Source organism: Meles meles, chromosome 20 (assembly GCF_922984935.1).
Source record: "Meles meles chromosome 20, mMelMel3.1 paternal haplotype, whole genome shotgun sequence".
Lineage (NCBI taxonomy): Eukaryota > Metazoa > Chordata > Mammalia > Carnivora > Mustelidae > Meles > Meles meles.
The window spans coordinates 15687536-15830860 of record NC_060085.1 but is presented as its reverse complement, the minus strand read 5'-3'; the positions used below and the strand labels follow the sequence as shown (position 1 = coordinate 15830860).

At 47.9% G+C, this 143325-nt stretch overlaps 1 protein-coding gene across 4 annotated transcripts; it reads left to right on the top strand.

Annotated features, from left to right (window-relative positions):
- Positions 1–56807: 56807 nt before the first annotated feature.
- On the top strand, positions 56808–124187 carry CDCP1 (CUB domain containing protein 1). 4 transcript variants are annotated; one of them, XR_006816479.1, is made up of 10 exons: positions 56808–57014; positions 92180–92398; positions 97332–97694; positions 98653–99021; positions 109406–109627; positions 110698–111078; positions 113241–113606; positions 116043–116130; positions 118115–119914; positions 122865–124187. XR_006816479.1 is itself a non-coding variant. In XM_045991622.1 (9 exons), the coding sequence occupies exons 1-9, from the start codon at positions 56933–56935 to the stop codon at positions 118530–118532; spliced, it is 2505 nt and encodes an 834-aa protein (XP_045847578.1). In that variant the 5' UTR covers positions 56808–56932; the 3' UTR covers positions 118533–121409. The 4 variants fall into 4 exon arrangements, 3 of the variants coding, with proteins under 3 accessions (XP_045847578.1, XP_045847577.1, XP_045847579.1); XM_045991622.1 differs by lacking the exon at positions 122865–124187 and having other exon boundaries at positions 118118–121409; XM_045991621.1 differs by lacking the exon at positions 122865–124187 and having other exon boundaries at positions 118115–121409.
- Positions 124188–143325: the final 19138 nt, after the last annotated feature.

Genomic DNA, 143325 nt, shown 5'->3' with positions numbered 1-143325 from the left:
AAGAAGGAACGTTTCTTCTTTCTTTTTTTTTTTTTTAAGATTTTATTTATTTAGAGAGAGAGAGAGTCAAAGAGGGAACACAATCAGGGGGAGTGGGAGAAGGAGAAGCAGGCTCCCCGTTGAGCAGGGAGCCAGATGCGGGGCTTGATCCCAGGACCCTGGGATCATGATCTGAGCTGAAGGCAGACGCTTAACGACTGAGCCACCCTGGCGCCCTGAATTCTTTTTTTTTTTAAGTTGTATTTATTTATTATTTTTAAGAAATCTCTACACCCAGTGTGGGGCTTGAACTCAGGACCTTGAGATCAAGAGTCGCATGTTCTTCTGACAGAGCCCACCAGGTGCCCCCAAGTTGTTTTCTCTTAAAGAGCCCCTATTCCTCCGTGAAAGCTGGCATTCCTACTGACCACCCCTCCAGGTAGACCCCTGCAAAGAAACAGCAGCTTCCCTGACCTTGTTGCTCCAAGAAGCCTCACCTGGATTAGGACACGTGGGGGCAGACATGGGCTTGCCTTCTACCCAGGGCTGCCAGAGACCCAGCCCCGAGAAAATGGAGGAGCTCTGGACAGCTGTGGGGGCCGCCCAAGAGGGCCTTTCTCCACTGCCTTCCACCCAGGATGCCACAGTCCCACCCCCCCAACCCCCAGCACCAACTTCCCTACCTGCCCAGAGATACAGCGGGGCCCTGAGGCACCTCCCAAGGAGGCAGAGGACTGGGGGTTTACCTGAGTCTGCATTTGAGCTCAACACTGCACCCCGGGAGCTTGGTTTCCTCATCAGTAGAAGGGGGAAGATAATACTTGCGATGCAGCAGGAGAGCTGGGGAGGACTCCTTCTGGAGAGACCACGGGCACTCCCTGGCAGGGACGCAGGCTCAGTGAGTGGGGTGTCTTATTGCTGATGTTTGAAAATAAGCCAGAGCTGTCATCCCTGGCCTTTTCCAAGCACCCTCTCTCCCACTGCCTGGAGTCTGGCTCACTCTGGGGGCGTTGGGGATGTGGAGGGAGGGTTATTTCAGGGATGGCTGCCTCCCCTTGACAACCCAGCCGAAATGGGGAGTGTGGCACCTGCGGACTCAGAGGGAACCACTGCGCAGAGGGAAGGGCGCGCAAGTTTTCTGCTTCTTCTGTGTGGGGAGGAACCCCAGGGTCTCCTATGGCCAAGGAGTCTTTCTCCTGTGGGGAAGGCCGCAGGCAGGCAGGAGCTTCCGCAGGAATATCCCAGCCCCATATCAGGGAGCTCCCCAGGCCCTTCTTTTTTTTTTTTTTTTTTAAGATTTTAATCTATTTATTTGACAGACAGAGATCACAAGTAGGCAGAGAGGCAGGCAGAGAGAGAGGAGGAAGCAGGCTCCCCACAGAGCAGAGAGCCCGATGCGGGGCTCGATCCCAGGACCCTGAGACCATGACCCGAGCTGAAGGCAGAGGCTTTAATCCACTGAGCCACCCAGGCGCCCCTCCCCAGGTCCTTCTAAATATAGATCCATGACCAGAGTGCTGACAGGATTCCATTAAGACCCACGTCTACCTCATTCAGGAGTCCCCAAATCATACTTCATTAGTCAGATGAGATAGCAAAGACCCTCTAGACTCACTTCATCCTGCCAGCTGCACTCAGAGGGAAGCCAAAGACCCAGCAGTATTCGACATTTGAACTTGAGGAGTGATTCCTACAGAAGGGAATGAGAAACGGGGTCCATCAGCAGGACAGAGGGCATGGGCAGTGAGCCAGACTGGCCAGGTTCAAATACTAGCCCTGCCACTGCTAGTCCTCAGTTTCCTTATCTGTAAAATGGGGAGCATAACTGTACCTCCTCCTAGGTATTGTTGTAAAGATTTTAAAACAATTACTTCTTCCCCACACCCTTCCAAGAGCAGAGATTCCACAGAGTCCTGGGTGCCATGTACTACCTTGGGTTAAATACTCAAACTCAGCTTTCTTGTCTCTAAATCAGGCATGATCACACCTGTCCTTGCAAGGCTGCTGGGAGGAGGAATGGGAATGTCTGTGAGGCACCAGACCCACGTAGACACTCAACAAACAGTACTGGTTGTGGTGTGACTCCAAAATGGCGAACCTCTCTCTCTAGGTCCATAATTAGAAAGTACTTACTGAGTATCAGCACACGCTCAGCAGGACACGGTGAGCCTGGGTGCAGAGTGGAGATCCGGCAGGACTGGATCTTGCTGTCATGGGACATGCAGCCTGTCCTGGTCACCTCTGAGGATCCAATGCAAGCTCCATGCTTATGCATAATTGGTGGGAACATGTGAATGTGACTTTCACTATTTGCTGTTCTCGAAGCATCACCAGAGTGTGCAATGCTGGTGGCCTCAGTGGCCCGAGCCAGCCATCCTACAGGAGCTGGGTGACTTCTTCATCTCTCTCTCTCTTTCCAAAGTGCATTGTTGGGTATATATGTCAAGGAACGCTTACAGCCATCATGATGAATGGATAAACAAAATGTGGTATAAACATACAAGGGAATTTTTTTTTAAGATTTATTTATTTATTTATTTGACAGACAGAGATCACAAGTAGGCAGAGAGGCAGGCAGAGAGAGAGGAGGAAGCAGGCTCCCCGCGGAGCAGAGAGCCCGATGTGGGACTCGATCCCAGGACCCTGAGATCGTGACCTCAGCCGAAGACAGAGGCTTTAACCCACTGAGCCACCCAGGAGCCCCCATACAAGGGAATATTATTCAGCCTTTAAAATAGAGAGAAATTCTGGGGCCCCTGGGTGACGCAGTTGATTGAAAAGCCCACTCTTGGTTTTGGCTCAGGTCATGATCTCAGGGTCGTGGGATCGAGCCCCACATCAGGCACCACGTTCAGAGCAGAGTCTGCTAAATTTTCTCTCTCTCTCTCCCTTGGCCCCTCCCTGCTCTCACGCTCTCTCTCTCAAGTAAATTAATCTTAAAAGAGAGAGAGAGAGAGAAATTCTGACACCTGTTACAACATGGATGAAACTTGAAGTCTTTATGGTGAGTGGAATCAGCCCTTGACAAAAAGACAAACACTGTCTGATTCCACTTATATGAGGTACTTCGAGCAGTCAAAGTCATAGAGACAGAAAGTAGCATAGAGGTTACTAGAGGTTGGAGGAGGGGGGCAAGGAGAGTTATTGATGAAGGGGTATGGGGTTTTTGTTTGGGGCAACGAAAAAGTTTTGGAAACAGTGACGATGGTTTCAAAATATTGTAAATGTGATTAATGCCATTGAAAAAAGGTTTAAATGGCAAGTTTTATGTTATATATATTTTACCACAGTAAAAAAATATTTTTAAAATAATGATCATAAAGGAAAGGCTCTTCTGGCTCCAACTGAGAACGGAACATGGGCCTTAAAAGATGAGTTTTGTCCTCCACCCAGTAGAATAATAAAGAATCCCACTCCTTGGGGGTCACCCCACCTGTCCACCCTGCCCCTGGCTGCTCTCTGCCCCCTCGCTCCTCCCTGCCCTCCTCACCTACTGCTGGGGCTCCTCTTTCCCTGACCTGGGGCTATGGCATTCAGGGAGGAAAGCTGAGCAGACCCTCCATTCCTGCCCCTGGAGCAGGAATGATCCCCTGGGTGTCTGACTCATGGTAGACCAGCCGCAGACCCTATGGGCAGGCAGCTCCCACGTTGCCTGTAGGCAAGCCCGGAAGAGAGTGAGATTGGGTCACAACTTCTCTTACTTCCACCAATTCCCTTATCTTCTCTCTCGAGTTCAAATGGTGCAGGACGAGAAGGATAAATCTACTCCCTCACTGTCCCCTGCCACGGAGAATTATTCCTTTTGTTATTATTCCAAGACTCCCAGAGTCTCGGGCTGGAGGCAGCTGTGGGGCTTGGATGGAGTTCACCCTTGGGTGCAGACCCAGGACAGAACATAAAAGATTCAGCCTTGACATTTCACAGAGGGAAACAAATTTCTGCACAGTCATGGCTGGGCTCAGAGAGAAAGCATCTTCACTCAAGTACGGGATGAAAAATCCCTAGAATCCTGGCACAGGCAAGAACAGCAGTTCCTGCTCCCGGGAGACCGGCGCTGGTGTCCCCTTAGGCATAGCTCTCACACTCTGGAAGTCTCAGTTTCCTTGTCTGTAAAATGGGAGAACCAAACCCCGGCTTGGAGGGCCAGTGGCTTCTGGCACTCCCCACAGCACACAGTCCATCTGCAGCCCTTTCTAGCTTATCGGTCATGTCACACTTCGGGTGGAGAAGGGGAGCCTGGATCGACCCCTGATGTGTCCTATTATTTCATAATGATTGTTTATTGAGATGTTACTAGTGCCGCAGTCTATTCTGCAAACCTAAAAATAAGCACACAGAGGATTTTGGCGGTCCGGTACCACCTCCCCATGCATGTTGGCCCAACTTCCAAACACAGTCATTTCTGAATCTATCTTAGGATGCTCCCTGCTGCTGGAGCCCACTGGAGCCAAGCTCTAAAGAAGCCGGAAGAGCTGAGGCATTAAGGCACCCCGGGAGTAGCTTCAATCAGGGACTGCTGGGAATCAGTGTAGACAAACCCCAGCTCCCTCACCCATCAGGGTTGGTAGCGCTGAGAAGGACAGAGTGCCCAGTGGCCCAGTGGCAGCACATGCATGGGATACACCGCTCCCGGGGTCTTCTTCCCCTCCCTCCTCAAGTGCTCCTGTGTCCTGAGATCCCTCCCAAATAAACGACTCACTTCTCAGTCTCTCAGGATCTGCTTTGGGGGAACTCAAACTCAGGTCATGCATCATCTCAAATCTTTTCTTCTTTGCAAAGAGCCCAGGGAGGTGGGTCCTCTGATTTCTCCTTTGCAGGAAAGAAACTGAGGCTTGGAAACTTGTAACAACATGTCTCAGGTGTCACGTGACGAAGCTGGAGCTTGAATGCCAGCATCTGGCTCCAACTTCCGCAGCTAAGCTCTCCATCACAGCAAGCCAGCAAATGCGCTCAAGTCAGTGGCTTGCCAGGGAGGTCTGAGGCTGCAGAGGATAAATCTTCACTCCCTATCCTCCATCCCCTTTAGCCCTCCCCCCTTCGTTGACACCAGCTGTGCAAAAGAGAAAGAGAAGGGGAGCAGAGAGCTTCCGCCACCGTGGAGTACCCACCACCAGGTGGCGCCCTGCCCCTGAGACCCACAGAGAATCCAGACCCAAGCCCAGGGTGGTGATAAGATCTGACCCACTTGTCTGGAAGAACCAAGGTGTCCCTCTCCTGCCTTTACATAGAGGGCAGGACCTGAATTGGGAAGTTTCTCAGATGCCTCAGAGCTCCCAGAGCTTCTAGACTGTTCAACCAACACACACACACACACACACACACACACACACACACACACACACACACACACACACGAACACTTTCCCAGCTGTTAGCAGTAGAGGGCAGAGGACTCTTCTCAGAAGTTGCCAGGAAGGCTGGTGTTCTAGGAACCCTCTCTGCGGTGACATAGGCAGCACCAAACCCATCTCCATTAAGCCCCCTGCACTGTGGGACACAGGCACCCCCCACTCTGCTCCCTCCTTCCGCTTGGCCGGGCTTGGACCTGGAGTGTGGACCCCATGCGTCTGGTGAAACTACACGGTTATTTGGGTTGAGTGCCCACTGTTCCGGCCTCTGGCCTCACCTGTGTACTGGGAATAGCAGCGGGGAGGACAGGGAAGCCCTCTCCCCATCCTCGGAGGTGGTTTCAGCCCCCACAGAAGTGACCATCCATGACTTACAGGATCCCACCTGCTGTTCAAGTCCGACTTCTGGCTGATGTGCCAAGGGAAACAAGCCTGCCTTTATTTTTTACTTAATTTGCTGTTTAAACCAACTCACATTCCTATGTACACCCACAGAGCCTGCTATATTTTCAAATTTATTTTAACATTTAAAAATGTGTCACTGGCTGTCTTGGGTCAGACTCCCCAAGCAGACGTTGAGTTGAGCTTAGAATATAAGTGATTTATGAAGGATGCGCCCCGCCCCCGGGGAGTCGGGGGGTGGAGCCTTGCCAAGGTACCATCTCAGGCAAAATCCCATGGAGGGTGGTGGTTTCAGTTCTGTCCCATAGGAGGCGCTGAAATGCAAGGATTGCCTCAGAACCTCCTAGGGCCTGCCCTCAGGGCACCTAGACTAGACTAGCACATTCTCACACCCCACAAGTCATTGGTTCAGGGTCACCCCAGAGGGGTATAAGTTCTCAGACAATACTTCCCCTAATAGCCCAAGATGTCCAAAAAAGAGGCTCAGGGACTGGCTACTGGAAATGGTGGTAGGGACACACACATGCACACGAGCACATACATCCACGTGCATGTACACACACACACTAGTAAAAGGGAACATGAGGGATCTGGGCAGAGCATCAACCTTGTCCTGTAAACCTTATTCCATAAGGGATTCAAGATGGCTTAAAAAATTAGGTACAATAAAAAGAAATAAAAATGATTGATTGTTGGAATTAAGGCAAAAGAAAAGATAAATGGTAAATACATCCTGAAGAAAGCTTAGAATATTCAGATATGCCTATATTAAAATCTCAATATTGGCACTGAGCTTCCCAGCAGCCAAAGCAAAGAGGGGAAATTAAAAGAATTCAAGATTTATGTTGCATATAGGATTTTGACCCTCTTGCTGGCCCCAAAGTTAAGACTTTTCTAAATGCCAAGTCCCTGCACCCAAGAGGGGCTGGATAAGAGCTGTTCAATGAAAATGTAATGCAGAAGACAAGTGTGATTTTAAAATTTCTAGTAGCTACATTTTTTAAAAATTATCTAAATTCAGCTAATTAACATATAATGTATTATTAGTTTCAGATAGAGGTCAGTGATTCATCAGTCTTATATAACACCCAGTGTTATATAACCCACATGTTCTCCTTAAAGCTCATCACCCAGTTATCACATCCCCCCACCCACCTCCTATCCAGCAAACCTCAGTTTGTTTCCTATGATTAAGAGTCTCTTACGGTTTGTCTCCCTCTCTGATTTCATCTTGTTTTATTTTGTCCTCTCTTTCCTTATGATCCTATGTTTTGTTTCTTAAATATTACATATAAGTGAGATCATATGATAATTGTCTTTCTCTGATTGACTGATTTCACTTAGTATAATACCCTCTAGTTCCATCCAAACCATTGCAAATGGTAAGTTTTTTTGATGGCTAAGTAATATTCCAGAGTGTGTGTGTGTGTGTACACCACGTCTTCTTTATCCTTTCGTCTGTTGATGGACATCATGTGGGCTCTTTCCATAGTTTGGCTATTGTGGACACTGCTGCTATATACATTGGGGTGCATGTGCCCCTTCGGATCACTACATTTGTATCTTTGTGGTAAATACCCAGTAGTGCAATTGCTGGGTCGTAGGGTAGCTCTCTTCTCAAATTTTTGAGGAACCTCCATGCTGTTTTCCAGAGTGGCTGCACCAGTTTGCATTCTCACCAACAGTGTAGGAGGCTTCCCCTTTCTCCACATCCTCACCAACATCTGTTGTTTCCTGAATGGTTAATTTTAGCCATTCTGTCTGGTGTGAGGTAGTATCTCATTGTGGTTTTATTAGTATTTCCCTGATGCCAAGTGATGTTTAGCATTTTTTCATTGTCTGTTGGCCATTTGGATGTGTTCTTCAGAGAAACATCTGTGTCTTCTGCCCATTTCTTGACTGCATTTTTTGTTTTTGTGGTGTTGCATTTGATAAGTTCTTTATAGAGTTTGGATACTAGCCATTTATCTGATAAAACATTTGCAAATGTTTTATTTGCAAATGTTTTTTGCAAATCTTCTCCCATTCTGTAATTTGTCTTTTAGTTTTGTCAGCTGTTTCTTTTTTGCTGTGCAAAAGATTTTTATCTTGATGAAATCCCAATAGTTCAATTTTGATTTTGTTTCCCTTGCCTTGGAGACATGTCTAGCAAGAACTTGCTGTGGCCGAGGTCACAGAGGTAACTGCCTGTGTTCTTCTCCAGGATTTTGATGGATTCCTGTCTCACATTTAGGTCTTTCCTCCATTTTGAGTCTATTTTTGTATGTGGTGTAGGGAAATGGTCCAGTTTCATTCTTCTGCATGAGGCTGTCCAATTTTCCCAACACCATTTGTTGAAGAGACTGTTTTTTTCCATTGGATATTCTTTCCTGCTTTATCAAAGATTAGTTGACCATAGAGTTGAGGATCCATTTCTGTGTTCTCTATTCTGTTTCATTAATCTATGTGTCTGTTTTTGTGCCAATACCATACTGTTTCGATGATTACAGCTTTGAAATAGAGGTTGAAGTCCAGGATTGTGATGCCATCAGCTTTGGTTTTCTTCTTCAATATTTGTTTGGCTATTTGGGTTTTTTTTCTGGTTCCATACAAATTTTAGGATTATATGATCAGTTCTGTGGAAAAAGTTGATGGTATTTCGATAAGGATTGCATTGAATGTGTAGATTGCTCTAGGTAGCATAGACATTTTAACAATATTTGTTCTTCCAGTCCATGAAAAGTTTTTCCCTCTCTTTGTGTCTTCTTCAATTTCTTTCATGACTGTTCTATGGTTTTCTGAGTATATATTCTTTGCCTCTTTCATTAGGTTTATTCCTAAGCAGCTTATGGGATTTGGTGCAATTATAAATGGGATCAATTCCTTAATTTCTCTTTCTTCTGCATCATTGTTAGTGTATAGAAATGCAACTGATTTCTGTGCATTGATTTTGTTTCCTGTCACTTTGCTGAATTCCTATATGAGTTCTAGCAATTTTGGGGTGGAGTCTTTGGGTTTTCCACATAGAGTATCAGGTCATCTGCAAAGAGTGAGAGTTTGACTTCATCTTTGCCAATTCAGATGACTTTTATTTCTTTTTGTTATCTGATTGCTGAGTCTAGGACTTCTAGTACTATGTTGAACAACAGTGGTGACAGTTGGCATCCCTTGTGAATTCCTGACCTTAAGGAAAAAGCCAAGAGCTTTTTGAGAATTGAGAATGATATTCGGTGTGGGTTTTTCATAGATGGCTTGTAGATATTGAGGTATGTTCCCTCTATCCTTACACTTTGAAGAGTTTTAATCAAGAAAGGGTGCTATAGTTTGTCATAATTTTTTTTTTTTGCATCTGTTGAGAGGATTATATGGTTCTTATCTGTTCTTTTATTTATGTAGGGTATCACACTGATTGATTTGTGGAGAACCACCCTTGCAGCCCAGGAATAAATCCCACTTGGTTGTGGTGAATGGTCCTTTTAAAGTATTGTTGGATCCTATTGGCTAATATCTTGGTGAGAATTTTTGCATCCATGTTCATTAGGGATATTGGTCTGTAATTCTCCTGGGGTCTTTGTCTGGTTTTGGGGTCAAAGTAATGCTGGCCTCATAGAAAGAGTTTGGAAGTTTTCCCTTCATTTCTATTTTTTTGAAACAGCTTCAAAAGAATAGGTATTAATTCTTCTTTAAATGTTTGGTAGAATTCCCCTGGGCAGCCACCAAGCCCTGGACTCTTGTTGGTTGGGAGATTTTTTATTACTGCTTCAATTTCCTTGCCGGTTATGGACCTATTCAGGTTTTCTATTTCTTCCTGTTTCAGTTTTGGTAGTTTATACTTTTCTAGGAATGCATTTATTTCTTCCAGATTGCTTAATTTGTTGACATATAGTTGCTCATAATATGTTCTTATAATTGTCTGTGTTTCCTTGGTGTTGGCCATGATCTCTCCTCTTTCACTCATGATTTTATTTATTCAGGTCCTTTCTCTTTTCTTTTTCATAAGTCTGGACAGGGGTTTATCACTTTTATTAATTCTTTCAAAGAACCAGCTCCTAGCTTTGTTCATCTGTTCTACTGTTCCTTTTGTTTCTATTTCATTGATTTCTTCTCTAGTCTTTTTAAATTATCTTCTCCTGCTGGGTTTAGGCTTTATTTGCTGTTCTTTCCCTAGCTCCCTTAGATGTAAGGTTAGATTGTGTATTTGAGAACTTTCTTGTTTCTTGAGAAAGGATTGTAGTGCTATAGACCTCCCTCTTAGGACCATCTGTGCTGCCTCCCAAAGTTTTGAATGGTTGTGTTTTCGTTTTCATTTGTTCCCATGAATTTTTTAAATTCTTCTTTAATTTCTTGGTTGATCCATTCATTCTTTAGTAGGATGCTCTTTAGCCTCCATTTGTTTGAGTTCTTTCGAATTTCTTCTCGTGATTGAGTTCCAGTTTCAAAGCACTGTGGTCTGAAAATATGCAGGGAATGATACCAATCTTTTGGTACCAGTTGAGACCTGATTTGTGACCCAGTATGTGATCTATTCTGGGGATTGTTCCATGTGCACTTGAGAAGAATGTGTTTTCTGTTGCTTTAGGATGGAAAGCCCTGAATGTATCTGTGAAGTCCATCTGGTCCAGTGTGTCATTCAAAGCCCTTGTTTTCTTGTTGATCTTCTGCTTAGATGATCTATCTATTGTACTGAGTGAGGTGCTAAAGTTCCTTAGTATTATTTATTATTGTTATCAATGTGTTTCTTCAATTTTGTTATTAATTGGTTTACGTAATTGGTTGCTCCCATGTTAGGGGCAAAAATATTTACAACTGTTAAGTCTTCTTGTTGGATAGACACTTTATTATACTATAGTGTTCTTCCTCAACTTTTATTACAGTCTTTGGTTTACACCTAATTTGTCTGATATAAGGATTGCTACCCCACCTTACTTTTGATGTCCATTAGCATGATAAATGGTTTTCTACCCCTTCATGTTTAATCTGGAGGTGTTTTGAGGTCTAAAATGAGTCTCTTGCTGACAGCATATCAATGGGTCCTGCTTTTTTATCCAATCTGACACCCTGTGTTTTTGATTGGGACATTTAGCCCATTTAAATTCAGAGTAACTATTGAAAGATATGAATTTAGTGTCGTTGTTTAAATGTAAAATCACTGTTACTGTATATTATCTCTGTTTCTTTCTGGTCTATGTTACTTTGGGGCTCTCTCTTTGCTTAAAGGATCCCCTTTAATATTCTTGCATGGTTGGTTTAGTGTTCACAAATTCTCTTACTTTCTGTTTGTCTTGGAAACTTTTTATCTCTCCTTCTATTTTGAATAACATCCTTGCTGGATAAAGTATTCTTGGCCACATATTTTTCTCATTTACACCCTGAATATATCATGCCAGTACTTGCTGGCCTGCCAGGTTTCTGTGGATATGTCTATTGTGGGTCTAATGTTTCTATCCTTGTAGGTTATGGACCTCTTGTCTTGAGTGGATTTCAGGATTTTCTGTTTGTCTCTGAGATTTGCAAGTTTCCCTATTACGCCATCGTGTTGACCTATTTTTATTGATTTTGAGGCTTCTCTGTGCCTCCTGGACTTGAATGCCTGCTTCCTTCCCCAGATTAGGAAAGTTCTCCACTATAATTTGCTCCAATATACCTTCTGACCCTCTATCTCTCTTTCCTCTCCTTCTGGGAACCCAATTATTCTAATATTGTTTCACTTTCTGGTATCATTTGTCTCTTGATTCTCCCTCATGACCTCTCTCTTTTTCTCAGCTTCTTTATTCTCCATCATTTGGTCTTCTATATCAGCAATTCTCTCTTCTACCTCATTTATCCTAGCAGTTAGAGCATCCATTTTTATATTGTATCTCATTAATAGCCATTTTTACTTGACTTGATTAGCTTTTATTTCTTTTATTTCTCCAGAAAGGGATTCTCTAATGTCTTCTATGCTTTTTTCAAGCCCAGCTAGGATTTTTATAGTCATTATTCTGTACTCTAGTCTAATACCTTATATCCATACTGATTGGGTCTCTGGCAGTCATTACTGCCTCTTGTTCTCTTTTTTGAGGTGAGTTTTCCATCTTGTCATTCTTGCAGAAAGTGTTTGCTTTTTGTTTGTAGAGTTGCAACTATTCTTTTCTTAGATTTCTAGTTGAGTTCGCAGGCTTTCAGAATGATTTGATAGCTGTCTTGCTGAATTCTTGGGATCTGATGAAACTAAGGTCTCCTACTCCTCTGCCATCCTGGACTGTCTCTAGTAGTCACATTTTTAAAAAGAAAATAGAGGAGGGGCACCTGGGTGGCTCAGTGTGTTAAAGCCTCTGCCTTAAGCTCAAGTCATGATCCCAGGGTCCTGGGATCGAGCCCCGCATCAGGCTCTCTGTTCCGTGGGGAGCCTGCTTCCTCCTCTCTCTCTGCCTGCCTCTCTGCCTAGTTGTGATTTCTCTCTGTCAAATAAATAAAATAAAATTAAATTAAATTAAAAAGAAAAGAAAATAGAGGGACACCTGGTTGGCTCAGTTGGTTAAGTATCTGCCCTTAGCTTGGGTCATGATTCTGGGGTCCTGGAATCAAGCCCCACTTCGGGATGGGGGGTCCTCCCTGCTCAGCAAGGAGTCTGCCTCTCCCTCTCCCTCAGCCTGCTGCTCTCCCTGCTTGTGCTTTCTCTACCAAATTAATTTTTTAAAATCCAAGAAAGAAAGAAAGATAGGAATAACAAAGCTCCAAAAACCCCACAATGGGTTTTTGGTGGGTGCTTGTCAAAGGGACATAAGAGTGAATTGAGAGAGCACCTAACAGCCAAAGCTAGAACAATTCAAGAAACGACATGAGTAAAGTGTATTGAATAAAAACATAAAGAATAAAATAAATATTCATGAAGCTATATTGATATTAATAAATGATTGAATAAACAGATATCTGGGGGAGAAGCGACAAGTGTCCCCTCCAGAAAACCCATCAGCCCAGTCTAGTCATGAGAAAAACTATCAGACAAATTCCCAGTGAGGGACACACTATGAACTACCTGACCATTACTCCTCAAACTGTCAAGTCTGTCATCAAAAAAGGATAGTCTGAGAAATTGTCACAACCAAGAGAAGACTATGGACATGTGGCAATTAAATGTGATGTGGTATTCTGGTTGGGATCCTGGGACAGAAAAAAAGCATTAGGTAAAAACAAAGGAAATTTGAACAAAGGATTAACAGATAATAATGTGTCAATACTGGCTCATACATTGTGACAAACATACTAATGTTAAAATATTGATAATAGGGAAATGGGATGTGGGGTTTATGGGACTTTTCCATATTATCTTTGCAATCTTTCTCCAAATCTAAAAGTATTCTAAAATTAAAAGTTTATTTTTAAAAAGGAGAAGAAGGTGACATTAATTTTAATGACATACTTTACTCAACCTTATGTATCCAAACGATTATCATTACAACCATTATCAATATAAAACATTTACTAATGGGGTAGCTCACATTCTTTTTCATACTGAGTCTTTGAAATGCAATGTGTATTCTACACTTACAGCACATCTCAGTTTGGATGCTAAATTGTCATTGGAAATAGTGATCTGTATATAGTTTTCCTAAAATTTACAGTTAAAAAAATAGATTCACGTGCCAGGGTTGTTCCAAATATACCTAAAAGTTTTTCCAATAACTGAATCAAATATCAGTTTTTTAAATAAATGAAAATTTAAAAATAAATTTAAAATTCCATTCCTTAGTCATTCTAGGTCAGTAGCCACATGTGACTAGTGGCTGCCATATTGGACAATGTAGGTATGAATAGCTAATGATAACATGTTCCAGCTTTTCTGGAACAGTCGTAACTCCAAATATTCTTTCATTGTCTCTAAAGTTATGCCTGACCTTGTCAAGCTGGGTAAGGATTATCAGTTACCATATGTGAGTGATCCAGGCGATATTTGGAAACTTGGCATGGACTATCCTTCACCAAAACCTCTAATAATAACTCTCCCCTTAGTCCACTTGCTCTGCTCTGACTTGATTTCCCTGGCTCCAAGGAGGATAGCAATGCCTTCTTCTATTCTGTGTGGGGCCACACCAGAACAATGAGGCCTGCCAAGCTGTTCCAGAAGGCAATTTGGCATTACATGTCAAAAGTCTTGATGGGGCACCTAAGTCAATTGGTTAAGTGGCTGCCTTTGGCTCAAGTCATGATCCCAGGGTCCTGAGATGGAGCCCTGGGTCAGGCTTCCTGCTCAGCAGGGAATCTGCTTGTCCCTCTCCCTCTGCCCCTCCCACTCCAGCTGGTCTCTCTCTCAAAAAAATAAATAAATAAAATCTTTTATTAAAAAGCCTTGAATATCTATGTAACCATTGTCCTAAAAGGTTCCCTTCTCTGAACTTAGCCCAAGAAACTAGAAAGATGTGCAGAGACTCATAAACAATATTGTTCAATTGGAGATGAGTTTAATGAAAACCACATTGAACATAATCTAAATGCCCAATAGTTAAGTAAATGTGTTAACTAAATGATGGTGCCTCTATCCCAGCAAATGTTATGCAGTCATTAAAATCACAAAATGGTATTAGGAGGAAAAACAAGAATGTCAATATTATAGGTCAAAATAGTGAGAAAGAGGCTGTAGTTTCAGGATGACAGGTTTTTATCTAAATTGGGCCAGCCCCTCCCCCAACCCAACAGCCCTTCCCCAGGACAACTGAAAACAGGTCAGGCTACAGGGCGAAAAGCACCAGAGCAAGTGTCATTCTGGGGGTAAAGACAAGGTCTACAACAAATCAAACCATATCTCAGCTGTCAGCATCAATCATCTGAAAAGTCCCTGACCCATTTTCCTTTATCCAATCCCAGTCAGCCCAGTGCAGAGGGCCCCCCAGCTCTGTGGACTGAGGGAAGGAAAGTTATGTCCCTGGGGAGAAATAAACACAGGAAAAAGAAGAAGATGATCATGAAGAGAGACTATAAATCCATGGTCTCAGCACTTTTGCCAACTGTGTTAGTACCAGCGCTGGGCAGTGCAGAAATCCTTGTCAAATCCTGGGCACACGCTGTCCCCATTTTAAGGCACTTAAAAGCACATGAGCAAATCCAATGGATTGCAGATTTGTAACCAAATGTTTAGGGAAGTTTAAATGATCATACTTCGGTCAATGTTTGAGCATTCGGGGAAATCAAATCTGCTAACTTCATATATTTTCAGTTCGGCGGCAATGACTACTGTGAACATTAGAACTGTTCATTGTTTAATGGTAATCAAGTAGCAAAGTGGCAGATATTATTTCCCACAAGAAAAAGCACCTTATACATTACTGAATCCTTCTACAAATAAGACCCACAAGTGTGCAATCAGCATACACAGACAGGGGGCGCCTGGGTGGCTCAGTGGGTTAAAGCCTCTGCCTTTCGCTCAGGTCATGATCCTAGGGTCCTGGGATCGAGCCCCGCATCGGGCACTCTGCTTGGCAGGGAGCCTGCTTCCTCCTCTCTCTCTCTGCCTGCCTCTCTCCCTACTTGTGATCTCTATCTGTCAAATAAATAAATAAAATCTAAAAAAAAAAAAAATTCAACATACACAGACAAACCACATACATAGAAAACAGATAGGAAGGAAATACGCCAAGATAACACTGGCTATCTATGGATTATGAGATGACGGGTTGATTTTTATTTTCTTCTTTACAATGTTGTGCCCCAAACTCTCTAAATGAAACCCTATTACCATTATAAGTGGGGAGAAAATGAAATATGTTACTTTAGAAGTCATGGGTATCTTGTGAAAGTGGAAATTTACTCAGATGTCCAAAACGGGACTGCCAACAAAATCCCAGTCACCTCCCAAGACCCCATTTCACTGCAGCCAAAAACCTCTTGCTCTTGCCATTATGGTGTCTCAGGCTCTGCTGGGGTAAAATCATCTTCTTTTGGATAATTACTTCGTCTTTGGGTATCCCCAAAACTGCAAATGTTCTCCTTCTCCCTCTTCTTTCCAAGATGGCAACTGGTTGCAGGCGAAGCTTTCTTATCTTCAGATCTCATGACTCAATTATATGATGCCAGCAGGCTGGAGGCTGTGCCTGGCTGTCTTGATCTTACCTGGTTCTCACGAGGCTCCTGATTCCCAGAGGACTGCATGGGAAAGTCATTGGATCCAGTTTGAGAGGTCCATCCTGCAACTTTGGTCACTTCACCATTGGCCATGGTGATGTCCTCGTGAGCTCCCCAGGTAGCACTCCGGGCTACTTTTGGGGTCCTCCTCTGGCACATAGGAACCTCTAGAGCTCCTTCACATTTCATGCTGGCCATACATTATGAACAGGAATGCTATCTCACACCCAAACACTTCTCTCAATCATTTCTACTCCATGACTTGGGTCCCATGATGGATTCGATGTCAGGCTGACCCAAGGGCTCCCCTGAAAGATGTGAAGATTCTTTAGGCTATACCCAGGGAGGTGGGGGTAGCTGCTCTGGTGTTCTTGGAGTCTTTAAAACCCCTTCCCCATTGGGGTTAGATCCCCATGGGTATGATGGGGAAAACCAGCACCCTCAGAACCTCACCCCTGCATGTCCTTTCTTGCTCTGTTTCTCATTTTTCCCCCCAAGTCACAAAATAGCTGTTCTTCCATAAAGTAGAAACTCCATTTTTGTCGTATCTGCATTTGCTTTCCTCTATGATTCACTAGATGATCACTCAACTTTTCTGAGCTTGATTTTTTGATGTGCCAAGAAAACTCCAACCTTGGCAGTTTTAAGAAAACCCTTTCTCTGAAAAGTCTAGCTTTCCAGACCATTGTCTTGCTATGAGATTTCAAGACTGCTTCAAAACGCAAAGCAGAGCAGTGACATCTTTGATTCACACTGTAACCACCTTCCTCGACCTTAGAGAGGCCACCTTGCCTCTCTCTCCTGGGCCATGCTTATTGGCACAAAACTGTAAGGAGGGAAAGAATGGACTATGGAGAAATGAATATATAGTAGGTGATATTCAAAACCTTATCCCAGGGGCACCTGGGTGGCTCAGTGGGTTAAAGCCCCTGCCTTCGGCTTGGGTCATGATCCCAGGGTTCTAGGATCAAGCCCCACATGGGGCTCTCTGCTTGGTGGGAGCCTGCTTCCTCCTCTCTCTCTGGCTGCTTCTCCGCCTACTTGTGATCTCTGTCAAATAAATAAATAAAATCTTAAAAAAGAAAACAACTTATCCCATTGCATTATTCAAAAACAGATATCAATGCAAACAAAACCCAACAATAAATATCACTTAGTATATATCAAATAAGGAAACATGTTGTTTAAAAATCTTCATATTTAATGCTGGTGAGAATGGGCTGAGGCAGACCGTGAGGAGAGTATAAATTTGTGAAGGCAGTTTGGAATTGAATTTAGCAATACGTATCATTAGTGAATTCCTCCAAGTTGAACCCTTTGCAGGAACGGATGCTCCTGGGAAATAGACCTTTCCCCATTTTCAGGTGGAACTCTCGTGAGCTGGAGTTGTTTCATATAATCCCTTACACCTGCTGAGTGCACAGGTATGTAGTCACTCTTCAAAACATAGGAGACAGAAAACCCCTCACCCCTCCTGTGAGAACAGCAGAGGGCACCTTGTGCCCAGCAGAGCCCTTGCCCTGTGAGACTGTCCTTGTGGGGACTCAGGAGACCAGGGAAGCTTTACCTCTCTTCGGAGGCAGGCTGGGGTGTCTCCTGCTCTCTGTCACCATTTCCACGTGTTTCCACAACCAGCGCCTCTTCTGAGACTTTACTTGCCCCACCAATGTCTGTTACATCTTTCCCATTGGACACATCACATCCTGTGGGGATATAGAGCACCATGGCTTCTTGACATGGGCTTCCTGAAAAGACTGTATCAAAGGCTCCTGAGAAGACCGTGGTTCTACAAACAGTCAGATCAGCAGAGTCTCGAGCTGTAACCACAGGGAAACATGGAAAACTAGATCAGCCCCTGCAATCAAAATGCTTTAATGCATTTTCCTGCCAATGCCTGCATTGTTGTCAGCCGCATCGGGGTTCCCAGAAATGCTTTATCATCCCTGTAAGATAAACCAGCCCCTAAGGTAATAAACCTATAGCTCAGTGAGTACATTTCCTGGTGTGCCTCTACCATATTTATTTGATCTGTTCATTGAACAAACAGCTATTCACTGAACACTAGCTAAATTCTCTCTCTCTCTTTTTTATTTCTGTCTTAATCTTTGTGGGGCAGGGTACTCAGGCTGAGGCTGAACCCCACTTTTGGATGACCTGGATAATCAGAAGGGAAGTGGGTGAAGAGGTGGGCCAACATGACTCACTCTTTTATATCTTGAACAAATATTTCTGCTTTCTTCAAGCCAGGAGTCTGAATTCATACTTGAAGGAAGTCTGGTTCCCTGGGTAAAAAAAAAAAAATCTTTAATGGATGTATTGGGACTTTTTTGATTGTCGAGGGCATAAACCTATTTCAAACCAGCCTGAATCAAAAGGGGAATTTGCTAGATTAAGTAATGTAAGCCCAGGGAGTGGGACCTGCTTTGGGGTGGGGGGTGGGGATGGGAACTAAGATTCACTGCTCTCTCCCTCTGCTCTTTGTGCTTGCTGTTCTCAGCTCCTTGGCTTCCTCCACAAGGACAGAACCAACTCACAACCACTCTTCTCCTTGTCCTGGCTTCCTACACCTGCCTGTTCCAGGAGAGATCTATGGAATGCCTTCCTTTCATTCTTTGTGAGGGATAAAGAAAGGTGAAGCAGTCCCAGAAGTGACAGTAGGTGAGAGCCAAGATGAGATGGGGGGCAAATGGAGGGCATGTCTAGATCTCATAGGTCCCACAGAACCCCAGAGCTAAGTGAAGATCAGGGCTGCCATGGACTGTTGTGTAGATTGTGCACTATATAACCCTAGGTACTCCACATGCTGGTGGGGGCCAAACCAATCTCCCTGGAAGAAATTCCAGTGCATTGCCCATGCTGAGAAAACAGACTACAGATGACACAAGCCACCGACCCTAGCAGGGGAGGCAGTGACAAGAGCCAATACTCAAAGATGGGTCAGATGAGAGATCCCTTCATCCAAACCAGCGGAAGCCTGCAAAGGACAACTCTGTGGAACCCTCCACAACTGCTCTCATATTGAGAGAAAAAGACTAGGGAAGAGGTCTTCCTAAGGAGACAGGACTTCACTAAGGAGTCTGAACTCTAACCTGGTGGAAGGATATAGTTGGATACAAAGTTTTTGGTAAAGATTTTATTAAAGGGTCAGAAAAGTTCTTCAATCACAGGTAGCCAATTGGATGCATTTTCATGATAAAGTAAACACACCCACATAGTCAGCACACCGATCGAGAATCAGAACTGACCAGCACCCCAGTACCCCTTAGTCGGCGGTGCACTCTTCTGTGTGGTTGATACACTTCAGTAAAAATTCAAACAGTGTAGACTAGTTCTGCCCAGTTTTGAACTTCAAACAATAGAATGTACAGTTTGGTTTTCTTTCATGACTGGCTCCGGGGCTCGCCGTCATGTTGGTGGGGCGCACCCAGTCATGTGTGTGGGACCCCACCCATCGTGGGATGCACGGCGGCTCACGCATGCCCACTGTTGTACAACATCTCACCAAGGGAGTATGCCTGTCCCAGTCAGCAGGCTGCAGTCACACAGTACCACAGACTGGTGGGCTTCCTCAACAGATGTTCATCCTGGAGGCTGGAAGTCGGAGATCAAGGTGTCCCAGGCCTGGTTCCTCCTGAGGTTTCTCCCCGCAGCTTGAAAGATGGACACCTTCTTGCCATGTCCTCAGGGCCTTTCCTCTGTGTGCACACACATCTGGTATCTCTCTGTGTGTCCAAATTTCCTCTTAGAAGCACACCACGCATGGGACACCTGGGTGGTTCAGTTGGTTAGAGACTGCCCTTGGCTTAGGTCATGATCCTGGAGTCCCAGGATCGAATCCCACAACGGGCTCCCCGCTAGATGGGGAGTCTGCTTCTCCCGCTGACCCTGCGCCCTCTCACGCTCTCTCTGTCTCATTCTCTCTCTTTCAAATAAATAAATAAAATCTTTAAAAAAAGAAGAAGAAGAAGGAGGAGGACACCAGGCAGACCAGCCCCAGGTTTACACAAAACGTCTCTTTGTAACTAGACAGTCTCCTTAAAGGTAGTAGCTTTAAATATGATCGTGTTCTGAGGTACTGTGGGGTTAGAACAATGACAGGAATTGGGACAGGGGGAGACATGGTTCAGCCCACCACAGTGCCATTCTAGCACTAGAGAGCTGTGGGAGGTTTGTAGTTTCCAGTAATTACAAACAAGGCTACTACGAGCATTCTTGGACATTTTTTGTTCCAGACATAGGCACGGATTTCAGTTCACCATATATAGTGTGTCCTTAGAAGAAGAGACACCAAGAGAGGGTCTCTCCCTCCCTTCCTCCCTCTTCTTCCCTTCCTCCCTCTCCCTCCCTCCTCCCTCCCCCTCTCTCCCCCTCTACCACGGAAAGACCTAGCAACAAGCTAGCCATCTAGAAGCCAGGAAGAGAGCTCTTGCCAGAAACCAATCAGCCAGCACCTTGCTCTTGCATTTTCCAGCTTCAAGAACTATGAAAAACGAGTTTTATTTTTATTATTATTTTATGTTTATTTGTAATTGAAGTCACCCAGTCTATCACATTCCGCTATGGCACCCCGGAGCTAACATCAGCTCCCTTTTGGAAAGTGTCAGTTCAAGCCGTTTGTCTATTTTCTGTTGAGCTGTCAATTTTATCTATGGATGTGTCTGAGTTCTTTATAAATTTTGAATCCTCTGTTGGATATATTATTATAAATATCCTCTCTCGATCTGTAACTTCTTTTCAGCACTGTTAAGGGGTATCTTCTGATGACCAGAATTCTCCATTTTAATGCAGTTCCATTTATGCAACGTCCCCCTGATGGTGAGTGCTTTTTTGTGTTACATTTAAGAACTCTTTCCCTATTCCAGAGCCTGTTCATTTTAAAGGCAATTTTAAGTAAAAAAGAAATGAAGTTGCAAAGCAGAATGAATCATTTAGAGAGAAAATTCTCAGTAACATTTTTATGTACATCTGAGTTGTAACGTGAAATTTCTAACTCCACAACACCAATTTTAGACTTAATTAGATTCCGAAAATGAAGTTAACTGGGTAGGCGCTTTTAAAAAAATTAATCACGGAATAGCAGGGTTGGAAGATGTTAAAAGTCTTGCCTTACGCCAATTTGATTCAGTTCCACAAATAAACCGCGAGCCTCGCTCTGAGCCGGGCTGGGGGCTGGGAAGTCGGAATGAGAGCCGGAGGGGAGCGAGGAAGGCAGTGTGCCTGAAATCATCAGATGTCGATGCCCAGGGAGAGCTTCTGGGTCCCAGACACTGCATAGCCTCAGAGGAGAAAGCCACATCTGTCCGGGAACGGAGACCTCCTGTAGATACAGGGGACATTTTTGGCCTGTGATGCGATTCGTGGTGTGTGTTCACGCAGTGTTGGATCCGAAGGAGGCCCCCTGTGTGCCTCCACAGGGAAACTGCCAGACATCCCTTCCTAAGCCTGTGATGGCAGCAGGTATCTGGCTAGGAGATCTGGGATCCTGGATCCAAGGACCGAAACCAGGATGCTGGGTGGGCTACATCCATGACTCATCGCCTAGATCTGCTCCTTTGGGGGGAGGGGTAGGTGGATTTTCAACTCATCAGGGGAAGTCACCCCCCTTCCCCCTTGCAGAGAAGTTGGTTTGGAAGCCTCAGACATAAAAAGAAAACAAGGAAAAATAATCTTCCTCTGCTAAATCCCCCAGGGAGATAATGACCTGCCCTTTCCTATAACCATGTTTTGATTGTAAACGCCTTGCTTTTTAAATAATGTACACCTGGCCGAAGAAATACATTCAGGACTCATTGCAAAATGAAACAAAGATGCTCATAGGTAATGAAGAGGAAATGGGAAAAGGACAGGCTTGATGAAGCACCAGTTGGAGCCAAGTCTATTCTAAACCCTTTATTCATATGCTCTCTTCTTATCAGAGCACAGAGGTAGGGTATAATGGTCACCATTTCACAGCTTCAGGGAGCAAACAGAGATTCAGAGATGTTAAGTGATTTCCCCAAAGTCCCACAGCTGGGAGGATGACAGAGCCAGAAATCACACTTGGGTATGAGCTCTCCCTTGTCTGACTGGAATCACAAAGGAACGAAAGGATGGGAGGCCTGTGGGGCCTGGTTGTTTCACTATCACCTAAAGAAAGGATAAATAGTCCAGAGAGGAGAGGATGGCCGTGGGGTGTGACTTCAGGGGACCTAAGTGATTCCACAAACAGGTCTCTTCTGGGCTGAAGCACCTGGCTTCTCTGTGAGTCCGTCCCTCCTAACAGCCTTGTTTCTCTGTTGTCCTGCCTCCTAAGGTCGCCATCTTGACTTTCCCTTTCCCATCATTCTCCTGGCTTCTCAATAGGATCTCTTTCTCGTTGATTAAATAATAACACTTACTATAATTAATATTATTATTATTATTACAGGCTTTGATTCTAGGCCTATTGCATACTATCATCCTTAACTGGGCCGCATGACAATTGGCAATGAATCACTCACAGGCAATCTGGGAGAGTCCCCACGTGCCCGCGGGCTTAGAACCCAGAGCCCTGAGAGGCTCTGCTGGTCTCCAAGTCATTTTTATCCCCCTAGGTTCGCCCCCAGCCTTTCACACCACCCTCCCCCCATTCCTCCCCGACCCGCTCAGCCCCCGTGTATTTAAATATCTCACTGGTGTGTGCCACGCTCAGATCAAAGAACATGCAGGATGTTCCCATCAGCCAAGTGTCCCCGAGCCGCCCGGCAGCCCCGTCAGCCTTCTGATGTCTCTGCATTGTCTCTCATTGACAGTTTCTGCGCTGTCTTCCCTCTTGAGAACCGTTAGCTCCAACCCCTTTTTGGGAAAGGCTGGGAAGCAGGGAGGCTGGAGAGACTTTCCATCTATGGCGGGCTGCATATTAAACAGGGCTCAGGAAGAAATGAGCCTGGGAGAGCAGTGGAAATTCAAGCAGGGAGGGAAAGGGGCTGAATGCTGATCAGAAAGGAACATAGCCACAGACCCAAGCTGTCTTAAAAGAAGCCGGCCTTGGAAGAAGGATCAACAGAACGATTTATCCCTGCATGGAAGAGGTGGTTGTGGCTGTCTGTATTTTCCCAAGACAGAGGAAACAATGTCTTCCACCCTGCCCCGACCCCCATGTGCTTCTAGAACCTTGCCCCACCCATTAAGAGGTGGGGTCTTCTAGTTCCCTCCCCTTTGACTTTAGATGAGCTTTTGTGACTGGTTCAGTGATGCATGTGAGACTTCCCAGGCTGGGCCATATTCCACCATATTCTACCTATAGTCCTCCCTGGTGTGGGTTTTTTAAAAGATTTTATTTATTTACTCATGAAAAACAGAGAGGGAGAGAGAGGCAAAGGGGGAGAGAGAAGCAGGCTCCCCACAGAACAAGGAGCCCGATGCAGGGCTCGATCCCAGGACCTCAGGATCACAACCTGAGCCAAAGGCAGACGCTTAACCAACTGAGCCCCCCGGACGCCCTGCAGTCCTCATTTATGAAGCCTTCAACCAGCTGGAATCATTTCACCCTCCCTGAGGCCACGGTGCCGTACGGAAGCCTAAACTAGGCCACGGGGAGAGGCTGCACGGAGGCCTGACACCACATGAAGGGACAGAGGTGACTGGCCAGCTGCGTGCTGCCCCAGCCACTGTCCAATGCAACCACACAACCACGGAAGAGACTAGGTGTCCCGCGGCGGCGTCCTCGGGGCCAGCTCACGTGCTGCGGTTTCCACCCCTCCCCTCCTCACTTCTTGCCCCAGCTCCCACTCCCCGCAGTCAGGAGTCATTGCTAATGAGGCTGCGTGCCGGAGCCTCCCCACTGCCGCTGCCCGACACCAGACACCATGATGCAGACCATCGGCACGCCATCTGTGGTTCCAGCGCAGCAGCCAGCACCCCAACCCCACAGGGCTCCCTGGCCCCGAGAAAGCTGTCTTTGAGTTCAAGTCCTCAAACACTCTCCCTCGAGCAGCTTCAGTCTTGAATTCCTTTCTCTGTCCTGGGTCTAAGAACAGGGGGCATAGCATCTGTCCTGCAGTCCCTGTATCTCCTCCAGCCCATCCCCTGATAAAACTTGTCCCTCCTCCCCTCTGCACAGATCAGAGCTCCCACGTATCCAAGAGAGGCCGGGTGGGAGCGGAACAGCTTTTGAGCATCAAGGTCCCTGCTCAGCCCACCAACCCGGCTCTCCTAACCAGCAACATCTCAACCAATGGCCTCATCTCCATGGCACACATGAGACCTTGCAGAGCCAGAAACCAAGAAAAACACTATTAGAATTGCATTTCAGTGAAATGAGGGTGAAGGAATGGAGACGTGCTGGCTTCCAGTTTTCCAGGAAGCTTTCCTGGTGGGTATTCTGGGAGCCTCGTGGCAAGTTTCATTTGAGACCCGCAGAGAAACATCCATGCCGTGATGGGAGCTTATAACTACAGGGTTCTCTGCAAACGATTTGGTTTTTATTGTTTTTTAAAGGATTTTATTTATTTATTTGACAGACAGAGATCACAAGTAGGCAGAGAGGCAGGCAGAGGGAGAGGAGGAAACAGGCTGCCTGCTGAGCAGAGAGCCCAATGCGGGGGCTTGATCTCAGGACTGGGGGCTCAATCCCAGGACCCAGGGATCATGACCTGAGCTGAAGGCAGAGGTTTTAACCCACTGAGCGACCCAGGCACGCCAGGTTTTGTTTTTAAATGCATGCAAATAGTGCCCTACAGATGGAGATGACTCTGCAGGGGCTCTGAGCCAGCAGGTTACCAGAGTCAAGGTCTGCATGATTGATTGCATCCTTTGGTGGGAAGGCGTCTCCATTCTTTTGGGGCACCAGGAGTCCAAGAGGGCTCCTGTGACTGTACTGGACGTTTTGTAAACCCACGCAGCACAGAGTCTGAGATGAAATCTGCAGCTGTCTCCTTCCCACTCGGAGTGTCTAGACCAGACACTAAAGATGATGAAACTATTTCCTGATACCTTCAAAAAATTAAAGACATGGAAAAGAAATGAAAAGCAAAGAGAGCTTTAAAGAGTCCAAGAGAAGGAAGGACACGTTCGGAGTTAGAGAAAGGCGATGGAAGAGGAATTGGAGTGGAAATGCCGAAGCAGAAAGGGCTGTGATCAGACTGCAAACGAGACCTCATCAGAGTCTCTCCTGCTGGGAAGCAGCATATTCAACACACTTATGCTCATGGCCACTCAGATATCATTTCCCCCAGCCCCTACCTGCCCCGAGGCTTTTGAAGAAATAATCAGAATGTCCTATGAGCAAGGAGAGCTGTCTGGCCCACTGTCTCTTTCCTCCCTTTCCTTGGCTATGCCCTCTGTCCCACAACCCCTATGCCCCCCGGCCCATCTTCATCACCAGAAGACCAGATCACTGAGTCTCCCTGTGGCACACGTGGCTGCCTATCCCATCACGCCTCCAAGGAAACCCACTCTTGTCTGGGTAGCCACCTCCCTCTGTGACAGCTACATAGTCCCTCCGTCCCAACCAATGTGGGCGCTGCCATGCCCCTCGTCTGTGATTGGTTTAGGTGGGAACACATGATATAATTCCGTCCGGGGAGAAATGAGCAAAAGTTGATGGGGAGTTATTTGGGGTGCTCTTTTGTTGTTGGTTAAAGAGACTCAAGGCAGGAGATGGTCCTCCCCGTTATCACCAGACGCTGTTGGGTCCACTACTGCCGCTGCTGCTTCTGCTGCTGGGACCGAGGTGACCAGCCTGGGATGAAGCTGGACTGAGTTTGGAAAGAACCTGGATCTTCAGCGTGTCACTGAGCTGCTGAAATATCGCCCTTGGAGACATCCACGCTTGGGTATTTTTATTGCGAAATCTACTCCCAGTTGGTATTTCTGTGGCTTGTCTTTGGAAATAGATTCACTGACATAACCAGTTCATTTTCGTTCCTTTCCATTCTTCCAGCTCATGCTGGAAGTTGCCTTGGGGGAAGGGGGTGTGGGTGCTCTGCCTCTTTTTTATTCTTTTATTCCTTTTGTGCACCCAAAGATGGCTCCTAAGTCTAGGTGGCAGCTCAACCTTGCTCCTCTTTCATAGAAATGGAGACTTTAATTTTATTTTTTTTAAGATTTTATTTATTTCCTTGACAGTGAGAGAGAGAACCCAAAGGAAGAGGGAGACGCAGGCTTCCACTGAGGAAGGCTTCCACATCAGGAAGCCTGATGTGGGATTTGATCCCAAGACCCTGGGATCATGACCTGAGCCAAAGGCAGACGCTTAACCAACTGAGCCACCCAAGCACCCCAGAGACTTTCATTTTAAATCGAAATGGGACATCTAACTCCAAAGCTCGGGCTCTCATTTCAGGGGTCACAGATATCTTTGAAAATCTGGTAAGAACTAATACAGAGTGCCTTATAAAAATGAGTGTGTATACAACATGCCTCTAGGCTAAAGCTTTCAGAGAGACTCAGAAATCACCACTGAGAAGCCTTACAGTTGCGAGGGTGGTCATAGTGCTGGGAGCCCAACTTATCCTCGATGTTCTTATTCAAGAAACGGGTTGGTGAAAAGTTTCTTCAGCAGAATTCAAGAGAAGGCTAACGGGGTCGGGGGGGGGTGGTCAGGGGCTGGTGGGTCATACTGCTCTCAATGACAGAAGTCATAGGGAGACGAAAATGTATTCTCCAAGGGTCTGTGGAGTGGATGGCGGGGGGGCGGGGGAAGGAGAGAAGAACTCTGGAAAACAACCGAGTGACAAGGGGGATACCGGAGGCCCCCAGATGACAGATAGATGGCCATGGTATGATAAGCATTTCTGGATGACCCCCCCCAATCTTCAGGGACATCTCCAAACCTCCAAACCCATGCAATATGGCAAAAGGTGGGGTTTCCTATGGGAAGTAGGATGGGCTAAGGTTCACGTCTGGAATCCATGTTCACCAACACACACAGGTATGGAGTGTGGGGACAGAGAACAGCATAAAGACAAAGAGTCAAAAAAAAAAAAAAAAAACAAGGAATTTTCAGGAACTATGAGAAAAACTCTGAATTATCTAACCCATCACACAGAGTGTTTGAGTTAAACGCACCAAACCCCCTGGGGGGCAGGGAGGCCTCAGTGGTATGTGAATCACACACAGCCCTGAGTTAAACAATGTGCCCAGAGCAACAACAGTTGACAAGTGTCAAGCTGGGGTCCCAACTCATTCTCAGAGCCATCAAAGTCAAGAAAGACCTTTCCAGTGTCCCTTGTCTTCACTACTTCACAATATTATCTTCTGTTTTATCATCATGGTGCAATCATTCAGCTGTGTTCATCACTCTTCCTCGATTATTAATTAAGAGTCCATTACTTGTATAAGGGATTCAAGGTTGGGTTTCGATGTTCAGATGCTGACATTCCTCTGTTCTGCCTCTGGGATCTTGCACCAAAAGAGCTGTGTTCACAGGGTAGGAGAACCAACTGGGAAATCAGGTTCTGCTCTGTGAATCCCCGTGACCAAGTATTTGCCTGGGACGTGCCCAGTGTGTATCTTTTTTTCCCAGGGTCAGTAGGAAACTTCCCTTTCTCTCTCAGGATGCCTGATTTGGGTGATGAATGCTATAGCGGCCCAGATAAGCACTGGTACCAGCTGGTTTGGGGGGTGGGTGTAGTTCAGATTAGCAAACCTACATGGACCCTTGGTCTTCACCTCTCCACCCCCAGACCTCAGACACCTGGGTCAGCAGCCTTCATCCTGGGGGAAAAGTAGACCAAAAAGAGAGGCCAGGGGCACCTGGGTGGCTCAGTGAGTTAAGCCTCTGCCTTCAGCTCAGGTCATGATCCTGGGGTTCTGGGATCGAGCCCCGTATTGGGCTCTCTGCTTGGCAGGGAACCTGCTTTCCTTCCTCTCTCTCTGCCTGCTTCTCTGCCTACTTGTGATTTCTGTCTATCAAATAAATAAATAAAATCTTAAAAAAGAGAGAGAGAGGCCAGCCTTGGCCTTGCTGGGCGTGAGTCTTTCGTGAGGCAGAAAGTGAAAGCGGATGGATGGGCCCGAGCCTGGGAGAAAACGGGTTTGGCTCCATCGGACTTACCACATGGGGATGGGAAGGCCAAGAGGAAAGTCACTGCAGTGACCTTACCGCTGACGGCAGAGCATCTTTCCAGCAGTAACAGTCATTAGTTGTGCCGATCAGATTTCCTAACACTCGAGGATGAACAGAAAAAGCCAGTGCATGGAAGAAGAGAGGGACAGCTTCTGGGAGGGAGATGCCTAGTGTGTCCTGCGGGGGCCCCAGAGGTCCTTACATGAATGACTCTGGCCTTGGCAGACCAAGTTCGTGGTTTCTGCAAAACTCGATTTGGGCTTCCCAGGCTTTCTGAGGGGGCGATGCCTTGCAGTAACTGTCCTCGGTCTTCATGGAGGGGATCCAAGGGTGTTTGTTTTTCTTGGATTCCAGGGCGCCCCGCCTCTGCTCCCATCCTGTGACACAGGAGACCCCAGCAGGACCAGCAGTGCAGCATGGCTATGAGCCCCCCAGGAGACCAGGGCAAGCCCTTCCCCCTCTCTCTGCCTGGTTTTCTGCAGCCAGACAAAGGCTACCTGGGATGCAGGGAGAACAAGGCGTGGTGGCTCCTCCAATGTCCCTGACCTGTGAAAAATCTGGGGAGAGAGGATGATTATAAGGGAGAGTGGAATGGGGCGACTGTGCCTGAGTGCCACAGGATGAGGGCAAGTCATCATCGGTTCAAAACATGAAAGCCAAAGGGCCTCCTCCTCCATGGCCAAAGGGCAGAGAGAGCTGGGGAGCAGTCGAGGACCTCACTACACAAACAGCAGGACCTCAGCCTAGAAGGACTTGGGATGGGATTCTGCAGGCAGATAGATGCACTCCCAAGACTTGACCTCTGCTTCTCCTGAAAACCTCATGTCTGCAAGAGGGGTTCACCAGCCCTTCGGGGGGGGGGGGCGGTGCAGAGCCTCCCAGGAGACAGAGACCTTATGAGGAAGGGCTTGCCCTCCTTCGAATCTGTCCCACATGCCCTCTGACCACCAGACCTACAGGGAAGGTCAAGTTGAAAACTTAACTTGAATGTTAGTGGAGCTGCTTTGTCTGTGCTGGGATGTAAGGAGAGCAACGGTGTGTTGGGGAGCTCCAGACCTCTGCAGAGACATGCTCGGGTGGATCAAGGTGTTCAGAATATAAGCCCAAGAAGGAAGCGTTTGTTGATGTGAGCCCAGGATTTAACACCCAGAGAAGGTCCTCGGGGCTTGAACCGATACCCAGCCAAGATGACTCTTGGAAGCTTGGAAAAAGCGATGCCCGCATGAAGTGAATATACCACGCCAGAACTGCTGTGGAAGAATCTAGAGAAATGGATCAAAGCCTTCGGGAAGTGAGCAGCTAGAGTGGATCTAATGTATGAGACTCTCCCACCCGCGCCCCCACCCCCCAGCTGATTTTGTTCCTTGGGAAGGACTGGAGGTCGCTCGCTTTACCAAGGCAGTAAGGAACGCTCTGGTAGGGGCTCCGGAATGAAAGCTTAGTGCTGGCTGTCCACACCAGGCAGGGGAGAGATGTAGGAGGTACCATGACAGACCTGGGCTCCCCAGTGACGGTGGGGATGATGGGATCTGGGGATAGCAGAGGTCGGGCGATAGTGCTCAGCCATCAGAGTCAAGGTGGGAGGGATTACCATCGTGAGTGACAAATTTGGAGTGACAACCACGAGTGTCTGACGATGGACATGCAAAGTGAACATAACACTCCGAGGCATAACGAAGGTGGACGGGCAGCTAATGAGGCTATTGCTTTATATAATAATCAGAAATGACCGTGGATGAGCAGAAGGTCAAGGTCAGCCACTTCGTGTACAGTCACGATCCCTTGCTCAGCTCCCAGACCGGAGCATCTAGGGCTATCATTCTTTAATGCGAATCTGACCTCATCAACTCCCTGTTTAACAACCTTCCATGGCTCCCGACTATCCTCAGGATAAGCTGATAGGCTTTTGGCCTGGCAGATGCAGCCCTCGACAATGGCCTCCTGACCTCAGGAATGTCCCCTCTCACCACGCTGCACATGCGCTCTGCACTCTCCAAAGGCTGGAGCTCCCTGAGTGCCTCCTGGCTTGCCTCTGAGACCCGCTCGTGCTTCTCCCACCAATCGGTCTTACCATCATCACCCATGTCTTTTTCTTCGTTCTTCAGCTTGGACAGCCCCTCCTCCAGGAAGCCTTCCAGGATAGACCACCCAGGATCCATTCCCTCTGCCTCCAGAGACAGCCCCTCCTGCAACCCTCCAAATAGTGCTTCCCAGGCAGCTCTATGTGCTTTTCCTGGAACTGACGCCACAGTTCTTTGTCTTCTTAAGTCATGTTAATGTGACTCCAAGCTCCTTTACTGGGACAATGTGCTGTATCGCTCATTTCCAGGCCTCCTTGGAGTTCTATGAAAACCCCAAGGTGTGTGTGGTCCCAGGAAAATGGGGGAGGCCGGGCTTAGTCCCTGGGGGCACCCACATTACTGTGAGTCCTGCCACCTGAGGCTTCTATCCAGTGCTTCTCCCCACCTCCCAGCCTGGCACTGCTCCTCCTGTGACCAGGGATGCCTATTACAGCTGTGTCCGCAGGGGAACACTGCCTGGGAAGCCTCTCTGTGCTCGGGCCCTCTAAACTTAATGCCCAGCCTCAGGTCACCCCCCCCAGCTGCTCCCCTCACCCAACTAGAGTCTTCCACAGGCCCTGACCATCCAGGCCACCATCATAAGGCTTTTTTGTGGGAGGAAAGACAGCGAGGTTCCTGGCTCCTGGGGCCCCTGAACCAGACAAAGGCTGCTAATGGGGTGTGTGTGTGTGTGTGTGTGTGTGTGTGTGTGTAGGCAGACGGTTGTTGATTTTTTGGCTTGCAGGTTTTTTTGAGATGAAATTTACATAATGTAAAATTAACCATTTTTAAATGAACAACTCGGTGGCATTTAGTACATTCACAGCATTGTACACCATCACCTCTGTCTAGTTCCGGAATATTTTCAGAACCCCAAAATAAAACCCGTACTCATTAAGCATTCATTCTCCACCCCTTTCTCCCCCAGCCCCCGGCAACCATGGTCTGGTTTCCCTCTCTGCAGATTTGCCTGTCCTGGACATTTCCTAGAAATGGAATCATATCATAGGTGGCCTTTTGCAACTCAGCACGAGGTCCTCGGGGTTTACCCACCTTGTCTCATAGGGAAAGTCAGAGCTTCGTTCCTTTCTATGGTCGAATGATATTCTGCTGTTGGGATATGTCACTTTGCCATCCTTTCATCCACTGATGGATGCAGATGGGGTTTTGGGGGGTCAAAAACTGTCTCTACCATTTCTTGAAGTGATCTCCCAGCATTTGCGGGTCTCACGATGTCATCTAGAGGTCCAGCTACACTTGGAAGATCAGTGCTGGCAACCTGGGGTCCATCTGACAACCAGGACAACCCTCGGGGTCTGAGCAGCATCCTCCAGCCCCTCTCTGCCAGGGTCCCCCTTCCTGGCTCTCATTCTCAGTCCCCTCAGCCGGGCCCCACAGACTCCCTACAACCTGGTCCAACACTTAGAGGATAGACCCAGGTCTTTGGGGAGAGAGCGAAGGGGAAAGGGCCTTTTCTTTCTTCTCTCCTTGCGAGGGCAAGATGTAATTGCTATCTCCATGGAAGACGGCCCAACCTCCAAGTCACCAGAGCCCACTGTCCAGTCACCAGCCTCTCTTCCCTGAGGCAGAGGTTTATGGCTTGTGGGGGCAGGGACTACCCTGGCCAGTCCTGGCAAGGGGGTCAGCCATGTCCAGATCTGTCTGCCAACTGTGTCTTTTCCCCACAGCAGGTGGCACCCAGGCGTGGCCCTGCACCTGCTTCCGTGAGCCCCCACTACCCCCAGCACATCAAGATTGTGAAGCAAACTCATTAACAGAGACCCCAGGAACATCAGGTCGGCCCTTGTGTAGGGCTGGGCTGCCCCCTGGGGCTCTCTCTCCCTGCAGGCCCCTGACAAGCCCCTTCATCCATCCATCTCTGCCCGCCACTCCCCAGACAACCAGGACCACACTTAGCGGCCCCTTGGGCATCAGGCATTAGCTAATTAATGTGTTCACCAGCCAGAGATTCTCCACTCAGTAGTAATTACAGCCCGGAGGCTGTTTCTACAGAGACCCACTCCGAGTAGCTCCAGCAGCTCGCATTTGCAATAAGAGAAGGAAATCGTCTGCCTTCCAGGGGTGGAGCCGTGCCTGGAAAAATACCAGCATTGTAGAATTGGGGGGCCTTTCATTCTACTGTGTTCTGAAGTGGTACCTTTTGAGGAGGACTTGTGTATCTATGACTTAATTTCCCAAAATGCTCCCAGCAAGACCCCACAGAGCTCTTCATTCCCCTCTAGAATGGAACCCCCAAGATCCTGACCTTCACCTTCCTGGAGGCAGAGGGGATCTCATCCCGGTGAGAGCCCCAGGACCTGGGGCTTACTCACCCCTGTACTGCCTGAGCTCTTGGGCCAACTTCTCTAAAGATAGAATGTCCCTACGTTACTGGGAAGATTGGAGGCTCAGCGATGGCCAGCAATTTGCCCAGGGTCTTCCAGCTGCTGCCCCGTCAGCCCACCTACACAGCCAATTGGTCAGGCTTGCCGGTGTCAGCCGTGGCCTCCAGCCACCTTTGGTTTGGGCAGAGAAACTCATCAGCAGTGCATTAACTTTGTATCTCATCTGCAAGCCTGGGGTTTGCGCTTGTGTCCTTTTCTTCCAGCAGGTGGATCCCCGTGCAAAGCCCCTCTGGGCAGATGGACCCAATGAACCCGCTCAGAACTGAGCCTCTACTGCCCCAGCCCCAGCCCCTTCCTCAGATCTGGGCATCCATTCAAAAGAAAAAGTTCATGGCCAGAGGGTTGGTGACAACAGGGGCCAGTGGCTTAGGGACTTCTGTAATGGAGGGCAGGGGTCCTGATGCGACTCAGATGCTTCTGGCTCCTAGGCAAGTGGGATCACTCTGGCCCCAACCCCGCCTGGCCCATTAACCCATGCTGGGGCTGGCTCTGAACCTGCAGCCTGGGGCTGAGCGATCTGAGAGATGCCAGCACAGGGCTTCCATTCCCACCGGGCTGCCATCAGCGTGTCCAGCCAGCACACTACTAGGGCAGGAGACACTGATGCCCGCACACAGGAGGAAAGACACCGGGACTCAGAGCCTCCTCCCCTCCATCCCAACCTCATGCACCCATTCTCCAGATTGGGCTCAAATAACCCGCCCCATGTCACCCAGCTGAGGCTGAAAAACAGGTGTTAAAGCCCCTGGGAAAATGGGAGGGAGGAACCCAGACTCTTTCAACCTCAGGCAAACGTCCTCTAAGGCAGATCCTAAAATAAAGACTGGTGGCCCGAATGTCTGGAGTGACAGATATCCCAATTGTCCCCAAATGCAGTGCCTCGTGCAGGGCTATACTTCCCAGATCTAATGTGAGTGGTTGGGGGTGGACTGTCACCTTGACCACTTGTGGCCGGGACACGAGTTCCCCTAGACTTCATATGAAGCTCCACTGTCTATCTTTTTCTTTCCAGATTCCCCAGCCCTCAGGGGCAGCCCTCCCCCCAAAGAGAAACTGAGACATGGATGAGTCAGGACATTCCTTCCCTGCCGACTCACCCAGCCTGCCCGGGATCAGAATCCGCCAACACCCATTCTGAGCATACTTGGTTACACCGCCCAGTGCCACCCTCCCGCTGATTCCCACCCAGCTCTGCCCTTAAGGGTGCTACCTGCCCACCTCCCCAGGGGCCCACACTCTCTCCACGGCTTCATGGTCTACCTCAACTCTCTCACAGAAGCTCAGCTCAGATGATCCAGGCTCCTGGGAAGCAGCTCCAGCCCTCAGGAGTCAGGTAAGGGAGGACGGGTTTCTACTCCACCTAATTCCGAAAAGATCAAAGTGGGCCATTTACAATAAGCAACAAAGAGACTTATTCACCCTCGGGTCAAAGAGTGGGTGTGTGCTGAGTGGACCAGCCTTGCCCTTCAGAGACCTCCCCTCCCCAGCATCCCTGGTGATGAGAGACCACGCTGAATCCCTTTACCACGGTGGTGAAACCCTGGGTCTCCGAGCTCTCCCCTCTGTCTCTGGGAACTGAGATGCCAAGGGAAGCAGAGAAGAGGTCCGGAGGGCAGAGCTGACAATGTTCCAGGCCTGGAAGTGTGGTGCAGGAACATCCGTGCTCTCCGGGGCAGGAGTGAGGGGAGAGGGGGGTGACAGAATGACACAGGGGGCCTTAGCCAACCAGGGAGTCGAGGGAAGCTCTCCTCAAACAGTCCTACAGGTGGGGAGCAGAAATACAGCCCTGTGGTGGTTTTAAAACACATCCCTAAATTATTTGATATTTCTCCCCTCTATTTTATTTTTTTATGTTTTAAAAGATTTTATTTATTTATTTGACAGAGAAAGAGATCACAAGTAAGCAGAGAGGCAGGCAGAGGGAAAGGGGGAAGCAGGCTCCCTGCTGAGCAGAGAGCCTGTGGGGCTCGATCCCAGGACCCTGGGATCATGACCTGAGCTGAAGGCCGAGGCTTAACCCACTGAGCCACCCAGGCACCCTGATATTTCTCCCCTTTAAAGGTACTCCCCCTCCCCTAAAGTATGGCAGATGTAGTAACTCCCTCCTAATAAGACACGTTAGGGGCAGCTGGGTGGCTCATTCGGTGGAGCGTCCGACTCCTGGTTTTGGCTCAGATCACGATTGCTGGGTCATGAGATCAAGCCTAGTGTCAGTCTCAGTGGAGAGCCTCTCTCTCTCTCTGCCCTCCCCCCAACCCCACTCTAAAATAAATAAATAAATAAATAAATAAATAAATAAATAAATCTAAAAAGAAGGAGAAGGAGAAGTCATAGTGTGCGGTGCCCAAGATTGGGGTTAAAAGGCGTCTGGCTTCCTCCTTGCCTTCTCTCTTGGATCGCTGGCCCTGGGGAATCACCAGAGGCCGTACCAGGGGCATACTCAAGCAGCCCTGTGAAATGACCGGTGGAAGGGTACTGAGGCCTCCAGCTGCCACTGGCCTGCTTGGTTCTGGCTCCTCCAGCCCCAGTCAAGCCTTCAGATGACTGCAGCTCAGCCATCAGTGTGAGAACAACCTCGTGGGAGACCATGAGTCAGAACCACCCAGGGAAGCTGCTCTCAGAGTCTGGGCCCACAGAAACTGCCATAAGTGTTTGTTGTTCTAAACCCCTGAGTTTGGATGATGTGTTATGCAGCATTATATAAGACATATCCGTACTATGGTCCCAAGTTCAACTCCCAGCTCTACTTGCCAGCTCTGTGCCCTGGAAGGAAGCAGCTAACCGCTCAGTCCCTCCAGCTGTCCCCAAACAGCAGAGGGAAGCCACCATCTGATCCTCACGTCCTGGAGAGAGGGCCATCCTGGAGTCAGAGCTGGCCAACTCTGGTGCCCTGAGGACAGGGGTCCCCCCCTCTCCCACCCAGAGACCAGCTGGTTCTCTTAGGGAAAGAAAAGGGATCCCGTCTCTCTTACAGCCCAAATCCCATCTTACAGCTGACAAAGTATTTCAAACTTGCAAGTCAAAATGTTGTCAACTTTATTCTCTGCCGAGGCCACAGGTCCTGGGCCCACCTGCCTGAGCCTGGGAACGGCCCTTAGACTACAAGCGAGGAAGTTCACGTTCATGCAGGTCTCATCCAATCGCTTCATCAGCTCTGTGTCTCCTTCCCCCAGCGGCTGCATGCTTTGCTCCTAATGGCTGGCCCCGCGACTCTCAGAAGATTGTCCCCACCCCGGGGCCACTGTGTCCTCACGCAGAGCTAGAAGAGACTTCCCAAGTTCTCCTGAGAACACTCCCTTAGTAAGCTGCTGCCACACAAAACCTTAGCCCAAGTTCTAGAAGAATCTGACCTGAGAATGTGGGAATGCCCTGGTCCGTACCTCCCAGGCGTCATCCGGGGACTTACCATTATTGGACACACGCTTAGGAGATGGGCCATGCCCTTTACCTTTACAGCTGAAGGTCAACAGGAGTATCTGGGCTGCCAGGTCCCATCAAAAGAACCCGGGCCTTCCAGGGTTCCAGGCAAAGCCAAGTGCCAGGACTCTGTCTCAGATCTGTTCCCCTAGAGCCACACTCCTGGCTGAACCTCACTGTCTCCCCCATCTAGGCTGATTGGGAGGTATTCCTACTTGCTTGCTTCTTTATCCCAGAAGAAACCCAGGCCCACTTAACTGGTTACCGCTAAAACCACGTACATTCTAAGGAAGAGGCATCCAAAGCTCAGCCCATTTGCAGTGGCTGCTGGGATCTCAGAGGGCAGGTTCCATCGCGCGCAGAGCACGAGCACAGTGTGGCCACCAGCTCTCTCCGTGACAGAACCTGGTGTTGAATGTGGCTGCTGGGGATGGTGGGGGCCCCAAACACTGGGCCCCAAAGGCCCTGGCAAGACAGAGATGTGCACTTTCGAATGATACAGCAAATCCCAGCTCCAGACCCCCGAGGGAGATGTTCTCAGTGGGAGGCAGTGCCCTGACAGGCACTGGAAATGTCTCAGGGAAGGGCTGAGGCTTCTCTCCTTCACTGAGTTTCCCCAGGGAAGCTTAGCACCCCCATGCTTATCTCCTCGATCCCTCTCTCACTTTGTCCTCCAGTGACTCTGAGCCCACAGAGCATAGCACTGCTTCCCCCCACCCACCCCCGGGCCTTTGGTGAGGCTGTTCCCCTTGCCTGCAGGGTCCTCTCCACGCCTCACCCTGCAAACATGTCCTGAGCTGTTTACTATGCCCGTAGTAGTGTGACGTAGTGGTTAAGGGCTTGGGGAATCAGGATCCAAAATCCTGGGGCCCGAGCTCTGTTTCAGAAAAATGTGTGACTCAGTTTATATACTGTGCTGTCCTGGGGCAGACTCGACGAAGGCGGGGCACTCGAGACACAACGCAGGTCCCTAACGTTTAATTTTAATTGATATGAACTGACTTGCTTGTACCTCACCTTGAGGGATGGAATGTGGTTTGTCAGATCAACAGATAATGGGTCGGAGTCAACAACTCAGACTGCCTCCAGCTTAGTGAGAACCTCTGGGGGTGGGGGGTCCTGGGTTCAAATCCCAGCTCCTCCCTCTCCAACTGAGTGACGTGGGACAAATCTCTGAGTCACTTCCCAAGGCTGTGGCCAGGACTGATCCTGCTTTGGAAGATGTAAAACAAGTGCCATACACACGGGGATCATGAGCGGCAAAGGAAAAAGAGACAAAGGAACACAGCTTCCTAACGGTGCAATTTCAGACACACGCCAGCCAGGAGAGGAGCTGCTTTGGGCTTCTGGCCTCAGGCAAAGCTCCTCCAGTCCATCGGCAAGGAATTCCATGGAACCTGGGCATTCAGAGTGAAGAATTCTTTTTTTTTTTTTTAAGTTTTTTTTTTTTTTTTTAATTTGACAGAGAAAAAGACACAGCGAGAGAGGGAACATAAGCAGGGGGAGCAGGAGAGGAAGAAGCAGGCTTCCCGCTGGGCAGGGAGCCCTATGCGGGGCTCGATCTCAGGACCCTGGGATCATGACCTGAGCCTAAGGCAGACGCTTAATGACTGAGCCACCAGGCACCCCCAGAGTGAAGAATTCTTAATAAAATAAAGGTTCCGTTCAGGCAAAGCTGTGTGTGGAACTCTGCCAGGCACTTCCGTGTTTCGCCGTGGCCCAATGACACGTACAGCCCTGCAAAGCAGATGCCATTATACCCATTTTACAGATGAGGGAACTGAAACACAGAAGGGTGGGCTCCTGCCTGAGGAAATGTGCTCCGTTCCTGGTGGTGCCCGGACTCCAACCCAGAGCAGACGTCCCCAGGGCAAAAACTAACAAGTGTGACTTACGGCACGTTACAAATCTTCCTCTCCCGTGTCGTTCTTACTCAATCTGAACTGCAACGTCGGAGGAAACACATGAATCCCTGACCTAGCGAATCTGTGAGGTCCAGCCCTGGAGCCAACGGGTGGTCATTTCACTGGCCCCCGAATGAAAGACATGAGTGGATATACTTGGGAGTAAGAGTCCTCACAGGTGCCCTGGCCTGGGGTCGGGGCGGGGGTAGTTACCATGAGGGAAAAGGCCAAACAGAAGCCCCAGAAAGTGCCCCACCCCCACCCCATCACATCCCTAGGAGAATGGCAGACTCGTTCTGCTCTTAACATCGTGAAGGATGCAAGGATGGCAGTCTCCTACAAAAGCTGGATAAACCCTGGAAGATGACAATAAACGTTTCCAAACTCAACCAAGGAATAGCCTCGACTGCTCTCGCCAAACGCAGGGTCTTGTAGAGCACATAAGAAGAACTTAAATACGGGATAGGCAGCATTAATCTGCGAAATGCCTTTTCGTTCTCCCCCTCCCCCATCCTTATCAGACACAACTCACTTTCACTGGGGACGGACAGCAGGACACATTGCTGATCCTCCCAAGGGCCACACTACTTCTCCCACCTTCTGTCCTAATATACTCCAAAGGCACCGACCTCACGGTATATCCCACAGAGCACCATCAGCCCACACTGCCTCTGTGAGATCACGTAATAGGAACAGAGGCCCGAGAAATCGCAAATAGGCTGAGACATGAACAAGGCCCATGCACTCCAGAGGGCGGGAGATCACTCCCATGAGGACTCAGGCCCCCACCAGACTGGGTGTTCCCGCCAACAACCCTAGCTGGGGTGCTGGCCAGCAACCAGTATCGGACCCCAGGTCGTGTGAGTGGGCGAGCTTCCAGATAATCCCTGCCCTGGCCTTCTGGCGGCCCCAGCTGTCACCATAAAGGTGAGCAAAATAAAGATGGTGGTCACTTGCCCCTCTAGGCTTTGGGATGGTATGCTCTGCAGCGAGAGGTAACCAGGGCACAAAGACGCAGCCCCAGTTCTGGGAGGACAGACCAACCCACCTCCAGGCCCCCTGCAGCCAAGTAGAGCATCTGATACGGTCTGCACGCTGCTTAGCTCTCAGCTGTGTACTCTGTTTTCAGATGAAACAAGTCGGTTCCGAGCTGGGGTTCAAGCTCAGAGCCGTGGAGACGCAAACCTGTGGGCACACAGCGCAGGTGGGGCAGTGAAGGGAGGCTTCCCAGAGGTGGAGACATTTCTCTGGGCCATGTGCTGGAAGATGAAGAGAATCTCAAAAGCAAAGGGCAGCACAGATCACAGAACCTGGGAGCTGGAAAGAGCCTCAGAGCTTGCTGGTCAATCCCAGCATCCTGGGTTAGGGGCTCGTGGCATGAGTCCGTCTCTGGGGTCTGATCCTGGGGACCTCCCCTCCTTGGGCCAGCTGGATGCTGCTTCGGGTGTCCACCGCTGCGGCTCTCCTCTCCCCGGCAGGTAGGAGGGATTTGACATTTGTCCACTGGAACTCATCTGTCCGCTTTTTTTTTTTTTTTTTTAACTGCCCTCCTTGTCTCTCCAATCCCCACCTTGACCTTTGCAGGGTCCAGCGATTTCTTTTTACCTCCTCAATGCGGAATCAGCCCTGCCGTTCATGACTCAGATGTCTTCAGGCTTTCATTGAACACTTCCGTCTTATTTCCAGCCTTCTCTGCGGACTGCGGCTCAGCGGTAGGTGGTTTAGAACCAGCTTCCAGTTTAGAACAGCTGCTTACTATGTTTTTTTAAGTTATAGAAGCAAGATAAGCACATTACAGAAAATGATAGAAAATCGAGAAAAAAATTCCCCACGCTCCCACCATGCCATGTACCAGCTCATTCTCTCATCCTGGTGTTTTGTTTTTCTTTTTTTCCCAAAACCTACAGCATTTTAAAAAACCTGTTATAGTCATACTTTACATTTCAGCATGGATCCTGAGTTTTCCCTTTTAATGGTGGAGCACATGCTTTTGTCCTAAATTTCTTTCTTCATGAACACACAGTGGCTCAAGCCCGAGCCTCATTTTCTTTTTTTTTTTTTTTTTTTTTAAAGATCCATTCATCTATTTGACAGAGAGAGAGATCACAAGTAGGCAGAGAGGCAGGCAGAGAGAGTGAGAGGGAAGCAGGCTCCCCGCTGACCAGAGAGCCCGATGCGGGACTCGATCCCAGGACTCCGAGATCACGACCTGAGCCGAAGGCAGCGGCTCAACCCACTGAGCCACCCAGGCGCCCCCCGAGCCTCATTTTCTGTAACGTGGTTGTGGCACTGTTTGGCGATCGGGTGGATGCCAGTTTCTACCAGCAATAAACTTCTTCCTGCCTAGAACTTTTTCTGAAAGCAGAATGACTTCCTCGGGCCAGATTCCTGGAAGAGAAATGACTGGTTAGAAGTTGTGGATATCTTTACAGCTCTGGTTTGATATTCGTCCCTTGTCAAATGATCAGACTTTATTTTGAATTGGGATTGTTGTAGTTGATGCCATTTTTTTTTAAAGATTTTATTTATTCATTTGAGAGAGAGAGCGCGTGCATAAGCAGGGGAAGAGGCAGAGGGAGAGGAAGAAGCCGGCTCCCCACTGAGCAGAGAGCCGGACAAGGAACTCCATCCCAGGACCATGGGATCCTGACCAAAGCCAAAGGCAGACACTTAACCATCTGAGCCACCCAGGAGCCCAGTTGATGCCATTATTGTTATGAAAATACAGAGCGAATAAAAATCACCCATATTACCCACATCTAAAGATAATCACTATCAGTAACATATTGGTATCTTCTCTTCCCGGATTTATTTTTCTTTATGTTAGTTTCAAGTTTTATTTGTTTCAGTGCATGCGTGAATTAACATTTAATTATAGTGATACTCTAAATAAATTGGAGATCACAGTTTTCCTTGAGCATTACAGCTAAGCCTTTTCCATTTATTGCAAACTCTTTGTCAATACCAAGTTTAAGAAATGCGTAATTTCCCGTTGGGGAGACAAATCCTCATTTACTTGCCAATTATCGTATTTAGGGCATTTAAAACGGATATCAAATTTTTGTTTTTAAAAACATTTTCTGTGAATACATTTGCAAGTTACAACTTAAGCAATTTGTAAGTTGGGTGAATGGAAAAATTGTGGAAGCTCATAATAGAAGAGTTTACTAATTGGTCTTGATTGTGGAAAAGATTGATTTAAAAACTCTTTCCTTAGACTCACGAGTGGAATTTGAATAAATGAGGTGGGGACTTGGGGGGTTTTGTTTGGTTTTTGTTTGTTTGGTTTTTTTGTCTTACCTCATTTTGTGATCATCAAAGCAAACCACTGATCGGGAGTCGGGACACCTAGTTTCCCCAGTGGACACACTTCCTGCTGGATGACCTTGGGCAAGTCACAATTTCCCCTGGTGACCTGAGCAAATGAGCAGATGAGATGGGGCTGGCCCTGAGACCTTGGCCCACTCCCTGGCTGGTTCCCTCTCCAATGGTCACACGTCTGTCAATAGTGCCTTCATGAAGCTCTCCTGGATGGCCACAAATAAGCTGCCGTCGGCTTCTGGCCCCCTGTGACTCCCACAGCAGCCTGGGGCTCACGTGCCATGGTGTGCAAGCCTGGAACCAGCTGGTGGAGGCGCCCAGAGCAGAAAACACACTTGATGTGCAAGTCATTAAAAATGATTCCTGCTGCTTCCTCTTTACAGACATGGAAAGAGAAGGCAGGACCTTGTTATGTTGAAAGAAAGGAAAAACAGGTGATAGCGTGTGATCCCTTGTATGAAAATAAAATAGAGCCAGAGACACGCAACACATGTTCTTCAAAATGAGGGGCTCAGGACTGGGAAAGCAGCAGAGGGCTACGCGGTCACCGGCGATGATCGCAAAAAGTGTGGGTACTCGTTCCCCAGGTAATCACTTCATTTTACACGTGAGTGAGAGTGTGCTCCCTGAAGGGTCCTCTGGGAAATGAGGGGCACAGTTGGGCAAAGCAAGGGCAGTTTCCCCAAATGCTTCCTGGGCTCCCAGGTTGACCTGTGGCTGAGACCCTCACCCCCACCTGGCCATCCCCACCCCTGCCCAGCCCCATCACAGCTGCAGACACAGAGCCCTTAGAAACTACACCCAAGGGACACCTGTGTGGGTCAGTCAGTTAAGCATCTGCCTCCGGCTCCCAGAGTCTTGGAATGGAGCCCCCATGTCGCACTCCCTGCTCAGCAGGGAGTCTGCTTCTCCCTCCCCCTCTGCCCCTCCCCTGCCCGTTCTCTCTCTCTCTCTCAATTACATATATAAAAATCTTTTTATTTATTTATTTATTTATTTGACAGACAGAGATCACAAGTAGGCAGAGAGGCAGGCAGAGAGAGAGGAAGGGAAGCAGGTTCCCTGCTGAGCAGAGAGCCCGAAGTGGGGCTCGGTCCCAGGCCCCTGAGATCATGACCTGAGCCAAAGAGAGAGGCTTTAACCCACTGAGCCGCCCAGGTGCCCCAATATATAAAAATCTTTAAAAAAACCAACCTACAACCAAACAGGGCTGGAAGGAGAGAGAATGAGGTACAGGGATGGGGAGGAAAGGGAGTAAGAAAAAGAGAGATGTTGACCATCTTTTGAACAACCAGAAAGATCTTGGTAAAGGTTCAATGATGGATCATTTAGGATGAGCTTGTTACAGTTATATTTTATTTTAAAGATTTATTTATCTATTATTTGAGTGGGGGGTTGAGGAGCAGAGGGCGAGGGGAGGGAATCTCAAGCAGACTCTGCACTCAGTGCAGAGCCCGACACGGGGCTTTATCTCACAACCCTGAGATCCCGACCTGAGCTGAAACCAAGAGTCGGACCCTCAATCAACTGAGCCACCCAGATGCCTCTTAAAGTTATATTTTTTAAAGGCAACCTGACCCTCAGGATGTCTTTCTCTTAGCTCAGTAAAGGCAGGACTGTTCCTGGCTGGGATGGGACCAGAGGCCTCCAGCCTTGGGGAAAGCTCAGCCGCAGACCCCCCCTTAGCTCACCTGCCAACACGAGCCACTCCAACAACCTCCCAAAGCTTGGGAACAAAGCCACTGAAAACGTTAAGGCCCCCAGGGGGAAGATAAGAAGCAACAGAGTCAATATTCTCCAGATGTCTTTTTCTCATCTGCCAGGATTGATCTCTGGTGACGAAGCAGTTAAATTGGACAGAACACACGGGGCAATGACTATAAAGCAGCCACCCTGAATCATCCGGGCTGGAATGGGAATTGAGTGGAGAGCGGGCGTGGACAGAGTACTGCCCCAGCCAGCACTCACCCCGAGAGAGACCCTGAAGAAAGCCATTCTCTTGGGACCTGCAAACCACTGCTTTTGACAATTCTGGCTGCCTTGTTTTTTTGGAAAAAAAAAAAACTTTTTTTTCTGAGACGGGGCAAGTGCGGAGGGTGGGGCAGAGATAGAGGGACAAGCAGTCTCTTCACTGACCAGGGAGCCCAACATGGGGCTCGATCCCAGGACCCTGAGACTAGGGCCTGAGCCAAAGGCAGACGCTTAACCAACTGAGCCACCCAGGTGCCCCTCTCCCGGCTGCCATTTTGGCAGCCTCTTCCATTCAAGAGAACGGAGAATCACTTCCTTGCTTTCTCCCTTTACTTTCTGGCTGGAATCAAGTCTGCTGGGGGGCCCAGAGGGCCCAGGGTGAGAACCCCCAGTGAGGAAACAGCATACACCTGCCAGCTGGCTCTGGAGTGGGCCCCAACTTCAGAGGCAGAAGCGTCCAGTGCAGCTTCGGGTGATGGACACCCTGCTGACCTTTCATATCCTTGGGAGATGGCTCCTCCGCCCTTGATTACCACTCTTGACAGACAGCTCTTTCTTGAACCAAGTTAACAGCCTCCTTCCTATAACACCCAAACCATGCCCAGAACTCTGCTCTGGAATAGTACAAACAAGAATTTTAGGCTCGTCTCAAGAAAACGGCCCTTCAGACACTAAAACCATCCTCACACATCCCAGAACTACTCTGATCTGGGCTGAAGCCCCTCGTTTTCCCAAGTGCTGCCTACGACACCTGCTCCAGCCTCTCATTACCCCTTTTGGGTCCCTCCATGGATGATCATTATGTCACCAGGTACAAGAGTGACAGCTGTGTGTCCACCAGCCCTGAGTTCTGTCTCTGCCCCGTAATGATTCTCTCACGTCCTCACTCTCACACTGAAAAACAGACGTTGTGATGAGCGTATAAGGAAGCTGAAGCTCAGAGCTGTAAAGTAACTTGTCCAGAGCCACACAGCAGGGTGTCTGTGGAACTGGGATTCAGACCCAGACCTGCCTGATGCCAGGACTCGGGCTCATCTCACCAAACCTCCACTGCCGGTCCTTCCTGTGGGCTTCCCAGGCAGCAGACACTCTGAGCGTCCCAGGATCTGTGCAGCCTTCCTTGGCCTAGAGACCCTCATAACCCAATCAAACATGAGATTGGCATAATCATTTCCATGATGGCCAACCCCAGGAAACCCCATAAGCCCCAACCAGATAAATACTCCCAGTTAAGATTTATTTATTTGTTTATTTATTTATTTATTTATTTGAGAGAGAGATAGCGTATGTGCATGTGCGGTGGGGAGGAGCAGAGGAAAAGGGAGAGGCAGACTCCCCGTGAGCAGGGAGCCCTACGTGGGGCTTCACCCCAGGACCCTAAGATCATGACCTGAACCCAAGGCAGACGCTCAACCAACTGAGCCACCCACGTGCCCCACTTCCAGAAGAAATTAACGTTGCCACTGATCACCCCCATCTCTTCCACTCCTCCTTGGGGGTTGTAAGGATTGTCTGGGTTTCTTCCCCAACACTTCCCTGTTTTTGCCACTTCCTTCCCCCTGCCCCCCCCCCATCCCTGCACTTTCCTTGGACCCAGCCTCAGATCCTTCAAATATATTTCATTATTTGGAAAATGCAAAGGACAGCTCCAGAAAGAAAAATTAAAGCACCCCCTAAAATGATGAAGTTCTGGAATCAGATAGGGGTAATTGATGCACAACTTTGTGAAAACACCCACACACAAAACCAAAACCGAATGAAAACAAAAAAGCCACTGAGTTGCACATTTTAAGAGGACATTACAAAGACTTATACATTTTAAATTACATTTACGTGAATTATATCTCATACTGTATGGTATGGGAACTGTATCTCAAAAGAGCTATTAGAAAAAAAAAAAAAGAGCTATGAGATTCTTTTTTAATAGCCCATATGTTAAAGGATTAGAGTGCATTTGGAAAGGTCTGGTAGGAATGGATGATTATAAGCCTCGTGAATCCTTAAATACTGTTACACCATGAACATGTTCTATTGGTATAAGTTGGCACTGCAAAGCTGGCCATCCAGAACACTCCCTCGTTACACTGTGTAAAGTAGAGTGAAGTCATTGTATAAAGCAGAACAGTGTGCTCTATGAGTCTGGGCTCGTTACTACACCAAGAAGTACCTAAGACCAGGGAGGCAGAGAATCCGGGTAGGAAGAGGTAGAGTCTTAGGACCTGGCAGGCTGAGTTTCTTAACACAGTTTCCACTTCTCACTGGTTCTGAAGAATATACATAGATGTAACGTGAATACTGCATTTCCGGGGCACCTGGGTGACTCAGCTGGTTAAGTGTCCAGCTCTTGATCTCAGTTCAAGTGTTGATCCTAGGGTTATGAGTTCAAGCCTTGCATTGGACTCCACCAAAAAAAAAAAAAAAAAAAGATACGGCATTTCCTCAAATCTCAAATACCATGAATGTATCTGACACCATGATTGCAGGAACTTCTAAGAAAGAAAATAATTGTTTTCTTAGCTAATGAGCTGTAAGATGTATCTCAATTTCAGATGTGTTAACATGTAAGGAAAAACATGCGTGTCTCTGAATCAATGGAATATGTTGAAAGGCCTCAAAGTGAAATACCTTTGGGAAACCTTTGCATTAAACAGGTCTCCTTATTGCAGGATTTGTCAGAGCCTTTAATATGCTCACACTCACTGTGAGTCTCTACAGAAGGGTGAGGAATGAGCTAGTTTCTGGGTGCATTAGTCCATAGAACTCACTTCCCATGAGAGCATCCCGGAGAAGGGGCACTCTTTAAGGTCAACCCAGAAAAATCCTGCTTTAAGGAAGAGAGGAGCATGTAAGGACTCCCAAAAACCTGGGAGTATTTATATCAGAAGAGAAAACATTCAAATATACATTGGAAGAAAGACTTCAGAAACAAGACTTTCAGAGGGTGAGGGAAGAAAGGAAAGATGGAGAGAAACAGAGGAGGCTGATACTTAAAAATAAATCCAAGTTCCACCCTAAATGGGAGGGAGCATAACTCCCCATTCCCAAGTGCAGGCTGAGCATAGTGCGTTCCTTCCAGAGAGCACTGCATGGCAAGGACAGGGGCAGGGAGAGAAATCTGACACACTCGCACTTCAGCCAGACGGTCAAGATTAATATCAACAGTGCTAAGTCATGTTGACCACTTAGACCCTTGATAATATGTGATGCAAATGTCATTTTACCCCTGTGTTCTTCCTCCCCAAAACTCACAAAGCCAGTCTAATCCTCAAGGGAGGAAAAAATCAAACAAATACTACCAGAGGAGCCTCTTACAACAACGGCAGCCCTGGCAAGGCTGTGACTATATTGGCCATGACTGTTCAGATTGTGTGACCCTGGAATGAATGAGAGGCATGGTTGGTTCTATGTTTAAAATCATGTCCTATGGTCACCTGGGTGGCTCAGTTGGTTAAGCATCTGACCCTTGATCTCAGCTCAGTTCTCCATCTCAGGGTTGTGAGTTCAAGCCCTACACGTGGTTCCATGCAAGGTGTGAAGCCTACTTAAAAAAATAAAATATAACATCCAAAAAATCACCACATGATTCAGTACAGAAACAAAAAATTGGTTCTAGGCACAGAAAGGCATGGAAATAGGGAAGTGGGGCACAAGTTAAATGGCAGAATAGCAAATATTTGTCTTTACAGGAATGACCGCATCCCTTATTTTCTGGCAAAGCTATGACCAAGTGCTATGGGTCTTCAGAAATGTACCTAGCAGGAACAGAATTAGATTAGGCTGTTTTATCACTAAGAAGTGTGCAAACGGAGAGCAGAACACACACCAAGGTGAGGGTGGGCAGAGGAAACACTGACCTCACTGAGATGGTGAAAGAACCATCAACTGAACACAACAAAGGCGGGAGTGATCCATGCCCCTGCAGCTTAGGCTGCCCTCAGAGCATCCGACATCCAGCTGTCAGAAGTCGCCCGCTGATGGACTGAACTCCCAGCAAATGCAGCTCAACTGAGCAAAGAGTAAATCTCTGGGTCCATAAAAAAGGAAAATGCTAACTTGACCTTGGTATTCTTCTACTGGCCTCAGAATTACACAGACGATGGAGAAGTTCCAAGCAGTAAGAAGCACGGTGCCATAGATTACTTTGCAGTGGTTTTTGCCTTAGCTCTGCGTAAGATAGACGTGGTTCTGGCCATGGTTGGTGCCTTTGATTTGCTGAGATCCACGACATGTGATGGGGATGGAAAACAAACTGTCTTCATTTAGGACATACCTTGAGAAGGTAAGTCCTGAGAATCTAAAGGGGTTGGCCCAAAGATAACACAGCAGATAATGTCACAAAAAGGAGACAACTGGTGGCTCCTGACAGAAGTCCCCATCTCACCTGTGAGTCTCCCTCCCCACTCCATCCCGCTGAGAACACTAACAGTGAGTCAGGTTAGGTCAGGTCAGGCCCCTAGATCCAAAAACCCATTTACAGCAGCTATCAGGGGCAAAGGAACATGCTAACACCCTGAGAAAGGTAAGCGGACAGAGACCTGGTTTCTTCAAAAATAAATTTTGAGAAAAAGAAAAAACAAGAAAGATGGGGAAATTGATTGACTAAAATGGATTTAAAAGACATATCACATATTAGTGATTTGCCTTCAAGGAACAGAGCAGGGAAAGGGGAAGATGGTAAGTTTTCAGTGGAGGAGCCTGGAGACGCCAAGTGTCTCCACTTGTCTTGGAGTAGCCAAGTGATGAAGAACACCACCAGCCATGTTGTGTGGATGCCACCAGCACCCCCATAGGGAGCAAGGAGAAGGGGGCTCCAACTCTTTGGTGTTCTTACCAAAAATCCGCATCCCCTGTCTAATCCTGAGACAGTCGTCACACTCAGATCGGAAGACAAGGCAAGATGTCTGGCCAGCACGGAAGACCACCAAGGCATGAAGAACGAGCAAAGACTCAAAGCCATTCACAGATCAGAGAAGACTAAGGAGATGTGAAGACGGAATGCAATGTAGGATCCAAGATGGGATCTTGGGACAGAAAAAAAGATTTCTGGGAAGCCTGATTGAAATCCAAAGAAAGTGAAGAGTTTAGCTAATCGTAAAGTACTGGTGTTAATTTCTCAATTTTGCTGAAAGTATCATGGTTTGCAAGATGTTCACATGAGAAGAATCTGGGTGGAGAGTACGTGGCATTTCTCTGTGTGATCTTGGCAACTTTTCTGTAAATATACAATTACTCCAAAACAACCCGTTTATTTAAAAAAAAATACCACCCGACTGCAATACCAAAAAAGTGGGTTGTTGGGAGAAGACTGGGCAGGACTGGGCAGGAATTGGTGACTTGAAGTTGGCTGATGAGTGCATGAGGGTTTATAGTCTTGTTTTCCCTATTTTTGCGTATTTTTAAAGTCCTACGTAAGACAAGAAATTACAGTGACAAAGACAATGAGGCCAGTCTCAGTTTCCCTGGTGGCAGATCAAAGAGGGACAGAGCCCATGTGTGCATGAGACAGAGTAGGAGAGTCTTCTTAGGGGAGTACATATGGATTAGATTCTTAGCCCAGTAAGTGGTTGGGAGGTGGGAGAGGGGACTGTAGGCAAGGACATTGGCCAATGGCTTTTGTGTTGTTTGGCTAACCCTGTCTTAGCCTGTCCTGGCCTGATCAGCCCAGTCTTAGCCCCCCACAGCTCCTGAACTAGTCCTGGATGAGGCAGCAGAAACTGAGGCAGCAGAGCCTCAGCCCACAACACTTCCCCACCTCCTTCTTCCTTCTGAAGCCATCTTCCTGTCCCCAGACCTGGTAGAACCATTCTGAGGAGGAAAGTTTTTGCAGAGGACGGGATGGGGGGGGGGGGTGCAGGTGGAAGCCAAACTGTCAAGGGCTGAGGGGCAGGGCCAGGTGGCAGGCAGCGTGGTGACTGCAGGCAGAGGGAAGAAGGATGCTGGCCAGCCCCAAGTGCCGGCAGAGTTGGATCAGGATTCTTTAGGAAGAACTCACGGGCTCGTGGATGGACATGTGACTTCCCTGCTCTGAAGGTCACTTGCTGGGTGACTGGTGGCATACCCCCTCTCTGAGACACCATGCAGAAGGAGGTGAGAACCAGAGGAGCTCCAAGGCCTCCAGCTCAATGATTATATGACTCCATCCCCTCTCCAAGGGGAAGAAAATCCCTGAAAGCATTTACAAAAGCCCTTCCCCTCTGAAACTCCAAGCGGAAACGTAGAAAAGAAAGAAGCAAGGCTGGCAGGCACAGGCTTGACGGGGGTATGGGTCATATCCGAGGGTGGTGCTCGCCAAGGAAGGGCAGGGTCCCTTTCTTCGCCCTGCAGGCAAGTGACTTACAAGGAACCACTTGCACAAGCTTGATGGGAGTAGAAGGGAACGCAGGCTCCAGGTTTGGACTCCTCTCTTTCTGCCACCTGACATTCACCTTGACCTCCTAAGTTCGAGGACGGTGGGGGGGGGCAGGGGGTGGTGGAAAACAGAATTTGTACCCCTGGGCTTCAGGTAACTCCAGGGTGCGCACAACAATTTCCCTTGCTGCCTGCTTGTGAGTCCCTGAGTCATGTCATCGACCCAAGATCACTCAGCACCCCCGTCCGCAACCCCATGACTACCTGCTTCTCCTCGAGGATTTTTCCTTCTTTGTCTTACTCATCCTCAGACTGAAATTGTACCACGTGGTTACCCTTGAGCAAATTTCTTGGCCAGCTAAGTCATCCCCCACCCCCACCCCCCAACGAAACACCCATCTCATCCCAAGACCACAGAAGACTCCTCTGTTTCAAGACTCACAAAGGGGCTTCTGCCCAAACTGTGCCTGGGCGGTTTTCTCCCTGAGACAGTAGTCGGTGTTGCAATGTCAGTAGGGGCCGTTTGTGCCCCGGAAGAATCTCCACTTTGTTAACTGACTTCATCGTCTGGAAAGCAAAGTCTCAGAGAAATTGCCTGATTCAGACAGATGTTCCTCCCACCCTCCGTTCACACCAGATGATGTCCTGGCACACCAGACCCTGGCCAATCCCACAAGGCCACGGCTGCTGCCAGACACCTGGCAGGAGCCACAATGGCCTCATTCTGGAAGCCAGGGACCCCACCCCTCTTCCCTGTGAACCGTGCATTCATCCTTTCAGGGTCCCAGTTTCCAGGAGCTCCCCAGGCTCAGCTGGCTGGGTTCGCAGGGCAAGCCATGCATTCATTGGCTCGATGAATCCATTCATTCCTCCACTATTTGTTGAGTGCTGATTAGGTACCAAGCGCTGTTTTGGGGGGGGGGGGGCACCAGGAGCACCGAGATGAGGAAAGCAGAGACAGCTTCCTGCCTTGGGGAACTGACGCTTTCACGCTTGAATGAGACCGTGAAGATGTTGGTCTCCAGACCCCTCTTTCCAGAACTCTCTCTTCCACCCCCATGGTTTCCACTCCTACCCAGCAGAAATTCACTTTCCTGCCAAACCCCACGGCAAAGGCCATCTCAGCCAGCTTCATTGCGCATTCACCGTGTGCCAAACACTGCCGTGGACACATATCACACGCACTGTTTCATGATAAGAAGGACACCCCCTCATAGCCCCAGTGTGCAGATAAGGAAACTGAGGCATACAGAGATTGGTACATGCCAGTAAAGAGCAGAGTCTGTATTTGAACCTAGGACGTCTGACTGCAGAATCCACATGGTAGTCGCTGAGTCATTGAACTTCACCCACTTAGGTCAGGTTCTTTTTGGAGTGAATCACTTGGGTCTGCTGAACACCATTTGTATTTGAGGCTCTCATCCATAAGAGTAATGCTCCATTTGACTCCTTTCTGTCCATCTTGTTCCCTTGGGAGGGACCCCCACCATCCTGGGCCATGCATTTTACAACCTGACTCAGTCAGCACTCAACTCAGGGCTCTCAAAGCCTGGAGCACATGGCCCTGGGGATTTCCTGCCTCTCCTTCCCGCTGAATCTTGGGCTTCCTGTGTCCATAGGAAAATAGATCATGAAGTGAAGAAAGCTGAAAGGTCGCTGTGCAGCCCCTTCCAAGGGCTTGTGCTCATCTGGTCAGAGGTTTCCTGCACAATTTGCAAAGGCACATATCTCAACCGCAAAAAAATTTCTCTCCCATGGCCCCCCTCACCACACCTCCCCCGATGCAATGTAGCACTGAGTGGCTGTAGCCATTTAGGGATCTGGCTAAGGAGACGTTGAATCAGAGATACATTTAATTGGGGTTTGTCGAAATACAATGTAACTGATTCAAAGTCACTTCCCTGTACAGTTAAATCATTACTTACCCTCATGTAGTAGTGACTTCCGGGAATATTCCCACTTACTTGGCTGACTCAACAGGTGAGGTGACCAAAAGCAATAAGGTCAGAGGTGGTGTCCCATGATGAAACTGCCTTACAGTGCCCAACTGGAAGTATGTGGAGAGTGGAGGAGGGGTCAAGTCTGACATGAGCAGAGACAGAAGCCCATCTCTGGAAAATTCTTCCAATCATCAAAACCAAAATTTTAAGCAGAATATTAAGTTTTCATTATGCCTTATCAAAAAATGAAAAGGTGGATTGTTTGTTTGTTTCTGTCAAGAATAAATGATTCAGGGCGCCTGGGTGGCTCAGTCATTAAGCGTCTGCCTTTAGCTTGGGTCATGATCCCAGGGTCCTGAGATCAAGCCCTGAGTCGGGCTTCCTGCTTGGCGGGAAACCTGCTTCTCCCTCTCCCGCTCCCCCTGCTTCTGTTCCCTCTCTCACTGTGTCTCTCTCCATCACATAAATGAATAAAATCTTAAAAAAAAAAAAAGAATAAATGGATTATGCAGCAGGTAAGCTTATAATGCATCATATTGCTTTGTTCTTTATATTTAATAGGAATCACACAAATAGAATTTGTAAGAATTCCTGTATGTAGGGCACAATAGTGTAGTGTTTCTATGAACAGTGAGCATTTCTGTGTGAATTCAACACAGTAAATCAAGATGGTATCTTAGCTTAGCTGATGCATTTTGTCATGATGAAGTCTGGCATTTCCAGAAGAAAGCACAAACATCGCATCAAGGAAGCAAAAGGATTGAAGGAAATGAATGATATCAGGCTGTACCTGTGAGTCCATAATAAAGACACCAGATTATTTTGCTGGATCTCGTGATGTTGGCTGTATTTTTCCATTTTTTTCAAGTTTGTAATTTGTGGTGATTTCTTTCCTCGTGCTAAATAAATAGTCATTTTTCACCCCCAATTTTGCTTATAACTCTGTATTCTCTTTCTTAAGATGATTAAGCTCAGCCCCACAAACCTGCATCCACTCATCCATCTGTTTTATATATTTCTTCTTTTAAAAAAAAAAAAGATTTTATTTATTTATTTGAGAAAGAAAGAGAGTGAGCAAAAGAGAGAGCACAAGCAGGGACAGAGGAAGAGGGAGAAGCAGACTCCCTTGCTGAGCAGGGTGACTGACACAGGGCTCGATCCCAGGACCCTGGCATCCTGACCTGAGCTGAAAGTAGACACTTAACTGACTGAGCCACTCAGGCGTACCTGTGTTTCTTCTTCTACTGGAACACGGTATTTTCCTGAAAAAAGGTGTGTGAGAGGGGCACAGTGTTGACCCTGGTTGGCTCATCGTTAGAGTATGTGACTCTTGATCTTGGGATTGTGAGTTCAAGCTCCATATTGGCTGTAGAGATTACTTAAAAATAATAGAATCTTTTCTTTTCTTTTTCTTAAGGTGTGTGGAAGTTTGATGTTTGGGGTTGTTTATTTTGTTTATCTTAGATCTTGGTTATCTAAAAATGCCCTTTTTCTACCTTATACTTAATTGGTAGCATAGCTGGGTATAGAATTCTTGATTGGAATTTATTAAACCTTCAGCATTTGAGGTATTGCTTCATTGTCTTCTTGTTCCAGGCCTACTGTTGAGAAACCCAAACCCATTTGATTTCTGTTCTTTTCCATGAGACCCAATTCTTGCCTCTGGAAGTTATGGAATCTTCTCTTGGTTCATAGGTTTCTGTGCCTTGATGTGAGCCTATTTGATCCATTGTGCAGAAGAGTTCATAGTCCCTAAATCTAGAAACTCATGTCTTGCAGGGTTGGGGGATATCTTGAATTATATCACTGATGATGTCTTCTCTGTTTCATTTGCTCTCTCTTCTTAGGGAAAGAGCATCATCATTATCAGAGAAATTATTTTAGATGTTGGATCTCCTGAACTGGATCTCTAATTTCTTAATTTTTCTCTCATTTTTTTTCCTTTTTGTCCTTTTGTTTTACTTTCTGGGAAATCTTCCAAGTTTTCTATTTATTTGTTAATATCAACTATCATTTTTTGTATGTGTGATTTCCAAGAACTCTTTTGTGGATCCCTGAAACTTCATGTTTCCTAACATCTTGTTGTTGCTTCATAGATATAATGTTGCCTGCTATCTCTCTAAGGAAGCTAGTAATTGCTTTTGTTTTGCTTTGTTTTGTTTTCTTCTCCTTATATAGTTGCTTTCCTCCAAGTGCTTTTTTTGCATTTGGCTAGTTGGTTGATTTTGATTCTATCATGTTAGAAGCTTTCCTCAGATGTCTGGAGATCCTAAGGGTCTCGTCATATTTAAAAGAGAGCTTAAAAAGCTGAGTTGGTGGTGTGCTATGTGTTATCCTGTGCTCTGGTTATCCTGCTGATGGGGACAAAAGTGCCCATCTTTAGCCCTTTCCTCTTGGGTTGGTCAGAGCCTCAAGAGAAGACTCCAACTCCAGTATGAATGATAAAGCCTTCTAGGCTGCATTCTGGGAAGCAAGCTGGGGACAGGCAGGTGGGGAGTTCAACATTCAGAATGCTTATGCTCCTTTTATCTACCTGCTTTTCAGGACGAGTCCTAGGCCTTCAACTATGTCTGCCAATCCTGATCCAGATCCTTTGGTTTTAACTGCTCCAGAAAACACTTCAGACTTCTGCTGATGTAAAGCAGCAGTGGCCCAGCCAGGAGGAATGGAGGAAAGTTTCCAATGATACAACTATATAACACTTCTGGGGTAGTTTTCTCCCAGTTTTCTTTCCTTTAGTCCTTCCTCTACAGTCCCATTCCTTATCTTATGCTACCAGTCCCTAAGTTGCTTTTTATATTATGGGTTTTTTGTGGATTTTTTAAGGTTTTTTGCTTTGTTTTATTTTTTAGTTTTGAGAATTCCATGGTATAAATCATTCTATTTTTCAATCCCCCCCCTTCTGGCTTAGAGTTTTCCTCCTTTGAGGCTCCTAAGGCAATTATTGCTTGTCTCACTTTCCAGCTTCCAAGAGAATCTTGCTGCTGTCTTCTCTCTGTTCTCCCTCTTTGTGCACTTCCCTCTTTTTAAAAGCTGTATTTTGTAGCTTTTGTAGGGTTTCCAGAGGGTCAAAATTAGGTGGAATAACTTGTTTTAAAACTCACCCATCCGTCTGTCATTTTTCTCTGTCACTACACAGTGGCTGCCTGCATTTCTTTTCAGCTCAGAAATAACCTTGTAAAACTGGCTCCTTCCATTCAGCCACATTCGTAAGACAAAACATTTCCATACCTTGGCATGGCTTTGCTCATATTCTACTCCAAGAACGAAGACATTACCTCAAGGCATCTTGACTTCAACTATGTAGCTGGGCTGTCATGCAGAGGATGTAGGACTGCCTCCCTGGGTTCCTCACCTCCTTCCCTTTGCTGCCACTGATGCTGTTGTCTGGGACCATTGCCAGTCCAACATCTGAGATTCACTTGCACATCATTTACAGAATGTTGGTGTCACTATCCCCGGGAAGACAGTTAAGCCAGCTTCAGAGAAAGAAGACAGTAACGAAATAACTTGTTCCTTGGGCTTAAACTTGTCAAGCAGTAATTCTGATATTTTGAATTCAATACACTGCCACTCTAATATTTTATTATTATTATTATTATTATTATTATTATTATTATATGTGGGTAACAATGGTGCTGTGAATACAAGGAAAAGATGCTGGGGTGTGTATCCTCGCTTAAAATTAGGAAAACGGACAAAATCTGCTTTCATTTTCTAGGTCAGCATAAATATTTTTAAAGGGTATTGGAGGGGGCGCCTGGGTGGGTATAAATATTTAAAGGGTATTGGAACTCCTGGGTGGCTCAGTGGGTTGAGCATCAGACTCTTGGTTAGGGCTCCGGTCGTGATCTCACGATCATGATATTAAGCTTAGTGTGGGGCTCCATACTCAAGGCAGAGTCCTCTTCAGATTCTTCCTCCCTCTCCCTCTGCCCCTCCCTGCTTGCACCCACACGTGCATGCACACACGCTCTTGCTCTCTCTCTCTCAAATAAATAAAATCTGTAAAAAAAAAAAAAAAGATAAACTAAAAGGGTGTTTAGATTTTTCTCAAGATTTCTTTCTTTTTTATTTTTTTAAGATTTTATTTATTTATTTGACAGAGAGAGATCACAAGTAGGCAGAGAGGCAGGCAGAGAGAGGGGGGAAGCAGGCTCCCTGCTGAGCAGAGAGCCCGATGCGGGGCTCCATCCCAGGACCCCGAGACCATGACCCGAGCCGAAGACAGAGGCTTAACCCACTGAGACACCCAGGCGCCCCAGATTTCTTTCTTTTGATGAGCTTGCCCTCAGTTCAGTGGGGAGTACCAAGAGCCTCCCTACTTTTCTCATCTTCCTCCTTCCCTCTATGCCTCAGTTTCCCCACCGATCTGCCTGATGAGGGAAGCAGAGCAGAAGATGAACTCTGAGGTCCATGTGAGCTCACAGTCTGGGCCCTTCGAGGGAGAGGAAAGGCTGGGTCATATCCTCAGTCTGGACATCTCTGCCTTCCTCATGGAGCGTGGGTTCCCAGGGGCAGAATTTGCTTTCTTCTCATCAGGGAAGACACAAAGCAGGAAGGGCAAGAAGCTCCTAGGAGACGACTTCTCACCCAGTGCACAAGGAGCACAGGGGTTGCTGGAGATGTTCAGTGCCCCCAAGAATTAGACAGAAGTTAGGGCTGGACAGTAGCTCTTGAATGCGCTCCGGTTCCTGTCCCAGCTCCCCTTAGGCTGCTCTGGGTGACCTTGGCCCACCTCTGACTGTCCACAGCCACAGGTAGCCCCAGGGGGCCCCATGGAGTCATTCTGGCAGACCCCTCATCTGCCCACCGAGTCCCTGAACCATCTATTGCCTTTCCCTGTGATCCTGTGCCCCTAGGCTTGCTGTGTGGTTTATGGGGTGGAAGGAGAACCCACAGGAGCAGGGAAGCCAGACACTGGAACCACAGGCAGCCCAGTGCCCACGATTCAAAGCCCCAGACGGGCTTGGATGCTTCATGCCCAGAACCCATATATTACTCCACACACAAATCAAGGAAGGTGCCCTTGTGGACATGTTCAGATTTCTTCTCTTGGCCTTTTCCAGCCCCCATCATTCATTCACTCATTCATTCCTTCTTCAAAGCAACTCCGATCATGGAAAACCCTTCCTGCGCTGTGAAACCCTGCCTCTCTGTAAATTCCTAACTGGCCTTGGGCAGCGCGTCTCCTCTGTAAGGTGAAGGGGTGCCGCGAGCTTTAGACGTGCTGCGGGTAAAGTGCCTGGCGCCGCCGACGCAGTTTCCGCAGCGCAATCGGGCAGGAGACCAAGAGAAATCTGGGCTTGCGTGACCCACAAATATGATTCCTTTGCAAAACAGGGCTCACAAGGGCTCTCCTGTCGCCGGGACAGTGAAAAGAAAGTTGATGGATTTCCCCAAGGGTGACGTTCCCGCCTGTAGAAAAGAAGGGTTGTTCACCCTCGGCCCGGGACGGGAAGACTAGCCCGGGAAAGTGGCAACAAGTCCCAGCACCCTGGGGGGGGAGGGGCCGGCGCTGCAGCAGGAAGGGGAGGAGGGGACAGAGGAGGGGACAGGCCCGGCCAGCCCCGGCTCCCGGGCGCAGGGCGGAGCCCGGGACGGCGCACCCGCACGCAGGTAGCTAGCCCGGGCGGAGCGCAGCGGGTGCCAGGCTCCGGCGCCCACGGCCGCCGTGCGGAGCCACCGGCCACAGCCGAGTTCCCCCACCGAGACCGAGGCTCCCGGGAGCCATGGCCGTCCAGAACTTCGGGGTCACAATCGCGCTGCTGGGGGTCCAGCTGCTGGGTGCCGTGCTCCTGCCGCGCGGAGCGGGTGAGTGAGGTGTGGCAGCAGCGGGTGGCGCAGAGTGGTGTTGGTTACCCGCAAGGAGGGTCCCGGCGGAGAGTGCGGAGGCGCCGAGGGTCTCCGGGTGCGGAGGATACCGATTCGAGTCGGGGGCGACGCAGTAGGAATGCACCGACGGCGCGGGGTCCCCGGAACTGCCCGGTTCCAGGGCGCGCGGCGTCGGGCCAGGTGGCCGTGCCGTCCTGAGTTCCGAGCGACCTCGTCCTGGGCGCGGTACCTGGTAGTGCCCCCGAGGGGGGAGCCCGGCCGTCGGGGAGATGAGCCCCGCGCCCACCGCGCAGGAGGAAGTAAGAACGCGCCCTGGCCGAGTCCCAGGGACTGCGGCGCACCAGGGGCCTCAAACGGGTGCTCGGTTGGGGGCGCCGGGGCTGGGCGTGGGGAGGGAGCTATCCCCTCCTGACCCACCCACCACCTCCTCGCCTGGGCCAGGGAGAAGGTGCAAGAAAACTGTGGTTTGGCGCCCGATGACCCACCCTTGTCCCGGCCCGCGCGCTGCATTCTAGCTACATTCATTTGAAAATGAAAGCGCCAGGCTGGAGAAGGCCGCCAGGCGTCGGTGCCACGGAAACGTCGCAGTCCCGCTCCTCGCGCCCCTGGGTAGAGTCTGCACTTTGACCGCCCAAGGGGGTCAGCGAGGGGGCGTTTCAGAGAAGTGTGACTTTCCAGTTGTTCCGGTTGGGGGCAGGGACCGCCACCTCCCCCTGCCTCTGAGCACCGCCTGTGCCTGCGGGGAGGTGTCCTTCGGGTCCTGCAACTATCAAAATCCAGAAACAAGCAGGTGTCTTCGTGTACGAACTTGACTGGAGGCCTTTCTCGAAACTAGCACAGTTGGTCTTTGGTTATTCTTTGCCGCAGCTAAGGGGGGTTTGTATTTGGCAGGTAGGTGGATTCGTGTGAATTAAGTAAGGAATCAAGGCAAGCTGGTGCGGCGAACTTTGGTGTTCTGGCAAATGCCACCGTTACAAACCCACAGGAAAGCTTCCTGGTTCCTTCCTCCAACAGCATCGGGAGACATTTCTGCGCGGTTCTTAGAACGTTTTAAGACCTCATTGGAAACCTTGCATATGTAAGCATATTTGCTGTTAAACACATTTACTGTCAGACTGAATTCTCCAGATTTCCTTTAGAAAAAAATTCAGTTTAAGACTAGAGTGATTTCGTGAGTGAAAATGTGTGCAAATGTGTGTGAGGAAAATGCATGTTCCATCACACTTGGGAGCAGTATGGAAATGGGAATTGAGATGTTTTGCATTGTCTGTGATACCCAGAACTCCTCCAGTAAGAATACGGTGTAAATCAACGCATTAGTCATGACGAGGGTGATATGCTGGCCTGAACTGGCCTTTGTTAATGCGCCTGATTTCTCCCGTGGCCTGGAAAGGGGGCCATTTTGGTTTCTGGTAGCTCCAGTAGAATCCCTTCCTTCCAGGAAGTTCATGACTCTCGGAGCCGTGTCTCATGGCTCAGGCATGAATACCGGAAGCCTGGCAACTTCTCATCTCACTTTCTTAAATCCTTCCTGTAGTCCCCAGAACTGGCTCTGTGTGGCCACCTCTCGGGGCTGAACTGAGGACTGTGTCTTGGAGCTTAGACCTGTTGCAGAGTTAAAGCTGCTTTGCCTGACGTCTTGGGAGGGGCTTAACAGGTAGGGGTCGTTGAGGAGTTACTGGAGTCTGTCCGGAAAAGATGGCGACACCGTGAATTTGTTTTTTAAATCTCTGAACTCTGGGGCACCTGGGTGGCCCAGTCATTAAGAACCTGCCTTCAGCTCTGGTCATGATCCCGGAGTCCTGGGATGGAGTCCCACATCCAGCTCCTTGCTCAGCGGGGAGCCTGCTTCTCCCTCTCCCTCTGCCCCTCCCCCAATCCCAAGAACTGCTGAGATACCAGAGTCTGGGTCAGTGACCCCATTCTTGCCGCCATTGTTTTTTGCCAGAACTGTGAGAGTCATCGAACAATGTGTTCACTCACGCTCGATGAGTATGTGTGTTCACCATTCTTCAGATTCAAGTGAGGAGCTGGCGGCTGTTGTCTGGAATGTGTAACTGGCAGGACCGAGGATTCTTCCTCACCCTCACAGATTTTCATGACTTAGGGTCAGAGAGGGCTGTTCTGCAGACGGTAGGGGGATGCTCTGGTGCTGGACCATCAGGCTCAGCGTTCACCTCAGATGCTGCCATTTTGTCTGTCTGTACCCTGCCCGCACACACGCTCTCTTCTGGGGGTTCTCCCAGGCTCTCAAGGTAGCAGAAGGAAGTGGAAAACACCAGTTAAAATGTTTCAAGTAATAAATAGTTATTGTAGAAACACTGATAATAAATACAACCAACATGAAAAGAAATTAATATGAGCAAAGCACCTTGGTCATTTTGGTGCAATCTGAGTGTGTGTGTGTGTGTGTGTGTATGTGTAAAACCAAATGTGGAACCAACCATTGTATGGCTTTCACCAGTCCCATTGGATATTTAAGTTGCTTTCCACTTTTCCTGCTAAAAAACAGAACATGTCCGACTATAGGGGATGGGTTATGTCAATTCTGATAGGTCCGTTCAGTGAGAAGACATTAAAATTACACAGCCCAGGGACGACTGAGTGGCTCAGTTGGTTAAGGGTCTGCCTTCAGCTCAGGCCGTGATCCCAGGGTCCTGGGATCGAGCCCCACGTCAGGCTCTTTGCTCAGGGGAGAGTTGCCTCTCCCTCTCATTCTCCCTCTGTACTCTCCCTCCCTCTCTCTTTCTCTCTCTATCTCAAATAGATAAATAAAATCTTTTTTAAAAATCTTTTAAAAAATCACACAGTACAGATTCTATGCTGACATGAAATGATGTTAACCTTGCCTTGTCAGGGTTATAAAACAGTATAAGCTGGATTAGCTCATTTGGATATGTCTGGGAATGTGTTCTTGTTCACTGTGTTGTTCTGTACTTTCTTGATGATTCTGTCTGACTGAAACCCTGGAAATAAAACTGCTGGCATGAAGAGCAGAGAAGATGTTCAGGAGGATATGTCCTTCCCTGTAGCCTGTGGCGAGCTCGTTCTGTGGTCCTGGTGTACGTTCTAGCCAACGTGTGCGAGCAGCTGGTTCCCACACTCATAGGCTGTCCTCACTCTCTCAGTGACATCTAGAGAAGAAGGCTTTTCTTCCCTATAGTTCAGAAGCAGGGTGTGAACCATGTTCTAAGAATCTTTGGGGTACCCCAGCTAGATAGTACTAATAGGTGATTTTTTGTTGTCATTGCCAAAAACCAACCAAACCAAACCAAAAAACCCCAGGGGCACCTGGGTGGCTCACTCGGTTAAGCGTCTGCTTTCAGCTCAGGTCATGATCCCAGGGTCCTAGGATCAAGCCCCACAGCAGTGGGCTCCCTGCTCCATGGGGGTCTGCTCCTCCCTCTCTCTCTGCCCCTTGTCCCTACTTGAGCACGCTCCCTCTCTCTAATAAATAAATAAAATCTTAAAAAAAAAAAAAAAAAAGAACTGAATCCCTTGGCTATAACACAAGCCTCACCTGGGATTCTGCACAGCAGGGCTGACTTGGGTTTGGATGGGGTTTGCTTGTCGGAGGGACTCAGGATTGAGCTCAAGGTGGGTGGGGCAGTTGGGGGGGGCGGTGACAAGACCCCTGCTATGAAAGACTCGCAGCTAAGGCTCTCCACCTGACTGATTAAGAAAAGTTCATACCCTTTAATTATCATTCTAAATTATAAAAATTATCCCACAATCAAATTATTTCAAACCACTTCCGACAGCCTTGTAATTAGCCCTTCACCCTCTCGCAGGCAGCTCGCAACGTTCTTTTTTTTTTTTTTTTTTTAAATATTTTATTTATTTGACAGAGAGAAATTACAACTAGGCAGAGAGGCAGGCAGAGAGAGAGGAGGAAGCAGGCTCCCTGAAGAGCAGAGAGCCCGATGTGGGGCTCGATCCCAGGACCCTGGGATCACGACCTGAGCCGAAGGCAGAGGCTTTAACCCACTGAGCCACCCAGGCGCCCCAGCTCGCAACGTTCTTGACAACCAGGCCAGGAGAGCCAAGTTTCCTACCTCACCTCCCTGTAGCCTTGGTTTTGTAATCAGCACATCATTTTTTAAAATCACTAACTACTACTTGTCATAGCTAACACATATGAAGCATCCGCTCTGGGCCAGCCACTCTTCTGAGTATTTTATATGTAAGCATGTCTCACTTACCATCAGGAAATCGTTCTCTAAATTTTTTTTTAAGATTTTATTGAGTTATTCGTGAGAGAGAGAGAGAGAAGGAGGCAGAGGCAGAGGGAGAAGCAGACTCCCCTCTGAGCAGGGAGCCTGATGCGGGGCTCAATTCCAGGACCCCGGGATTACAACCTGAGCCGAAGGCAAATCCTTAACCAAATAAACCACCCACGCTCCCCTGACTCATTCTTTAAAACCAGGCATTCTGCATGAAAACACTAACTGATGATGCCCTGTGTCTCATTATTTCTTATGGGAAAAACTATAAAAACCCAAACCCCCAGCCGTTTCCAAAAGCATAATGAAACAGAAAGACACCCATCTATAATGAACAGCTGATTCCGTTCAGTGTAAAAGACAGAAGACATCCCTTCTGGATGGCCAAACAGTTTATGTCGTTCTCTGCGGACATCTGCTTTGTGTGTAGTAACTTGCTGAACAACCCCCCTCCAGCTGACGCTCAGGACATCTCCCCCAGACCCTGACACTCCTCCTATTGTATTTGCAATGTACGTCGAGACCTTCGGAGTGTTGTTTTGTTTTAAATGTTGTGTCGGTCTGTTTCCTCGATGGACACTGGCCAGAAAGAACTGTGATGGATGAAATAAAGTTTGAGTCATAAAAACTAAGCTGGGGGCGCCTGGGTGGCTCAGTCCGTTGGGCAGGTCAAGGTCATGATCCCAGGGTCCTCGGATTGAGCCCCTCATCAGGCTCCCTGCTCAGTGGGGAGCCTGCTTCTTCCTCTCCCTTTGCTGTTCCCCCTGCTTGTGCTTTCTCTCACTCTGTCAAATAAATTAATAAAATCTTTAAAAAAATAAATTAAATAAAAACTTTCTCCTGAGAAAGCTTTCTCCTGAGAAAATGTAAATTCAGGAGGTGTTCTTGAGGATGACTGCTAGCCTTTTACCCCTCTGTCCTCAAGCCACGTACCCCCACGAAGACCCCTGTATTGAGGGGCACAGTCAGGTGAAGTCACTTGCCCAGGGTTACCCAGCTGGTACATAGTGATGCTAAGATGGCAGCGCAGGTAGCCTGACCACAGAGCCTGGCTCCTGTCACCTGTGCACAGTGATAACCCCCACACACAGTGGGGCTCCTGAAGACAGCTTTTGCTAGTCCCCTCGGAGACAGACGAGTCCTTTCACTTAACAAAACAAGCAGGGGGCGCCTGGGCGGCTCAGTGGGTTGAGCCTCTGCCTTCGGCTCAGGTCCTGATCTCAGGGTCCTGGGATCATGCTCTGCATCGGGCTCTCTGCTCAGCAGGGAGCCTGCTTCCTTCTCTCTGCCTGTGGCTCTGCCTACTTGTGATCTCTCTCTGTGTGTCAAATAAATAAATAACATCTTAAAAAAAAAAAAAAAAGCAACACTTACTGAGTGCTGTGCTCATATTTGTTCTGGGGAGGCGTATGTGCTTTTAATAGTCAAGGAGTTTCAAGACTGCACTTAAAACACCTGGACACAGTAAAAAAAAATTCAAAGATAACGAAGGGGTATGTGGGCAGAAGCACACCCCTGTCCACCTCTGATGCCAGGCTTTCTCCCAGAAGCAGCCATGGTTTCTTGTGCATTGTTCCTGAGCTGTTCAATACGCATACAAGTTTACAAACATATGTACCTTCCTTCTTTATACAGCAGGAGCCTAACCATAGTATACAGGATAGGAAGGGTCTCACATGCATCTTGATTTTGTTCACTTTTTGTGATTTTGCCCATCTTGTGCTCACTTCAGATCAGAACATATGGGGACTGTCTTTCTTTTTGACAGCTGCATAATATTCCATGCCATGGGCACACCATGTCATATTTCACCAGCCCCTTACTGGTGGATTGTTTCCAGTCTTTTGTCTTAATTTATTTTATTTTTTAAAGATTTGACTGATTTATTTGAGAGAGAGAGAGAGAGAGAGAGAACATGAGCAGGGGGAGGGGTAGAAGGAGAGGGAGTACAGGCTCCTCTGCCAAGCAAGGAGCCCAATGCGGGGCTCAATCCCAGGACCCTGAGATCATGACCTGAGGCAAAGTCAGGCCCTTAACCCACTTAGCCACCCAGGAGCCCTGGTTTTCTGTTTTTATAAACAGAGTGTCAGTGACCATATTTGTAGTTGACTCTGTTAGGCATAGAGGCAAGTTTACCTGTGGGTGAAATTCCTGGAGGAGGGAATTACTGAGTCAAAGGATTTGTACAGAAAGTATCAAAGAATGCATGGAGCAAAGTGAGTAACAGAAGTGAGACAACTTGCCCAAGGTCACTGCTAATGAGTGCTGGGGCTTATCTATGAATCTGGGCAGACCCATTTCAGAGCGTAGGCTCTGCCCCTCCCCATGCTGCAGTTTGCTCCTTCCTTTCATCTTTCCAGTTGAAACTAACCATACGTTTTAGGCAGGAAACGTTTCAAACTTCCTTCTACATATTTACTTTTGGCTAAGTGCTCAGTGTGCCCAGAGTCCTATGCGTCAAGAAGACGGAGGCCAGGCATAGGTTCTGATAGCACTTCACGTTGACACTGAGGATCATTTGTTTTTACTGACTCTTTACATAGGTGAGTCTCATGGTTAAGGTGTAACACACACTAAGCTGCTGTAACACACAAACCCAAATGTGAGTCATGTGTATTTCTCGTTCATATAAGATCCCAAACAGGGGATCCCCTCCAAGCAGTGATGAGGACCCAGGCTCCTTCCACTTTCTTGCTCTGCTGTTTTCAACATGTGGCTTCCGTGCTCATCTGCATTAAACTGACAGAAGGCAGAAAAACACAAAAGGGCTCGTGTGGGAGGTTTTTATGGCCCGAGCATGGGAGTTGTTCCACATCATTCATGCTGCCATTCTCTTGACTAAATCTCACTGGCATGGAGCCATCCCATTGGAAGGGAGAGTGAAATGTAGTCTAGGTGTGACCCTGGAAGAAGTTAGCCTTGTCCATTTAGTAGGCAAGGAAGTGGGCAAAATGGGGAAAGCATCAGACTTAGAGAGTCAGGACATGCGGTAATGATGTCAAGCTTGTCAACGGTGAGCTTTAGGATGTGGGAAAGTTGCCTCACCTCTCTGGATCTCGGTTTTCCGATCTTTAATGTAGGGGTTTGGACCATGCAGAGGAAGCACCAGCCCTAATGTTTTATGAACTGATTTAAACCAAAGCTGATCTGTGGTCCTCCTGGAGAACCCTGAGCTCAGGCAAGTTCATATCCAGTGCCCATGAGCTTAGAGGCTGGAATGGTGCATGGCACATAGCTAGCATGTAATAAATTATGTGTGGACTGAACAGATGGGGATTCCAGGTCAACCCTCAAGCCAAGTCTTTTTAGGAGGGAACAAGCTCAGAGAAGCTAGATGACTTCTTTGAGTCCGCTGTTGGAAGGGGCTGAGGGCCCGAAGTTCTAAACCTCAGGCTACTGGCTCCAAATCCAATGCAGATTAGACAGAAGAGGAGGAAGAGGGAAGCTCAGTCCTGGAAAGTAGAAAAAAAGAGTGTGGATTGACAGAGGGGACCACAGCAATCTGTTCCTGCAGAGGGTAGAGGAGATCTCCCCTGCAGTCCAGGTTCTCAGCCTCACACCAGGACCTGGGAGCTTCACTGCCTAGAAGATGGGCTAAGTCTCTGCCGGTCCCCCTGAAACACGTGCTCAGGAGCCAGTGGGTGGGCGTGGGGGTTCCTGCGTTCCACAGGAACGCAACCCCGCTCCTGGAAACTTTCAAGGGAATCACCAGAAAGCGATGAGGACTTGCTCGTGATACAGCTTAGGAAGCAGGGTGTCAAGTCGTGTGTGTGCGCATGTGTGTGTGCAACGTGACTCATGTCATCTTGCTGTCTTTGTGTCAGCATGTCACGTGAGCTCAGGAAGAGAGACTGGCAGGAAGGAAGTCCCACTGCAAGCACCTGGCCTCGCGGGGTGGCTCAGCAGAGCTCCCTGTGCAGGGGATGGTTTGTTGGTGGCAGGGATGACCATGACAAGGACTTTGTACTGTCCTGCGTGTTCTCCCCATTCGAGCCCCTTTGCTCAAATCACCAAAGTATACAGGAGCATCGTTTTCTGGTGATTCCCTTGAAAGAGTGGGGGCATCTTTAAGTAACGAATTTGGAAACATCTCGAAAGCATCCGTTAAAACTGTTCCATAAGCACAATGTAGCTTTCTTCAAGTTCTAAGTGAAGCGTCGACACTCCTGACCCTTGGCGGCAGAAGACCAGACGATGCTGGGTGAGAGACACCACTTCTGCAAAAACATCCAAAGTACCGATCTGCTGCCTCTGTCCAGGATGATAAAAGACCGTCTCCAGGAGTGAGTTTCATCAAATTGTAACGAGTCCCTAGATGACGTGGAGTTTAAGTCAAGCTGTTGTTTTAAGGGTCAGGTCCGCCACACGGCCACGCACGATGCCCCCGATGCTGAGGAGGCTTCTGCAGCCCTTGATGATGTGTGGTCTAACTGGGAGCCAGGCGGGGATGGTGCCTGTCCCGGCACACACCAAGCCATCCAGACAGATGCCTTATCTTCCACTACTGATCTGGGGGTAGGAGCATCAGGCAGTTTCAAACAAAAATGTTTGGGTAAAGCAGTGTTGAGCCTGAAAGCAACTCGCAGGTGTTTGGTGAAAGGTCCAGGGACACCATGAGGGCTGCAGGGATAAAGCCCCTGAGTGTCAAGGGATGGGGACATCTCCTGGACCCAGACAGACACCCGGCTCTTGGGCAGAGTGACAGCCATGGTGGGGGAGAGGCCAAGAGCCAGCAGCGCAGAGGGAGGCACCGTGATATGTTGCTGCTCCCGCTGGGGCATCTGGGAACACTGGCTTCGGGAGGATTCAGCAGTGTTGAGGGGTCTCCTCCCTGCTGAGCGCTGTGGGCCAAGTCTGACTTGAGTTGGACCTTGGAGCATCTCCGAGGTACAGACAGACCCAGCCCTGCTCAGTCACCATGGCCTTCTGGGTTCTTGCTTACTGCTGCATGGCCTCTGTCCCCAGACCCTGCATCCCCAGTGGTCAGGAAACTGGTGGAAGGAGAGGGGAGCTGAGAGATGGAAGGATTTGAGCCAGAAGTCTCACCGGGCTCTCAGTTACCTGCTAGATTTGTGGAAGCAAGTCCATTTAGACAAGCGTTGGGATAGGGCAGAGCTTGGTTCAAATCTTGACTTCCCCACCTCTTAACTAGGCTGCTTGAGCTAGTTACTTAGCCTCCCTAAGACTCAATGTCCTCAGTTCCAGACGGGCACAGGGCATCGCCTTGTGGGTAGCTGGAAGTCTGTATGAAATCACGTCTGTAAATCACTCAGCAGGTCCGGTCTGGCCTCAAACAGATTTCTCAGTTAATGAGAATTGCTATTTCTTTGATTATTTAAGTTGAACCCAAGAAGAACTTGGAGATTTTCAAGAGCAGGTGATCTGGACGGAGCTGCCAGACCATAGTCTGTGTAACCAGGTCACTCGTGGGAGACATTTTGGTTGTTCTCAGACCTCTGCTACCCCTCGCTGTGCTTTGGTTACTGTCCCAGCAGGGGTGACTTCAGGCACATGTGTGGACATCTCGTGGGAAGTTCCTAGAAGTGAAGTTGCTGGACTAAAAATGGCAAGAAGTCAGGGCGCCTGGGTGGCTCAGTCGGTTAAGTGTCTGCCTTTGGCTCAGGTCATGATCTCAGGGTCCTGGGATTGAGCCCCACATCGGGTTCTCTGCTCAGTGGGGAGTCTGCTTCCCCCTCTGTGTCCCCCACCCTGCTCGTGCTCTCTCGTGTTCTTTCTCGATCTCTCTCAAGTAAATAAACAAAATCTTTAAAAATAAATAAATAAAAATAACAAGAAGGCATTGCCAGTGACACTAGAACAAGTTTTTAAAAAATTGTTTGTAAGTGAACACCTACACACACACACACACACACACACACACACACACACACACACATTTTCTGTTAGCTAAGGAACTGACCAGACCAGCTGTATGTAACTTTAACGCCACGCCCAGTTTCTCCGCAAAATGAATGAGAACATGCCAGTAGGCTTCTGAGGGTTATAGCTATTCTTGTGAGCAGGTGTCATACACAGAGACTGGGCTGGAATGTGCCAAGCCACGGAAGCAGCGCTGGACCCTTCGCCCCTCCCTTTAATCCCCTCGGAGAGATGAAGGAAGGTTACCCAACCGGCTTAGAAGTTGCTGACAATCTTATCAGGCACTTCAGCTTGAGGCTAAATCTGTGAGGAGCAAGTTCTCAACTTGTCCGAACATAGAAGATGTTTTTCAAATTGTCAGCTGTGTTTGGGTCACCTTTCAGAAGCCCATCACCACCCAATACAGCCGAACACTCACATCTACACCTTCCAGCCTCCCTGGTCTGTTCCTGTGTGGGAAACACAATCCAAGTTCTAGCCTGGAACCTGGGACCCAAGGAAGGTGTGTCCCACCGCCACCTGGAAAACCCATCTTCTGCTACATGTCCTGGGAGCTAGAGACTGGAAACAACCCAAATGTCCGTCATTAGAAGCCTGATTAAATAGATTATGGTACATCCCAATAGCAGAATGCTACGTGGCCATTTAAGGTTGTTTAAGGGTAACTTTCAGTGCACAGATGTGGAGGGACCCCCAAGATATATTACGGACAGGAAAATGTATGGTTCAGAACAGTGAGTATAGCACGTTGCCTGTTGGCAAAAGGAACGGAAATAAAATAAAATCAGTGCGGCATATAGATATAAACTTGTATATTCAGAGATCACCTGTGTAAGGATACGCAAAAAGCTGGGTCACTGGTTGCCCCTAACAAAACCCCCCAATTCACGATAAAATTAAGACTTTTCAATAATCTTTTTTTTTTACTTTGTGCTTCATGTATTATTTATCTAAATGTAAAATATTTTAAGCTTTATTAAGCTCAAATATACAGACCACAAGACTCACCAATCTCTATGGCACTATTCAATGAGTCTTGTCAAATGCATGATTCAACTTTCCCACCAATCTGCAAAGTTACTCCAGACCCCTTGGCCATCAATCCCCGGGCAACCGTTGATTTGCCTTGTAGCACCAAAGTTTTGCCTTAAAAGTGGTCTTTTTTTTTCCCATTTTATTTATTTTTTCAGCGTAACAGTATTCATTCTTTTTGCACAACACCCAGTGCTCCATGCAAAACGTGCCCTCCCCATTACCCACCACCTGTTCCCCCAACCTCCCACCCATGACCCTTCAAAACCCTCAGGTTGTTTTTCAGAGTCCATAGTCTCTTATGGTTCGCCTCCCCTTCCATTTTTTTTTTTTAATAAACATATAATGTATTTTTATCCCCAGCGGCACAGGTCTGTGAATCACCAGGTTTACACACTTCACAGCACTCACGATAGCACTTACCCTCCCCAATGTCCATAGCCCCCTCCCCCTCTCCCAATCCCACCTTCCCCCAGCAACCCCCAGTTTGTTTTGTGAGATTAAGAGTCATTTATGGTTTGTCTCCCTCCCAATCCCATCTTGTTTCATTTATTCTTCTCCTATCCCCCTACCCCCCCATGTTGCTTCTCCATGTCCTCATATCAGGGAGATCATATGAGAGTTGTCTTTCTCCGATTGACTTATTTCACTAAGCATGATACGCTCTAGTTCCATCCACATCGTCGCAAATGGCATGATTTCATTTCTTTTGATGGCTGCATAGTATTCCATTGTGTATATATACCACATCTTCTTTATCCATTCATCTGTTGATGGACATCTAGGTTCTTTCCATAGTTTGGCTATTGTAGACATTGCTGCTATAAACATTCGGGTACACGTGCCCCTTCGGATCACTATGTTTGTATCTTTAGGGTAGATACCCAGTAGTGCAATTGCTGGGTCATAGGGTAGTTCTATTTTCAACATTTTGAGGAACCTCCATGCTGTTTTCCAGAGTGGTTGCACCAGCTTGCATTCCCACCAACAGTGTAGGAGGGTTCCCCTTTCTCCACATCCTCTCCAGCATCTGTCATTTCCTGACTTGTTAATTTTAGCCATTCTGACTGGTGTGAGGTGATATCTCATTGTGGTTTTGATTTGTATTTCCCTGATGCCGAGTGACGTGGAGCACTTTTTCATGTATCTGTTGGCCATCTGGATGTCTTCTTTGCAGAAATGTCTGTTCATGTCCTCTGCCCATTTCTTGATTGGATTGTTTGTTCTTTGGGTGTTGAGTTTGCTAAGTTCCTTATAGATTTTGGATACTAGCCCTTTATCTGATATGTCGTTTGCAAATATCTTCTCCCATTCTGTCAGTTGTCTTTTGGTTTTGTTAACTGTTTCCTTTGCTGTGCAAAAGCTTTTGATTTTGATGAAATCCCAATAGTTCATTTTTGCCCTTGCTTCCCTTGCCTTTGCCGTTGTTCCTAGGAAGATGTTGCTACGGCTGAGGTCGAAGAGGTTGCTGCCTGCATTCTCCTCAAGGATTTTGATGGATTCCTTTCTCACATTGAGGTCCTTCATCCATTTGGAGTCTATTTTCATGTGTGGTGTAAGGAAGTGGTCCAATTTCATTTTTCTGCATGTGGCTGTCCAATTTTCCCAGCACCATTTATTGAAGAGGCTGTCTTTTTTCCATTGGACATTCTTTCCTGCTTTGTCGAAGATTAGTTGACCATAGAGTTGAGGGTCGATTTCTGGGCTCTCTATTCTGTTCCATTGATCTATGTGTCTGTTTTTGTGCCAGTACCATGCTGTCTTGATGATGACAGCTTTGTAATAGAGCTTGAAGTCCGGAATTGTGATGCCACCAACTTTGGCTTTCTTTTTCAATATTCCTTTGGCTATTCGAGGTCTTTTCTGGTTCCATATAAATTTTAGGATTATTTGTTCCATTTCTTTGAAAAAAATGGATGGTATTTTGATAGGGATTGCATTAAATGTGTAGATTGCTTTAGGTAGCATAGACATTTTCACAATATTTATTCTTCCAATCCAGGAGCATGGAACATTTTTCCATTTTTTTGTGTCTTCCTCAATTTCTTTCATGAGTACTTTATAATTTTCTGTGTATAGATTCTTAGTCTCTTTGGTTAGGTTTATTCCTAGGTATCTTATAGTTTTGGGTACAATTGTAAATGGGATTGACTCCTTAATTTCTCTTTCTTCAGTCTTGTTGTTGGTGTACAGAAATACAACTGATTTCTGTGCATTGATTTTATATCCTGACACTTTACTGAATTCCTGTACAAGTTCTAGCAGTTTTGGAGTGGAGTCTTTTGGGTTTTCCGCATATAGTATCATATCATCTGCGAAGAGTGATAGTTTGACTTCTTCTTTACCAATTTGGATGCCTTTAATTTCTTTTTGTTGTCTGATTGCTGAGGCTAGGACTTCTAGTACTATGTTGAATAGCAGTGGTGATAATGGACATCCCTGCCGTGTTCCTGACCTTAACGGAAAAGCTTTCAGTTTTTCTCCACTGAGAATGATATTTGCGGTGGGTTTTTCATAGATGGCTTTGATAATATTGAGGTATGTGCCCTCTATCCCCACACTTTGAAGAGTTTTGATCAGGAAGGGATGCTGTACTTTTTCAAATGCTTTTTCAGCATCTATGGAGAGTATCATATGGTTCTTGTTCTTTCTTTTATTAATGTGTTCTATCACATTGATTGATTTGCGGATGTTGAACCAACCCTGCAGCCCTGGAATAAATCCCACTTGATCGTGGTGAATAATCCTTTTAATGTACTGTTGCATCCTATTGGCTAGTATTTTGGCGAGAATTTTTGCGTCTGTGTTCATCAAGGATATTGGTCTGTAGTTCTCTTTTTTGGTGGGATCCTTGTCTGGTTTTGGGATCAAGGTGATGCTGGCCTCATAAAATGAGTTTGGAAGTTTTCCTTCCATTTCTATTTTTTGGAACAGTTTCAGGAGAATAGGAATTAGTTCTTCTTTAAATGTTTGGTAGAATTCCCCTGGGAAGCCGTCTGGCCCTGGGCTTTTGTTTGTTTGGAGATTTTTGATGACTGTTTCCATCTCCTTACTGGTTATGGGCCTGTTCAGGTTTTCTATTTCTTCCTGGTTCAGTTGTGGTAGTTTATATGTCTCTAGGAATGCATCCATTTCTTCCAGATTGTCAAATTTGTTGGCGTAGAGTTGCTCATAGTATGTTCTTATAATTGTCTGTATTTCTTTGGTGTTAGTTGTGATCTCTCCTCTTTCATTCATGATTTTATTTATTTGGGTCCTTTCTCTTTTCTTTTTGATGAGTCTGGCCAGGGGTTTATCAATCTTATTGATTCTTTCAAAGAACCAGCTCCTAGTTTTGTTGATTTTTTCTATTGTTTTTTTTTTTGTTTCTATTTCATTGATTTCTGCTCTGATCTTTATGATTTCTCTTCTCCTGCTGGGTTTAGGGTTTCTTTCTTGTTCTTTCTCCAGCTCCTTTACGCGTAGGGTTAGGTTGTGTACTTGAGACCTTTCTTGTTTCTTGAGAAAGGCTTGTACCGCTATATATTTTCCTCTCAGGACTGCCTTTGCTGTGTCCCACAGATTTTGAACTGTTGTGTTTTCATTATCATTTGTTTCCATGAATTTTTTCAATTCTTCTTTAATTTCCTGGTTAATCCATTCATTCTTTAGAAGGATGCTGTTTAGTCTCCATGTATTTGGGTTCTTTCCAGCTTTCCTCTTGTGATTGAGTTCTAGCTTCAGAGCATTGTGGTCTGAAAATATGCAGGGAATGATCCCAATCTTTTGATACCGGTTGAGACCTGATTTGTGACCCAGGATGTGATCTATTCTGGAGAAGGTTCCATGTGCACTAGAGAAGAATGTGTATTCTTTTGCTTTGGGATGAAATGTTCTGAATATATCTGTGATGTCCATCTGGTCCAGTGTGTCATTTAAGGCCTTTATTTCCTTGTTGATCTTTGGCTTGGATGATCTGTCCATTTCAGTGAGGGGAGTGTTAAAGTCCCCTACTATTATTGTATTATTATTGATGTGTTTCTTTGATTTTGTTATTAATTGGTTGATATAGTTGGCTGCTCCCACGTTAGGGGCATAGATATTTAAAAGTGTTAGATCTTCTTGTTGGACAGACCCTTTGAGTAGGATATAGTGTCCTTCCTCATCTCTTACTATAGTCTTTGGCTTGAAATCTAATTGATCTGATATAAGGATTGCCACCCCAGCTTTCTTCTAATGCCCATTAGCATGGTAAATTGTTTTCCACCCCCTCACTTTAAATCTGGAGGTGTCTTCGCGTCTAAAATGAGTTTCTTGTAGGCAACATACTGATGGGTTTTGTTTTTTTATCCATTCTGATACCCTGTGTCTTTTGATTGGGGCATTTAGCCCATTAACATTCAGGGTAACTATTGAGAGATATGAATTTAGTGCCATTATTAGCCTGTAAGGTGACTGTTACTGTATATTGTCTCTGTACCTTTCTGATCTACTACTTTTAGGCTCTCTCTTTGCTTAGAGGACCCCTTTCAATATTTCCTGTAGAGCTGGTTTGGTGTTTGCAAATTCTTTCAGTTTTTGTTTGTCCTGGAAGCTTTTGATCTCTCCTTCTATTTTCAATGATAGCCTAGCTGGATAGAGTATTCTTGGCTGCATGTTTTTCTCGTTTAGTGCTCTGAATATATCATGCCAGCTCTTTCTGGCCTGCCAGGTCTCTGTGGATAAGTCTGCTGCCAATCTAATATTTTTACCATTGTATGTTACAGACTTCTTTTCTCGGGCTGCTTTCAGGATTTTCTCTTTGTCACTAAGACTTGTAAATTTTACTATTAGGTGACGGGGTGTGGACCTATTCTTGTTGACTTTGAGGGGGGTTCTCTGCATCTCCTGGATTTTGATGCTTGTTCCCTTTGCCATATTAGGGAAATTCTCTCCAATGATTCTCTCCAATAGACCTTCTGCTCCCCTCTCTGTTTCTTCTTCTTCTGGAATCCCAATTATTCTAATGTTGTTTCGTCTTACGGTGTCACTTATCTCTCGAATTCTCCCCTCATGGTCCAGTAGCTGTTTGTCCCTCTTTTGCTCGGCTTCCTTATTCTCTGTCATTTGGTCTTCTATATCACTAATTCTTTCTTCTGCCTCATTTATCCTAGCAGTGAGAGCCTCCATTTTTGATTGCACCTCATTAATAGCTTTTTTGATTTCAACTTGGTTAGATTTTAGCTCTTTAATTTCTCCAGAAAGGGCTTTAATATCTCCAGAGAGGGTTTCTCTAATATCTTCCATGCCTTTTTCGAGCCCGGCTAGAATGTTCAGAATCGTCATTCTGAACTCTTGATCTGACATATTACCAATGTCTGTGTTGATTAGGTCCCTAGCCTTCGGTACTGTCTCTTGTTCTTTTGTTTGTGGTGATTTTTTCCGCCTTGTCATTTTGTCCAGATAAGAGGATATGAAGGAGCAAATAAACTACTAAAAGGGTGGCAAAGACCCCAGAAAAATGCGCTGTAACCAAATCAAAAGAGACCCCAAATTGTGGGGGGGAGAAAGGGGATAAAAACAGGTTCTGAAAAAAAAAAAAGAAAAAAAATTTAAAAAATAAAACAAATTAAAAAATATAAAAAAGAAAGAAAAAATATATATATTTAGATGAACTAGTCAAAAAACGTTAAAAAAGAAAAGGGTAAAAGTTTTAAAAAATTTAGCAGAAGAAGAAAAAAGAAAAAAGAAAAAAAAATTGAAAAAAGAAAAAAAAAATTGAAGTAGCCGCAAGACTAAAGAATCATGGGGAGAAAGCCATGAGTTCCGTGCTTTGCTTTCTCCTCCTCTGGAATTGCTCTGCTGTCTTAGGGATTGAACCTGCTGTCTCCTTGATAGATGAACTTCGTCCTGGCTGGATATTTTGTTGATCTTCTGGGGGAGGGGCCTGTTGTAGTGACTCTCAAGTGTCTTTGCCCGAGGCGGGATTGCACCGCCCTTACCGGCGGCCGGACTAAGTAATCGGCTTGGGTTCGCTTTTGGGAGCTTCTGTTCCCTGAACGCTTTCCGTAGAGTTCTGGAGGACGGGAATGAAAATGGCGGCCTCCCAGTCTCCGGCCCGGAGGAGCCGTGAGCCTGGGGCCCCACTCCTCAGTGCGCCCCCAGAGGACAGCACCCAATCACTCCCGTATCCCCAGCCTCTAGCCGCGCTCCGAGCTCACCCAGCCCGCGACCAGTTCAAGGTAACCCCGAGCTGAGAGTTCAGTCCTCGGCTCTGTCTCTGCAGCCGGCTTCTCCATTCTAATACCTGCGAGCTCTCCAACACTCTGACACCCCCGATCCTTCTGTGACCCTGCGGGGCCTGGGGCCACGCTGACCCCGCGTGGGCTTCACCCTGGTTTAGCCTCTGGAGCAATGTCCCTCAGTGGAACAGACTTTTAAAAGTCCTGATTTTGTGCTCCGTTGCTCCGCCGCTTGCTGGGAGCCGGCCCCTCCCCCCGCGGTCTATCTTCCCGTCGTTTTAGATTCACTTCTCCGCCAGTCCTACCTTTCAGAAAGTGGTTGGTTTTCTGTTTCTAGAGTTGCTGTTCTTCTTCTCTTTGCTCTCCCGTTGGATTTGTAGGTGTTTGCAATGTTTAGATAAGCTATCGAACTGATCTCCTGCTACCTGATGTAGTCTCAGCCTGCTACTTCTCCGCCAATTTGACTCCTCCTTAAAAGTGGTCTTAAGTTAAAATAAATTTTTTTTCAAAGCCAAGTATGAGTGTAGCAATCAATAGTTTTGTTTAAAAAAGGGTTTTGTGAATGTAAAGACCGTCTTCAAAAAGTCTGTAGTTGCTTCCTGCAAGAATTTGGTTGTGTAGAAGGACCGGAAGAGATGTATGAAGTCACTAGGAATTGGGGAACTCACAACCAAAGTTGCCTTCTCCACACAGAGCGACTTTTCTTGAAGAGCAAATTGCTGCGTCTCTCACCCTATCCACTCTAAGAGCCCAGCACTGAGCAGGCTTAGGGAATTTGATTTTTGCCTAGGAAGTCTTTGAAGGATCTAGCACAGTCTTAGGCCATTAGGTAATAAATCCCATCCATTCCACAGATCTTGGAGGCCCTCTGTGCTAGACGGTTGACATACAGAGGTAGGAAACCCTAGTCCCTCACTCTCTAGGGACTTACCATCCAGAAGGGATTCAAACATGTACCCTGGGGGCTACAAATTAGAGGTCTAGAGGCCTTGATACAGTTCTGTTTGGTGTGTTTTGGAAAAAAAAAAAAAGCTGAATTACAAAGGATTTAGTAAAGCATGCACCTCTGATTCAACCAATGTCCTATGTTGGCCTTTCTCTTTACATTGCCTGCCTGGTGCCCGAAAGCATGAGTTTGAAACACTGTCCAATGTGATAAGTACGCTTAAAAGATATATGTAGGGCGCCTGGGTGGCTCAGTGGGTTAAGCCTCTGCCTTCTGCCTGGGTCATGATCTCAGGGTCCTGGGATTGAGGCTGACATCAGGCTCTCTGCTCGACGGGGAGCCTGCTTCCCCCTCTCTTTCTGCCTACTTATGATCTCTGCCTGTCAAAAAAAAAAAAGATATATGTATAATAACTACAGTAAAGTTGGTGATGGAGACCAGCTTTCACAGGCAGGAAAAGAGAAGGAGGCAGACAAGGTGTCCCGGTGTCTGAGGTCTGTGGGACATCATAACAAACCGTGAGGAAGACTCAGGGTTGGAAGTGCGTCTCCGTCATTCATGACCAATAATCCCACAGTGTCGTCCTGATATTTCCAGAGCATTTTCCCACCATCTCTGAAAAGACAACTTGCTAAGTGAGCCACTATCTGGAAAAACGTAATTAAGGGTGATTCTTCAACATCCAGATGGCCAACACAAAAAGATGCCCAGCATCACTCATCATCAGAGAAATGTAAATCAAAACCACAATGCGATCTCACCTTACACCTGTCAGAATGGCTAAAATCAAAGCCACAAGAAACAACAAGTTGTTGGCAATGATGCGGAGAAAGGCGAACCGTCTTACATTGCTGGGAATGCAGCAAACTGGGGCAGCCACTCAGAAACAGTATGGTGGTTCTGCAAAATGTTAAAAATAGAACTACCCTAGGATCCAGCAATCATACTACTAGGTATTTACCCAAAGAATACCGAAGTACTAATTCAAAGGGATACATGCATCCTGCTGTTTATGGCAGCATTATCGACAACAGCCAAATCGTGGAAGCAGCTCAAGTCTCCATTGATTGATGAATGGATAAAGAAGATGTGGTATATACATATACAGATATACATATTTATACCACATCCTATTTATCTATCTATGTAATACCTGTATAGACCATACACACAGACATGCACACGTACACAATGGAATATTACTCGGTCATAAAAAAGAATGAAATCTTGCCATTTGCAACAACACAGATGGAGCTAGAGAGTAGTATGCTAAGTGAAGTAAGTCAATGAGAGAAAGACCATTATCATATGATCTCCCTCTTGTGTGGAATTTAAAACCCAAAACAAACATGCAAAGACAGGGGAAAGAGAGAGAAAGAGACAAACCAAGAGACAGACTCAACTAGAGAATAAACTGCTGGGTACCAGAGGGGAGGAGGGGTGAGGGATGGGGGAATCAGGTGATGGGGATTAAGGAGTGCACTTCTGGTGAGCACTGGGTATTATATGAAAAGTGTTGAACCACTGTGTTGTACACCTGAAACTAGGATTACAGTCTATATTGACTAACTGAAATTTAAATAAAAACTTAAAACAAGTAGTGATCCTTCAACATGATTTATAAATGGAGACCAGCTATAGGAGCAAAACAGAATGTACTTGAATGAGGAGCAAATGCCTCATTGTGCTGGGGTTTTCTAGTTGGTTTTTTTCCCATCCTCCTCTTCCTTGATAATAGCACTTAGCAGTAGAATCAGCTCCTACTGTAAAGAAGGAATATGGTTCATGAAAAGGAAAGTGCTCTAAACCACAGTCTCTTCTTTCTGTTTCTTTCTTTCCCCCGCCAACACAATGTGCTCTGGGGTCAGGCTCCTCAAAACCCTCATCTCGGCATTCTTGGTCCACCAACCTTGTTTTTTATCTCCCTGAATTTTTAGGGTCATGGCCTTGAGATCACTGGCTAGTCCCAATACTGGCACTGTCCAGGTGCCAATATGATCGTCCTTGTTGATGTCATTTGTTCCATGGTGGTTGAACCCCTGTAATACCCATTCTTGTGGACTTAAGACCTTCCATGTCAGTATCTTCTGCAGCATCCATCCTCATGGACAAAACACCTTCCATAACAACCGTTCTTCTATAGTGGCCCTCCTCAGTGACATCTTCCATAATTGTTGATCTTGTTGATGTAAAACCTCCCATAATCACCACACTCTAATGTCATGTATTCTCTAACGGCCCTCCTCATTGACATAACACCCCTTGGGAGCTGTCCTAGCCCCTGTGGGTGAGGAAAGTATGTGTCTGTCTGACCCCAAAGATTTCCTGGAATGTGCCGCCTTCCTCTGCTGACCTGTTTTACTCTGGGCCTGTTTTACTCTGGGCTACCCGGTTTGCCAGAGAAATCACTTTGTTGACCTGGTCTGTGGTCGTTTGAGAGAGCTTCATTCGGAGACTTATTGTCCAAGTCAGGCTTTGTGGGTTGACACCCCTCTGCCCTTTAAGAATGTCAGAAACATTAATAACAGCAAGTGGTACTGATCCCTAATCCCTAAAACAAGAGATTCAAACAGAAGGATGTGTTCCCAGTTGGCTGCCCTGGCTCTTGCCAGGTTGATCACCCACCCTTCCCGGTTATGTCCCCCTGAGTAACCAAGAGTTTGGGCCTTTGCAATTAAGAAACTGGTAGACCTATGGACCCCCAAAGATCATTGCACCCCTCTCTCAGCTGTCACTTGGTGGAGGCTGACATCCCCTGGTTGCAAATGCTGCTGTCGGTCCTTTTGGTTGTGGCAAGAATGGAGTGAGGGGTGAGGCAGGTGGTGGTCACCCTCCAGAGTGTAGATCGTTGCTGGAGCATCAGGAATCAAGGTAGGGGAGGAGGTGGTGAAGACGTCAGAGATGGCAGGTGGAGCAGACATCATCCCTTGCCAAGGGTTTGTGGTTCATGAGGACGGTTGGGATCAAGAGAGGGGCTCAAACTAGGCACACAGGCTTGTTTTGGATCACTAGGCTCCTGCCTCCCTACAGAGCACAGTGTACTGTCCCAGGGGCCTCTGCACTAGGGCAAGGGGTAGCGTTGATACTCAGAGTGGATGCTGGAAAAGCAAACACGGTACTTCTCTCTGTGTTGGTGGTGTTGTTACACACTGAAGAAGCTCCCTCCCAGCCACGGTTGGAGCGAATGCTTTGGTCCCAGCTGCCCAGCAGCCTATGACCTTGAAGGTGTACATCTTGGAGTAGCAGCCATGCATGGGCTCCAGAGTTAGGCAGTCCTGGGTTTGAAACTTCCCTGTGCAACTTCCCAGCTGTGATTGTGAACAGTTTACCTAAAGGATATGTGTAGAAAGTACGTGGCATGTGGCAGATGCCAAACACATAGGGATGGTAGGTTCTGGCCATCATTCCTGGAGGCCACCTCCCACCAGCCCCCAGCTCTGGCCAACCCCTACACAGCCTAACACTTCTGGGCTCTTGGGAAATTAAGACCAGGCTTCCCATTGGCTCTCTCTCTCTCTCTCTCTTTCGGACATCTGGTTTTCATCTGAGGACGCTCTCCTTGCTCTCACTCTGCCCACGGGGCCAAGTGAGACGACCAGCCATGAGCTTTCTCCATCCCAGCATCAGCTTCCCTCTGACACACTTCTCCACCACCCTCCCCAGAACCTTCCAGCATCTAGACACTGAAGTTCTACAGTGAATACAATGAGTTTAAACATCCTCGTGGATGTACACTTCCAGAAAAGCTGTCCACTTGATATAACACCATAATAGTAACTCAGCTCTGAAGGGAAGGCTCTAGGGAGCCTGGGTGACTCAGTCAGTTAAGCATCTAGCTCTTGATTTCCACTCAGGTCCTGATCTCAGCATTGCAAGATCGAGCCCCATATCAGGCTCCGCACTTAGTGGAGTCTGCTTCTGTACCCCTGCCCCTCCTCCTACACACTCTCTGTGTGTGTGTGTGTGTGTTAAATAAATAGATCTTTAAAAAAGAAGAAAGGAAGGATCCATGTCCTAGACAACACTGTATACTTATCCAAACCTCTTTTCTTGAGCAGTTCAGTAGGTCCTGCCTAGTACCCCATCTGGTTACAAGTTCTATACTAGTTTTCTACTGCTGCATAACAAAATTATCACAAATTTAGTGGCTTACAACAACACCCATTAATTAGCTCACAGTTCTGTAGGTCAGGAGCCTAGATATGATGTGGGTAAGTTTTCTGCTCCGCCTCCCTAGGCTAAAATCAAGATGTTGGCCGGGCTGTATTCTTATCTAGAGCTCGGGTGCTCTTCTAAGCTCACATGATTATCGCAGAATTCAGGTCTTTGTGGCCGTATGTCTGGGATCCCCTCTTTCCTCAATAGCTGAAAGCTGTGCCGGCTCACAGCAGTTAGCTTCCCACACCCATGCTCCTGGCCACGTGGCCCCCTTGAAAACCAGCTACAGAGAATTCCTTTCACACTTCCATTCTCCTTCTCCAGGAAAAGCCCAGACTCTTTTAGGAGGGCTCAACTGATGAGGTCAGGTCCACCAGGATAGCAGTGACCTGACCCTACACCACCACCTGATCACGTGATTGATATCCCATCATATTCAGAGTCCCTCCCACACTCAAGTGGAGGAGAACACACAGGGTGCGGGTCTTTGGGGCCATCTTGAAATTCTGCCCACCACAGGGTTCAGAGGCCCCGTGAGGGGATGGAGGTGTGATGGTGGCCATCTCCTGAGTAGTTAATGTTTGGGCCCAAATAGTACAGATGAGAACCCTACACTTTAAGGAAGTAAGATGTCTTTTCCCAAGCAGCGCAGCCAACCATGGCCCCAGGGATGACACAATGTGAGTGTTACATCGGGCTGAGTGATGGCCCCTAGCACAGGTCAGGCCTTAATGGAACCTTCTCTTCTGCTGCCCCTCCCTGCCCCCTCAGGAGCGGCTCTTCAAAGCTGCAGGTTTGAACTAACTCAAAGATGGATGTTTTAATAATGAAACATTTCCCCGTTGCCCTCTGAACTCCCTCTCTTAACATAATCTTTGAGGGACGGTGAATAATAAGGTGGAAAGGGGTTCATATAACCTAGAAAAACCCATTTTATTTTATTTTTTAAAAGATTTTATTTATTTATTTGTCAGAGAGAGAGAGCACAAGCAAGGGGAGTGGCAGAGGCAGAGAGAGAAGCAGGCTCCCTGCTGAGCAAGGAGCCCGATGTGGGACTCAATCCCAAGATGCTGGGATCATGACCTGAGCCGAAGGCAGCCTCTTAACTGACTATGCCGCCCACGCGCCCTGGAAAAAACCATTTTAAACTAAACTTATTTCACTTTAACCAATTCATGGCTTATGTTCAGACAAATAAGAGAGTTTTCTTTTCTCTTGGTCCTAATCACCAAGGAACGCAGGCCTGTCAGAACACTGGTCACCATAGCCCATCGCTGGGTCTGTAGCACAGAGAAGGTCAAGGTGGCAGAGCCCAGCTGGTAGCTAGCAGGCTGAGTGACATTCTAATGACTTTGCAGAGAAATGCTCCTGCTTCTTTTTCATACCCTTTTGCCATCTTTTGAGTTTTCTAGTTACTGACATCATTTTTCCTGTAAAGAAATATTCCCCCCCCCTTCTCCCAAGGCGAATATCATGTGTACGTATGAATTGGAGCCTGTGTGTCATTTTGCTCAATTTGGGGTTGTTATTGAAATTAGTGGTTAGCAATTCTCGGGTTTAGAAGTGAAGCACACTGACTTGATGCCCTGTGAAATTAAGCAAGACACAAAAAAACAAATACAGAATACCTTATATGAGGTCCCTAGAGGAGCCAGATTCCCAGAGACAGAAAGTAGAATGGTGGGCCAGGGGCTGAGGGAGGGAAACGGGGACTTGGTGTTTAATGGGGACAGAGTTTCAATTTGGAAAGATGGGGAAGTTCTGGAGATGGATGGTGACAGTTGTCTCAGAATAACATAATTATACCTAAGGCCACTGAACAGTACACTTAAAAATGATTACCATGATAAAGTTTCTATTATGTATACTTAACCACAAATTTTTAAATGGGGGGGGGAATGTTTCGAGTGTCTATTTGTGGATAGTGGAAGGATGAGTCATCTCTTCCATTTTTCCTTTTTTACCACAATTAAGAAAAAAATCAGTGAAATGCCTTATGATACCAAGGCTTGCTTTGTAAATGTACCTGCCAGCGGATCTGCTTCTAACCCTGTCCTTGGAGAAAGCCCTGCCACACCCCACAGTGTCCGTCGGCAGGGTCCCACAAGCCTGACTCACCGCACGTCCGGTTCAGACCCTCCCGGCTTCAATCCGAGGCCAAACAGGCTTTTATCTTCCTTCTTCAGAGCTGGGCAAACCACAGTTGGTTGTAGCCAGAAGTGTGAGTCGCTCCAAGAGCCTAGGACCTGGAGGACAGAGACTTTGAAACCTTCGTGGTCGAGCCCCTGTGCCCAGCGCTCTGCAGGCACAAAGTGGGACCCAGAATGGGCTTGGCGCATTCCGGGAAGGACCGAAAAGGGGGTTTGAGCCTCTCATCAGGGCAAGTTTCAAATATCTTTTTTTTTTTTTTTAGTTTTAAAAATTGTTTTATTGAGGCATACAAGACAATACATAAATGTTAAGTATGCAGCTTGCTACGTTTACCATATGTATATACGTACACATTTATACGTGTGTGTGTGTGTGTGTGTGTCTCCTTCCAGTACCCCAGAGTGTTTCTTCTTCCCCCTTCCTTAGTTAATACCTATCTATCTCCCAGGCGATCATGGTTCCAGGATGTAAGCACAGATTGGGTCTGTCTTCTGGAACTTGACACAATGGAATCATATAGCATGTGGTCCTTCCTGTGTGGATTCTTGTGCAAACATCTCCCTGTTAACTTTGTATCCGAAGAACCTGAACAGCTCATCTCTATTGGCAAGGCGGGGCCTCTGGAACAAAGTACTCTAGGACTGGAACATTAAAGAAATTGGAGATCCAGCAGTTTCTAAACCTTTAGCAGTGGGGAAAGGGGAACTCTGAGCCCGCTGTCCTGTGTATGTCCGTGAGCACGCATACAGATGGGTTTTATGATCTGCTCCTTTGATCCTTCCCCCAACCATCCTTGTGATCTTTAGCGACTGTCACGGTCCTGGTAACTCACACTTCAGGGTCTTGACAAAACGAATCTTTTTAACATTTCATAAAATGTAAATGTGATTTAAGCTGGCCTTATGGCATGTTAGCATATCATGACTTATTCACGGCGGTCATCAGCTGAATTATGTTTGGTTTTTAATTCTTCAAGTCCCACCTTCAAAGTCTATTATGATGCAATTTTTTTCTCCCTCTGCGGCCCTCTTTGAAATCATTCCTTCACCCGGTGCAGTTCAATTCAATCTGGAGTGATATGTGAAAGTCCACGTTTCAGGTTGGCCCCAGTCCCAGAGAGATTTATACAACGATGAATCCATTTGCTCCAGACTCTGGCCTGGACAGTCGGCAGCCTGGTTATGGATCTCTAACGTGCATCTCTAAGAAGGTGTGTTTTCTTTGATCATAAAAGGGAAGGATACAGCCGAAGGGTTAGGATATGCACAGAACACCAGCCCTACAGACCGTTCCTTGCTAGTGTCCCCCTCAGAGGACGCTTCGGTTACTTTAGAAAATAAACAACTTGCATCAGTGCACCTCAGTTTCTTTCCTGAAGAGTTTAGGGACTAAGAGCAGGAAGTGAACGGGTGGACGTAACAGTCCCCTGCTCTCATCAACTGTTCCAGAAAGTTGGATTGACTAGGAGGACCCACAGGTTGCTTTTAACATTGCCCTTTGAACTTTAGGTTACCACGTCCTCTGGGATTGCTCTCAGAGCCATGGAAATGGTAAACGGTTTTAAAGCAAACCATGGGTCTCTTTCACTGAGTGGATGGGAACGTGACATCCTTGGAACCCTGAAATCCCCAGATGTGACTCGGGAAGGCGGGCCCAGCCTTGTTCTTCTTTGTATGCTGGACAGCAGCCCATCATTACCTTGCGTCCTGTGGCCGGAATCCGCCTTCATCGAAACCGCAAGAGCAAGTTGTCTTTGGCCCTTCCTCCACCATTGTGTCTGCCTTCCCTGTATCTTCCCTTCCCTGACTTCCCCAGTGCATGCCTGTGTCACAGCCCCCCCCCCTTTCCCTGGTGGGAGGTGGCACTTATTCATCCCCAGGCTTTTTATTTTTAACTGTGGTCAATGCCCAGGCCTTGCAGGTAGATTAGCTGATCGCTGCAGTGTTTAGCACATGAGCTTAAAGTGTGACCCTTACCTTTGGAGAACCTGTAAGCTCTAATGGGAGCATGGGAGCATGACGGGCAAGTTCTTGTGGCAAACTGTGGCCCAGGATCCTCAAGTGGGAGATGCCCGGCTATTTGGAGCTGGAGAATGGTCACCTGTCCCGTTATCCACCTCTTCCTCCAGACTTCCAGCGGTAACCTGAAGCATCCCCCAGCCGGCCCCAATCACCACACTTGCCCCAGCCTCTTCATGGGGCTGCCTTGTGGGTGGCCATCATTCCACATCCCTTTGTCCTGCAGCAGGCTGCTTTGCTCCAGCCAGTCCGGGGAGGGAGGCAGGTGGCGTGGAATGGGGGACAAGGTGGTGGTGGGAGGTGTTGGTGTGTCTTATCAGGTCCTGCTTGATTTCCACGCCAATGAAGAACAGGTGGGAGTCTTTATCTGGGAGCAGGCATTCCCTGCCAAGCCAAACCCGGTTGAGATTCAGCCACTCCAAGCTAAACGAGAAGGAAATTCGGTAGATGGGGATTTGGGGGATCCTGCTCAACTGAGGTCTGATTGTTGCCTCTTGAGTCTCACTAACAGTAGCCTTGAGAAGTGGGCCCACGGGTTGGGACTTCTACAGGACCTCCCACCTAGACCTGGCCCTAGCTCTTGATTCCCAGCATGCTCTGCCAGAAACATGGCTCCTCTTCCTTTGCGACCAGCTTGGCCACATCCCTCTCATCCTACAAGCCCAAGGCAGATCCCGCCAAGCCGCAGAAGAACCATTAGCACCTAAACGTGTCAATTTCCCTTCCTCGCACTGGGAGCTGTCCAAAAAGATGCACAAAAAAAGGAACCACATCCCAAACATCTCACAAGTTCCAGGGAGGTATAAATCTTAAGCTCAAATTCAAGCGACAGTTGCAGATTATTTTGACATGATGAACGCTTTCAGTAAATGCAGGGTAACTATTTAGCCATTTTATTTTATTTTTATTTATTTATTTATTTTGACAGACAGAGAGCACAAGTAGGTAGAGAGGCAGGCAGAGAGAGAGAGGGAAGCAGGCTCCCCGCTGAGCAGAGAGCCCAGATGCAGGGCTCGATCCCAGGACTCTGAGATCATGACCTGAGCCGAAGGCAGAGACCTCACTCACTGAGCCACCCAGGTGCCCCTATTTAGCCATTTTAAACAAACATCTTCGCCTGTTGATATCCCGGAGATAGCAGCTAGGACATTATATTCCATCCTGACAGACGGCAGTGAGAGTAAACTGTTCTCCTCATGAAGTTCCTGCTGAGTGTGGGGATCCTTGGGTGGGGCCAGCTCTGCGGAAGGGTCGTCTGTCCTGCTGGGTGCCAGAGTCCGACTGTTTGGACACAGGACCTGGCCTCTTACTAACCATATACGCCTGGACACATTACTTAAGCTCTTAGAGCCTCAGCTCCTTCGTTTGCAAAATGAGCATTCACATTAGAGCTTACTCTGTGGGGTGGTGATGGGATATAGAAATACTTTTGCCAGATACAAGCATGGAGTCTTCACATACAGGCCATTCATTGGATGTTCATTGTAATTGTGATGGAAGCATGCCCCATGCCTAGATTCTAGAAGCTTCTCAGGCAAGGGAGACGGATTACTTCCTGAAACAGCAACTTGTGTCCTGTTCTGTTTTATGTGATTGTGAGCAATTATTTCTTCCCAGGTAGGCAGATGGGTGACTCCCTGCCATTGGTAAGACTTTCCCTTCAGCTCACCAGGATGTAAAGAGACCCAGCTGAGTGGATGCCAGATGGACTTAGGGTGTCTAAACTGGTGTCTCTCCTCTGCCAGCAGGCTCTGAATCTGGTGGTGTGACAGTCCGGCACTGTGTCCCCATAGGGGACCCTATTGAGTGGGTTACGTTGATGACGATGCCCAGCCCCTGGCGTCAATCAGGAACTCTGTGCACCTCCTAACAACAGCAGCACTTCCTCCCCTTCTGGTGGCTGACTTGACCTTGGCGGCTTCTTAGAGGGCAGCCCAGTGTAGGACCCGGGAGAGTGGCCAGTGCAGGGGTGCTGGGGTCAAACCAGAATGCCCCCTCTCCTTCTGGTGCTCAGCAAACATGGGGAAGTAAGGTCACATCTCTGAACTGCAGAGGGTTGCCGGAGTCCCGTGAGTCAACATAAATAGAAAGACTTTGATAAGCAGTGAGCAGGGCTGAGCCAGGGCAGGGAAGGCACGGAAGACCTAAGGAGGCCTCCGCGCTTGCATAACCCTGAGAGTCAAGGCCCCAGGGAGTACCTCCCTCCCCCTCAGCTCCACCCAACCCTGGGCTTTACAGGATCAGCAATAATAACAGGTAACCTTGATCGCTACCTGGCACCGTTCTAAGCAGCTTCATAGGTGTTTACTCCTTTAGTCCTTACAACAATGCGGGTATTATCCCCATTTGCAGAGGAGGGAAGTGATGCACAGAGAAGCTAAGGAATTTGCCCAAGGAGATGTAGCTGGTGAGCAGTCCAGCCAGGAATTGATCCCAAGCAGGCAGATTCTAGAATCTAAGCTCTTAACCATTATGCAAAGCTGCTAAGTTATGCTGGTCCCTGGAGCGGGGGGCCAAACTCCACGGCCACGACCATGCCCCTTCCCAGCCCATCCCCTGCCTCTGTCTCTAGCCTCTTCTACCGCATGTTCCTTGCCTTCCAGCCAAAACAACTCCATGGAGTGCCTCCAAGGGGAGCCACATTCTTCATACCTCTGCACCTTTGCACCTGCTGTTCCCTCCACCTACCCTTCCTAACACCCATCTCACTAGCCCCAGCTGGCAAACTCCTATCTGTTTTTCAAGACCCATCTTAAGTTATGCCTCCTATGTGAAGCCTTCCTTGACCACCACCCCTAGACAGTTAATAGCAGACCCTCCCTGTCTTAGAGCACCTCAACCCTCCTTGGTGCCTTCAAGTCGCTGACTCTCAGGTGCCATCTGGTCGGCAGACAGGCAAATGTAACACAGCTTACGCGAGTGCAGCAACCACTTCCCACAGGGACTATAAGCAGGAGAGCTCATATAAGCATTGTGAGTGTCCCCCCAGGATGGCTGTGACATGGACAGGTGAAGCGCCGTCCCCTCTCGTGTCACTTCCTCGGGCTCTCATGGTCTGAGCATCCCATGCTCTGAAGGATCACCCAGAATTTAACAAAATGTATTTTTGCAAACCTGGCGCCTAAAATCCAATCACTACTTTGGTGCTTAACCCGAAATGCAGGGATCTACTCCACGGATGAGCAACGGCAGCCTTGGCCGGTGGACTTGAGAGAGGGATGTTGACGTGCAGTGAGACCTCTTCCTAAGAAAGGACGGGGGTTTTTCGGCCAGGACTTCTCTTCCCCTTATAGATTTGCTTTGGAATCTGACTCCCACGCAGGCTGTGACTAGATCAGCCGCGCTGATTCACGATTATACCACTTGGCTTCTGCGTTCTGTCTCCCGAGACATCCTGGGCTCTCCTGCAGAGCATTATTCATCTTAATAAATGTCTCCTGGTGCCCAGGCTGGGCCAAGGTCGTGCTGGAAGCTGCTTGGTCCATCTTTGGTGGATGGAGAGTGACTGGAAGCAAAGCCCCCCAGGGAACCACACCCAGAATTGAGGCAGCTGGTTCTGACCCATCTAAGAATCACGGGTGTCGGTCTTTTGAACTTTACTTGGCAAACCCGGGCCAGATAACTTGCCCAGTGTGCATCTGGTAGAATCCCCTTCTTTGAGTTTCTTTTCCTTGTGTGTGCTTTCCTTGAAAAGAAATAGAATGACAGGGAGAAAAAGTAATAGGAACGTTTGTAGGATATCCTGTGATCCAGTGATTAATGAAGCGTGAATAATGAATGGTGATTAAAACAATTGGAAATTCCCGCCTGAGAAGCCGCTGGTGAGGCAGAAACTAGCGAAGTTGTCCTAATAAGGAGAGGTCGGAAGGCAGGAGAGCAAAGAAGAAGAATGTGATTCATGAGCAGCAGCTCAGAGCCTGGGAGCCTGCCGGAGCCCACGCGCTGCTTCCGCGAGGCTTGGCTTGGATTTCTTTCCACCTGGAACACCTCGAAATCACACTAGAATCTGGAGCGTTGTCTGAGTTTCTGCGAACCCGGGTAACTGATCTTCCAAAATATGACACCAGAGGAATACCAAACTCCTAGGGAGACAAAAGCAAGAGATGCTGAAGGAGAAAACACCCAACCACTTTCTTTAAATTACAGTGCATTTGTCAAGCTGACCCAGTGAGGGGTGGCCATGGTGGATGGCCGTGGTGGGCGGCTGAGATTTATTCCAGTGTTGGGATTTCCAGTTTCAGGGTGTGATTAATGATGGCGAGTGTAGAAGAGGAAAATGTGCAAGCAACGTGTCTTTCTGAAGCTCGGAGCCTCTGTGATGAGCTGTAAGTTATTTTACTCAAGCAATGAGGGTCTCTCTGCTACTGAGTGGTAGAGCTGGGGGGAGGTGGGGAAGGGGAGTCCAGAATTCAAGCATGTCCATGGTTGGATCATTAGCCTCTCACTTCCCATCTGACCCCTCTGCTAATCTATGCAAATATATGCATCATTGAGGATGAGGGGAGCAGTCCTGTGCATGATGTGTCCTTGGCTGTGACCCCAGGAAACAACCCATCATGCAAATCGATCTTTAACGATTTATTAAAGTTGCTGAGCCTCGGCTTTACTGCGCATGTGTTTTCTCTGGGTGATGAGCTGGGAAGAGAGTGGGGATTCTCCAATCCCAGGTACTGAAGGAGAGCTATGAACCATGGCTGGGCAGTGGAATGTGCTGGCCTGGCCGCCAGGAAGGCAGAACAAGAGGGAACATGGTGAGATGATAAAAGTACGCTCACCTGAAGTGAGCCGTTGCTCCCTTTCAATGGTTCATCTTCTTGATTTGCAAAACAGGTTAGAATGAAAATCTGGGTTATTTTGATCCAAAATAAAAAAATATAAATAACAGTTAACATTGTTATGTTATGATGCATGGAGGAAGGATTGGAGTGTTCAATAACGAGTTGGGACAGTTGGCTTTCCATATGGGAGAAAATAGTAAAAGTGAATCCCTACCTCCCAGCCCAGACAAAACAAAGTGTTTCCAATACAGATTCCCAGGTCCCATGGTGGGCGTTCTGGACCTTGGGACTTCATCATTCTTGAAGCCCTCCAGAGACCATTTAGAAACAGGGGCGCCTGGGTGGCTCAGTCGGTTGAGCATCTAACTTTATTTCAGCTCAGGGTCGTGGGATCAAGCCTCGTGTGGGGCTTAGGACAGCAGGAATGTGCCTGCCTTTTCCATGGTAGGCTCAGGTCATGATTCCTGGGTCCTGGGATCAAGCCCCACACTTGGCTCCCAGCTCAGCCAGGAGTCTGCTTCTCCCTCTTCCTCTGCCTCTCCCCTTGCTTGTGCTCTCTCTGTCTCTCTCTCTCTCTCTCTCTCTCAAATGAATAAATAAAATCTTTAAAAAAAAAAAAAAAGAGTAGAGAAGAAACTGACAACCTAACTAGCCTGGCTGTAGTCCTGAGACAACGCCACATTGTCCTGTGACAATGACCTAGCCCCGCCGGAGACCCGGGGTTGGAGGCCATGAAGGAGCATGCCATGCTTTCCAAAACTGGGTGTCCCAAGAATTTTTTGCAGATAGCGTGGTAAGACCTTTTGATGATTGCAGGAAAAGAACACAAGGTTAACATACACCACTTGGATATCAGTCTGATAACCAGGTTTCTGAACACAGGTCTAGCTTCATTTTAATCTGACGTCTTCAAGAACCCCTGGGCCTCCAGCTCGCGCGCTCGCTCGCTCGCTCTCTCTCTCTCTCTGAAGATTTTAAATGGCTACGCTGCTTGAAGATGAAGCATTGGAGTAAATAAGCTTCTGCCTCAGAGAGTGTCTTCTCTCTCTCTCAAGCTGTTAATTAAGAAGCTCGGAGCCCCTGGTTCCCACCAAGATTGATTAGCTCAGACTGAAATCCGGGGGTGGTGGTATGTCTGTGAGATACTTCCAAAGGCAGCCAGGCAAGAATATGGAGATGAGAGTTTCCCTGGAGCCCTTGAGAGGCTCCTGACTTCTGCCTCCGCATAGGCACTCAGCACTGCCTAGATCCTGAGCCTACCACGGAAAAGGCAGGCACATTCCTGCTGTCCTAAGGTAGGAAGGTGCTCCCATTCTGATCATGGGCAGCGAGAACAAATGAACAGGTAACGCAGTGGTCTCAGTCAAAGACCTGAACAGGGGCGCCTTGGTGGCTCAGTTGTTAAGCGTCTGCCTTCAGCTCAGGTCATGATGCTGGGGTCCTGGGATCAAGCCCCACAACAGGCTCCCTGCTCAGCGGGAAGCCTGCTTCTCCCTCTCCCACTCCCCCTGCCTGTGTTCCTTCTCTTGCTATGTCTCTCTCTATCAAATAAGTAAATAAAGACTAGAGCAGGGAGGGACAAAAAGCAGGAAGACTGGGAATGCGAGGTGAGGGGGGGAACACCTCAGGGGGCTGGTGAGGGAAGGCCGCTCTGAGGTGACCTTTCAGCTGAGACTGGAAAGACAAAAAGAACCCAGCTGTTGCTAAAGAAAGAGCGTTTTTAGAAATCAGGACCAGCATGTGCAAAGGCCCTGGGGATGGGAAAGAGGTTAGTGTGCTAAAGAAGAAGACAAAGGAGGCCCAAGCACAGTAACCAAAGCGGGAGGGAGGGGTACAGGTTGAAGTTAGAGAGATTAGACATTTTGCTCCAAAAAATGCAAACTTAAGCCAACTTGAAAGCCATGTTGGGAAGGCAGCTGAGCTGGGGTGCCGGCATTCCAAGCCATGTGTCGCGGCCGGGCTGTAGTCAGGAATGCTGACAAAGTGGCAAAATCACTTCTTCCTTAGGTACTGATGATCATAGAGTGGGAGCTGGCCAGAAATGTAGGATTATTCTAGCCCAACCCCCTCATTTTACAAAGGAAGGAACAGAGGCTCGAAGAGGGTAAAGGTCTTCCTGATAAAATGGAGAAAATATTTGCAGTTTATTATCACAGATTGAGGGTTCAATTTCCACTACTGTATAAAAAGCTGCTGGCTGGCCAGCCTAGAGCAGAGTGAACAAGGTGGGGGAGAGGTTCAAGAAGAGGGTGACAAAAGTGATCACACCCAGCGGCCAGCCTGGGAAACACAGTGCACTCATACCTTCTTGTGGGAGGGAAAACACACAGAACTCTCACATGGCAGCTAGCAGTTTTAATCAAATGAAAACACGTGGCTGGTCAAAAACTGGAAAGCAGGGGCACCTGGGTGGCTCAGATGGTTAAGCATCTGCCTTTGGCTCAGGTCATGATTCCAGGATCCCGGGATCAAGCCCCACTTCGGGCTCCCTGCTCACCGGGGAATCTGCATCTCCCTCTCCCTCTGCCGCTCCTCCTGCTTGTGCTCTCTCTGCCTCTCTCTCTCTGTGTCAAATGAATAAATAGAATCTTTAAAAAAAGAAAAAACAAACAAACTGGAAAGCACTCAAATGTCCCTCAACAAGTGTGTGGGTAGATAAACCAGAGTTGATACAGGCAAAGGAATATTACTCAGCAGTAAAAAGAAACACATTACGAATCCCTGCGGGAACACGGAGTAAACTCACAAACATGTTGAGCAAAGTAACCAGGTACAAAAGAGAATATGCCGTAGGATTCTGTTTAAATGAAGGTCTGGATCAGGCAATGGAGAGTTCTCTGGGACCAGAAGCCGAGGTTGACTGTCAAGGGACATTAAAGGAACATCTAGAAGGGATGAAAATTTTTTATACCTTGACTGTTGTGGTGGTCATGTGTACATACGTTTGTTAAAATACTTAAAATGAAAAAAAAAAGCACTTAAAATGAGTGGGCCCTTTTTAATGTATGTAAATTATACCTCAATAAAGTTGATTTTAAAAAATACATGGTTAGGGGCACCTGGGTGGCCCAATTGGTTAAGCATCTGCCTTTGGCTCAGGTCATGAGCTCAGGGTCCTGGGATCGAGCCCCACATGGGACTCCCTGCTCAGCAGGGAGCCTGCTTCTCCCTCTCCCTCGGCCTCTCCCCCCTGCTCGTGCAAGCACTGTCTCTCTCTCTCTCTCTCAAATAAATAAATAAAATCTTTTAAAAAAATTTTTCCCTAGCCTCCACTATTGTGTGTGTGTGTATATATACTGGGCAGGTGAAGCACTCAGGTCGGGAAACAGCAGCTCTTTGCAAACAAATACGTCCCCCGAGAGAAAGACTGTTTCTGTACGTGGACTTTGGTCTACAGTCAATATGGAGACAGGGTGCGGCAATTCCTCTGATCGCTACGTAACGCTACACAGATGGGGTATGAACACATACTGCTCAAAACATCTAGGCTGTGGTCTAGTGTTTTTAAAAGTTTTAGAAAAATTCATAGAGCAAACGAGACACGTGTCAACACCCCGTCAGCAACAGGCATCTTCTTTCTCATTGGTAAGGACAGCACTGTCCCGTTACACCACCCCTCCCCCATCCATTCTCAGACCTGGAGGAAGACAACAAGGGTGTCAAAGAGAGCATCCTTCCTGCCAATGGAAGGGGATGGCAGCAATTTGGGAGACCTAAATAAATCATCCTGCTCACTCTGTTTTTCTTTCCTCCTCCAGGAGTTTCTGAGATTTCCCTGCCGCCGGGAAGTGGCATTACGGTTTTCATAAAGCCTGGGACCTCACCCCTAGGACCCCTGCCACTGAAGCCCTGTTACATCAGTAGTTCTAAAAAACATAAAACCTCATTGACCATCAAATCTGGAGAAAAAGAGGTCTTTTCCTTCACCTGCCATGACCCAGAGAAGCACTTTGTCATCGAGATCCAGAAGAATATCGGTAAGTACACATTAAAAATGTTTGGCCTCCCTGCCACTGTTTTGGGGTGGGGGAAATGCCTCTAGTGCTGAAACCTCACACTCTTTTAAATTGTTTTTTTTTTTTTTTTAATTTGACTGATCACAAGCAGGCAGAGAGGCAGACAGAGAGAAAGAGAGGAGGAAGCAGGCTCCCAGCCGAGCAGAGAGCCTGATGCGGGGCTTGATCCCAGGACCCTGGGATCATGACCTGAGCGGAAAGCAGAGGCTTTAACCCACTGAGCCATCCAGGCACCCCTGAAACTCACACTCTTTAGCTGTGATGTGGCTGTTGGTGGTTCTCAGCGGTTTACACAGGTTACATTGTTGAAGCTGTAAAACAGCCCTAGGAGAAACTCGCAAAGACAGTGGCTTGCCTAAGATAGCATAGCTATTAAGTAGCAGCAGGGCAAGAAACCAAGTGCTCTGCAGAGCATTGTGCCACACTGTTTCTTGACAGAGCTATAGATCTTCCTTCAGGTCTGGAATGCTCCAGCAGATGTGCTAAGTTTAACGTGTTTGAACTAAAGCTTGAAAGCTAATTTAATTCAAATTTAAACTAATTAAATTCTAAGCTAAAATTTTGCTGACAAGGAGCAGAAAGCAAGGGAAGGCAAAGAAATTGGAGGGACCCCTGGGTGGCCCAGCGATGGAGGGTGAGACTCTTGATCTTGGGATTGTAGGATTGAGTCCTACATTGGGTATAGAGGTTACTTTAAAAATCTTAAAAGAAAGAAAGGAAAGAAGGGAGGGTGGAAGGGAATGAAGGAGGGGGGGATGGGAGGACGGGAGGAAGGAAGGAAAGAAATTGGACAGTTGGGGACATAAGGCTGGGGAGGGGGGTCCAAGAGGCACGGGGGCGGGGGGGGGGGGGGAGGAACAGCAGCTTTGAGGCTGAGGGAGCCGGGTCTGGCTTCAAGCTTCAGGCTCCTGATCCTGTGAGCTCATCTTGTTGGGTCCATGGTCAAAGGAGCGAGACTGATACAAAGCGAAGGCCAAGCAAAGCTTTATTTCACACCAAGCATCGAGAATCAAACTGACCAGCCAGAGCAAGAGCCCTCTGCCTTACAGACTAGCTTTTAAGGGCAAGGGCCATGTAGTTGGGCCTGGCCACGCACAGGTAGCCCATGAGATTGTAACACAGAGAAAGCTGCACAGTCCTGCTAGGTCACACATAGGTGACTAACTGAATTACAATTTACCCTATAGTAGATATTTGAACTAGCCTATCACCTGGGTCAGAATTGGCACCCAAAGGGCAGGGCCCATACTCCTTGGTAGCTAGGGAGACAGTACGCGCCCCCACCGATTGGATACCTCCACCTGGCCTGACCCACCCTTGTATTTGGGCTTGGTTACCTGGGACTGGTTTCCGGGACTTGTTTTTAAGTAAGTTCCGTCTGGGGGGCGGAGGGGGGGCAGGGGGCAGGGTCAGGATGGAGCTGCTCTGGCTAAATAGGCCCTTACAATCACATGGCTTTAAATGAGTCACTTAACTGCTATGTGACTTGGTGTTTTCTCCTATAAAATAAGAGTCAATGTACAAACCAGCAGGGCTCTCTTAAGGGTGAAATAAACTAATGGCCTAAAAATGTTTGACACACAAGGTAACAAACGACAGTTACTTGGGACTGTTGTTACTCTTCATCATTTGAACTTGGGGTGGGAGGGAGACTGACACAAGATATAAGCACCAGGCAGAGAGAATTAAATGTAGAATTTCCTAATTGCTTTAAGGTGGGCATGCCAACGAGTAGCCTAGATGTAGTAACAACAAGGAGAACATGATTTGGGATCCAATCAAAGCCATACTCAGAAAATTTATTTTGCCTTTCATTGAAAATAAATGAATTAGACAATAGATAAACAAGAAAAGGGAGTAAAATAAACCTTGGGAAGAAGTTCAGAAAATCGAAAGGAGGGTGCCTAGGTGGCTCAGTCAGTTAAGTGTCTGATCCTAGAGTCCTGGGATGGAGCCTCATGGCAGGCTCCCTGCTCAGTGGGGAGCCTGCTTCTCCCTCTCCTTCTGCCACCCTCCCCCACTCATGCGCGCTCTCTCTCTCTCTTTCATTCTCACTCTCTCAAATAAACAAAATCTTTAAAAAGAGAGAGAGAAATTAAAGTACTTACCAGCAGCTTTAAAACTACATCTGATAGGGGTGCCTGGGTGGCTCAGTGGTTAAAGCCTCTACCTTCAGCTCAGGTCATGATCTCAGAGTCCTGCGATCGATCGAGCCCCGCATCAGGTTCTCTGCTCAGCAGGGAGCCTGCTTCCCCCTCTCTCTCTGCCTGCCTCTCTGCCTACTTGTGATCTCTCTCTCTCTCTGTCAAATAAATAAAATCTTTAAAAAAAAAAACTACATCTGATAACTAAAGCTAAGGCACTGTTCTCTATAAAGACTAATTAAATAGGGGCGCCTGGGTGGCTCAGTGGGTTAAGCTGCTGCCTTCGGCTCAGGTCATGATCTCAGGGTCCTGGGATCGAGCCCCGCATCGGGCTCTCTGCTCCGCGGGGCGCCTGCTTCCTCCTCTCTCTCTCTGCCTGCCTCTCTGCCTACTTGTGATCTCTCTGTGTCAAATAAATAAATAAAATCTTTAAAAAAAAATAAATAAAGACTAATTAAATAGATAAATCTCTGACTATTCCCCCAGAAAAAAAAGAAAGAGAACATACAGATACACAGCATTGAAAGGATAAATGTTGACTGAATGACCTTTACAGAGACGATTTCTAAAATAGGCTATGCAAAACATTATGATAATAAGTGTGAAAATCTGAATAAAAGGACTAATTTGGGGGACAAATGCAATGAGCCAGATTGACTCCTAGGAAGTTAGGAGATCTAAATAAATAAATAACCAAGGAGGAGGTTGGAAACCGTGTCCAAGATGAAGGAAAGCAGGGTTTGAGTCAGTTAGACATGGTTTCATAGAGAATCCTATAAAACTTTTAGGAGAAGATAAGTTCTTATATTTAAACCATTCCAGAGGAAGGTTGGCAAATCTTTTCCGAGAAAGGCTGGATAGTAAATATCTCAGATCGTCTCCAAACCAACCACTGAGCTCTGCTCTTACAGGAGAAAGTAACCACAAATAGGGAAACATGGGCAGTGATGTCCCACATGTTTATGCTTGGCGGCCAGGATTGGGCTGGGCTGGTCCCATGAGCTGTGATTTGGTGACCCCTGTTCTAGAGCACAGAAAGAGGTGAATTTTCATAGTTGATGTAATAAGACTTTTACAAACCTAATATCAAAATGTGCCAGAGCGCTAAAACGAAACAAAACGAAAGGAAACACAAAACCCTCACTGTCTAAATAGGGTTAAGAGATCCCATGAGAGCCCAGCAGGACCCAATCCATGTGGCCCTGGGCACATTGGAGGTGTGGCTGGAAACCCCTGAGAGGCGTGGCTTTTTTTTTTTTTTTGGAGATTTTATTTATTCATTTGAGAGAGAGAGCATGAGCAGGGGGAGGGGCAGAGGGAGAAGCAGACTCCCTGCTGACCAGGGAGCCGGGACATGAGACTCAATCCCAGGACCCTGGGATCATGACCTGAGCTGAAGGTAGATGCTTAACTGACTGAGCCATCGAGGTGCCCCAGAGGTGGGTTGATACAATGGAGTTTCCGCGAGCTCTTGAAAATAGTTCCTATCTTTACCCACACACAAACTCTAGCTTTAGCTACCTTCGTTGCCTTATCATCTCACCCCGTTTCATGGGTAAGGTAGCATGATGTGTTGGCAAGAACTTGGGTCGACCAAACACAAGCCTGGGCTTTCGTCCTGGGATTGCGTGTGCCGCAAACAGGCTTGTCACCCAGACTCCAGGACCACCTTGCAAAACTGAAAGTTGGGGCAGGAATGACCTCGGAGGTCCTAGCCAGCTCTGAAATTCTCCTGTGATCCCACTTTGCATTGACGGTCCTTTCAGACACCCCACTGGAGCAGCACTAGGGGTGGGGAGAGTTCCTGTTCTAGAGGCCAGAAGCCACTGTGCCTTTAGGATTCCCTGCACCAGACACAGCCAAGTCTCCCTTTTCTGCTTGGCTTCTATCACTTCTTCTACGGACTCATTTTCTCCTTAAGAGTAATGTTTCTTGTTTCGTTTTAAAAGGCTGAGGAAACGAGATACATCAAAGGATGTCATTAGCTGTTTGCCTGAAAAAAAAAAAAAAATTCAACAGCACTGGTCGTAAAACAGCAGCATGACAGCCCCAAGGCAGAATGATAACTGTGCCTCCGGGTTCCAGCCGTGAAGGGGGTTTTAAGTTCCGAGTACTTGGTATATTGATGGAAAAACCAGTCTTAAAAGGCTGAGCTCAGCACTGTGCCTTCGCAACTGTGAGATTGTGACAGTCTCAGACCCAGGGAGATGTGGGAATCCCAGAGCCCAGGTTCCATTGCAAAGGGCCCCCGTCTGGCTTACTAAGTCTGGAAAACACAGTAGTTAGGAAGTATCTTGCATCTGGTTCTCTGGAAGCAGAGCCTGATGCAGGGATTCTTCAGTCATCTGTCCAGAGGGTGCTCTTGGAGCGAGGAAGCCGTGAGAACATAGAGCCAAGGGAGAAAGTAAGTGAAGGTGTGATTTTAGCTGAAGGGTAGCCACAGGCTGATGTAGGCATCTCCAGGCGTGTCCCTTAAAACAAGGAGGTCAGGGTTGTTCACTCCTGCCTTGGGGAACAGTGATTGGCTGTGGGTTGCTACCCACCCTGGGAGGGGAGGAGGTGCAGTTGGTCCCTTCAGGCTCTCTGGCCCAAGAGGATTCCCTGCAGCCCCCCAGCTACCCCTCCAGCACCTATACGGCCAAGAGATCGTGCCTCTGCCTGGTGAGGGCGGCAGGGGCAGGCAGCGTCTGCTCCAGGGGTCAGGAGAGGCCCCGTTGGTGGCCAAACTTGCTTTTGTGACTGTGTTTCAGACTGCATGTCAGGCCCCTGTCCATTTGGGGATGTCCAGCTTCAGCCCTCAACATCGACGCTGCCCACCCTCAACAGAACCTTCATCTGGGACGTCAAAGCTCACAAGAGCATTGGTCTAGAGCTGCAGTTCTCCATCCCTCGCCTGAGGCAGATTGGGCCCGGGGAGAGCTGTCCAGACGGAGTCACTCACTCCATCAGCGGCCGCATTGATGCCACCACGGTCAAGATCGGGACCTTCTGCAGCAACGGCACGGTGTCCCGCATCAAAATGCAAGAAGGGGTGAAGATGGCCTTACACTTGCCCTGGTTCCACAACCGGAACATCTCCGGCTTCAGCATCGCAAACCGGTCTTCTATAAAACGTAAGTGCGCCCTCCATCTTCGCTGCCCCCCACTCCACCACCGCCCACACCGCCAGTTTGGCACAGGCTGAAACCTACAAACCCCACCCCCTGCTCTAGGTCTGGGGCAGATGTCCGCACTATTGTATGATTCCACCAGAATTCCTCCAAGGAAGATTCCACTCTTCTGGAGGTGGTACAGATCCCCTGGTGTGAACCCAGCCTTGTCTATTAAACAAACTGTGTGGCCATTCTCTTTCCTTGGTCCTTTGTGCCCATGAGGTTTGTTTTCAGAACAGGAAGTGGGATGGATATGTAGACCTCCCTTGATTACCTCATTGCTGATTTCTTTGTCCCATCTTCGAGCCCTTTCACATTTCCGGTAATTGTATCCTTGGTGTGCTGGAGCCAGTTCACACCCGTTCATGACAGCTGGTGGTTGAACGTTCAGGAATTTTGTGAGCTGATGCTAAACGGAGCCATTCATAGAAATAAAACGGTATAAACTTACAGTGAAAATAAATTCATTTAGAAACAAAGGTAATAGACACTCAAAACTCATTACCTCCTAATCATTTCGTGGCATTTGACTGTTACCCATATGCTCTTGAGGTTATTGAGGTCGATCATACCTCTGTGCCCCAAATACCATACACCAGCAAACTACTGCCTGTCTGTTCCAAACTCCACATTCATATCCTGTTGGTGGCTTGAAATCAGCCATGGTGGTAGTATTCACAACAAGGAAATGGGCAGACACTACAAATTAGGGCTTCGGTTTTCCCCCTGCTGGGTCCGTCCTTCAACATTTAGTCACCCACCCCTGACGTATCCGTATCTGGAAATAAGACCACACCCAGAGCTCAGGAGCTGAGGGTTGCTCTCACAGCTTCCTAACACCGCTGCCTTTCCGGCAGGGTTAGGGTCTGGGACAGGGTCTAATCGCCTCCTGTTCTCCTTTGGGTCCGACTCCCGACAGGACTGTGCATCATAGAATCTGTGTTTGAGGGTGAAGGCTCGGCAACGCTGATGTCTGCCAACTACCCAGATGGCTTCCCCGAGGACGAGCTCATGACTTGGCAGTTTGTCATCCCCGCGCACCTGCGCGCGAGCGTCTCCTTCCTTCACTTCAACGTCTCCAACTGCGAGAAGAAGGAGGAGCGGGTTGAGTACTACATCCCGGGCTCCACCACCAACCCTGAGGTCTTCAGGCTGGAGGACAAGCAGCCCGGGAACATGGCCGGGAACTTCAACCTCTCTCTGCAGGGCTGTGACCAAGATGCCCAAAACCCAGGGGTCCTCCGGCTGCAGTTTCAAGTTTTGGTCCAACATCCGCAAAACGAAAGCAGTAAGTGAGCCCCACGTTCCTTTCCCCCCTCCTCCTCCAGCAACTTCTTTCGTTCCTGGATAGTCTGCGTGTTGTGAGGTCCCTTTCCTATTTTTCTCCTGTGGCTTTGGGAACACTTGGACTCTGGACTTCAGAAGAGCTTCAGGAAGTGTGTTGCCAGGCAGTAAAACAGGCTCATGGGTGAATGCCCGGCATGGCGCTCCATTTCAACACAGTAAGAGAAGCAAATGGGAAATTGCAGGCTATTTTTTTAAACAAAGGGGTTAGAAGGTTACTTTTACTTTCTTTTTTTTTTTTTTTTTTTTTTTTTTTTGAGAGAGAGAGAGCATGAGCAGTGGCAGGATGGTCAGAGGGGAAGAGAAAATCTTAACCAGGTTCCACACCCAGTGGGGCTCCATCTCATGACCCTGAGATCATGACCTGAGCGAAAGAATTGGACACTTAACTGACTGAGCCTCCCAGGCATCCCCAGAAGGTTACTTTCTAGATCACTTGTCTTGACCGTCCGTGTGAATCAGAATGGCACCAGCGCCGTCAGCTGGTGGACCCTATTTAATTGGCCGAGTGCCCCGTACCATGCACACACACACTCCGTGCCAAGCCTTGACTTAAGTACGCCACTTAGTCTCAGATAAGCCTTAGTACAACCTTATAGGGGAGGCAGGAATTATCCTCAATTATGTGAAAAACCGGAGGTTCAGAGACCGTTTAGAACTAGCCCGACGTTACGCAGCTTGTCAGGAACTGAGCAAACCTCAGAACCCAGAGCCCATGCTCTGGGTCACTCTGAACCCCAGCTGTGTTGATGAAAACAAGGTTGCACATCCCTTTACACACATTTACTGAGATCCCATGAACCCAGAAAAGGTGCACCAGGGCCAGGACTAGGACAAAGTGCCCGGCATGCAACACGGAAGGAGGCACCCCCTCTGAGACGGAGGTGCTCCCCCTCAGGGTGGTGTATGTACAAAGTCAGCCTCTGAGGGCGAGTGCCTCCTTGAACTTGGCTCCGTGGGGGACGGTGTGGATCTTGAAATCAAAGGTCCAAGAGGAATTCAGAGTGGCTGTTCCTGGGGCCTGTCTATCAGCTAGAGTTTATGAAGGACCAAGGGTATGACTGATGGTCTTGAGCCCGTGACATGGGCTCTAGAGGAATTCTGTCCCGAGCACTGATTATCGGACTTGTCTCGATCAATATTTACTTCCGGGAAGTAGACGGAGCCAGGCAGAAATGGTTAAGTGGCAACATGACGTTTATTTCAGTAGAGCTGATAAACATCTGGAAAGCCACTGTGTGGGACCCACCCGAGGGGCTGCCCCGTGGATGCTGACTCGGGAATACCTTCTGGGTTTTTCTGAAAGCTGCAGCCCCAGCATGACCTAAGATGCCTTTTGATTTACAAAACCGTATAGATGGCATCACTGTGCGCGTGTGTGTCCGCCAACACATTTTTGTCCCACTGTCACAACTGCATCATCGCAATGTTGAAAACAGCCATGTAAACATCTGGAGATGGTGTGGGTTTGAGTTTAGGAGACCAGGGGATTTGTTTATCTTTTGTTTATGCTGATTTATTGCATTGCCTGGAACAAGAGCTCAGTTGGTTTCCGCAACTCATCAAATTGTTAAACCAACTTTAGCCAGACCACAACCCAGAAGAGGTTTGCAGGAGGTCCTGGAAACTCCCAGGACTTCAAGGCCAGAAACGCACAGCAGGTTGGCAGGAATTCCAGGAGGACACTCATGGCCGAGCCTGGCACTTTCCAGCATACTGGGGAGGCCCAGATGGTTGGTGTGCCTCATTGCCACCGTCAGGGGCTCTGTGTGCTGTTTCTGCTCTTTCTTGGCCTTGGAATGAGAAAGAAGAAGGTTTGGGGTGGGGAGATGCTCAGGAGACTGAGTGCCTTGGTTAGGAGCCTCTGCCTTTCCTTCCTGCGAGAGTGAGGAGGGAGGCAAAACTCCTGCGGCTGGTCCACCCATGGAGGCCTCCTTCCTGTTGCCCAGGCCAGGGCTTCTTGCCCCTTGATTGTCCCCCTTTGTCCCCAGCAGAAGAAACAACCATCCAAACCAAAGCCATGACTCCAAGTGCGCTTGTGGGGGCGGGGTTTGCATTCATCATACACCGTGATGTCGATCTGTCTGCACATCTGGGTCCCACTAAATTCCTCCCAGTCAGGAATCCGTTTTATTCCTCCATCTTCCCACACCCACCATGGTTTCTGACACATTCCAGGCCCTTTGTAAGTCTTTATCCTAATCTGAGGAGGCAGCCTCTTGCCCAAAGTGGCCCAAGAACCAGAGACACCATCCAATGGCACAGCCCATTGGAGGGGGCAGGTGGATATGCCTTGGTGGGGGCACCCGGGAGAGTGGCTGTCCCAGGCAGTCGATGAGGGGAAGAGCGTGAGAAAGAAAAGCAGGAGACCTTCTCAAGCCTAGAGAGTGACTGTCAACAGCAGCCACGCAAAGCCAAAGCCTTAGCAAGGGCAGCGACAGCCATCAGAGCCCCAACCAGCGCCCAGGACCCTCATCTTATCCTCCACAGCAGGACCTGACCACAGTGGGCCCACGCTGCAAAAAATAAAATAAAATAAAATAAAATAAAAAATAAAAATAAAAACAATCTCTAAAGGTGGGAAGCAGAGAGGTATTACCTTGAACCTGATTGTCTGCTCCCAAAAACCCTGTATTCAAACCCTCTCACTACTTTGTTGTGTTGTTGTTGTTTTTTTAAGATTTTTTCTGTTTTTTGAGAGAGAGAGATCATGAGTAAGGGGGAGGCGCAGATGGAGAAGCAGACTCCCCACTGAGCAGGGAGCCTGACGCAGGGCTCCATCCCAGGACCCCAGGATCATGACCTGAGCTAAAGGCAGACACAACTTACTGAGCCACCCAGGCACTCCTACTCTGTTTCTCCTTTGCTCAAGAGTATCAGATAGGCAGGCACCTGGGCTTCCTGCTCAGCGGGAAGCCTGCTTCTCGCTCTCCCATTCCCCCTGCTTGTGTTCCCTCTCTCACTGTGTCTCTATCAATTAAATAAATAAAATCTTTTTTTAAAAATAATAATAATTTTTAAAATATACCAGATAGGCTCAAACTAGACCTAGAGTAGACTAGAAGGAGTCTCCAGGGGTGTCTTTCCATGGCTTGATCACAGACATCCTATGCCATGGGATGAAGAATGCGGGCTGCCCTGGACCTGAGGAGTGCCCAGCTGGCCTTCTGTGACCATGTTTGTGAGCACTGACCACTTTAGGCTGCCCAAAGCACACAGCTCAGCTGGGTTCGAGAGCTCGATTCACATTCATCTCTACCAAACAAATCTTGTTTTTCAGTGTTCCATTTTGCACACTCTTCTTTATTTTTAATTTTTTTGATAGTACAATACAGCTGACCCTTGAACAACGTGGGTTTGAACTGCATGGGTCCACTTATACACAGATTTTTTTTTCCAATAAATACAATATAATACCGTAAAAGGATTTTCTCTTCCTTATGATTTTCTTTTCTTTCTTTTTTTTTTTTAAGATTGTATGTATTGGACAGAGAGAGAGCAAATGTGAGCAGGGAGAGGAACAGAGGGAGAGAGAGAAGCAGGCTTTCCACTGAGCAGAGAGCCCAGCATGGGGCTTGATCCCAGAACACCAAGATCATGACCCAAGCCAAAGGCAGACACCCAATCAACTGAGCCACCCAGACGCCCCTCCTTATGATTTTCTTAATAACAATTTCTTTTCTCTAGCTGACTTTATTATAAGAATACAGTACCTCATACATATGATATACAAAATACATATTAATCGGCCATGTTAACTACTCTAACTAGTTAAGTTTGGGGGGAGGAGTCAAAAGTTACATGAACACTTTCAACTGTCGGAGGGAGTCAGAGCCCCTCACCCCTCATTGTTCAAGCGTCAACCATACTACCCTGTCATACCTGGTATTGGTGCCCCATCACTTCCTGGAAATATACAAAATAATTTTGTCCCTCTCGGAGTTTCATCCTCATAGTCATGGTAGAGAAACAACATCTCTGTTGTCTCCTGCAGCCTGTTCCTCTTTTTATATCATTTCTGCAAGGTCCAATGGCCCTGGGGATACCAGTCCCACCAGTGAATAGTAACCTGTCCAACCGTATGGTTCCCGTTAGCCAGGGCAGACTGCTAGCCAGCTGTCTTATGCGTCCCCCTCCAGCTTTTCGAAGGTGTGGTCACTTCCTCTGAAAATACCAGACGGACGAGTATCTTTAGAACCCATGGGCCTCTGGGTAATTGTGACTCAACTAAGGTAGATGAACAGGAGTTTCCAGCTTGTTACCCCGTAGGTTTCCATTAACCGGTCTGAGTAAATGCTGGTTGGGGAAGCAGCCATATGGCTTCTTCCTATAGACCCCCAGAAGCTACCCGGAGCCCTTAACAAAATGTTGACTTCATTCTGTTTTTGTCTTTTTGGGTAACTCAAGCTCTGTGAGTCTGACATTTGTCCTGGCAGAGTTGACCCATATGGTGGCCTCTTATTCCCATGGAGCCCATTTTGATTTTAAAGTAAGGAATCTCAGGGATGCCTGGGTGGCTCCGTCAGTTAAACATCCGGCCCTTGATTTCAGCTCAGGTCGTGATATCAGGGTCGTGAGATCGAGCCCGTGTCTGGCTCTGCATTTAAGATTCTCTCTCTCTCTCCCCCTGCCCCTCCCCATCCCACTGACACACGCAGGTGTGTGCGCACGCGCACACACACTCTATTTAAAAAATAATAAGTAAATAAAAATAAATAAATAAACTAAGTAAGTAAGTGAGAAATTTCTATTTACAGACGCCACAAAAGTCATTAGGGGCCTTCTCGAACGCCACAAAAGTCATTAGGGGCCTTCTCGAAACTTCAGTCCGTAAGCTAATCCCGTCAAGGGTTTCCAGTGTCAATAAGTATAAAATAGTGAAAGATTGTCCTTTTGCTGGGGGGGGGGGGGGGGAGTCTTTTCAAATCTCCAGCTCAGGTATTTATTACAGGAAGGAAACATGTGCCGCGTTGTAGAGACAATAGGGATTTTCTTGCCGCAGGAAACGATCCATTAGGTCCCTAGCCTTGAGCAAATCCTTGGAGCCTCTCCGAGGTCTCTTTCAGCTGTAATTAGTGACATTCGCTCCTCTCCTGCTCCTCCTGCTAAGGGTAGGATAAGGCCACTTGTCAGAGCACACAGAGTCGCTGAGTAAAATCTGTCTCTATGAGCACATGCCTTAGGCAGCGTGGGAATTTACTGTGTCTACCCTGAAAGCCAACCAAAACTGTGGAAAAGAAGCCATATCAAGTGACTAACAAAGGGGATGTATCTGCAGAACTGGAAAGCTGGACCCCTGCGGTGTGTGAGCACAGAGGCCAGAGTCCTCCAGACATGCCCCGCGGAACAAGATCTGTCTTGCCCCAGAATCAGGATCGTTTTCCCCAACAAACTCCACTCTCTGTTTTGGCTCAAGGGCTCACTCTCCCTTGATCATTCTACAGTGACCTTCAAAGGAAATAGGAACCGTAAAACCACAGGACCATTCCACGTGCACCAGAATGGCTAAAATGAGAAAGACTGGCAACACCAAGTGTTGACAAGAACGTGGGGCACTGGAACCCGGACACACAGTTGGCAGACGGTGCAACCGTTGCAACCAAGGTGCAACCATGTGAGAGAACGAGCTGACAGAAATTTTCCTCCTAGGTAATTACCCTAGAGAAACGAAACCAGAAGTCTATTCAGAGATCCATAGAAGAACATGTATACAGCAGTTTTACTCGTCATTGGAAATAACCTAAATCTCCATCAATCTAGGAACAAACAAGTGTGGTAAATTCATTCTGTGGAACTCCACTCCGTGATGACAAGGAAAAAGCAACTGATATCCACAACAACATAGACGAGCCTTAAATACATTTTTTCTGAGGGGAATAAGCCACACAGGGGGGAGTACATACCATATGATTCTGTTCATAGGAACTTCGAGAACAGGTGAACTCTGCAGTGATAGAAATCAGAAAGTGATGGCCTTCATGGGGCATGACTTGATGTCAAACTGACTTGACCACAAAGGAACACAAAGAAGTTTACTGGGATAATAGGAATGTTCTAGATCTTGCCCTGCATGTTAAATACAGTGGGTATAAAAAGTTGACAAAACTCATCACACTGAGCACTTAAGGTCTGTGCATTTTATTATATGTAAGTTACATGACAAGAAGAGTCAAGGAAAGCTACAGCCAGTGGTTAGCAGGTTTGGGAGTAAGAGTGCTACTAGCGAGCTGTGTGACTTGGGAGAAGTCACATTAGCTTTCTAAGCTTCAGATTTGTAGTTTATAAAAATTGACAGGATTAAGGCAGCATTACCTTAAACAAATCTAAATTTTGAACTTCGCAAAGGAGAGGTCCTTTTGTGGTTGCAGACCATCACTGGAGTACAGTGTGGGTGGTAAAAACAGGTCCTCTGTCAATATTTGAAGAACTGTCCTTGGACTACAGCAAGTCAGACAAATGTGGTGCATTTCTAATGAACATCGAGGGACCGCTTTGCTCTCATCTTGGGATCAGATGGCTGTTGGTAAATTTTTGCAGAGGGGGCATCATCCATATAAGAGTTTCGAGAAGCCAGGCCCAGGGTTCCCATGGTTTCTTGTCTCTTCTCCACAGCCACGGGCTGGAGAAGAGGAAACTGGGGTCCACAGAGGTCAGAAAGGGCTCAGTCTTTGTAATCTTAGTCCCACCATCTCCTGGTGTTTGCTTCCCTGGCAAATAGGGGTGAGGATTGTATTTTTATATTGTATTGTATATTTATTCCCAAATCATCACCCCCTCTTTGGGGGGAGGATTAGATTTGCTGCCTCACTGGCTACAGGCTTGGCCGCGTGAGTTTGCTTCTACCAATGAAATATGAGCAGAAGTAAGCGTGCCCCTTCCAAGCAGAAGCTTCATCACCCATCCTGTGGTTCACCTTTCAAACTCTGTCAGGAGACTGACTTGTCACAGAGCCTTCTCCTTCAGCCCAGATCTCAGAATTAAAAAGACGTAGGATGCCTGGGTGGCTCAGTTGGTTAAGCATCTGCCTTTAGCTCCCATCCTGATCCCAGGATCCTGGGAATGAGTCCCATGTCAGGCTCCCTGCTCAGCAGGAAGCCTGCTTCGCCCTCTGCCCCTCCCTCCACTCGTGTGCTCTCTCTCTCTCTCTCAAATAAATAAAATCTTTTTAAAAAAAAAGAAGAAGAAGAAGAAAACTAAAAAGGCAAGCCCCAGTGCCACAGCCAACTCACAATGGATATGTAAAGGTGAATGAAGAATGAATCTTGGTTGTTCTAAACCTTCAGATTTGGGGACCATTTGTTACTACAGCATAACAGCCTGAGCTGACTGACACATGCCCTCTCAAGCACGTCATGAGGATTAATAAAGTAACACATCAAGGGGTCTCGACCACGTGCAAGATACGCATGTTATGGAGATCCCTGAAATTCACTTTCTGATGGGAAAAACAGACAACTAATTGGAAAATGAGGGCTTCCTATTAAAGAGGGATTCACGTCCTTCTTAAACCACACTGTCATGGCATTTAGAACATTTCTAAAAACATAAATTCCAAGGGAAATGGTACACGGAAAGGAAATAATATTCTGACATTTCCCAGCATGGGACGTAGAGGGGTAACTGATTCAGCAGACCTGAAAGTACAAAGTCTAATCCCATCGTGGGAGACATCAAGAAGAAACTTTCCAAGGCAGGAATTGGCAACACATCACCTTCAGAACAAGGGCGACAAGTGGGAGAAGCCACTCCAGCCCCAGATCCACCAAGCAGCCCAGGAACACTCCTCCCAGTTTTTTTCCCCTTGAGTAGGGAAGTTTTTGAACCAAAGATCCCAGTTGCACTGAAGGTAAACGTGCTGGACACAGGCGGCTTGAATAAGGTCAATGGGCTGGACTCTCCAGGCCCCATCCTGCTTCCTTCATGGGAAGCCCTGAGTGTGTTTCCTCTGTTTGGTGGATGGCAGGCTCTTGCTCTGGGGGAATCCAACCAACTCAAGAGAAGAGGTTGAACACGTAGATGTTACAGGTTCCTCAGGAAGCAGTCTGATCACATCACCCTCCAGAGAAGCTCGGTCAGCAAGCAAGAGGTATTCCAAATCGTGTGTGGCGCCCCACGCTTGGCTCCTCTCCTGGGGTAACCACAGTTACGGATTTGTTGCATTTCTCTCCAGATCTTGTTTCTCTTCATTTCCATACATAAGTATATACATGTAGAAATAGCAGTTACTTTTGATGCCGAGATTGTATAATCGGGTGGTGTCATAGTCAACATTTGTTCTACACTTGCTGTTTTAGTCAACACTGTATCTTGGAAGTTCTTAGACTGGTATATTTAGATCTCCCTCTTTCTTTTTTTTTTTTTTAAGATTTTATATATTTATTTGAGAGAGAGAGCGCTTGCACATGCACGTGTGCATAAGCAGGGAGTAGCGGCAGATGGAGAGGGAGAGGGAGAAGCAGGCTCCCCACTGAGCAGGGAGCCTGACGTGGGGCTCCATCCCAGGACCCTGGGATCATGACCTGAGCCGAACGCAGGTGCTTAACCGACTGAGCCACGGAGGCGCCCTTAGATCTCCCTCTTTCTTTCTAACTGCTAGGTAACATTCCGTCCATGAATGTTCCGCAGAGTATTTAACCCTTCCCGTATTATGTGGTGTCTGGTTTGCCACAGTTCCAGAGCTGCAGTGCAAACATGGGCTTGTATTCCCCGGTCATACCGCTGGGGTCCCAAGGATGCAGCCTTTCAATGTCACCCTCTACACTGTGTTTTTGGTTTTGTTTTTTAAAGATTTTATTTATTTATTTTACAGAGAGAGAGATCGCAAGTAGGCAGAGACGCAGGCAGAGAGAGAGGAGGAAGCAGGCTCCCTGCTGAGCAGAGAGCCCGATGCGGGGCTCGATCCCAGGACCCTGGGATCATGACCTGAGCCGAAGGCAGAGGCTTACCCCACTGAGCCACCCAGGCATCCCTCTACACTGTGTTTTAATTTGCTTTTCTGCGATGACAAATGATACTGCAAATGATACTAAGAATGCTTTACATTTTGAATTTGTGAACATTTCAGTTTCCCCTTTTTTGTGAACTGCTCAATCCATCTGTGTGACAAATATTTTTTTTTCCCAATGTGTCCCTTGTCCTTCAACATTTCAGTACCTATTGTCAGGCAGGTACTTAAATTTTTCTTCTTTTAGGGTTTGACCTCCACATTTATAAGGATATTCTCTTTGCTTTGAAATACCAGTTTAATTTTATTCTTTCACTAATGGGAGAGATAGTTCTAGCTGAGCCAGGAGTGGTTTGTCTTTTTCTCACTTATTTGAAATACAGCATTTATTAGAGACTAAATTATAATATCGATGGATATAATATCTGTGAATAATAATACTATCTTGGAAGAAATATAATATCTATGAATCTTCTATCCCCACGCTAATGCTATACTGTTGCTAATTACTATTCATAACAGGAGACTGTTTCAATAAACAGTCGTAAATCTCACTTGTTAACTATCACACAGCCACTAAATTACTGGATATTTTCAAAGACGCGTGCCTATGAAAACTGTATGGAAAAATAAGTAAACCTAAAAAATAAAAAAAAAATAAGTAAACCTGTGTAAAGTAATAAGGGAAAAGCTGAGTATAAAATTATATATACTATACTTTTAAGCTGTTGAAAATCATGCATATGAACAAGGACTAAAATGAATTTGAAGAAGTAAAAACGGTTAAATATGGATGGTAGAAATTCAGTCGGTTATTTTTCCTTTTAAATTTCTTCTAGAGTTCTTGTATGTTCTTTTTTTTTTTAAGATTTTATTATTTGAGGGCGCCTGGATGGCTCAGTGGTTTAAGCCGCTGCCTTCGGCTCAGGTCATGATCTCAGGGTCCTGGGATCGAGTCCCACATCGGGCTCTCTGCTCGGCGGGGAGCCTACTTCCCTCCTCTCTCTCTGCCTGCCTCTCTGTCTGCTTGTGATCTCTCTCTGTCAAATAAATAAATAAAATCTTTTTTAAAAAAAAGATTTTATTATTTGAGAGAGAGAGATAACAAGCACAAATGGCGGGGGGAGGGGAGAGGGAGAAGCAGACTCCCCACTGAGTAGGGAGCCTGATGTGGGACTCGATCCCAGGACTCTGGGATCAGGACCTGAGCCAGAGGCAGAGGCTTCACCGACTGAGCCACCCAGGTGTCCACTTGCATATTCTCTTAATTATAAAACGTGTTTCCAACGCTCCCCAGCCCCGAGAGGTTTTGTGCTAATTTTTGCCCCTTCACGGAGTGGCTGCTGATCCATGCCTCAGGCTTCTTTTCTCTTCGTGGTTTCAGATAAAATCTACCTGGTTGACCTGAGCAACGAGCAAGCCCTGTCACTCACCATCGAGCCACGGCCCGTTAAGCTTAGCCGCAAGTTTGTCCCCGGCTGCTTCGTGTGTCTGGAGTCCCGCACCTGCACCACCAACCTCACCCTGACATCCGGCTCCAAACACAAGATCTCCTTCCTCTGTGATAACCTGACTCGCCTGTGGATGAACGCGGAGAAAACCTTAAGTATGTCCCTCTGGGTTAGCATGATTCCCCTATCCAGGGCTGGGGCAACTCTCCCTGCTCCCCTATCTTCTTAGTGGGGTCCACTGGGTAGGCTGTAAATAGAACGATCAGAGATGCCCCCCCACCACCACGGTACAGAGTGAGCAACGGACAGGCAGCAGATGGTGAGGTGGAGACGTGCCCTTCCAGGACCAGAGCCTCAGTGGGAATGGGCATCCTTCAGAAGTGCATTGCACTCCCAAGTTCATGCTTGTGTCCTCTGCCCAGCCTTTCAGCATCTCTCCTGAGATCCCCTCCTCCGTGTAGCCTCCCCATCCTCCACTCCCCCCAACCCCGCCTCCACACTCATTGTGCACTTGTCTCCTCTTGCTTGAGACTCAGAGTCTTGAGGTCAAGAATTGTGGCTTGTTCTGGTTTTGGGTTTTTTGGTTTTTTGGGGTTTGGGGGGTTTTTTTTGGTTTTTTTGGTTTTTTGTCCCTTGAGCCCCTGGTAGTGCTGGACATGTATTAGTTACGTACTAAACGTTTGATGAATGAAGGGCAGCAAAACCGCTAGTCCCCTTCCCGCTGGGCTACCGTGACCTCCAGCATGGATGGCCTTAGAGTTTCTACAGCTGCGACAGCTGAGGCCACAGGACACAAGGCAGCTGCCCACTAGGAAGTAGCAGAGCTGGGCTGCAAGCTGATACCTCCCCCAACCCACCCCTGCTCTGACCCCTGCACAAAGCTACCTCCCCACAGTCAGGGACGCCGGGAAGCCGCGTGGAGGGAAAAAACATGTGCCCAGCCCATACTTCGCCTCTGAGACTCAGCCTCAGGAGAGAGGCTGACACACTTCCTTTCAACCCTCAGTACTCCCCAGAAGTTGGTCTGCCAATTCAGGCAGAGTAAGAACCTAAGAGGGCGAGAGGGGCAGTTAGAAAAGGAGTATCAGGGAGCCCGGAGTGGGGGACAGAGCGGGAGAGGAGAGACCAAAGGGAAAAGCAAGAAAGCCTGGGGCAGTCTCTACAGCTGGGAAGGTCACACAGCTGGTCCCCTCCCCACCTGGTACCACGAGCCCCTCTTTTCCAGGCTGCATGGACCCCCGGTACTGCCAGAGGAGGTCCCAATTCCTCCAGGTGCCTGGGGACATCCTCCAGCTGCCTGTGCAGCTGCACGACTTCTCCTGGAAGCTGCTGGTCCCCAAGAACAGGCTGAGCCTAGCGCTGGTACCTGCCCAGAAGCTCCAACAGCACACTCAGGAGAAAGTCTGCAACACGAGCTTTGGCTACCTGGTGGCCAGCGCTGTCCCAAGCCAGGACCTTTACTTCGGCTCCTTCTGCCCCGGAGGCTCCATCGAGCAGATCCAGGTGAAGCAGAACATCTCAGTGACCCTCCGCACCTTTGCCCCCAACGTTCAACGAGAGGCCACCAAGCAGGGTCTGACCGTGTCCTTCATACCGTACTTCAAAGGTAAGGAGGTCTCCCTCTCTCACCACATCTCTCTGACCATTTCTTGGTTGGGCATCCCTCTCATTTTGCTTCTGGGATCATCCACCATTAAGTTGTCAGCTTGAAGAACTGGGAGAGCTGGGTGGGCTGGTCCTCTCACCAGAAATCTGGAAGGTAGTGTGACCTCAGCTGGACTCTGCCATTTACCTAGTGTGGAAAATCCCGGGAGTTAGAAATAAGGCTCTGACCATGGGAGGTGACCGTTGGCAGGCAGCAGAACAAATAATCAAATTCAAGCCTTTTTTGGAAGCAGGCAGGGGCTTAGAGGAGAGCTAAGTAAATATTCCTGACTCCTGGATGTTTAAGGTGGGAGCGTAAAAGTCCCTACCCAGGCATTTTTGTGAGTCGGCTTCTGCAATTCAGAATGTGACGTGGAGTGCACAGAGGAAGGCAGGCTGGGGAGAGATGGGTCTCCAGAGCACCAGGGTCCTGTTCACAGCACAGGGCACAGCCCCTCCCGCAAGGCTGGTGTTGCTGGGCAGTGAGTGGGGTTTAAGTCCCTCGCAACACTGAGCTCTCCGTGGTTGGTTTTCAAAGTCACAGTCGCCATTACAAGTGGCTCAAAGTCAGAGACCATTTAAAAATTGACCAAGACTGGGGCACCTGGGTGGCTCAGTAGTTAAGCATCTGCCTTTGGCTCAAGTCATGATCCCAAGGTTCTGGGATCGAGCCCTGGAATCAGGCTCCCAGCTCAGCGGGAAGCCTGCTTCTCCCTCTCCCACTCCCCCTGCTTGTGTTCCCTCGCTCGCTGCGTCTCTCTCTCTCTGTCAAATAAGTAAATAAATTCTTTAAAAAATAAATTGACCAAGACTTTTATCTGAGGCTTGCTTCATACTTTGTTCCCAGAGACCTGAGTAGGGAGGGAGAAGAATCTTTGGCCATAAGATTAAGGTCAGTCCAGGCTGCCTGATATCCCCACAGCTCCCTGAGAAACTTCTTCTGGGGAGACTTAGAGAACAATATATTACCCTCCTCAGTGCAGAATGTTGGAGTTTCATCTCACCTGAAGGTCAGCTGACGTGTCTGTCGGAGGCCTTCAGCTTTGCATTTCTACCATTCTTCCCAGAACCAGAAGTGGTTTGATCTTGGACATAGAAATCGCTCTGTACCGGTCCCACCGTGGAGCAGAGCATAGGGTAACTCTAAGCATGGAGGGTGTTTCTGAAAGGAAGCTTTTAGCGATAACCTGCATGGCAAACTAGCCTGGGGTTTTGTTGTTGTTTGGTTGGTTGGTTTTGTTCAAAAGACCTGAGCACCTCACCCGAGACTCTAATCTTTGGGCTGACCAATAGTCACTGGCTATGTGTGGCAATTTATATTTAAATTAATAGCAAAATTAAAAATTCAGCTCCTCAGTCACATCGAGCACATTTTGGGTCTTCTACAAGCACACGTGGTGATGGCTACATGCTTGGATGGACAGTGCAGATATAGGCACCCAGGAGATATTGTGGATTGGGTTCCAGACCTCAATAAAGCAAGCGAAATGAGTTTTTTGGTTTCCTGGTGCCTATAAAAGTTCTATTTACAACCATATTGTAGTCTAGTAAGTGTGCAATAGCACTGTCTAAAAAAACAATGCACATGCCTTAATTTTAAAATTCTTTATTGCCAGGTTGCATGGCTCACTCACTTGGTAGAGTACAGCTCTTGATCTCGGGGTTGTAAGGTCAAAGCCCACATTCGATGTAGAGATTACTTAAAAATAAAGTCTTTTAAAGAAAGAAAAAAATTACCTTCCTTACTAAAAAATGCTAACCATCATCTGAACTTTCAGCAAGTTACAATCACCAATCACAGATCACTGTAACAAATACAATAATGAAAAAGTTTGAAATGTCACAAGAATCACCACAATGTGACATAGAGACACGAAGTGGCAGATGCTATTGGAAAGATGGTGCCGGAGACTTGCTTAACATAGGGTTGCCACAAATCTCCAATTTGTGTTTGGGGGAGGAGGCAGAATCTGCAAAGCCAAGTAAAATGGGGTGAGCCTGTGAAGAACTTTTCTGTCGTTGCAGAAAACTCTAGAAAAAGTCTAGACAGGTTAACATCAATTTTGTTAACATCTTTTTTTGTGTGTGAAACATCTTGTGTGGATTCTCTCCCCTTTCCTGCAGAGGAAGCTATTTTCACAGTGACCCCAGACACGAAAGGCAAGGTCTACCTGAGGAGCCCTAACTGGGACCGGGGACTGCCATCCCTCACGTCCGTGTCTTGGAACATCAGCGTGCCCAGCAACCAGGTAGCCTGCCTGACCTTCCTCAAGGAGAGGACCGGCGTTGTCTGCCAGACGGGACGTGCGTTCATGATCATCCAGGAGCAGCGGAGCAAGGCGGAGGAGATCTTCAGCCTGGAGGACGAGGTGCTCCCCAAGCCAAGCTTCCACCACCACAGCTTCTGGGTCAACATCTCCAACTGCAGCCCTGTGAGTGGCAAGCAGCTGGACCTGTTCTTCTGGGTGTCGCTTACCCCAAGGACTATGGGTAAGGGCCTGCAAGGTCTTGTGGGAGGGTGGTGGTGGACAACAAATTGGCAGCTGAAGGGTAGGGGGCAAGCCTGGGAGGCAAGTCAGAAAACATGACCGAGTGTCCATCGATCAGTCAGCATTTGCATTGGTCATGCCGTATAACAAACCACCCAGAACTCAGGGCCTTAAAGACAGTCATTTCTTATTGCTCACACATTGGCTGGGTGATGCGGTGTGAGCTGGGCTTATCCAGGTTCACTCACTCCTGCACCTGTGGGCAGCTGTGGGCGGCCAGAGGACTCTGCTGCTCTTAGCCATGCACTCTCACACATATGGGCATAGCCGCAATCTGCTGGAATAACCAGGTTCCTTGGCTTTCCTCCGCATGCTCCCAGTCACTCCAGCCTGGGCCTTGTTCTCATGGCAGAGGCAGAGAGATCCAAGAGGTTCTGGAGGAAGCACACAAGGTCTCTTGATGTTTGAGTTAGGAACTCCCACCATCCCTTCTACAGAATTCTTTGGGCCTACCAAAGAATCCAAAGGATGGACAGATAGACTCCCCTTTTGGTGGGAGGAGCTGCAGAGTCACATAGTATAGGACATGGTTTGGGGAGAAATGGGGAGAACTAGGGCAATTTTATCATCCATCTGTCACTGTCATTTACTATTAATCTCTCTCTGGCATGGGGGAAGGCTCTTCACTCTGTTCATCTTACATGTCTTAGAGGGTAGATGGTAAAAACTACCTCATAGAAGTATCATCAGGAATTCAAATGTTGGGGATTCGAATGTGGGGACCTGGAAAGTGTGACACAGAACTTGGCAGTGGCAATTTTTTTTTAAGATTTTATTTATTTATTTATTTGAGGGATAGTATGTGTATGCGTGTAGGTGTGTGTGGGTGTGTGTGCGCGTGCAAGCAGGGTGAAGAGCAGAGGGAGAGAGAATCTTAAGCAGACTCTGTGCTAAGAGTACAGAGCCCAACACAGGACTTGGTCTCACAACCCCACGATCATGACCTGAGCCAAAATCAAGAGTCACTCAAGTACCTGAGCTACCCAGGCATCCCTTGGTGTTGGCATTTTTTACTGAGTCCAGGGAAACATGGGAATCCACAAGATGCCCTCGGCGGCAGGCCTTTTGCTCAGAGTTGCAGGATCTGCCCACGGGTCTCCAGTGAGGAAATGCCTGGGTGGCACAGCAGTTGTGGTGGGGTCACATTTGCCTTTATTCCAAGGTAGTCACAGAGTACCCCAGAGTGTTGGAACCAGAAAGGACTGTGGAGGTCACTTCTCCTGGCCCGTTCCCTTCCTGGCGGTCAGAGAGGCTGTGTGTCCGCCCAAGGCCACACACCTGTTAGCATCAAGAGAACTGATGTAAACCAGAAGCCAGGAGTGAGAAGCTCTCCCATACTCTCAGGTTAGGCCCTGGGTTTTCTGACTCTCTAACATCCATTTTCTGTCATTTAGTTCTACTTTTTTTTTTTAAGTTTTATTTCTTTATTTAAGCAATCTCTACACCCAGTGTGAGGCTCAAACTCATGAGCCCGAGATCAACAGTCGCATGATCCATGGGCTGAGCCAAATAGGTGCCCCATTTATTTCTATTTTGATTTCTCTCTTTTTTGCTTTCTTGTGGAACAAGCAAGAACTTCTAAATCCCTGTTTGGCGCAGGGCTCCCTGTTTGATTTATTTCCTCTGTCCTTTGTACAACCGTAGGAAAAGGACAGCACCGATAGAACAACCCTGTCCTTAGCACCCTCACTTCTGACTTTTGCTCCCCTGCTTTCCCCTATAGCCCTCTGCCCTGCTCTCCCATCTAGGCTGTGGCACATGGGTGGACACACCCCTGGGTAGGTCCCAAGTAGCCTTTGGAAGGGAGCCAGTAGGGCTCCCAGTTTGTTTTCGTTCTCTCTCACCATCTAACAAACATCCCCAAGACTCAGTAGATTAGACTGCAGACTTTTTGTTCGCTCCCAACTCTGTGGGTCAGGAATTTGGACAGATATTGCTCTTAGATACGTGGGGCTGCTGCCAGATGCCTCAAACCGCTGGAGGGTGCCAGGGATGGGTCACCCGGGGACAGACTCCTGCTGCCTTGATACTTTCAGCCAGGTTCCTTGGTCCGTTGTCCTCACAGAGTATCCACATGGTTGGCTTGGGCTTCCTCACAAGATGGCGGCCTCAGACTTCTTACATGGTGACTGACTGGCTCTCCCTCAGACAGAAACTACAGGAAGTTGTCAGGCCTCTAAAGGGCTCCAGCACCGGCAAGTCGAGAAGAGTCCAGAAGAAGAGACATAGGCTCCTCTCGCTGTCAGAAGCAGCGTCCGTGTATGGGGAGGGAGGGAAGGGATGGCGTCCATCTCTGGAGACTTGTCTGCCCTAGTTCCTCATCCACCTGACCACCCCCATGTCTCCTCATCCCTCCTCCTTGTGTCTCTGCTCACAGACCTAACTGTCGTCATCATCGCAGTCGTGGGAGGTGGCGCCTTACTGCTGTTTGCTCTCGGACTCATCATTTGCTTTGTGAAAAAGAAGTAGGTGGAATTTCTCAAACTGTCTTTGGCTGACCTGACGCCTCCTTAGATCACCCAGACCAGAGCGGTCGTTAATTACTGACTTCTTTTCTGGCTTCCCATTCCTCTCCCAGGGATCAGTGTTGAATAATATTGCCAGATGTGAGTTATGCTTGGGAGAGGACAGAAGATGTAGCCAGCAACATGTTAGCCTGTGGTTTTTATGCAACTGTCTCAGCATGAGTCCCCTGGGAATCATTTACTGGACACTGGTCATTGGGGATGATCTTAGCAGGAAAATGCTCATGTCAGTCCCTCCAGCCCAGGTCTCTGAACCTGCGTCCTCTGTCACTTGGAGAGCAAATGCATGCCACCTGAGCTGGTTCTCCTCCAGTTTCTTAAACTTTTTTGTGCTTGCTTATTGGGACTCCAGACAGGCGCCAAAAAGCAAGCCCCGTGGGCGAGAGGAAGGAAGACCCAGTTACCTGACTCATCTCACCTTCCACCCCCTCAGGATGACAGCTGCTGTTTTATGACCAAAACGTTGACCTTTTGAGACAGAGTATGGGCTGCCACTAGATTTTATCAATTCTGCACGTAGTTCTGATTAAAGCTGTGAGGAAGAGTGAAATTGCTTTCCTTAGCGCGATTCAGCCTTGCAACAAGCTAAAGATTTTTTTTTTTTTAAACTGGGGCCGTGAGCAAACAACTAAAATTCCCGATCCACAGTGAGACTATCTAGAAACGTCTCTAGTGATCCACCTGTGGCAGATCTAGGGAAAACCTCTTCTCCGTGAAATGGGATTGTGTAAATCCACACAGCGGGGAAAGGACTTCTTTCATTTTATGGTTTCTCTAGGAAACTTTCTTGTCTGTGGTGCGGTCTCTGCCACCCAGATCAGAAAGCATGGTGTCCTCTTCAGGAGCGAAACTGGGTGAGGGGAGGGTCCAGCCCTTGCCTCCGTCTCTAAACTGCCCTGGTTCTGGCCTGAGAAGAATTCTGGCGGAGACAATCGAGGCTCTGTGAAGCACAAAGGGAGGGGTGTCCATCTCAGGGTTTCAGGTGGGAGCCTTTGGAACCCATCATCCTAGCCAGAGATCCAGCGTTACAAGCTGAATGTACTACATTATTTTTATCTCAGAAAAGGACAGGGAGCCTGTCCACAATTAGTGAGCTATCAGTGCATTATAGGGTCCATTATGTTAATTGAGCTAATGTCCTCCATTTGAATCATCAGTCAGCTAAAAGCCAGCGTCCCCTGCTTTTGGCTCATGGAGATGGAGGGCGAAGCTTTGTTTTCCCCCATGGAGAGTGCTAATGCCCGTCCACACTCAAGTCCCAAAGAACATTACAAAGCAAAGGTTAATGGCGTTGCTAGGAGCTCTGGTGGGCCCCAGCCAGAATGTTGTCTTCTTTTGAGCTCTGTTCCTTTATGCAGGCTGTTGTTCCTGGATCCCTCTGCTAATAGTGAGTCCCACTGTCCCCAACTCCAGCTAAAAACCAAGACACAGCCTTGCATCCCGAGTCTCCCTCTGTTCTATCATTTAGAATCCAGATGGGCAGAGCTTGTACCCATGCAAAAGAGGGATGAAACATTAGCTACGGGAAAGACTGCATCCTAGAGGGTTGGCGGGGACGTGACCAAACCAGATGTGGTCGGCCTGGGCCACCATCCTTTCTCGGAGCAAAGACGGGTTGGTTGTCAGCTGTTCCCACCCCTGGATACCCTGTGTCCACTGAAGCAAATCCAAGGGCAGTGTTAAATGTGCCCTCTCTCAACCACATTCTGCTCCCTGTTTCCACTATGAAGACTGGAGACAGAAGATGGTCCCTTCTAAATGCTCCCGCAAAGATGGTAGTTTCAGTTTCGAGGGCTAAGGGATTTGAGGGACCTGGGGAGGTGCATAGGAGAACCCCAAAGGGCCTCAGTTCCAGTAGGGCTATGCAAATGGAGCACAGCTAGATCCTACTCTTCCTGACTCTGTCTTGTTCCCCTTCTCTCAGTAGGAAAAAGAAGGAAAACAAAGGCCCACCTGTAGGCATCTACAATGGCAACATCAACACCCAGATGCCAATGCAGCCAAAAAAGTTTCAGAAAGGTCGAAAGGACAGTGACTCCCACGTGTACGCTGTCATCGATGACACCATGGTGTATGGGCATCTCCTACAGGATTCCAACGGCTCCTTCCTGCAGCCAGAAGTGGACACCTACCGGCCCTTCCAGGGGCCCACGGGGGACTGCCCCCCCTCACCACCCCCCGTATGCTCCAGGGCCCCAACTGCAAAGCTGACCACAGACGAGCCATCCGCTGGCTTCCCTGCTGAGTTTGACAGTGAGCCATATACCTTCTCCCACCCCAAAAACGGGAACACAGATATTCCCTTGCTGGACACCCATGAGCCAGAGGGGCCTGGGGAGTAACTTGGACCCATCCCAAAGACTTTGCCTAAAACAGGGGTCTCAAGCAGAAATCCTAAAGAGGAATTACATGGAAGGAAAAACAGGAGGTTCTTCAGGATGCCACCGACCTCCGAGTCCCAAGTGGACTCATTCCAAAGATGGGATGTTGAAAGTGATGAATTCCGACCTGGATACAATCGTCACAGATCATGTCCTTCTAAACCCGGGTTGAGTTGTAAACCAGCCCGTAATGAGAGGGGAGAGCTGTGAGTCGCCAAGCACGAGGTTGTCAATGAGATCTGGACTTGGATTTGGATTTGGACCTCTTCAGGGCAACAATTCCAATCCCTCGGAGCCCATCTAAGGTCCCTGCTCCCACTGGAGTGCCCTGGATGGAAATGACAGTGTGCCTTATTATTATTATTATTATTATTATTATTATTTATTTGGTGGTCCCACATATTTAAGAAGCCAAATGCAAAACCACATAGCTCTTTTTACCTGATGTGGTGACAGCTCATGCGAGCTGGTTGAATGGCTGGGTTTTGACTTCTACCAACCACTAGATAAACAGGTGCCTGTCCCCTGGAAAGTGGGAATGATTTGCTATGGGTCCAGCCAAAAGAAGGTGTGTCTGTTTTAGGGCTCTGAGAAGCCACTTCCTGGTTCTCTTGCTCTGCCTGTGGTTATTCCACTGCACAGATTTATCTCGAGTCCTAGAAGTAAGAAAAATGTCCTTGAATAGCTGTGTGTGTGGCTGTCCCCTCTCCAGCCATGCTTTGGCATTTAAAAAGAGGAACTTAGAGAGTATTTTCAATGTCTATGTCTCTAGCAATGTCTAAAAGTACACCAGAGAATGGCCACCCTATTCGCTCCTTGTTGCTACTGTAACCAATTACCTCAATCAGGTTGGTTAAAACAACTTAGATTTCTTATCTAAAGTTCTGGAGACCAGAAGGGCAAAGTGGGTCCCACTGGGCTAAATTCAGGGAGTCAGCAGAACTACCTTCCTTCTGGAGGCTCAAAGGGAGAATCGGTTTCCTTGCCCTTTCGAGCTTTTAGAGACTGCTCTTTGGAGCTTTTAGAGACACTCCAGGCCTCCGATGGCTGGTCACACAATGTCATTCACACTGACACAGTCACACTGAGGCCCCTCCTTCCTTCTTTGCCTTCTATGGACCTTTCACTTATAAAGCCCACCCACCCAGGTAATCCAGGAAAATCTCCCCATCTCAAGATCTGTAATTTAATCACACTGACAAGTCCCTTTTGTCACCTAAGGTAACATATCCTCAGGTTGTGGGGGATTAGGACATGGACGTCTTTGGGAACCCATGATTCTGCCTATGACACTGTCCTGCTGCGAGAGAGAGAGAGAGACTGTGAAACGACTCAGCCCACAGGTGTGTGTTTTGTTTGGCCTGCAGAATCTTTTTGAAGAATTCATTCCTAAATTTTAAAATTATGCAATTTTTTTGCATAAAAATCCAGATCAGGAGAGCTGGCCATTGCTAGGGCTCACACTGACTTGGCAACAGCAGGTGGGGCTCCTGGTTCCCCCAGTTCGCCCCAGGCCTCACCACTCCCTCTCGCCTCCCTCACTGATGCTGAGTGTGGCTACTGATCACTGCCCCTGCCACCTCCAGCCCTGGGATAGTTGATTTGTTCATAATGAAATGGAAAGTTTGGGCTCCTTATGTGCCTCTTATCACAGGAGAAGACGGGCATCGAGGCTGGTGTGTTTCAGGAAAGTGTTTTCTCATACATGGCTCGCATCCCTCTTTTATACTAATGACCAGCTCAGCTCCGGGGAAAGGGAGTGTTTGCCTCTGTGGGCCCTGCTCTCATCCTTGAGGAGAGGGATCATGTTCCAGCTTGTCCGACACGGTCCAAAGGTCAATGTTTCAGTGGCTAAACCTCCTTTAGAGAATAAATGTGCTCCATCGTGTTCAGTGAATTCGCCTTGGAGACGCACTGCCCGGACTTGCTTGCCTGTGCTACTTTGCTTCCAAGAAAAGGAGTTTTGCAATCTCCTAAATGGTGTGTGTTCCGAGGCCTCTCGAACTCTTTCCAGAAGGAAGAGTTTGTTGTTTGGCTGACACCCTGGGTGCGGCCCCTGGCACCTTTCCCTTTTAAAAGGCGGGCTCCTGCCCAGTTACCTTCAGTCTTTTGACATCGCTCCCTTTCCACAAGGAGGGCTGGGCCTTCCTCCCATTGTATCATTGTATCATGACTTACAATCACGGTTGGAGTCCTGGCCCCCATGCTCTGCATCCCACGGCCACAGAGCGTGACGCGCCACCCTTGACCTGGTTGACGTCACACGCTCTGCCTTTGCTTACAAGGGCCCCTTGGGGCCATTTGCTTTGAACCAAGAGCTCAAAACTCCAGGACCTGTTGCTGCCTTCCTGAGACCTCAGGAGAATTTAATGTTCTCTGAAGCTATATGTCTCCCCAGAGGAGCCGGTCCAACATCCCTCTGACTCTTTTCTTTAAAGCCCAGACCCCACTTAGGTAAAATACATCAGGGTCACTGACAACCATTGGACACATTGGCAGTCGCCTACGGCGTGCCCTTCCCCGCTGGATCTGTGGATGTCTGGGCTGCCTCCTCGCCCATCCACGATGCTGGTGAGGGAGCCCGGCTCATATAGGACGGGACTCAAAGGCTGCAGTCAGTTTGTGCCCTGCACAAAGTGAAGGGAAAGTCTCAGGAAGAGTGCGGAGAAGGGAGCATAAGCCCTTGGGAACATGACCTTGGTCAAGGTTAGAGGACTGGTTTGTGTGGCTCTTCAGTGCTTAACTGGGAATAATTTATTTCATTGTAGATACTTTTTAGGTGCCATTTTATTCATTTCCTACACTTTTTTAAATAAACAAATGTACAGGAAGGAAAAATGGGCATCGAGTTGTTTAAATGCTTTGACTATTTGTCCCCTGGTTCAGCTGAGGCCCCAGTTTATCACGACAGGCTCAGCAGGGGCTCAGCTGACACTGTCTTTTCTGGGTGTTTATGGTACCAGATGCTGGGCTTTGGGCTTGCAGTGGGTAACTCAGGGGCCAGAGCCTGTTCTGTTCCCTTGTTGAGACTCCGTGAGCCTCTCTGTGTGACCCCTCCTGACACCCCCCTAGAGGTCTTAGGCCACCCTTGCCATCGACTGAAATGGAGCCCTAAGTCCCATGCAGGTCACCAACCACCAGAACAGAAGCAAAGGGGGACTGGGGGGAGAGGGAAGCTCCAATGGATCGCCCGCCATTAACCTTGCCCTTGGAGAAGAGACCCAGTTGTACTGAGGAGACAGGATATTGTTGCATAACAAACACCCCACACTTTAGTAACTTAGGAATGATCTTTATTTTGCGTGCAAATCAGAATAGAACTCATCAGGAATGGCTTACCTCCCTGGGCACTCAACTAGATTCTCCTTGCAAGATGGTGGCATCACACAGCTGGCGAGTCCACTAGCCGCCAACCAGGAGCTTGGATTCCTCCTCCTTTGGACCATTCTCCAGGACTTCAGGGGCTTTTTCACAACACAGTGACTGTGTTCCAAGAGAGTGTTCTCAGAGAAGAAGCCGGCATGGCATCCCTTCCATCCTAGTCTCTGGGCACATTCAACACAGAGCCCGCCAACTTTTAAGGGAAGGAAGCAAAGACCCCGCGTCTCAGTGGGAGAGGGGTCAAAGAGTTTGCTGCCATCTGCCTGAGTGGGGCTAGGGGGGACCAGAGCCAAGTGTCCCAGCCCCTGGTTGGCACCAACCAACGCTTGTTTTCTTGATCACCACATTCACATCTGAGCCACTTCTAACCTCTGTGGTTACCCTTTCTCCTGGACTGCAAGATTCAGTCTTTGGGCTTCTGGCCTTTTCTCTCAGCACACTGCCTCTTGGGGTTCTAACCGTGTCTTCTATTCTAGGATGAGATGGTCTCCAAACCCTAGCTGATACCTCCCCGCGTGCCAGACCCACATCTTCAGTAGCCTGCTGGATTCATCAGGTCACATGTCCCCGTGTGCCCCAAACCTGACCCCTCTAGAGGCAGAGTCATTCCTTCCTCATCCTCTTGCACTAAACCTTTAACATGAGTTCATTTCCTGACTCTGTCCCTACTAGCTGGGTGGCCTTGAGTTGGGTTCTGTTTCTCAAATGTCTACACAAGAGTAAATCATCCAAGGTCATGTCCATCTCCAAAATGCTAGGACTATTCCAGTCCTACCCAGGCCCAGATATTAAATCAAACTTTGGTTCGCCCCTGTCACTCACCTTGATTGCTTTAGATCCTTCTCCTTGACCCTCCCACTCCATCCTGCCATACTTCATCATGTAATCCCCTTGTGACCTCTGTGCCTCCAGGTTTGTCCCTTGGAATAAAGTCCTGGATCTCCTGCTGCAGTTTGGGCACCTACAGTTTCCCACCCGGTCCTCCTGAGCTCTCCGGACCTCTTCCTCCCTTGAACCCATGACCTCAGAGCTCCATCCCAATGGCACTCAAAACCTTCAGGGGGACATCATGGGCACTCCTGCCCGATTATTGGCTCATGCCACTGTTCCTGGACAACCCTCTACTAGAAGTTGCGCTACCTAACCCCCCTTCCCTATGAAAATCCTTCCAGCATTTCAGAAACGCCTACCTACCACTTCCTCCAAGAAGTCCTCCAGCTCCACCAAGCTCTCCCTCTAAACAGCAGTCATCCTTAGGATGCCTGACACTTGGCACTGAGGTACATCAGTTTCATTAGTTGGAAGTTTGTATTTGCCTGCGTCTTGCTCAGCACGGTTGTACTTCTCTCGGAGGTAGGAGTCCATGTTTTTGCACTTGGTTCACCCTCCTCACGCTGCCCAGCACAGCAGGTGCCCAGCAGTAACATCTGCTACGTTCACGGTCAGAATAGAGACGTAACTGTACTCCGGCGGGGACATCAGGCAGGTATCCTACAGGAGACAGCCAGACGGAGGGAAGGAATTTGATGCCAGCCAAATACTGTATGCTAGAAGCTTCCAAGCCTTCTCTTGCAGCAGCCTCTGATGACTGCAGCGGCACTGTTCCATCTCTGGTTTACTGGTGTGAAAAGGAGAGCTGGTGAGATGGAGTCACTTGCCCAAGGACGCAACATGCGAGAGGTGGGATGGCAAATGTATAGCCTTTCCTCCTGCTCGGTGGCTCCGTTTGGCCCCGGGGGCATGGCTTCTGGGATCCGGAGATGAGGTAAGCGGCCGCCAAAGTGGCTCAGGGCTCCCATGGGATCCTTTCTTCCCTTCCTCCCTGCCGTCTTTTCTCCTTCCTCCAGGAGGCCTTGAACTTTGGGAGAAGCAGCCTCAGGGACACTGCCCCCACCCATAGGCTCTCTCTGGTCTTAGAGTCAACAGCTCCTCCCCAGGTCAGGGATGCCTGCGAATCTGGTGGTAGAGCCACAGAGCATAGCACCTGCAGCCCTCCAAATCCTGCCAAATCCAGCTCCCAACACTCAGCCCTGCCCCCAGCCACACCCGCTGCGTGGTTTCCAAGATTGCCGCCAGAAAGCACCAGACAGAGGTCCCTCCGCCCGAGCTTTACTCCAGAGGGAAGCGAGCAATTCCCTACCCTAGGACTCACTGTTCTCTGTTCGGGGGTTCATGGGATTGCTTTTTGGCTTTAAAGGTGCTTATGAGGGGACGCCTGGGTTGCTCAGTCGGTTAAGCGTCTGTCTTCAGCTCAGGTCATACTGGGATCAAGTCCCGCATCAGGCTCCCTGCTCAGCAGGGAGCATGTTTCTCCCACTGCCCCTTCCCCCTGCTTGTGCTCTCCCCCCGGCCCCACTCAAATTAATAAAATCTTTAAAAATAATAATAAAATAAAATAGAATCTTTCAAAATAAAAAGGGTGCTTATGAGAAAACACAAAGATACGGAACTCAATCTAATCTCCCAACTCCCTCCTTTTCTCTGGCCTCTTAAGACCCTGTTGCCGATCCACGAGCCACAGAGCTGAGACCATACGGCCTCTTGGCCAACCTCTGATGGAGGTAATTACCTGGAGCTAAACTGTGGTCATTTCAGACCCAGATAACAAACAGGCCTAGAAAAAGATTTGCTGTAAAGTAGCCTAAGGACATGGAAAGAGAGAAGATCCAGATTGGATGCCGGGAAAGATCTGCCCCGCTCCCCACACCCCGCCTTCCCCACCCCTCAGCCCAACCCAGCCCAGCAGCGACGGCAGCGAATGCTCTCGTCTTGGCTCAGCCCCCAGAACCCACCCACTACTGTTTTCAACCCTTGGACCACCCAGCACCCCTTCTCAGACCCTAGCGACAGCTTCACGAGGGTGCCCCCCTTGCAGCCACACGGACCACACGCTCAGGAGGGCCAGCGCCTAGCTCTCTGCTCCCCTGGTGCCGGTTTGAGATTCTCAATAATTGTCCAACATTTATATTCCCATTTTTATTCTGCACCAGACCCTGCAAATGAGTTAACCGTCGCCGCCTGGAGGTCAGGGCTGTTACCAGAGGATGAAGCTGGCTTGGAGAGATTCAGAAACTCACTAGGGGGTCCACAGCTAAGTGACAGAACCAAGATTTGAGTCCTGGGGTGTCTGAACGTCTAGCCCACTTTCTTCAGGGTTCTGAAGGTTCTTCGTTTGCTTACGCGTTGTCCTCTCTGCTGCATCTGACTTCTGAAACTCTACCAAAGGGGCTCTCTGTACCCCTCACTTACTAACTGGTTAAAACACGTAACGATTAGGCTGATAATCTGAAAAGAGAACGTCTATAACAGGTCACAGGATAGACGAGAGATCCGTTCTGTCCAATACAGTAGCCACTAGGCACGTGTGGCTGCTTAAATTTTAACATTCAATTAATTTTAATTAAGTGGGGTACTAATTAATACATTAGGGCTTCCTTTGTCAAATGAAGGGTACACGGTTGTGTGTGGAGGGGATGCTAGGGTCTGGGGGTGGGAGGATTAGGGAAGGGGATATGGAGTGTTACACCTGGCGTGCATGTGCCCCAAGGGTGTTTGGTGTTTGTACGAATAAGGTACACATGGGCATCTTGTTTTGTCTGAACTGGGTTTCACTCTGCCTGCAGTGCTTCAGCCCCTCCCACGGTGAGTTTCTACACCAGGCACATGTTCAAGTGCTCAGTATGGGACTCACAGGTGGACAACATTTTCATCATCGTGGAAAATTCTGCTGCACGGCACTAATGCAGTGTGTGTGTGTGTGTGTGTGTGTGTGTGTGTGTGTGTGTGTGTGTGTGTTATACAGTACCACCTTCCATGAACTGGATTCTTGCTTACTGTGTTCACACTGCTTCAGAAATGTTTCTATGGCTGGTCTGATGAGCAATGAACACCATCTCTCACTCTCCCCCCAGTATTTTTTTTCTCTTGGACATGATGGCCTCGGGCTTGCTGGTTTTTCTCCTTCCGCCCTAGTTTTCTCTTCAACCCTCTTTACTGGCTACACCTTGCCTCCTCATCTCTGAACAGCAGAGGGGCCTGTAGTTCAGGGTTCAGATCCCTTTTTTCCTCCACACTCACTCACTCGGTGACCTCCTCCAGTCACGGGACATTGATTACCGTTTAGATCCTGATGGCTCCCAGGACGGACCTCTCCCCTGAATTCCAAATTCTGTGCCCATCTCTGCTCAACATCTCCACTTGGCATCTAATGGGCATCTCAAATTCAGAACATCCAAAACTGGGGTGACTGGCTGCATCAGTCTGTAGAGTGTACAGCTCTTGATATCAGGGTCCTGAGTTTGAGCCCCATGTTGGGTATAGAGATTACTTTTTAAAAAGTAATCCTTTTTCTATTTTAAGTAAACTCTACCCCTAATGTGAAGCTTGAATTCATCATCTTGAGATCAAGAGTTGCACGTTCTACTGACCATGCCAGCCCAACTGGACCACCAGAAACTTTTTTTTCTAAAGATTCTATTTATTTGTCAGAGATTAAGAGAGAGAGAGAGCACAAGCAGTGGGAGCAGCAGGCAGAGGAAGAAACAGACTTGGGACTCGATCCCAGGACCCCAGGATCATGACCTGAGTGGAAGGCAGACGCCCAACCAACTGAGCCACCCAGGCATCCTGGCCACCAGTAATTGTAATGGCTCTCCCTAGTACCCAGGATCCCCCACCCCCCTACCTCCCCTGCTTTCACTGGAGCCCAGGCCCAGGCCGCCACCACCTCTCCCCTCGATGATTCTGTCGCCTTCTCATCAGTCTCTGAGCCTCCACTTTGGCCCTCTGCTGCCTCGTCTCAACCCGGTAACCACAGTGGTTCTGATCCTCTACAAGGCAGATCTCATGACTCCCCTGCTCAGAACCCTCCGTGTCACTCCATCTCATTCAGAGTAGAAGCCAAAATCCCTCCTACTGCCCATGAGGGCCTGCTGGACCTGGCCCCATCACTTCTTAAACATCAGCTCTTAATACCTTCCCCCTCAATCACCCCACTCCACCCATGCCAAGCCCTTGTTAATTCTGGAATGTTCTGGCCTTACAGCTTTTGTGTTTGTTGTTCTTTCCAACTAGAATGTTCTTCCACCAGAATTCCCTCTGCTCTCTCCCTTACTTCCTTTAGGTCTTTATACAAATGGCACCTCAGTCACTACCTTAGTCAAATCCCATGGGGTCCGTGCTATACTCTAAAATGTCAAGGCTTCCCCCAACCTCCACGCTTCATCCCCACTCCCCTGCCTTATTTATTTACTCCTTAGTCATTGTTACTATCTAACAAACTATATGTTTTATTTCTTTATCTTGTTTATTGTTGCTCTTCCAACTAAATTATAAGCTTCATGGGGCTCCTGGGTGACTCAGTTGGTTAAGCATCTGATTCTTTTTTTTTTTTTTTTAAGATTTTTATTTATTTATTTGACAGAGAGAAGATCACAAGTAGGCAGAGAGGCAGGCAGAGAGAGAGGAGGAAGCAGGCTCCCTGCGGATCAGAGAGCCCGATGCGGGGCTCGATCCCAGGATCCCGAGATCATGACCTGAGCCGAAGGCAGCGGCTTAATCCACTGAGCCACCCAGGCGCCCCAAGCATCTGATTCTTGATCTCAGTTTAGGTCTTGATCTCAGGGTTGTAACTTCAAGCCCTACACTGGGCTTTAAAAAAAAAAAAAATTACAAGCTTCAAGAGGCAGGAACTATTGGTATGTTTTACTCTTCCTCAACCCTAGAACTGGAACAGTGCCTAGCACAGGGTAGGTTCAAGTTCATATAACAAAAGCAATACCCTAAATAAGACAAAGGCCTATTTTCTTCCATAGAGGACATTCTCCACCTTTCTCCTTCCTGGCTGTGGCTTCTAATCATCAACTTTGCTTCATGGTCTCATTATGGCTGCTGGAGTTCCAGAAACCACACATACCTTCCAGGCAGGAAACAGAGAGATGGGGAGTAAACAAATTTCCTGGGACCTCCGCTTAACTTTTTATTATATCTCACTTCTCTCTTCAAGGATGACTGGAAAATTAGCAAGGCACATTGATGACTCTGGCAATGTTAAAGGTCTGTTACAGGGAGAAATGAGAAAATGGATATTTGTTAGGCCACTTGGCAACTTTGCAGTTCTGGTTTTTTATATATTTGTTTGCTTATATTTGAATATGGTTGTAAATCTCCCAAAAACAAGCAGTTTTGCTTCCGGGGTAATGTAACAGTCACATCTGACCATTGGCTAGATTCTCCTCACTCAGACATTCATGCATACAGCTCATGTCTTTTCTGTTTCTTGTGGTAGCGATTTAAGAACCTCTAAAGAGACTTCCCCCTAGCCTATCCCTTTCCTTAGCTGATTAGAGACCACACTAAAAGTCACAGTGTGTTCTAAACAGTTTTATCCTGTCCTTATGGACTAGAGAAATGTCTCCATTAAAAATATTGTGTCATTTGGCATTTAAAATTTTTTTCAAAAATGAAAATGAGCTTTCTTTTTGGCAGGCTTCAATAGAGGGCTATCGTGTAATACAAATACAGTCCATTGTAACACTGTAGAAAGATCTTGAATCTAGCTGTAAATGATGATGTTTTGTTCTATTTGTTTTGTTTCCATAATGGGCATTAACTAACCTCAAAGTACAATTAGCCACTAAAGTCTATGCCTAGGACATAGAGCAATGGTCACCAAGGAGGCCCAAGTGAGCTGAGCTTGACAATGAACAAGCTAATTGGGGCTGTTCATCCATTTGGAAACTTTCATCATATTATAGTTCATTTTTATTTTCCCCGATTCCAAGCAGGGTCTGAGTCTGTTGAAACTCAAAGCCTCTGAAAGCCTTATTCGGGTACAATATTTGCCCTTGCGGCCTCAATGGAAAAGAAAACCTTCTGGATGTTTTCTGCCCTGCTCCAGCTAATGTCCCATTCCAGGGCCCAGAGTGTCTCAGTGTGATTTCTGGAACCTGTGTCCAAATTGCCTGGAGTCCTTAAATCAAATGCAATTTCCCAGGTTCCTACATAACTACACAGTCAGGATCTCTGGGACTGGAGTTCTGACGTTTTCAACCAGCTTCCCAGTCTTTGGCCAACTGACCAAGACTTTTCTTCAGAAAGGAGACTCAGATGAGGATACTGGGGCTCACTTTCTCGTCCACCTGTGCCACTGTCTGCTGCTCCTTGAGAGGCCTTGGAGGACCATTTGGGGAGTGGGCTGGTCTTTGAGCGAGTCACTGCTTCTAGAGCCCATCACTGAAGAGTGCTCCAGCAGCAAACCCATTGAAGAGACCACTCGTCCACCATGTGTCAAGGAGATAGGGCAGATCAATTTGTGCACATGGGTATGTATATTAAACCCAACCTATCTTGTTGTTGGGAAACATTTGTCCTCAGGGTGACAAAGACCTCAGAATTACTGAGAGGCGACTCTGAAGTCTAGCCATGTAATCCAAGCAAGCAACTTAGCCCTTCTGAGCCAAGATATCCTCAACTATAAAATATGAATCCTGATACCAACTCAATAAGGTGATTGCGAGGGTGGGAGAGGTGATATATATGACAATGTCTGCATTTAGTAGCTACTCTTCCTTAAATCTGCACCGAAAAGGAAAGCCGTGCCAACAGTCGGCTTATTTTGGCTTGGCCTCAACTTCAGCAAGCTGGTTGCCTTTTCCTGTGAGTTGACAGTTCTCTAGCTAACTGTGTCAGATGTGACAATGCTGTTCTCCTCATCCTCTCCAAACTCATTTAGCAGTCAGCTCCAGCAAGTTGTCATGTGATCCTACAGCTTTTGTGCAGCCCTAGAAAGAGAAGTTCCTGGAAGAAGCATCACAGCATGAGCTGTGGGGGCTCAACAGCCAGGCAAGAGGAAAGTGCAGGGTTTCATTTCGTGACACAAGAGCAGGGAGATGAGATATTTGCCTGCCTGTGTCTGAGGCAGCCCTGGGCATTTGGGCCTGCCTGCCCAGGGCACCAGGGTCAGAAACAGACCCCAGTGGGGACATGTAGGGGGAGGGAAAGCAGCACTCACAGCTCTGTGGCTTTGCAGTAACCATAGCAACCATCCAATCTTTTCTCCCTGCTCCATCTCACTCCCCAAAGGACACCCATCCTCAATGACAAGGGGATGGGCGAACAACACCATTCTTTTAAAGATGATGCTGGGAAGGAAACATTTTTCTCTATCCTCCAAGTTTCTTCTACCTGGTCTAAGAATTAAATTGACATGAGACTGATTCACAGGAGAAAATCTAATTTAAGCTAGCACCTATAGGGAATCCACATACACATGAGTTTCCAAAGACAGTCAGGCAAAATGAGGTTTATATGTCATCCTGAACTAAAGAGAGAGGGGTAGGAGTGTAAGACTTCAAAGGGAAGGAAATTCTCAGAAAGATGAAAAAGTAAATGTTTGGTAAACAAATGTTTGCTGGGGAAACAATGGACATTGGGAGGAATTTTAACAAAGAGGCTTGCTAAATCCCTCCCTGTCCACCACCCTGGTTCCCCTCAATATGCAGTGATTTAATGTATCCCTTGTCTAAGAACAGGTTCTTCATCTAAATTCTTCCAGACAGTTAGGGGGAAGATCAAAGTTTCTTCCCCAGTCTTTGGGCCTTGATTAGTTTCCAACTTGCTTTGAACCCCTATAATGGTCAGAAACCCCATCAATTCTTCTCCAATGTGGAGTTCAGTCTGTGCCTCTGAATAGCCTTTAAGCATCTGAGAAGTTTTAAAAGCAGTTTCTTTCTTTTTTTTTTTTTAAAGATTTTATTTATTTGTCAGAGAGAGAGAGAGTACACACAAGCAGGCAGAGAGCCAGGCAGAGGTAGCGAGAGAAGCAGGCTCCCTGCTGAGCAAGGAGCCCAATGTGGGACTCAATCCCAGGACTCTGGGATCATGACCTGAGCCGAAGGCAGCAGCTTAACCAACTGAGCCACCCAGGCGTCCCTTAAAAGCAGTTTCTTAAAAAATCTTGTTAAATAGGAGCTGTGAAGTGTTTGCCTTCATAGAAGGAAACCGTGGGACTGGGAATCTTCTCACCGCAATACCCTTGTGTAAGTTTTGAATTTGAACCTTGAGAATGTACCTCTAATTTTAAACCACAATAAAATGGGGGCACCTGGCTGGTTCAGTCAGAAGATCATGCTGCTCTTGATCTCAAGGTCATAAGTTTGAACCCCGTGTTGGGTATGGAGATTATTTAAATGAGTAAATTAAAACTTTTTAAAAAACAATAAATATATAAATAAGTAAACAGACAAATTAATTACAATAAAATGAAAATTTCTTTTTTAAAACATGTTAAAACTTGGGGCACCTGGCTGGCTGGGTTGGAAGAAGATGTGACTTGTAATCCCCGGGTCATGGGTTCAGACCCCATGTTGGGTGTAGAGATTACTTAAATAAATAAATTTTAAAAAGACATATATTTAAAATTTGTTAAAACTCAGGATTCTGTGGCTGTTAAATGTCTCAAAAGAGTATTACAGTCCTGCAAGCCTCTATTAAGTCCATCATTTAAGACTTTGAGCCTCCCTTCCCTACTCCCCACCCCCAGGTCCTCAAACCAGTTTGGCCAGATTTCACCCCCTTCTGGTCAGAGATCCCAGGTTACTCCCTGAGAGGCTACTGGCTGGAAGAGACTAGAAGGTGTAGCAGCAGAAATGCTGCTCACACCCCGCCGGAAGCTTCTTCTACACACCGCCAGTGACTCAGAACTCCATGCTCAACACACTCCTCAACTGATGATCCTCCCAAGCCAAGATGTCTCCAGGGTGCTGACCACCAGCCCTGGGAGGGGGGCTGTTGGTCTCCCCCTTGGAAAGAAGAGTCCCAGCACCAGCTACTGAAGTGACTTCAAAGCCCTTCATCTGTTCTTCCTGTGGCCCAAGACGTTCAGATCTGACCTCTCAAAGACCCAGGCTGGAGGGACTAAAATCTGTTCAGAACCCAACCTTGGGACTAGGGCTGCTAGGGAGTCAGGCTGCTCCTCGGAGCTCAAGGAAAGCAGCCTGCCATATGGGAAGGGCTACTCAGAAATTCGTTTTGTGACTGCTCTGTCATTTTAGGAAAGCCTATGTTTTTAGCCAAAATCCAAGTCCACAGGCCTGGGGGAATGAATCAAAGAGCCACTCGCTCAGCCTCAGACTTGCACTCAGTGTGTACTTTGGACCCTGAGTGGGCTCCCTGGGCTCAGGCGACCAGTAGAGACCAGTTCCATTCTTGATCCCTTTCTTTTCAAGAGACACTAATTGCTTGGTTGCCAGCCACCCACAGTGTTGCCTGGGCTCCCTTCCAGGCTGAACACTGGCAGGATGTGGGACATCCCACCAGGCTAAGTCTCCTCCCACCATCACCCCCATCTTGCCCCTGATCCCTGCAACCACCCGGGAGGCCTAGTCTGCAAGCTGTCATGGGCCTTTGATGTTGACTAATGACACCTTCTCTTTTGATGTGCAGAGTACCCTCACAAACATCGCTTCAGCTTTATTCCACGTGCAGCACTGGGTGCCTGGCTCTTAACAGCTCAATAAACTCTGAATTGGTTCTTAATAACCACCCTGCTGAGTCCTGGAGGGCTAACTGCCTTCTTCCTCTTCTTTCTTTTTTTAAGTTTAAATGAAGAAATACAAAGAATGTGTGACTTTTACCTAACAAGAAAGTGACAGACCTAGGGGTGGACTCCAGCCTCCTATTTAGGGAGGCACAAGGGAGGGTCCTCCAAGACGCCAGGTGGCACTCTGCATGTATGTTCACAACAACATGGACGGACCTAGAAGGTACGATGCTAAGTGAAATAAGGCAGACAGAGAAAGACAAATACCACAGGATTTCACTTACAGGTGGAATCTTAAAAACAAAACAAATGGGGAAAAAAATAGAAATACCTTCATAAATAGAACAAACTGGTGGTTGCCAGTTTGGTTGCCAGAGGGGTTGCCAGAGGGGAGGTCGGTGGGGGAAGGGGGTTGGCAAAAGAGGTAGAGGGAATGAACTAACATTTATAAAATAAGTAAGTCACAGGGATAGAAAATACAGCATAGGGAATATAGTCAATAATGATGTGGGGAGGGGCGCCTGGGTGCCTCAGTGGGTTAAGCCTCTGCCTTTGGCTCAGGTCATGATCTCGGGGTCCTGGGATCGAAACCCGCATCGGGCTCTCCGCTCAGCAGGGAGCCTGCTTCCCCCTCCCCCTCTGCCTGCCTCTCTGCCTACTTGTGATCTCTGTCTGTCAAATTAAAAACAAACAAACAAACAAACAAAAATAATGATGTGGGGAACAAGGGCAGCAGGAAATGTAGATAAAATTAAACATCCTTATGACCTGCAGTCCATTGACAAATGCTTGAGGCAGGCAAAGTATAACATTGCTTCAGGAAACTCCCAACTGTCTTCTGTTAGTGCCTTACCAGAGGGAAAAGCAACCTGAGTTTGCAACAGCCAGGCCACGGTGAGTCTTCTTTACCAGATGAAAGTCCTTCTGGAAACTTCTCTCATTGAGCCCTGGTTGGGGGGGGAGGGGGTCCCTGCTCAGCATGGAGTCTCCTTCTCCCTTTTCTCTCCTGCTTGTGCTCTCTCTTGCTATCTCTGTCTCTCTCCAGTAAATAAAATCTTAAAAACAAAACAAAAAACCCCTTTGTGCACCAAAGAGGTCTCAAGAATTCTTTCTTGGCCATGGACTCCAAACCCCAACACTTCAAACCACATCAAATAACACTGTAATAACTTTGTGCAGTGACTGCACTTCCCACAGTGAGTGTCTGAAACTCATACAATATTAATATTGCAGGTCAACCATAATTCAATTTTTTTAATGTATTTGTAAAAGTTTTTAGTGGCTGTTGATGTCTTCACTCAGTATTTTGATGCTGCAAACGACATAGACCTGTGGGGCTTTAGGGCAGGTCTTCTCAGGGACCTTTGGCATAGGGATTACGATGACTCAGGATCAGCCTATTTCCCTTGTTTCTCTTAGATGTCTTTCTATAAATAAAGTCACAAAAAGCTCAGTTTTAAAATTGCTGAAGAAGTGGTGCCTGGGTGCTCAGTCGGTTAAGCATCTGCCTTCTGCTCAGGTCATGATCCCAGAGTCCTGGGGTCGAGCCCCACATCCAGCTCCCTGCTCAGTGAGGAGCCTGCTTCTCCCCCTGCCCCTTCTCTTGCTCATGCTCTCTCTCATTCTCTCTCAAGTAAGTGAATAAAATCTTTAAAAATAAATAAATAAAATAATAAAGTTGCCAAAGAAGACTGAATCAATCTTTTTACTCAGAGCCCCACTTTTTCTCAAGAAAGCCAAACACTCTTAGGCAATGGTCTTTCCCATTACAGGAAGACACCAAACACGAAGCTGCGAGAAGCAACTCATTTATCAGATTGTACTGAGACACTAATAACTCCCCCGGGTGATAGAGGAGAGATTTGGGGAGAAAGACATCTGATATAAAGCTGCAACATCTCAACAAGTCATGAAAGAGGCACTTGTCCTTTTGGTCTAATGAGGCTTGGCTATTATTTTGCAAGAATATTGTCAATCGTGTAAAGATAGATTATCCAAAACTTGAAAATTATGCAAAAGGATAGACCAAACGTCCTTCCCGAGTCTCCCAGAGCATTGTCTAACAAGTTCAGCTAAAGATTATCCAGTGCTATAAGGAAATGAAATTTGTGGTTGACTTACTATTGATTGGGACCTAGACTCTGTTAAGAGTGTATGTTCATTTGCAGAAAATTGGTAAGTTGGGAATGATTTTTGTCAGGCAGAGATGTAAATGAACTCTGTCCAGCAGAAACGAAAACCTCAGAGGTTATGATTTCATGCCCCTGTAGGACATTAACCAGCCCTATATCTAACTTTGCCATCTTATTCTACATTGTTTGTCCCATTTGCTATTACATCATGATTCTTCAGAAAAATAAATAATTCTTGTGGGCTGAGTGTTTTTCTAAAATAAGCTACCACCTCCAAGAGAAGGAGAACAAACTGCATCTGAAGAATCCAGCAATTCTGCTCCCCTCTATTACCCACTCAGAGCTCTGGGACTGGCTTCCAGAGCTGTTGCAAAAAAATAACGAGCACAGAAGAGAAGACTCCATTGGTGTTCAGCTGTAAAAGACACAGTAAGAACTTCCTCATCCTGTGGGGGAGGGGGGGAAGCAATTTTCTTTTTTTTGATTGTTTGTTTAAAGATTTTATGTATTTATTTGAAAGCGAAAGAACCTTTGGGAGCGGTTGGGAGTAGCAAAGGGAGAGGGAGAACCGGACTTCCCACTGAGCAGGGAGCCCAGTCAGATCCAGGGCTCAATTTAAGGACTCAGGGACAATGACCCAAGCCAAAGGCAGACACTTAACAAACTAAGCCACCCAGTCACCTTTTCTTTTGTTTTGGTATTTTTAAGATTTTATTTATTTATTTGAGAGAGAGAGAGCACACACAGGGAGAGGAAGAAGCAGACTCCCCACACAGCAGGGACCCAACATGGGGCTCAATCCCAGGACCCTGGAATCATGACGTGAGCCAAAGACAGATGCTTTACACACTGAGCCACCCGGGCACCCCTAAGGGAAAAAGTGATTTGTTTCAAGTGTAAGGGGACCCCCCTCATGGGCATCCTCCAAAGGTCTAAACAGAGTCTTGTCTCCTTACCCAGTAAGAGAGACTGAATTGGTTAACTGAATTGGTTAAGCTGGGGCTTGGGCTCACCCTACAGTGCTAGAGTGTAAGCTCCCTGAGCGCAGTGACATGGTCTTTGTTCACCTCTGTGTCCCTAGGAAAGTTAAAAAATGGGATGCGACAGGGCACCTGGGTGGCTCAGTCATTAAGCGTCTGCATTCAGCCCAGGTCATGATCCCAGGGTCCTGGGATCGAGTCCTGCATCAAGCTCCCTGCTCGGCAGGAAGCCTGCTTCTCCCTCTTCCACTCCTCCTGCTTGTGTTCCCTCTCGATGTATCTCTGTCAGAGAAATAAATAAAATCTCTTTTAAAAAAGGTGGAGGGGAGATGTGAAGGGATGATGTATGTACACTGAAGACCCAGTCTGATGAGGACTGGCAACAAAAGGACATGAGCGAACATTTAGGGGTGATAGGGGTGGCGGTTTCTCTGGGAGCAATTGTTTGTCAAAACTGATCAGCAGTACACTTCAACTGTGTACATTTAAAGGTAGATCAATTACATCTCAATAAAATTGATTTAGGAAGAAAAAACACTAATTAAGATTTCCAGTATTTTTAAGACAATCTGTGACTCATGCTAAGCAATGCCTGGTCTACAGAGGCCAGAATTTACTCTCTTGCTATTTTCAGAGTTTCTATTTGAAATGCAAAGACTTACCTATGGACACAAATACTTTGGGAGACCTAGTGACAGCAGAAGTCTTTCGTTACAGAATCACTTTTTTTTTTTAAGATTTTATTTATTTATTTATTTGTTGGAGAGAGAGAGTGCACAAGCAGGGGGACCGGCAGGCAGAGGAAGAGGGAGCAGCAGGCTCCCTGCCAAGCATGGAGCCTGATGTGGGACTCAACCCCAGGACCCTGGGATCATGACCCAAGCTGAAGGCAGAGGCTTAACCGACTGAGCCACTCAGCCGCCCACAGAATCACTTTTAGGAACAACAGCAAAAGGGGCACCTGGGTGACTCATTGGGTTAGGCCTCTGCCTTCAGGTTAGGTCATGATCTCGGGGTCCTGGGATCAAGCCCCACATCGGGCTCCCCACTCAGTGGGGAACCTGCTTCCCTCTCTCTCCCTGCCTGCCTCTGCCTAGTTGTGATTTCTCTGTCAAATAAATAAATAAAATCTTAAAAAAAAAAAAAAAAAAAAGAACAAGGGGCGCCTGGGTGGCTCAGTGGGTTAAAGCCTCTGCCTTCAGCTCAGATCATGATCCTAAGGTCCTGGGATCGAGCCCCGCATCGGGCTCTCTGCTCGGCAGGGAGCCTGCTTCCTCTTCTCTCTCTCTCTGCCTGCCTCTCTGCCTACTTGTGATCTCTGTCTGTCAAATGGATAAATAAAAAAAAAAAAAAAAGAACAACAATAACAAAAAAAAAACTAACATTTATCATTTGGTATTAGCTGAATAATTGCCCTTCATTTCTGCTGGCAAAAATAAAAACAAACAACAACAACAAAAAGAATTGTGAAAGTTGTAATTAGTCAAGATTATCTGGTGACCAGCCCATTCATTTTACAGATGCAGAAACTGAGGCCCAGCTGAAGGAAGGACAATGGGGAAACACGTTCTTCAGAGGAGATCCTTCCAGTCAGGGGTTAGATCTTTCCAGAAATCTTTCTCAATTCCTCTTGAATGGCAACCCAGTGATATTTTGGCAGATAGTCTCTTTGAGAGGCACTGGCTACAGAGATACTTCCAGTAACAAAGACAAAAGTGCCCTATACTTTTAAAGAAATGTCTAGTGCCAAATCAGGAGGATACCCAGGATGAAGTTGTATCTTCAATTATGTTTTCCTTAAATAACATGGATAACAAACCCCTTTCGAGATAATGAAGTCTCTGTCTTTGGTGTTAAAAAAAAAAAAATCAATCTAATTTATTTTCTCCAGGCCAGAGACATCGATTTTTAAGATAAAAATTTACACTTGCTACAGACGCTGCAAGCCGACTTCTTGCACAAAGAGATCAAGATGTTTCTATCTGTCTTCAGATCCTTGCCAAGAGTTGAGCAGTAATTGAACACGGAATCACATCTGCTTTGGTCTGCATGAAGAATTTTAGCACAGGTGGCGCAAAACCGCGTGCTATCTATTCTGCTGGGTATCCAACTCAATTCAGTTATTTCAATTCACTCCGATCGAAGGCTAAGCGCGGGTGGAAAAGCAGCTGCCACGTGAAGTGCTAGAAGGAAAGGTTCTCACTCGTGGCAGATGGGATGCGGGGTGGGGGGGGTGGGAGATTACAAACCTTAGGTGATCGCATTCATCCATTCATTCAAGGAGTGGGGCATGCTCTCTTGACCTACTAAGACATTTCTAAACTGGAAGAGGAATGTTAGACGAGGCTGAGGCTGGAGGGGCAGTAAGAAAATGTGGTAAGGACTCTGCCCATTTTCATTCAGTTTTCCCAATTCGGAGCTTTTGTTTCTAGCATTCCTCCCAAGGCAACAGAAAATGCATTGCAAGTTACTTACATTAGCAAACAAGCTACATTAATCTAAAAACCAATTAAAGCATATTGCAGTGATTTCCTAGCAATAACCTTTTACTAATAACTTACATTTTGGATGCTATAAAAAGAAATCATGCACTGTATCATAGCCCTCAGCAATGCTGACGACCAGAGCAGCTAGAAGGTGGTAGATTCTACACCTGTAAGAAACAGGCTCACCTCAAGCTTTAATCTTAATTCCAAACCTTTGCAGAGAGAACTACTGTTTCTTTAATAGCAAGCTAATATTGCTCTCACCTGAAGGGGAGAGGAAACCTGTATTCAGGCCATCCAGAAAAAAGTAAAAAATAAAAATAACCAAACGGCTCAGCTGGAGAGGGTGGCACTCTGGAGAGTGTGGACACTTCTACAATGTTTTAGTCTCTTCTCAAGTTTCTGAGTTGACATTTCTCAAGTTCTCTTTCCCTGGTTCTTTAAGGGACCCAAACAGTCAGGAAGAAGGTTTTGAAGATAATGGCTAACACTAGGGATGAGCTTCTACAGAACAGACTCCATCCTTGACCCTTCTCTGAACAGATGCCCCAAGATGCATAAGCGATGACGTGCGGAAAGCGGAAGGGAATCACGAGCTTCGTCCCCTTGGCTGGTCAAATTCTTCCAGCAAATCCCAATGAAAGAGCTCTTGCCACAAGAGGACCACTACATATAGGACTGCTGGTGTTCAGGGGACATCTTCCTCCCAGACATCTCCAAGAGCTGCCCCCAAAATGCCAACAACAACAAAAACTCCCATGCAAAGATCCCGGGTTACCTCGGCCCCTAATCTTTCCAGATCTCCCTACGCCCTGAGGCAAAGCTCTCATCCTGGGACTGTGAGGCAAGAGCCCTGAGGCCAGACAACCTAAATCCTTTCTTCCTTCTCACCTCCCAGGGAAGAATAAGGCAGGTCTTGAGACGTATATCCAAACCAGCTGTCCCTGCTCTCCATCCTGCCTCCCACTTCCAAGTCGTGATTTTAAACTATGTTTGAAATGGACCAGGATGAGGACAGTTGGCGCAAAAGACGCCTGGGGCCTGGGCCGCACGGGCCCAGAGAGTGAGAGAGACCCTGAGATTTGGAGGAGGAGACCCCGTGGACGATGCTTAAGGGAGGGGAGGGAGCTGGAGGCCAAGGCGTGGCGGGGGCGTGGCGGGGGCGGGTGGGGCTGGGCTGTGAGGGTGGGGAAACGGATGAGGCAGGGGCGTGGTGTAGGCGGGGACCTACTGGAGAGGGGAGGGGCGGGAGCGGAGAGGAGCCCGCCGGGCGGGGGCGGGGCCTGTCAGGGCGGGGCCAGGCGGAGCCGGGTTGGGGCGGAGCCTGACGGGGCGGGGCGGGCATGGGGCGGGGCCATTCGGGGGCGGGGTCGTAGGGGCGGGGCCGGGCGGCCGTTGGCTGAGTCTCTGCAGGCGGTTGGCGCGGTTGGTCTTGCGAAGTCGAGTCGGTTCCCCCTCCGCACACTGCAGAGAACGGCCCTCCGGTGAGGGTGGGACAGCACCGCGAAGGCGGTGGGCTCCGGCCCGGCCCGACCCGGCCCGCAAAGGGGCCTTGGACGTGGGTTTCCAGGGAGAAGGCACCGATCGGAGCGCAGAAGCCCGTCGAAGGCAGGGCTGAGGCCACGGCGGCGTGCGAGGGAGGAAACTGCCAGGACCCCCGTTGAGGACGTGGGCGGATGGAGAACGAGCCTGTTTATCCATGAAACTGCCACGGGCTGGCCGGGTGAGCGTCTGGTGAACGTTTTCACCGCCGAGGACAGAAGAGGTTTGCTCTAGCAGACACCTCATCTCACGGTTTGGGCCCGCCTTTGGGGGGGGGGGGCGGTGAGCACGCATCTCCCCAGTTGGGACCCGACATCCTGCCACAGTTAAAGCCCGACATCCTGCCACAGTTAAAGCCCGCAGCTCGCAGCTCGCAGCTCGGAAGGATGGCAGTGTGCAAGGATGGCGAGGCTTAGGGCCCTCCTGCTGGGGCACTGGTCCGCCGCAGCTGTTGCACCTGCCGCTCCTACCCCGGGGCCCAGGTGGGAAGTGCGGAAACCCTTCCAGGCACCTGTCTGTCCCTTGAGCTCATGGCTCCTTTTGTCTCCTTCCTCCTTAAAAGCACGTTTTCCTAAAGGCTTAGCCTCACTCGTTGGAGTGGCCTCTTGAGTCTCTGGAAGGCCACCCTCATTACTGATCTTTTGTTTCTCTTGAAAGGCCTGTGCATTTTCTAAATTGGTGACTGCTTGGAGAACCCAAGGTGGAGTCTTGGGGAGAATATGATAAAGGCTGCTGTGAGGCTGGGCCGCAGGCATCTGCTCTGGAGTCTAGCTTCCTTCTGACACATAAAGGTAAGGGGAACGCTTGCCCATCTGGGGCTGGCACTCAGAGGTGGACTTTGAACTCCATTCCCAGGGGCAGATGTCCCTCTCCTCTTCTCCCTGACCCCTCCCTGGGTGCTTCTCTGCCCAATCTTGCCAGCCCCACACCATTTCCTCCCCACATCTATTTTCCCTTGGCTGAGTGATACTTCAAGGGCAGAGGATTCCCAGCGGGGATGAACTTGGCCTCCCCTTTTCTCTGTCTCCAAGGTTCCATGTGCAGCTCTGTTTCCCTCTGATGTTCTTAACTCTTCTCTCCCTGAGATGATCCAACTTTCCCCATCATGTTCTCTGTACCTTCCACCTTTCCCTCACCCTGCCAGTTCCTCCCAGTCACAAGCAAACGCTTTTTGTATGTCGGCCATTTGGGCTCAGCTTGTTCTCGTCCTTGACTTGTGAAAGACTTACTTTGCAGGTCTGTGAGGGACACATGGAGCTACAGTTTTGTATGAATTGTTCAAGGCCACAGAGCCACTAGTTAGAATTGGAACCGGAGTCAGGAAATTCATCTATACCAGCTGTGTGTATGAAACCTTTTTTTTTTTTTTTTGGTCATTGTCTTGCCTTCAGTTTCTTCTCTCTCTCTTTCATAGGATCTGGCCACATGTGGACCACCTGTCTCTGTCCACAGCCAACGACCACCAGGAACAAAGTTGGATTTACTGATTTGTTGCAATGAGGGAGACTGCGTACCTGTCTCTATGAGTCCAGGGACATCTCAGTCCAAAGGTGTTACAAAGGACTTACGATAGAACTTGTGTTAGGTACCGTGGGGGCAATTTCAAGGAAGCAGGATCAATTCTATGATTGGGTATCTCAATTTTTATGTAGAACGTGAAACAAAAGCAGCAGAGCTAAAGGTTGGTAAAGAGACAGCCTTCACTCATGTTAGCTTGGGGTGGGGAACGTTGGTTTTTATGGTTTACACAGTGGCCATGATTCTATCTGCCTTCAGACATGACCGTGGAATGGTCCTTATTGTCAGACTTTGGGATCTGTGAGATTGGCTCTGTTCCGCAGCAGAACTTCACAGTCTAGCTGTGAGCCCCTGGCTGGTCCGAGCCTGCTGCCATGGACTGTTTTCTCTTTCTCACTGCAAAGGCAAAGCCTTGACCCTTAACTTGCAACTTTCTCTCCTAGTCTCATATCTTCATGGTGGGATAACAATCATCCCACTGGAAGAGGAAGAACGGATGGATGAGAATAAGGAGAGAGATTTGTGGGAGGTAGACTGGGGAGGGAATAGCAGCTTAGCTTAAAATATCCATATCTCTGTCACCTGTACAGATCCAGGGTTCCCTTCCTCTTTCTGGATAGAATGGGATTCCAAAGCCATGTTGGCAGGGGTGGGGCAGGAAGCAGGGTGGGAGGGATTAGGATACGATTGCTGAGCAGGTGATTTCTGAATTACTGAAGGGAGGTCTCAGTAAAGAGGTGGGGAAGGCAATAAGAAGTGGTCATTCTTCGTACAGATAATCCTCACTTAGAAATACAATCCACTCCCTTAGGAAACCGAGGTAGCGTGATCATACAACCCAATTTTCTGGTATGTCCAGTTATAATACCTTCATTATAACTATTCGATTACCTGGGATATAGTTTTGCTACAAACGATCTGGGTTTATACAAATCAATTTTTGTAGTGAAGGGAATCCATTACTTGTCTGATCCCCTGAGGAACAGACAGCAAAATGGGATTAGAAGTGCAAGAGGGTTATTTGGGGAAACACCTGTGAGGGATCAAGGGTTTGAGGGAGCAGGAACAGGCAGGGGGAGCCTTCCGACATATAAGCCCAGCCCCCCTGCTGAAGCAGGGAGGAAGAAGAGGACGGAGGGGGAAGAACCACAGGCCACAGGCTGCAGTGCAGTTCTGAGAAAATCTTAGCCAGGCCGCTGGGGTCTCCCGAGGCTGAACTTCCCCACTGTAGGAGTCCCCAAGTCATCATTGGGTGGGAACCGTGTGGCCCCGGGACTCCTGCTGTGCCCCTGCCGTGCTCAGTCATTGCCCAGAGGTGGCCAGGGGGTGCCTGGCCTCCTGTCCCTTGCAGGAGGGGCCGGGGTGGTGGCAGCTGAGGCTGTCAGTCTGCTCTGCTCTTGCCACTCACTCTCTTGTCGCCATCGGAGCCACACCCTGCGGGGGGGGGGGGGCACACGAGGCTTCAGTTGGCAGCATCCCCAAGTCAAAATGGAACCCAGTTTAAATCCTCCTAGAAGCAGGGGCCAAGATGGGATAGACATGCAACAGCTTTACTGAGGGAGATGCCGTGAGGATAAAAGGGGGCAAGGGGTGGGGGGAACCTAAGCAAATGTGACGCGACCTGTGCACCACTGGTGAAGAAGGTGAAGAAATAAACTCACAGAAGAGTGTTTCCTTTAAAACCCTCCTTGAAGTCAGGTGTGCTGAATGTGGGCTTGGGAAATACGGTGTGTAAGTCCCTGAATTTGGAGCATCAGACAAATAGCATCCGGCTCAGCTATCTTTTGCATGGTTCTTTTCTGTGAGGGCTTCGCCGGGACCCTCTTCTCTCACTGCTTCTTCGCCTCTCTGTGGTGGGGAGAGGGTGATTTTGCCCCCGCAAAGGACACGCATCAACGTCTGTGACCATCTGGGCTGTTGCAGCTGGAACCAGCCCTGTGGGCATCTAGTGGGTGGGTGTCAGGGATGCTGACGTCCGGCAATGCACAGAACGGCCCCCACAGCAAAGGGTTAACCGGCCCCAGATGTCAGTAGTGCTAAGGCTGAGAAACTGCCCTGCTGGTCCTCTTCACCCTCTTGCAAGGAAGCCAGCAACATGGGCTTCGTGGGGAGACCCCAGGGCCCAGGACCTCGTGGATGGAGATGCCCCCCACCCCAATCGGCCTCAGACAATAA

Excerpts from the sequence above, each read along its gene's own strand:
- CDCP1 (XM_045991621.1), top strand. The coding sequence starts at position 56,933 with ATGGCCGTCCAGAACTTCGGGGTCACAATCGCGCTGCTGGGGGTCCAG. Across the intron at positions 92,399-97,331 it reads CGAGATCCAGAAGAATATCG|ACTGCATGTCAGGCCCCTGT; the intron begins GTAAGTACACAT and ends ACTGTGTTTCAG. Across the intron at positions 111,079-113,240 it reads CTTCATACCGTACTTCAAAG|AGGAAGCTATTTTCACAGTG; the intron begins GTAAGGAGGTCT and ends CCTTTCCTGCAG.